Below are 126300 nucleotides of genomic sequence, written 5' to 3'. Positions count from 1 at the left end.
TTGCTTATCATTTTATTTTGTTCTAGTGCTAGGATAAAGTTTCTAACTTCAACAACAAGGAAACAAATTGCGTGCTTGATGTTACCATCAACGGAGCGTAGGTATGGAGCGTATGCAGACTTCCGTCCTGTCCTCAAATATATTGAACAGATCTATCGCCGACACCTGGATTGACCGAACCTATTTGCAAGACACTTATAGAAATCGCGTTGATAAAACGGTTCGTAGCCGGGTTTAGCAAAGACGCTGTGGCTGCGACCTTACGTACGTCAGCTCAGAATCACATCTATTCATTTTCTGAGTATGAGCATCTATCTGGTGACGTAGTACAAACACGCACCTCATAGACGGTGTCTTGCGATTTAAGACTGGATCGATGTCACTGGTGAAATTGCAACCCTTAGATGACGTATGTGTGAGGGTGACTAATGTATCTGTAATATTAACCGCGTATGTGGAAGACAAAGGATATATTACACGGAAGTTTTCAAATCGACTATCTCATAACTTTAACGCTTGCTAGATAAATGGCGCAGCTTGCCATGTTACAAAACAGTTGAGAAAGAAAATGAAGATTACTTGATTAAATATTTGATTTAAAATTTTTGAAATTTGAAATTTTTAAACCATTCTCTACTGCTAATGTTATAGATATTATATTACTGTATAGTCCATAATTGCCATAGAACAGAAGGCTTAATTAGGTTGTTATGTTAGATCATTAATGTTTGGTTCAACCATTGATTTTTAAGTGTTTTAGCACATTTAATGGCGAAATATCATGTAGTAATTTTCATTTCGTATAATTTTATTTATGATGTCAGCAGCTTATCAGAATTTTGAAGGTTTATTTGTCCAGAAACGTCAACCTAGGTTACATATGTTTGATCAACAGCCAGCTTAGCATTTAAACTGAAAGTAATTTGCAGTAAGTTGCTGGATTCTAAATATGCAGTAAATGTTGAGAATACAGAGCAGCTAAAAATTAAGAATGTGTTTCATTTAAAAAAATATATATGTGTTACGTTTTTACTGTCCTCAGTCTTAGATACACAGTAGGCACATCTTTTATTAAAAGCAGCTCAGTTTAAATTGTCATTTACAGCAGCTCATTCCAGGAGCTTAAATCAGGACTGACCCTACGAATACTTGGCTGGAATACGTCAAATGAAAAGACACGTGTGCTTAATCAAGCACGGAAAACGCAGTAGCCTCAAGAGAGAACGCGGCAGGGCAGACACAACGCAAAACAAATGCAACACTCTCCCCCCACCCACAAAATTGCAAACACTAAACAAATGCTTGCCCCAAAATACAACGCATGTCCTACAAAAACAAACGAAGTGTAAACCAGGAAGTGAACAATACAAAAATGACGTGCAAAAAAACGATCACCCAAATAGACACCCAAACAACTAATACATAAATCGCCTGTAAAATCGTAGTATAAACAAAATAATATAACAATATAAAAATATATAATCTCAATATAAAACACGTATAAAAGCACGAAAACAAAAAACAAAAATTTACTATTCATAACTCTATGTAAACGTGCGTGAGTGATGAGAAAAGATGCGTCGATTATCGTATACTACCTTCGACATATGGGTAAAAACAAGGTCTCCGTTTAATGCGTTGTGGACGGGTTGGAGAATGTAAAACATCGTCGGTTACTAAACTGTTATTCTGAACTGCATTCTGAATATTTTCCGGCACTGGTACACCCCTGGTCGCAGTTGGTTATAATTAGTAGACGTTATTTCTGGTTCCGGGCTGCAGCATGCACGAAAGTGATGGCTGTTGTTTGTCGGATTTGTTGAGCGAGAATTTTGCCCTTCACTCTCGCTCACACCTTCTGAAGCAGGAATGTCCACCGGTCTGTAAAAATTGCCAAAACTTCTTTTCAGTCGATTAAAATGTACCGTACAGGTTTTACCTTCGCGATTTTCTATCATATAGTTTACAGGAAGAATAACTTTTTTAACCACGTAAGGGCCTTTATAAGGAAAGTGAAACTTTCTTGTTTCATGTTTTTGAAGAGCCTCGTCTCGAAACAGGACCGCATCACCCTCTTCATACCGATCGTCAGACGCCTTTTCGTCGTATCGTTTCTTCATTTGCAACCTACGTTTTCCCAACCTTGATTGAACTGTTTGGTGAACCAATTTCATTCTGTCTTGCAGATGAAGGATGTCTTCACACTTTGGGGTAAAAATTGGTGCTTTACTAATAAGATCTGCAGGCAACCTCAGATTCCTTCCGGTGAGTAAGTAATGAGGAGAAACTCCAGTTTCCTCGTGAACACTTGCATTGTAAGTAGCGCTAACCGATGAGAGCGCATCATCCCAAGAAGTTGGGTCAACCTGAACGTAATTTTTTAAAATCGCAATTATGGTCTGATTGTTTCTTTCCACACCACCGTTTCCCATTGCGTGATACGGGCTGGTTCTTGTCTTGTTGCAGCCCATTAAGCGTGAGAGCTCTTGAAAAGAATACTTTCGAAATTCCGGCCCTGGTCGGAGTGAATTGTTTCTGGGACGCCATGTATCGTCACCCAACGGTGGTAAAGCAAATAAGCAGTATCTTTGGCATTTTGAAATTTCATTGGCCAACACTGCATGTATTTCGTGTAGGTGTCACAAACGACAAGATTATAACGGTTGCCGTTTCGTGTTTCGGGTAGACCGCTTAATACGTCGATTTCAACTTTCTGCATAGGTGAATTTTCTTCTGACGGAACTAATGGGGCACGAACAATTCGCCTTGGTACTTTTCTTAAATCGCACAAGCAACACTCTTTGCAGTATGTTTCGACATCTTTGTGACAAAATGGCCAGAAAAAACGCTCCTTTAACCTGGCAAACGTCCTTTTGACACCCATGTGTCCACCTCCGTGGATCAAATCGTGAACAGACTTCAACACATCATTCTTCATTGTTGAGGGCACCATCAACTGAGCATAAACTTCTTCCACAGAATTCTCGATTCTTCGATATAGCATACCATTATGTAGAAAAATCTCACCAAATATATTCCAATAGTGACGCAGGGCTTTGCTGTCATTTTTCACTTTTTTGAATGATGGTCGGCGTTCCTGGCTCATCCACTGAAACAGGCTTTTCAACACTGGATCTTTTTGCTGCGCCTTAATAGTGTTTTCGGTTGACCATCCAGATGTTTCTGAAAAATCCATCAAACACACTTGGTATTCTTTGGCGGAAGTTGAACTTTCATAGCTGTTGTCAGTTTGAAACGGAAACAAAGGGTCTAATTGCTCTGCCCTTATAGTATCATCTGAACAAGGTCGACGGCTAAGCGAGTCGGCATTCGTGTGCTTGCTTCCTGCGCGGTGAATTAATTTAAAGTTAAAATTGCACAAGAAATCGAACCAGCGAGCGCATTGTCCATATGTGTCTCGTGATTCCCACAGCCAACGAAGAGATGCGTGATCTGTTCTAAGCAGGAACTCTTCGGTTAAATAGCATCGAAAAACCTTTAACGCGTGAATGACCGCTAGCAGCTCTTTCCTGGTTGTTGAGTAATTTCGCTCGGTTTTGGTGAGCGATCTACTACTGTACGAGACGGGATGTTCTTCGCCATTCACTAGTTGCGAAAGAACGCAACCAACAGCTGTGTTACATGCGTCTGTGTCAACAATAAAAGGTTTGGATAGGTCGGGGTATCGAAGAACTGGGGATTTTGTCAGCAATTCTTTAAGCAGGCCGAACGCCTTTTTACAATCTTCTGTCCACAAAAAGCCCTTTTTAGTTGAGTGCGCTAAATTGTTCAGTGGTGATGCGATCTGAGAATAACTTGGAATAAACTTCCGATAATAGGATGACAAGCCCAAAAATTGGCGAACTTCTTTCAATGTTTTCGGTGTTGGCCAATTAGAAACGTCTTCTACTTTTTGTGGGTCGCACGATATCCCTTCATGTGATACAACGTGGCCAAGAAATTTTACTTTTTCCTTAAGTAAATTACATTTGGAAGGTCCGAGCTTCAGGCCAGCTTGTCGAAGTCGGGAGAAAACGTTTTCCAAACGTTCCATATGTTCGTTAAATGTGCGACCGTACACGATAATATCGTCTAAATAAGCAATCGCACCATTCCACTCAACGCCGTTTAACACCACTCTCATCAAGTGCTGGAAGGTTGACGGCGCATTACAAAGTCCAAAAGGCGTAACATTAAATTCGTAGAGTCCTTTATAACACGTAAAAGCAGTTTTTGGTTTATCGGAGGGTTTCATTTTAATTTGCCAGTAGCCCGAACGAAGGTCTAAAGTTGAAAAGTAACGACATCCAGACAATTGGTCTAAGCTCTCATCAATTCGAGGTAATGGATAACTAGACTTTTTTTTGTACAGTCATTCAGCTTACGGTAATCGATGCAAAACCGCACATCACCGTCTTTTTTGCGAACTAATACAATTGGACTAGCCCAAGGTGATTGAGAAGGTTGAATAATTTCTTTGTCACACATATCCTCAATTAGTTCATTTACCTTTTGCTTTTGGGGTTCAGACAAGCGTCTTGGGTGCTGTCGTATAGGGAGCGAGTCTCCTGTTTCGATTGAGTGTTCGACTAGTTCTGTTTGTCCAATATCGTACGGGTGCAGCGAAAATACATCACGATAGGAAGAGATTACGGAAAACGGCTTTTGACGTTCAACTTCTGACAGTTCCAATTTGTCCAAACATAACTCATCGTGCAGTGCAGGCAACTCAACGTCGGCAAACTTATTCTCTGTAGTAGGAAGAATTGAGTAAGCATTTGTATATTGAATATTGCCTTCACCTGCAATTGGAACAACTCTTGCCACGGAAGATCCGCTTGGAATTACTATTTCGACGTCTGATGGATTTGCCAAGCGTAACTGGACTAAATTGGCTTGAGTAGAGGTAACATACTCTGCGACTGCAACATTCCACTTCTCTTGAACGTTGTTAAGGCGTTCGATCAAAACTTCCACATCTGGCATGTCTGGTTGGCCGTCAAATGTCCCAGGGAGTAACAGTTCGGTGAAAGGAGGAATACGTGCAAAATCTAACAACTTCACAACATGACTATTTGCTAAGCCTGGGAATTTTAGTATGGGAATGGTGCCACCTCCCGCTTTTAAAAACATTTTTTCATAATTCACAACACACCGGTTAAGTTGTAAATAATCAATTGCCAAGATACAATGATCAGCGATTGAGTCGCAGACATAAACATTGCAAAATTCTATACAACCGGCGACTGAGATTTTAACCTTACATCTGCCCAACATATTTATAGGCTTCCCTCCAGCACCCACAAAACCAATTCCGGTAGGGCATTTTGTTAATGTTGTCTGTAGCGTATCATACAAACTCTTACTTATAACTGTAACGGTAGCCCCAGTGTCAATCAAAGCAAACACTGAACTCTCATTAATGTTTATGTTGGCATACCTATGCAAGTCCTGATCCATAGTTTGAACCTGGTAGATTTCCCGTGTTGGATTGCTGTTAGTTCCATGTACATCAAAAACACGTCGAAGGTTTCTTGCACGCTGCCTATGACAGCGTCGAGCAATGTGACCATATTCTCCACAGTTAAAACACTGAAGTCTTCTTCTCTCTTCCCGAGGTTCTCTTGTTGTCTTCATTTCGTTTCGCAGTTGGGAAATTTCGTCCCGAAGTTTTTCGACAGTTAGTTTTAATTGGGATACGTCCTGGTGATCTCTTGCCACCGCTGCTACTTCTGACGTCCTTATACGTGGTTCATGATGCGTCCGTTCTGCGTTTTCAATAATGCTCTTTGCTGTGGCATAAAAATCCGGTTGTGCATTTTTAGAGTTGTCGCGTAAGATTTGAGAGGCTTGTTGACGGTCTCTCAGTCCTTGAACGAGTAGGTTGTACAGCACACTGCTGCGCATTTCATGCTGTTCGTCGTTTGGATAAGCCATTTTTCCTAATTGGGCTATACCTTCAAGAAAGCTTCTTACGGATTTGTCAAAACCTTGAGTGCGCTGAAAGAGTTGTTGCATGGCATGCTTTTGTGAAGATAGACCTGAAGCCGTGTCTTTTGCTTGTTGAATGAGTTCGTCATAACTGAGATCGTACAGTTCTTTACGACCATCGGTCATGGAGAATTTCATATCTTCCGGCAAGCTTTGTAGAAATGCATGTTTCTTTGCCGCATCCGATGCTCTGACGCTGTCGCAGAAGGATTCAAATTCTTGTAGGAAAGATAAAAAACTATTGCCACGTTGGTAACGAGGCGGAGAATAAAAAACATTCATGCTTCTTCAGTAAAACTTCATAAAATCTTCTGTGTATCTAAGAGGTCCTGCCGTGCTCGTCAGTGTTACGTTTTTACTGTCCTCAGTCTTAGATACACAGTAGGCACATCTTTTATTAAAAGCAGCTCAGTTTAAATTGTCATTTACAGCAGCTCATTCCAGGAGCTTAAATCAGGACTGACCCTACGAATACTTGGCTGGAATACGTCAAATGAAAAGACACGTGTGCTTAATCAAGCACGGAAAACGCAGTAGCCTCAAGAGAGAACGCGGCAGGGCAGACACAACGCAAAACAAATGCAACATATGAAAGACAAAGAGCTTTATGGCGTTGCAGTTACTTTGATTGCTATGTTTTGTAAATAGGCAGTTTTGCAGGATTTTTTTAGTACTAGTTTTAGTAGTACTGTACACCGTTAAATGGATGTTACAAAGCAATCTCAAATGAAAATTTGTTGAAATAACTCACAAGTTCACAAGCTGCAGATACTTGTTGGTCTGCTCCTATGACGTAGACAGCAAAAATGTCTACTTTTGATTTCTCGGTGCACAATTATTTTACCACACCAAGTATTTACCATATGTCGTTTAACCCAAGATCTAAGCTTGATTGCGTCTAAATACAGGTAACATTGTAACAAACAAGAATCGAAAGAGAATCAAAGAATCGAAGTCCAAATAATAATCGACCTGCGTCTTAACGGGTTGGGTCATGTTCCAGGTTTGATAACAAGTAAGTGATCTGAGAAATAAATTTTGAGACGTTTACATTCCTTATAAGAAAATTGAAAGCATATTATTGTACCAAAGTTTTGCAGCCAGCATGCTAGGTCGAAGATAGCTCATGTAAATGTAAAATATACCAAAACTTGAATTTTCATCACACAAAAACTTTTATTCAGAAAATTTCGGAAAAACCTTTATTTAAAATGTTCTGTAGCAATCAAAAAGTTAAGTAGGAAAAGAAAAATTTCAGCTTGATTAATGGTTATTGATTCTGCTCGTTTTACTTCATTGTTATCTGATAATATTGTTGTCAATCCAGCATTTAAGATAATTGAATTGTTGTTTGACAGCAAGATGGTCTCGAATTTGTTCACGACATTCTAATTTTTACACATTTTCTTAGATCAAATGTTAGACGTATATGTACAAATTCATTTTCATATAAGTTTATTAAATTCTAGCAACGAGTGACTAAAAACTTGATATCTGCTTATTGTGAAAAAAATCTGCTTTGGAGAAGTTGTCAATCAAAATAAGACGCCATGAGGTTTGGCTTGGATGTCCATTGTCTGCTGATATTTTATGGTATTTTATGATTTATAAATTACTATTTTACTAATTGCGATAATATGGGGTCAATTGTACAATATAAGTGCCCTAGATTTTACCCCGTCGACTTATCTTATCTTACAACTGATCTTTATTTACAAAGTACCTCTACTTGCACTTTCAAAGTGGTGCTTAATTGCACTATCGTATATATATGAGAAGGTAGGAAAAATTCTTAGCTGTACTTCAAGTTCTTATGTCGCTCGTTTGTTGTGGTTGAAGGCGATAACTTCAATTATTGCCGCATTACTTTGTTGTTGGTCGTTCTACCTGCGCGTGTGTTGATCTCCATATTAAATCTTGTTGTTAGAGTTATTGAAGCGTTGCAAACATTTTCCATGCGAATTATCAGCGTTATGTCTGAAACCATGAACCTGAAATCATGTCTGTCTGTTGCTGATCTTTAATTAAACTTATGGAACCATCTCGTTCTCGCTTTACTCGTTCTCTTCATGATTGGTCGTCGCTGGTCGATTATCATGTAACGTAGAACGCTTTAATTTAAAAGATGACTTAATTTCTATTACTTGTAACGGAGAATATTGGTCGGTGACGACTTTAATCAAACGTAACACAACTTTGTTTTTATTATATCTATTGCGCAGTGTCGATTTTTCTCCCTGGAAAAAGGTTACAACAGCAAAAATAATCTTGTAGTTTAGAATCTTGTAGATTGATTGTTAGTAGATTGGTTGCCACTTTCCAAATTTATTCATTAATCACTATTTTTTTCACTACTTTCCACCTTTATTCTTTCCATCAGAGTTTTGCACCCAACACTCTTCCCTTCAGGTTAATGAAAGTGTTTTAATGTATCGTAAAAAATGTATCGTATCGTAAAAATGTATCGTAAAAATTGTGGTGCAATTCTTAGCTTTAGATTTAATCAATTAATAATTAACATTGTTGCTTTCCTTTAATTAACATTAGTTAGTTAATTAACATTGTTGCTTCTTTTACTTTCTTTGTTAAACAGTAGACCTCGTTTAATACTGTCATCTTCAAATAATTTAAACTTACATTTGTTAATTGTATTGAAGAGCTCTCACAGGTTTTTTATTTCTGTGACGCCCAAATTTCGTCATTTTCACCACTTATTCCATCCAATGCACCACAAGCAATTCGCTCTGATGTTTACATCACTACAACTGTGACAGTAGCTACTTCAAGCAGTACTCTTATATCAGCGTTATGGGGATTTAATAACGTGAGTAATGCTGTCTTATGATTAAGTTAATTTGTATAAAATTGTCTACTTAAATCATCTTTGTAGGAAACAGTTGGAGCTGCTTCAGTTAATAGCACTGGTGGAACAAGTGCAATTTTGAATCCTGGTTCAATCTATGCAAGCAGGATAGATATCAGGTAGGAATGACATATATCAAACTTTTAATAATTTACCAACTTACATTAGTAGCCTGTTGTAGAATAAATTATGAATGGTAAGTAGCAACGTATAAATAGTTTTAATTTGGCCAGCAGGATTAAGTTACAAGTTAATCATAAATTTGAGGAGTATTTTTAATGATTAGTTGTTTGTATTCCAATGTCATATTTCAGATAGGCCTAGGTATTTTTAATGATAAAATATTATAGATATTTTATTCTAATACCAAGTTATATTCTAACACAAAGTTATAATCTAATACAACAACACACAAAGTTGTTGTTGCTTTTTATGTTTTTTTTTTCGGTTAACTCTAGCATAGAAACTCTTAATTGTATTTGTAGTACCGACCAATAGGTTAAAAGGCATAGAAATAACATTATGACAAAGCGTTTACGTCATCCAAACGCAGGAAATGTTTGGTCTCTACAAATATTTAAAAATTATACATTTGCTATCAAGAAACCAAATAAATAATTTAACGCTTTTTGTCTTTTTATTTTGCCTCTGTTTAAACATTTTAAGAAAGATTTTGCAATTCTTGACTTTATTGTACAGTTCAAGAATATTTGATTGTGCTCGTGACAAATCAATCAATAGCAATTATAATTTTTCAGTTATTAAACCTCAGTTTTCTAAACAAAAGTATCAAAATAGACGATAATATTGCCAGAATTGTTAAAAAATTAGTATAATTTAAATAAAGCATGTACGGTAATCTATGTATAATTACATAAAATCAACATGAATTTTTATAAACGAAAATAGACAAATAGACTCACAGTACGTGACCTACATTACGTCACTTGTAAAATATTACTTCTCTCGGTTCCCGGTTTAAATTTATTAACTGGTGTTAAATCCATTCCTTAATCCAATTTCAAAAGCAATTGGTAAATGTAAAATATGCAAAAATATGTTTCATAGAGTGACAAAGCTTTGTCTCAAAATATTCCAGTAAAGTGCTCTAATTCTGCAGCGCAAAATCTCAATTTATGTATTTTTAGTTCGGTTTCACCAGCCGGGAATATGCCCCGTTGACGTCAATTAATTATAATTCAATAATGGATATTTAGAACCTTGTTTAGCTTGATATAAAGTCAATAGAAAGCAAAAGTGAGGCAGGAAAATAAAACTTTTTAAACAAGTTTTTGAAATGCATTTACAAATGAAACGAAATGAAACACATTATAAAAGTGGTTCTGTTTTTGCAGTGTTGGTATCTTTGCTTCAGACCAGTTCACAACCACTCTGACCATACGAGAGTTACTTGCCAGTGAGGATGGTTCAACTGTCAGTATCTCATATATTGATTTGGTTGACGCTTCACTTCAGTTAAGTATAAAAGGTATAATTGTTTTAAAAGAGATTGATATTCGCAAGTTTTTTATCATACCAAGTAGATGTAGTAGAAACAAACCATTTCAACCATTTATTCTTAAAATCAAGCATAGAGCTCACCCATGTATACGCTCTATCAGAGTTTCCACCCACGTTGCTTCAAGCTGTATTTTAATTTTGCTAGAATAATTTTACTCATTAAACTTACATGAAACATGTAGTTTTCAAATGTAATTTCAACTTAGTGGATCGTGTACATGTATCGTGTGTGCAAAGTGCCTTGAAGGCAAATTAGTAAAATTACAACAAAAAGACACAGTTTGACTTTTGTTTCCACACAAAAAAATCTAACTTTTATTCTCAAGTGAGTTTACACAAACACGCATGTTAATTTATATGAAATTTGAAGTATGAATTCAACATGTAAGTTTTTCGCTGCTTTATATTCTCAGAATGTCCATCATCCCTTCCCTATGGTGTTGTGATTACGTCATCATCTCGACCTTATCGGTACCAAGCCAGTGGAACGTTCAGTTGCCCGAAAGGAGATTTATTTTACTCGAATGGTACTGCACTGCCATCTGGTGACACAACATGTTTAGCGAATGCCAAGTGGAGTGGTCAGGACAATTTACAATGTTGGTCAGGTAAGCTGGCAGATCTATTGTTATCTGTGTCTTGTGAGAAATCATAACAATTGGTAACCATAATATTTCCAAAATATCTTGCAATCCATTGCTCAACTCGTCTTTACTTATTTGTACTTGACAATACGTAATACACGCATTGCCAAAAAACTGAGCTGTAACGTTTACATTTAAAACTTGCAGCTCCTGGCGTGATGTTAAATGGTGATTTCAACGTTATTGAGTTTGATGACATCACACTGACTTGTGATTATGATGACACTGTCATACCCAGTGGGACATTTTCAATATATTATTTTGATAATGTAGGATACACATTAAAAAAGGTAACAAGCGGTCATTAAAAATTGCTTTTGTCAAAGTTTATTTGAAGGTTGGAAATTTGATAATTTGACATTTTCACAATTAACAACTCGTTGAGAATTAATGTAAAAATTGCCTTAAATTTAAAACGATTTTAAAGTTGTTGAATTTGTTAAAGGAAGATGCATTCACGCTTCAATTACAAAGAGAAGATAACATCAAGCCAATATCATGCCAAGCCATAACTCCATATACAGAAATATACAACAGCACTGGGCGGCCTTTGACTGAAACTGTAAATGTGTTGTGTAAGTATCAATACAACTTTACATTATAGTTACTATCTGCGTCAAACATCGTGTGGTTTCTTAGCGAGCAACTGAAACCTTTAAATTTATTGATCCCTTCCTAGCTGCTTATTGTTCGATTCCATTATTTTTAGAGTATTCATTTGTGAATTGTAAAGTGTTTAGTATAAATATCTTGACTAATCGTTAACAGATGGTCCAACTTATGCAACAAGTCATATGTTTGCATCAAAATACTTCGTGAAAATGGGAGACGATAAATATCTTCTTCGATCAGATGAAAACCTGACACTAGTTTGTTCAAATGATGCAAATCCTGCAGCATCGTGCATATGGACAGTTTGTGGCAAAAGTTGTGAGAATATCTCATCAGCACATACAACTGATTGCAACATGGATTACCATCTTAGCACAAACAGCTCAACCTCTTGCACTGCTACCAATGATTATGGTTTTGCTTCAAGCAAGATGCAAAAAGTTACTATTGTGCCTTTGACAAGTAATTCAAAACAGTTTAAATAACAGCATAAACTGTGCTTCACGAAAAAACGCAAATATTTTTATCAAATCTTGAATTGCAGTTTTTTAAATGAAATTATTTGTTGCAGGACCCGTTTTATTTGGCAACATGCAAGATGGCATTTCTATGGTTACTAACACTGTGACATCACAAACTGGAAGCAACATAACACTTTCTTGCTCCATCTCCTGTGAAGACGAACTTGCAACAGAGTTTGAAATAATCCTACCGAACGGCACTATTGTCAAACAACCGATGCTTGAAGTGGTTTCCTTGACAATTGCTGATGCAGGAAATTACACTTGCGTTACAAATGACTTGTTCGGAATCTTTGATGCATCAGTGTATGTGGACATGCAATGTAAGTTAAAATAAATTTGTAATTAAACCGAATACTCAAATTTCTACATTTATAATTTTAGTTTTCACCAACCAAAAATTCATAAAACTTACATTTCCAATCGCAAAGTGTAAGATTATTGCTTGGTGTTCTTATTATTGACTGGTACTTGCATTCAGTCTTATTGTTGCGATCAGATGCTCCGTACCAAGCGACACCGACATCATGTACTTGGGTCATAAAAGAAACTGGTTTCTGTGTAATTAGTTTTAAGTCCAACCCAGGAATGGAATTTGTCTCCTTAGATATAAATGGTAAGAGGTGTTATAATTGGAGCTGTTTTGGCTTGAACTAATTTTGGTCACACTTGGTATTTCTGTAACATATTTTATGCCAACTGTTGTAGAACAACCAGCCTTAAATCATGGTGCAAATGATGTTTTCAGAAACGGAGATAAACAGCAATATATATTCACCAAAACTAAGGTGATCCTATTCTAAAACTGCACCATACATTCCGAGTACATAACATGCACTATACAAGCATTTGTGTATTTAACGCAAGTCAAAGCTGTTGTAAAAAGACATATTATCGCATATTAACGAGTAATGTTAAAGTAATTACTTACTTCATATGCCAGGTGACATCCAGTGACGAAGGAACTTACAATCTTATGCTGAGCTCTGTCCTTCCGCCATACAACTACTCTATAGAGTTTGACGTCACTGTTGTCAACATCGATCAACTTCCAACTCCAGATAACACAGGAGCAATTGTTGGAGGAACAGTTGCCGCTGTTGCTCTCATCTGCATCTCAGTTGTGCTCGCACTGTATGTTACAAGAAGGCAACAAACAACAAAAGCTAAAGGTTGGAAAATACACTGAATGCACAGTAATTTCTATTTTTGCCCAATGCATGAAATTAAGGACATAATAAAGTTATATAAAAACGCCACTTGAAAATACATAAACATTTTCTGAAAAAACATGAATTCTAAGTCAAACTTTTTTAAATTTCTTTTAGATAGATTAAACACTTCGCTCAACACAAAACCAGGTGAGTTAAACACAGCGATGTATTTATTGACAGTAAAAAGAATTATGAAAAAACGAAACGTTTTCCATCTATTGCGATTATTTATTTTGCTGCACATATTTTGCTTAATAATTGTAATGAATTTGAATTTGCTTTTCAGTGCATGAGGAATATGTTGAATTCGACGACCACGTACAAAGCAATGCAAAGGTGACTTTAATATTAACATTATGTTGCATTTATTGCGAAAGATTTAATTTGAAATAGGTAACGTTGCAATACTAAAATAAACAATTAGATTCGTACAGAGGAAAATATTCAGAAGCATGAATAAGCAAATTATATTTTCTTAAATCCACTCTCACTGTTCGATTTGTCGTATTTTTCATTCGTGGTTTATATAAAAGAAGTAAAGCGTGTGTACATATATTTAAATAAATTCATCATTTGCAGACACAAGAAACAAACGCAGCTTATGAAAACCTGGAGAAGCTTGAGGAAGGTATCTCAAAACATTGTGTTAAGATAAACGTGAAGGTTTTCAAACAGCTACAAAGTATAAGTTATAAGTTCATTGCAAAACTAGTTCACGCTGTTGCAATAAAACATGATGTCTATTAATAAAGACGTAAAACGACAATTTCTAGTTTCGATCATAAATATTTAATTGTAAGATATTTCATAAAGATACTTACTCTGCTATTCTCTTAAAAATCAGGTTTATATTAACAGACAAAAATGGCTACTTGGAAGTGAACGTTGGTAATCGACAAACTACGGTTCGTTTCCAAAATTGTTAATTTTTTTTCTGTTTACATTTTGTCTACGTTGCAATTTATAAAATATTCAATTAAAGTCTGAATTTTTTTTATATAATTTTACAAACACAAAATTACGACATTTTGAAATTATTTATACAACGTTATTTTGTTGTTGAGTATAACATCATCATTGGCAAACTAACATCACCATTACACTGTGTAGGTATTTACTATATAGCAGGGGTGGCCAGACTTGCTTCATGCTCGAGCCGCATATAACATATTCCAGTTTTAAAAGAGCCACAAAACAAACACAATAAAAAAACACGAATTTATTCACTCACAAAGAAGTGTAGCTATTGATTAACATTAGTGCTGATACTATGTGTCTCCAACTGGGCTTCACCAACTCTTTTTGCAATTATTAATTATTATAACCGTAACCAAGACTTAAAACTAGGTCAGCCCTGACGTACAGCTTCAATCTGACAGTTTACTTAACTACAGTGTACAAGTTAGCACACTTCTGTACAATAATGTACTTTTCGGAGTGTAATTTGATTATTGCTAACAATGAGTCCATTGTTAATACGTGTGATAGAACGCATCGTTTCATAATCGGATCAAACAACTCGTCTAGACCGGGAAAATGCATGTCTAATTCAACAATGCTAATTCATTAAAGAGCCGCAATCAAAGGCTCAAAGAGCCGCATGCGGCTCTAGAGCCGCAGTTTGGCCACCCCTGCTATATAGCAGCATTCTACCACATTATTGAGGTTACAATATTACACGCCAATCAAAGGTTAGGTTATAAGACAAGTAGTAATGACGTCAGCAGTATTATCAGTCATCTGATTAATAATGATTCAATTTCTTGTTTTAGTCTTTTTAGTAATTTAGTAATTTAAGCAAGTAATTTAGTAATTTAGTAATTTTTAGTAATTTTTTTTTCTTGTCTAGAGCCAATTTGCAAAAACTAATGGCATTTTCCAGCTCAGCGCCCCTGATATCGCCCTCTAAAATCGTTCTTACCTTCCATGCCAAAATGTTTCTGTTGGCCAATGTAATGATTCAATTTCTTGTTTAGACAGCAAATTATGAAAATACCAGAGGAGAACAAAATTATGAAATCATCGAAGGACTTTATGATGGAGAAATATAGAACATTGATGGAAAATCATTTAAAAAATCATCTTTTTATGATGTATATTTTTTAAAAAGTGCTTTCATGGGCCGGACTGAAATATAGTACCTTTGGACATGAACGACATGAGCAAACTATTAATATGATTATAAAAGTGTGAAGCGGTCAACGTTTCAACGTAGAATCAGTTCCACTTGCATTGCTACGAACCTTGCCAATTTGCTTTGGTTATCTCATCTTACTGTAGTTAGCATTATCTTCTGCTACTGCGTGGGTTTGGAAGCTGACGTAGTAAGAATAATCATCACAATTTTGAATCCAGTTGTGAGCGGATATTTTCTTTGACTCCGTGATTGAAAGCATGTTCAAAAGCTCACATGCTCTGATTTGAAACAATGTTAATCTAGTATCAATGTAATTTAACTATCTATTGTATTGGACCAATAAACACATTTGGATATTCGAAGCAGCTCTCTAACGATATGTAATAAGCACTGTAGATAATAAATCGGAGTCTCTCGAAGGCTTCAGGTCGTTAAACTATTATTATTAAAGACGCTAGTATAAGTGCAGACGTGTAGTTTAACCGTAGGTGGTGTAGGCGGAAACAAACAGAGATATCATACAAGGAAGTGATTAAGAGATAAATGACGATTGTCTCTGAGCTAATAGTTACAAATTATTCAAAAAACAAAACAAACGAAGATAGCTTGGTGAATGAATTCATTAAGATTTGTTGGAAGTCTTTCTTGCTGAATGTTGAGAAATGAAGGATTTTCAAATAGTTCTCAACTGATTGTAACAAATACTTAGTTGCCGTAGAAATGTAAAACGGATTTCAGTTAATATTTGAGCATATGTTTTTTTTTTAGTCTTTTAGTTTTCCAATATTTCAACACATTTCGTTGTGAAACAACGAATGTTCAAGATATAATTATATAAGTTTGGTCAGCATACATAAACGACATTTAAAAGGAAAGTGGTTTGCAGTAAGTCGTTCGCTTCTATGTATGTGGAGACAGTTGACGTTTCATAGTGACTGAAAATAAAGCTTTGTCAACTTTGTAGCTAAAACAACTTATTAGCCTGGCTTCGTAACTGACTAATCTCAAAATAGTTCGTCTGTCGCTTTGGCAAAAAAGGTCAAACGGAAAAGCTGAACTTTCTGCAACAGTCATAAAGTACGTCTAATTATTTTTCGCTGGTTGGTGCCCTCAAGTTACTTCCATGTTTGGTGTAAACTCGTGATTTTTCTATTCCATGTTCGTTTGCCATTCTCTGCCATTCTTTGCTACTTATTTAACGTATGAGCGAGGATAGCTTATTACTGTAGCAGCAGCCTTTTGGAGTCAGGAGTCAGATCTACTTTCCAGAGCAACCGGACAACTTACCTCGCCATATTTTAATCACAAACCTCAATTAATCAAGTTTAATTATTACAAATGCGTTAAATATAAATTAGCATGTGTCTATGTTGAACCTATCCAAAATGGTAGATCTTTAACTCACCATCCAGAACATAAAAGTCTCCCCTTCCAAATTGTGGAAAAAAGCTCATAAGATTTGGTGGCTTATAGGATCAAAATCACTCGAGTATAACAATTTTCATTTTGATATTCTGAATGGTGATTGGTGCGTAGAAAGGCTTTAACTTATCTAAATTTGTATAATATGCTCATTGCTCCTTTATTTTAGATAAACTAAACACATTCTGTATCACCGAAAACTAATTTGGCAAAACTTTGTTTTTGAACATTTTACGTCCTTACCACGTTCAAAAGCTTAAAACTCCACTTAACAACCAAAAACACTATATTAGGGGATTTTACCCAAGCCAAAACCTTATATTTATAGTGCGGTTTAACAATAGAAATGTGTTTTGTTTGATTTTCTTGTAAGTAAAACGTCAGCAAATGTTTTTTTAAAGAATTTTCCAGTTGTATTGTTTTGAAAAGTTGTTTATCTTTACTTCAGAAATAGTTTCACACTTTATAGCCTGTAATGTGCGACCATACTTGGTTAGGTTGTTGTGTTTTCATCTTTTTCCGCTTTAATGGAATCCCCAAGTTAAATTTGTTTTTCCAGGTAAAAACATTGGGCTCAATGCTCAGCGGAAAATGGTCATAATGTTAAAATTTGAGGTGGGGCAGGTTATAATTAGATAGTACGGAAATTTTGAACGAGAACTCGTTCGTGCAAAGACATGATAGCGTGCACTAAAACTTTAATTCTTAGTTTTATTTAATTATAATTTAAACGTTCAAACAAACAGTTTTTCTTTGCTTATTTATAATAATTAGGCAAAGAGATGAAAAAGTTTGGCGCACACTTTGATGAATCTCATGCGTGCAGGTCTCACATTTTCCACTATGGGGCAAGACTAACACTTTCGACGCATATTACAATATGACAATTTTTTTAGTTGCGGTATTACTTGTGTGAAGTATTACACAACAAACACATCTGTAATAATGACTGCGTTTGCTGGCGGTTATTGTTACAATATGAGTGAGGACGATTGATGGTTGATAATTTGTTTTACTTCTACTTCCATGATATGAGTTTCATTTCTCAAACGTTGTGGCTAAGCTGTTAGTTGCTTAATTCTGTCTATGCATATTACGAAATGATAAAGTAGCAAATTTTATTTACTATCAGACACAAAGGCTTTCACTTTCAGGCAAAACTTACTAAGTGTTACATTGCGCAGTAGTAACCAGTGAAATCGATCACGTAAAACGGGCTGATTGCTAACAATGTTGAATCGTCCGTGGGTTGAATCGTCTTGAACCCTTTTAAAGTACCGACTGCCCACCTCTGTTTTTTACTTAGTTTGTTCCAGGGCTTTGAAAAAATGAAAGAGTCTAAAAAGGTACAAATTATCTTCTATATGAAACAAATTGACAAAATAATTAATAGCAAGAATATTTCCTGGAAGTGCTAAGCATGAGTCAGCATGACCTGCTCTAAGGCTCAATGTTGAAATAATATAACAATTGATCATCACGGTTTTATGATCATTAATCTCATTGAACTTAATTTTATGGTTGTTTGAGAAACAACCCATCATCAAATAAACACGTCATCCTTCACAATACCCAAATTCAACATGCACTGATATTTGTTCAAATGAAAATTATTTCAGCAATCAAAATCTTCCACATAATTAACAACTTGATTATGTATTGAAAAATTTGATTGCAATTGTATTTCACAATTTTCCTCATAATCAACAAGATGTATTGAAATTTAGTAAATGGCTGCCATTCAGTATTTTTGTAGACAGTAGGCCTACTATTTAAGAAAATAAGATTCTGTTTCCAATCAAGATGTTTTCAGTTTAGCGTTTTTATTTAGTGTCCCACATTATTTTTCGTAGTTTCCATAATGCGCTTTTTTAGATTAAATTTTATATATAGGCTTATATATTGTTATTAGAGCACTTCATTTTTGAATAATTTTTGTGTATTTTAGGTTTTAAGAACCACTGAAAATCAAGAACTTAATATCTGCTTATAACGAAGTTGTCCATCTAAAGGAGAAACCATGAAGTTGGAATTGGATCTTCATTGTCTGCTGATAATATATGGTTTGTACATTTGTTTGAATGTTTGTTGAAATTATTGCGTTGTTCAGGAGGTTTCTATTTTATGAAAATCTGCTAGTTTGCAACATCGCTAAAGAGCATCTTACATATAATCGTTCAACATTGCTAAAGAGCCTGTTATATACTGTAATCATGGTAAAATTTAAGGACAGTTTGGTTTTGATACACGGGAGTATTGGAGTTAAACCTTTAAAGTGAGGGCAAGTCCACAAATAAGTTGGCTTTAATTTAAAAAATAGTTATCAGAAATATGAAAATAAAAAGAAATACTGTAAATATAAAAATAGTTTTATAACGTCACAATTAAAAAAGCAATAGGTATGATTTGGGTGTTTTGATCAAGTAAGTATAGAATGTTTTCTGTTGCCGACAAATAAACAGTAATAGGTGTAATTATAGCGTACTTAAGTGTATAACAGGAATATTTTGCATTGAATAAGCCTCATGCTGCTTACTGTTGTTGTATTTGTACTGGTTAATGTAAAAGCTGGTAACGGTACTAGTAACTTTAGTAAAAACAAAATGCTTTACAAATTTATGTACTGTCGTCTGTGATATTTTTACAATGAAAATACACATTACTTGCTACTAATCACCTATCTATGGAAATATATTCTATCCCAAACGAGTTAGCTAGCATATCATACCTAATACAATCTGCAGTCTTCAAGCATATTGTTTTAACATTGTAATTTCATAATCACCTCTTCCCCACCATAATAGGAAACCAAATTTTCAACACAATCTTGGAAATAATTGTTTAACCACTACACATTATTAAAATTCCTTTCACCAGTATATTTACTAAAAACTGTTCTTTGATTTAAAACCAACTTGTTTTTGGACTTGCCCCTCCCTTTAAACCCATCCTTGCCCAGAGCCTTTCAGGGCAGACAATCACTTTTATCTTTTGAACTGAGCTATTCTTGACTGTTTGAGACGGGGGTTAATCGCTCCCCTCCACTAAGTTCTACCCTGCTTCGTAAAGTAAATTGCCTAAGTAAACCAGCAGCTAAAAAGAAGTTTTAAATGAAGTACGGTTAAAGCCATGTTAAGAAATGAAAGAGCGAGAAATCCTAATTTTGCGAAATAATTTTAACCAGGTGTTTTGAGAGCAGCAGCAACCACAACAATCAGCACTGCTCCTCCAAACAATCCATTGGTAACTGGTTTCAACAATCTCCTTGTAACTGCTCAGTTTCCAACACCAGCATCAAATACTGATGCATGCCTTTGGTATTATGGAGGAGAGCTGGACAGAGGAGGTGGTGCTCTGTTTTACTTAAGAGTACTTGGTGGATGTGACACTCCATCACCAGGCACATATGACAGCATCACTTGCACTGAACAAATAATTGATGGAACAAGTCACATAATAACAACACTGACAATTACTCAACCACTTGTTGCTGGGAATGTAAATATCGAAGCGAGATGCTCGTTTGCAACCACACCTGATCCTATCAATATAACAGTGCAAGGTAAGTTTTAAAATTTATCTAAATGACTGAAATTTAAATACTTAGACTGCATTGGAATCTAGCATAGCAAGAGGTCAAACTGTAGCCATAATGGACACATCATGCATGATTGCATAATTTGTTTTCTTACCTATTTTTGAAAGTATGTCATTATATCTGAAAACATTAGAATGGAAAAAAACGTCTCATCTATCCTCAGTCTCCCCTACTCATCTCAATAGTCCATTAGATTTATGTAAAACTGTTGGATTTGTGATAAAATCATGAAATTTCATGCGAAGTTAATTAACCAAAGTTAACCAAACCTAAATTTTTTAATGGAATTTGGGTTTCCTTGCATAAATTTTAAAATATAAAGACATGACTTTATTGTAGAATGAATGAAGTCTTCATTAAAGAATGTTTTAAGAAATTATTAAGCACGATCACGTTTTAGCTCCTTGCTTTCACAGTATAAAGCATTTCTGCTTTAAAACATTTACAGTCTTTGTCATATTGCAACCACATCTCAATAGCTTTCACTTCGATGTTCCTAGCCCCAGTTATTTGGAGATGGCACCAACGATTGTCTGCAAGTAATCAGTCTGGTAAGCCACCCTTTATACTGCAATCTTCACATGTTGCAGTGATGCTGACGATGTTGGAGGAATGATATCTATGGACCTTCCTTAATAGGGAAATGATGCTTCCTTGCCTCATCAATATTGGTACCGATACTGATTCTATCATAGAGCAACACCCTGTACTTTCAATCATTGTCATCACTTGTCATACGGTTTCATCTTTTGAAGCATGGTTAAGAATGTAAAAAGCATCTGTCTTTCATGTTTCCCAAGCTATCTTTTTCCTTGTGCTCGCTAAGACTGATATCTGATCACACCAGTTATAGCATGAAATACAGACAAAGCAGTTGCTTTTTGGCATCCAAACACATGAGAAATGCCATGTGCAGCTAAGAACCTAGTTTTCCTCCCTGTGCGAAAGTATGTCCTAAGTTATTTTATTGTACATGGAAAGGGTTAAGACCATTTCAACAGCGTCAACTGTTCAAATCATCACTTTAATTAAACCTTGTTTTGCTACATCTGATGCGTGAGGTAGTAATCTGGTGTCTGTTTTGTCATGTTTGACTCATGTGAAACTAATGTCCTTTCTCCAGCCACTGTGTAAAACAGCAACATCTTTTGTTAAGAGAATTTGTGGTGACAGGTTTATATGTTACTTTAACTGCTTCTTTAGCTAGATATGCAGTGAATTCAAACTTGATGTCAATTTTTCTCAGAAATACCTTCAAAATGGATGGAAGTCAAGTATTTGAAACACGTCTCCTAACACCTTTTTCTCACTGACTGTGAATTGTTGCTTTAAGGAGCTGGAAAATGCTAAGTACTGCTTGTACATCTGTGGAATTACTGGATTGTATTTTGATGTTTGGACCTCCAAGTATCATTTGTACTAATGTGATCTGGGATGCAAGAACAAAATTCTGTTGAGGGTTCATGTTGTGATGCACTCAACTACAAATCAGCCTCGTCGTCTTTCTCCAACTTGAAGTGGTTGCTTCTTCATCATCCACTGTTTCTTTTTTTTCTAAATGTTGTAACTTGATAGACTTAAATTTAAAAATTATAAAAAAATGTACTAGAAAGATGAAAATGTACTAGAAAAATACTTAATGTCTACGGTAAAAACTTTGTTACAGTGAATGAAATCGATTATATCTAGGTTATTCAGTGAAATAAAACATCACCAATGGGCCTTAAATTAGTTTAAAACCCTAAAACTTACATTACCACTGTAAAAACTTGATGATTTACAAAGCTACTGTTATGAAAAGCAAATTATTGTTTGTGTTTTATGTTATGTTATTTTATAGTCTATTTACTTCAAAAGTGAAATAGCCTAGCTACAGCATAGTCAAATTTAAACATAATACAGCGTAGGCTACCACTTATGGAATGCCAATAAGCAATAGTCACCACTTGCATTAGCCTACATGTTCACAAAGCACAGTTTTAACCAATTACCTCGTTTTAGGCAATTTAGTTAGCTCTGTAGCGGAGTGGTTATACAGAGCCTGGCTCTTGAAAATGCAACCAGGTTTTAATTCTCATTGGCACTATCATCCATTGTTGTAATGTCATACTAATGCCCTTAAGCAAGGTATGAACAAATATGACGATGCTTGTTCCTCTTCAGTGATCCTGATGAACAGTTCCAAGTTCAGGCAACATACTGTATAACATGAAAAATGTGTGACAATTGGAACTTGCACAAAAGCTAGCTTGGTAACTGGGTCTCAAGCCGGCTAAATCATCACTGGGTTTAAGTCGTGCACAGGTTTTCTTTACAATTGTGAATAAACATTGTGATACCATAAAGTTTTTTCTGGGCTCGGCTGCAACTTCCAAGTTTTCCGAGTGGAAAACATATGTCATGCAACAATTTCAATGTCACAATGCCCAGAACATACGTGGCATGACATCAGAAAGGTTTACTAGCTTGGCCACAAGCAAAAAAATATTCAATTGTGAAGAAGATTTTGTGATGATATTAGTTAATAAGATATTGGATTATAGATTATTATTATTGGGTATTGTTATTATTGGATTGGTTGGTTGGATTGATTTGGTTATTGGATTATTGGGTATTAGATATTGTAAAGAATTAGTTAAAATTATTCCAGATTGTTCATCATCTCTTCCTTATGATGTTATGATTACGTCATCATCTCAAACATACCAAGCCAGTGGAATGTTCAGTTGCCCGACAGGAGATTTGTTTTACTCAAATGGAACTGCACTGCCATCTAGTGACACAACATGCTTAGCGAACGCCGAGTGGAGTGGTCAGGATAATTTACAATGTTGGATGGGTGAGTATTTGCTTGAATGTTTCATGATCAGAATGAATTGCAATGTTGGTAAAATAACTATCTTTGTGCATCTAATTGCAGTGAAATGCTGTTTTTGTTAATTTTATAATTAATACTGTTGTCATCTGCTTGAAAAAAGCATTTTACCAGCCTTAGGGACCTTAAAAGAAACTGGAAAATTATTTTATGTAACAGAAAAAAACAAAACAATGAGACAATATTTCTTACAAATAAGTAGACCCAAAAGAGAGTTTTGGACATCTTCCATTTAATAAAATCGAAAACTGTATTATAGAAATTGTGATTAAAGTATGTAAAATAAGGTTATTCCTAAATTTTATCTTGTTATACATGTGCATGTTGTTTTGTTGCGTTTCAATTATATTTACCCATGCCAATAATACAGGAAATATAATATTTTGCAGATTTTATGATGACTTTGAATTGCTTTTCAGTGTTGATAACCATATGATGTATTATTCACTACTGTATCATTGGACTTAGTACTAGAGCCAAACTTCGTAGGTTGGGTAAAAAACACTCACCCAATCTAATTTTTGTATTTAACGCAAAAACACTGAATATTATTTATATCTAATTACCAACAAAAAATCTATTGTTCTCAATCCATATCAAGTGTTCTAGATATTGGCAATGCTAGGTTTTTAAAATTAGGGTTGTAAACCAAAACATTTTTTCAAAAATTTAACCCATGCTTTCTTCTGTATGCTTTGTTTCAGTTTAGTTACAGAAACTTTGAGCATAGGTTTCAAACTTGCTCAATATCTGACCAACATTCACTTCCTACAGGCAAATTAAGCAATACAACTGATAAAAACCTTTTCTCGATCAGGTGAAACAAGCTGTTTGACACTATTTTTCGAGCAATTGTGTTGCATATAACAGTACAGACTAAGGAGGCATATGGGCTCGAAAAAATAACCAATCACTTAGTTATCTCCTTAAGCAGTGAAGTTACCATAAATGCTTTTATTTGAACACCACCGCATTGGGTTTTCTAAAGTTTTACATGTCAACTACCCATATCCGAGGCTCTTTTATACAGGAATATGATTTCATTGACAAATCTCAAGCCCACATTGCATTGAACAAATTCTGAATGTGGATTTTTATGGCTAGCAACATACATTTCACTCATTTTGATTTGAATTTTCATCTAAATTCTGCAAAGGACTCAAAATTTTAGAATGCTTCAATTCATAGGCATCATTGCCTGTAGTGCAGGTAGCGTGTGCACTATAGGAAAAAACTCTGGAAAAACTGAATCTCTCTCTGGTACAGCATCATAATCTTTATCCTTGGACTGTCTGCAATTTTTTCAGAATCGCATTGTCTGGATAATTTTGGCAATGACGCTTATGCACCAATTGCTAGGTAATTTCCAAGCTAAAAAACAGCTCCAAACAAGCTGCCATCTGATTGGTTTAAATAGGTTTTAAAAGTCTACGTAAGGCAAAATCTTGCAAACACCTCTTTAATCAGTGGATGCTAGTATTTAACAATTTTTTATGAAAATTATTTTTACCAGTGAAAGAATTTGCTCCTATTTATTAGTCTGGTAGATCGTAAGCTTTTTATTGCGTATCAACTACTGTACTTAGAAGCGATAGGGAGGTGTACACCCCCTGAGAATTCTTAGAAAAATATTTCACAGTAAAATTTTCCAAAGCATTTGTTTTGCAACTTGAGATTAGCAAAATATGAATTGAAAAGATTCTACATGTTATAATAGGTTATAACAGAAAACCAAAGAGTCACAACAATGACTGTTGTTGTTGCATAGTAAAGTTAACAGGTTTCAATCGTAACAAGAAAAAAGGGGAGTATCCTGACTTGACATCGGTGAGGTGATCAGTGTTGTACTCTGAAAGAATTCCTGGTCATGTCTTGGCATCACTGCCAAGATTGTGACTGTGATGTGATTAATCTGCAAAGAGAAAGGTTAGAAGCATCACTAGATTATAAAGGATCATGGAAGAAAGTTACCGAGGAAGGTGGGACCAACACATGATGAGAAGTTACTGCCGGAGCCTGAAACATGGTTGTCCTGATGTCCACTGCAGAAGAAAGTCATACAAGCTGTCATTCATAAAGAACTAATTATATCATGTTTTTCATTGCTACTTTTCATTAACATTCCATGGATCTTTGTGGTGTATGTAGCGCCTCTGTATAACAGGTGTGGGCAAGCTTTCTTTTGCTGGGCCACTTTGACTCAACAGCAAAGACTTTTAGACCACAATATGAGTGTTTTGTGGGCTGAATGTGACCTACATGTGGCGATATCGCAACATAAGTTTCATGGCTTGGACATAATAATGCAGGAATGAAACAAAACCATATCAAAAAGCCCTTTGAGTTCTGTACATCATGATACATATTTAAAAATCCATATCGACAATTTATACCATTTTTCACCATTTCTAATCCAAAAACATTAAAATACCTCAAAAACAAGAGCAAATTGAGAAAAAACTACCTTGTTTTCGGATGCAGTGCCCCAAGCATGTCCTTAAAGCGAAGAAACATTTCCGGCACAAAAAAACTATGTTGACCGGTGTAATGAGAACAGTATCATGATGTCATTCACAGTGACACCATATCTGCAGACTTTTATTTATCCTTGTGTTTCTTGCCACAATATAACATAAAAGTAATTGGCATATGTGCTGTGATAAGGTTAACATCATTCCTTCTACTTTCGAAATAATCAATGAGAAAAGAGATAAAAAGATAAAATTTAGAAATCAACTAGATTAAATCACGGTAAAGTGGACTTTAGTAAAGTTGAGAGGCTTCAGTCAAATTGGTTGGATTAAGTTGACCTAGGTTAAAATGGCACACCAACCTGATATTATAGCCTAGTATGCGCTTGATTTTTTATTATTCTACATAACCTACTTTACGGATGCTTTTTCAAAATGTTTTTTCTTCTAAATACCATTTCTTCATTTCAAACAGCACCATCAGTGACACTTGCAAGCAGTTCAATTGATGGCGATAAACTGACTGTGGTTGAAGAAAATGATTTGAGTCTGACTTGTAATTACGATGATGTCATTCCTGTTGGAGATACTTCTCAATTTTATGTTGGAGAAAATCGTAACACTATGAATCAGGTAAAATGGTCAAAGTTTGTGTTGATTAAATGCATTTATATTTATTCAAAAAAAATGATTGGTTTTTACTTTCAAAGGGAGAGCCATTCACATTGTCTTCATCGCAAAGAAGTGACAACAACAAGATAGTCTCATGTCAGGCTGTCACTCCTTATACTGATCTCTATCCTGCAAGTGGAAGATCGTTGGAATATGCACTGGATGTTTTATGTGAGTATGGCAACAAAAGTTAAATTGTTTTGTTTTATCATGCCTTGTAGGTGTTGTGCAGTGTTCTTGTAGTTTTGTATAGGTCACATTTAATGGCCAGTCATGGGTAATTTTTGTTTTCAAATCTGAAGCTTGATAGGTTAATAATACATGTTAATAATATATGTATGAAGTTATCACTTCTAAACCCATACATGGAATTATTGACAAACATAGGGGCAAAGTTTTATAGGGAGTTTATACTTAGAGCAAAAATGAGAGTCAATAATATGGAAAACATTTTATTACACAAACATTTCGATTAAATCTACAACCATAATTATCAATGTACTGAAGAGCCATGTTTGCTGTGTGGTATTTTGACTCGATAATGTGGTATATAGGACAAACAAATATAAAACAATACATAAGACAAACCTGCAGAAACTTCCCCGCTATGACAAACCCAACAAATTCTCTAACGACAAATTTGAAATTGCCAAGAAAGTTTCAATCATCCAAATCATTTAGTTGGTTTCGCTAAACTGAACATCTTATCAATGTCTGGTCAAGATCGGAAACTGAAGAAAAAAGAAAGTTCTCACATTCATAATGTTCAACCATCGCTAAATAAAGACGTTCTGTCGCTTCCTTTGTTTCTTTTTAACACCTGACACTGTCTTTATCTACTTCTTGCCAGTTATCACATTCGTTTTTTACCTCTTTTTACCCTGTCACATTATAAACTTCACTGTATACCTGGCTCTTCATTACATTGATTCTGGTTGTAGATTTAAACAAAACGTTTGTATAATAAATTTTTTTAGATAGTTTTGACTCTCATTTTTGCTTTATATATTGGCAACCAATTTCATGCCACTTGCAGCTTTTGACAAATGCCTAAATTTGCAAAAATTTATTGATTTTTTCTGTCATTTTTTGACGGGCAAACTAAAAACATCTTATTTTTTTACAGCCATATCTTAGCAAACCTGCATTTATCAAAGCTTGCAGTTATATTTAAACATCACAGGGTTTAATTGTCTTTGATGAATAGGTGATTAAGTCTGATAATAATTTAATTAAACTTGTGTATAATGATATATATTATGGTAATTTCAACTAGAAAGTGTAAAATATTATTTGGAAAAAGTTAAAAAATAACTATGAAAAAGAACTGCATATAAAAACAGCTATGGCCATTGATACTAGGTAATGTTATTCCGCATTAAATTTTAACATATAGACATCTCAACATAAGATGAAGGCTGTAAGTAAACTAACATCCCAGATGCTCATTATTGCTAAGTCAGACTATGTTTTTTTGCAACATAATTCACTAAGTGTGATTAGAAGAGCATTGCCAACTTCAATGTTTTGCCGATAATGCGATGCAAAATGTAAAGCTGTCCTAGAAACATAACCTAGATCAAAAAACAATACGAGATGCATAAAAATTACAGAAATGTGAATAAAAGAGCAAAGGAATGTTGGAATTCGAAAAAGCTTTCTGGATTTTCTCATTAAAGCAAATTGATCTCTTAGCGAATTCAGAAGCTTTTGAGTCTAAGAATTTTTACTTCATTTTGAAACTAATTGATAGTTTCCCAAAACATACAGTTTACAAGTTGGTTATCACAAATAAGGGCGATTACAAAAGAGGTTAATTAACTATTTACAAAGTGTTTTCCCTGCCTTGCCTTTGTGTGCTGTGATATTTCAGTAGAACGGTATTTAAAATTTCGCGTTGGCAACAGCAAGTCACTTGTCAAAAAAAATGTAGTTTGTTCCAATGAATAACCCACATTAGGCATATTTTTCAAAAAACTGTATGTTTTACCTCGTTTAATACGATAGATACAACTATCACTTGAATAATGTGCTGTCGCTTAGTAGTTAACACACTTTTTCTAGTGGTTTTACCATTGCTTGAAATATTTTCTCAGGAACACATTGCCAATTTTTTTTGGAAATTTAGCTTGGTTTTGTGCTTACTGCAAAGCTAAAAGTCATGCAATCCCTAGTTTGCATGGAAAGATGTATGTGAAACAGGTAGTGTACTATTCACGACCAGGTAGGTTAGATAAGGACTGGGTGTAATTGTCATATATGTAAATGTGATTCATAATTGCAACTATCAATTGTGCACTTACAATTACTACACCAAAATTTTGCAATCAACACAATAAGTGCAGAAATATGTATACTAACAAAACAAAATAACTAACATGTTTTGGACTATTCTTCAATTCTTCATCGGAGTGAAAATATACAGATTTTAATTGGAATTGTTTTATGTGCAACGGCTCAAGTTACATTGTTGCGCATCATGCTCATTTTTGAAGACTTGCTATTAGGTTAAGCAATTTATCGTCAGGTTATAATACAACAAAATTTGGCATGCAGTAGAATTGGATGATATCAATCTTACAGTAATTGTTAAACAAAGTTATTGATTGTCGAGTGTGGTATATTTTATAATAAACAAGTTATTTTCCTCTCCCACAATCATGGTGAAAACTAAAATGTATGAACGGTATCATAGCAGCCGAAAGCAGTTTAAACTTTCCTTTCACTGTCATGGACTTTGGACCAAATTCTGCTGAATGGTTGTGTTGAAGAGACTTTACGGAAATTACGGAAATTTAGTTTAAATTTAGAAATACGGAAATTTAGTTTCTGAACCATAAACCTATCATCAGTTTTCATAAACTTGTTTTCAAAAGTTATGGTTCTAAGTTTCTTCAGCTTCAATTTCACCAAGGTGTTAAATCTTCATAAGATGTAGCAACTGGGGTCAACTTAAAACTGGCAAGTGTGTATTACAATTCTAAATCTAGAGCATGAAGGTGAGGTTGATGTCAACAAGTTTCCATAGAAATGGTCAAATGACTTCCTAGCAGTGACACTTAGTTCCTGCAGCATTGCTTTGGTGGGAATAAGTCCGATGTGTTTTGGACACACTTTGTAATATGGTTTATATATTTTTTACTGTTTTAATGCTTGCTATGTAACATTAGGTATCACTGTGAAACTAGAATTGGGTTTTAACGGGTAATTTCTTCCTGCTTTGTCATTTCTGCATAGGTAGCACATTGAAGATTTGCTTTTAGGCAGTTTTTTTGATTTGGTTACACGTAGGACCAAATGAAACGAGAATTGGAGAATAAGTAACTAAAAGATTTGAGAAAATGCAAACTTGAAGTATAAGCTACATGAGGTTCTCTCTGTATAATGTTTAATCAGGATTTGCGACTGCACTTGGTAATCTCCAATGCAATGATAGCTTGGTGAGAGTAGCATCCAGTTGGTTCTTTTTATACTCAGTCAGGAAAAAGGGTGTTCAAAACAAAATTTGTTATTGAAGCCAAACATCATCCCTGTGTTATTGCAATGGCTTGGTACTTGTACTCTGGATTAGCTCACTTGTCTTTGAAATTTTGGAATTTTGCCATTTCATCTTTTTTTAACTAGATGTACCTGACACAGTTATCATCAAAACAGTGCTTACTGACTTCACAATACCTGCAGAGAATGGATATCTTTTAAGATCAGATGAAAATCTCACCATGCAGTGCATGTATAGTGAAGCAAATCCATCTCCAACTTGTAATTTTACACTTTATATGGTTGGGTCAAATACAGTCAGCTCAGTCAGTGGTTGCAGTATAAGTTATGATCTTGACCAATCAAGTCTGGTCTCTTGCACTGCTGGAAATATAGCTGTTTCCAGGTCAAGTAATAATCAAACTATCACTGTGGTTCCAGCACAACGTGAGTGCATTTTCTTGCTTTGGTTACATTGTAGTATATTTCACCAGGATTAGGCATACAGTAGGTTTCAAAAGTTAAATACTGCTGTAAGAATTGCACTTCATTATGCAGCAGTAGCATTAACCTGAAGATTTGATCCAGGTATTCTTCACTTCAATGTGGATGGTGCTAATGTGACTGACAACAATGTGACATCATATCCTGGCGAAAATGTTACTTTTTCATGTAACATTGACTTCAGTGATGAGCTAAAAACCTTATTTTACTTTTTTCATGAAAGTAATAATATCGGCAGTGAACAGTCCTTTGACTTGACATTGCAACCTTCTGATACTGGGAATTATTCGTGCACAAGCATGGATAGCTTTGGAAATTACAGCGCATCAATATATCTTGTTGTTCTATGTGAGTGAGAAATTCCTGTGACATGCAGTAGGTTGCCATTTATTTTGCTTGACTTCATAATTCTTTCTTTGTGAGTAAAACATCTGCATGGCATTGCATTGGAGGTTTAATTGCCAACATCAATGAAATGAGCACATTATTACAATAATTCTGTATAGTAAACATAGCTGCTTACATATAGGCTATATGTGTCTCAATGTGTGCTGTTTTGTGTTTATTTGTTTGTATGTTTATTTGTGTTTTGCAATTAAAGTTGAACCATGTTTATTTATGCTTTACCACCCACTGTTAAAGTAATTATTCAATGTTCAGATTATTAATATTACTTTGTGTAAAAAAATTAATTAAACAAGTTATTATTTTTATTTCATACAAAATATTCTATGATAATTAATAACACTGAAATCATTTAATATGTATGTTTTATTTACTGACTTCTAGGCCCTTAGCAACTAAGCTGACGTTTTTTGTTACGGTTTTGTTTCTTTAATCATCCAATTTATTTTTAATGAGACTATACAATTTTTTCCGTAAGTTCTGCACAATGTGGGTTGCCATGTTCAATTTTACACTAATTCTGTAAACTTGTATAGCGCATCCAGATTCACTAAAAATGTTGTAATTCATTTCTTAAGGTTTATTCTGCATGCAGCATTTTATATATTATTGTTCGCTAATGCAATGACTCCCTTTTTAGTTCAAGGCAATCAGTATAAAGAATGTTCTCTGTTTTGGTTTTCTTTTTTTTAAATCTCTTTTTTCATTTAGCTCTTTGGCTTGAGTTGCATGTTTAATTTGGTACTTCTTATAGGTATGAAGTGTGCTTCATCACTTTATTTTCCATAATTTAGCAGCATTGCTTGTACAGAAATAGAAGCCCAGCAACCATACACACAAAGTCGCATGTATGCGTTTATTAGCCTAAAAACTATTAATAACTTTTTGACTTTGGCACACCCAGAACTTAATGCTGTTGTTTGATGTTATATTTTTTTGCACTTCCAGTGGAATTCAACTCGAAATGTGCAGTTGTCAAAGGTTTTATGCAGAACGTTTACGCATGATAACTTTTACCAGTTCTTTGTGGTTCACTCTGAAAATATGATGCTCTACTATTTTTATGGTGGAACATGTTGTGATAATTGTTCACCATTAATATTTTTGTTGAAAAATAAGTTCTAAATACCAAGAAACATTATGCTTTAACTGTTTATGATATATTTATGATGCTTATTGATATTGGTCCCACCATTTGCCTGTGATAGTTTTAAAATTATTTCAGTGTTACTTGGTTTGAATTTTTGCTTTTTGTTAATTTAATTTTAATAGATCTTTTGTGTCATTTCTATTACAATCTTACGTATTGTTAACAGATATTTCAGAGTCGATTGCTAACAAGATAGAAACATCCAAGGATGTGATTAAAGCATCAGAAAGCAACTACCTGCTAAGATCAGATCAACAACTCACAATGAATTGCACTCCAAGTGATGCAAACCCACCAGCAACTTGTAGCTGGCAACTGTGTTCAGATTCAAGATGCCAAACACTCACCTCAGATGGTGGTTGTCTTATCAGTGTTGGTCTCAATACATCAAGCACTGTGACTTGTACTGCTAGTAACAGAGCTGGCAATATATCAAGTGCAGAGCAAACTGTTGATGTGGTTCCTGTTGAGAGTAAGTTGACTTTTGAAATATGAAGTTGGTGTAACTTATATAACAAAGCATGTAATAGATATGAAGCAAATGGAGATTTCTATTTTCTTGCAAAAATGTTGCTGTTAGAGCATCAAATCACTACAACATCTGCTGTAATTTCAGGACAAGTTCATTTCAATCTCAGTGGCAGCAATATTACAAATGACGGCAGCATCAACTCAACAACTTATCTTGGAGAAAGCATCATGATCTCTTGCAGTGTTCCATACGAAAATGAACTGAGCACCACCTACACCTTGAAGTTACCAAATAACTCAGCTGTAGCACAGTCTTCAATACAATTTCCATCAGTAAGTCGTTTTGACACTGGAGGTTATGACTGCCACACAAATGATCAATTCGGGACCTTCAGTGCAGCCATTTACTTGAATGTTATATGTAAGTTATATATGTTTTATGAAGTGTTAAAATGTTTGTGAAATGTCTTTTCTGTCGATAATAATGATAATAATCATAATGTATCGTTAATTGATGCACTTTCAATTATTATTTCATGCAACTGCAATTACTGCAAATGTTTTTATGCATTTAAAAGCAAAACAAGTTGAATTTGATCTTTTTATAATTGTGTATTGTTATGAGATTTTTATTTATTATTGATATTGCAACTCTTTATGCTTTCAATAAAAAATGTAGATTTACTTGCTACTTGCTTGCTTCGTAAAAAGCCTTAGTTACTTCTGTTTAAACAATCAAAGTGTTCATATTTGCATGGTTGTAATAATCTGCGTGTAAAGGTAGCAATAAAGAATTCTTAAGAATGCATGTTTTAGCCATTTATGCAGAAATTTCAAACTTTGTACAATAAATCAATCTGCACTTTAATGTGTTGCTGGTGAAAAATTCAATAGATTTTGAAAACGATTTAAGAATAATCTTAGAACATTTAACTTGGCTTATACTTTTCATTTTTAATAATCTTATATAACGAAAGTTATGTTTCTAGACGCTGCAACACAGGATGAGATTCCAACTTGTAATTGGAATTTGAATGAAACTGAAATTTGCTCGGTTTTGTTTTTCTCAAATCCAAATTCCCAGTTTGTATCATTAAGCAAAGATGGTAAGTTACGCTATTTGTTATTTTTTTAATATTTTAGCAAGTGTTAATTTCAAATAGATTTTTTTGCAGTGTTATACTTAATCTTGTGCTTTTTGGTATGTCATGCATTAAATAACATTAGATTCAAAATTAGGATTTAAATTTTAATTTGTAGTTGCTTATCATTTAAATTTTGTAATCACATGATCATCCAGTTGCTTCAGTTATTTGCAGTCCAATACAAACATTTATGACTTACGATTTCTAAAATAAGATAAATATTTATTGACCGATTTATCAGACTCCAGCATTGCTACTGGAGGATACGATAATTGTTCGTTTAATTGCCGGCAACCCACAATATTAGCATTGTCTGTTTTACATCTACCTTTGCTACTTGTATCTCTGTGTCCTGTGTTGCACAGCATTAAGTTTATAAACATTTACATTTATATTTGAATGGTGAACTTCAAAAGTTTTAAGTTTTTCAGTTCACGGTTTAGAACTTTAACTTGTATATTCTCAGGAAGAATTTACGTATTTTCCGATTTAAAAATGTATAAGAGCGAACAAGAACGCGATGGCCATATGGCATTAATAAATTATCATATGCGATGATATGGCATTGATCCAATTTCCAACACATCCACTTCGAGCCCATTTCAAACGCATTTTTTACTTCAGTCTTCACTCCACCCAGGGTGTTATAAAATAGGAACGGTGTAAAGCCAACACAAAATATGACCAGGACAATAGAAACTTTAATTTTACGTCCCCAACTTTTGTAGAGGATTTAGGAATTGTCTTCACTTAAACATGTGCACTTTTCTATGCATTAAAGGGCAATTGCTTCATTGTTTAATGCTATTTCTTTGTTTGCTGAAGCGGAAGTAGCCAATTAGTGAAATCTATTTTCCTGCCATATACCTCTACTTATTGATCTATAAAATTTACTGATTATTACCACTGTAATCAGCAGTTGTCATAAGTAATAATATTTAAACCTATACAACAGTTATCTTTGCGAGGCAGTTGGTACTGAGGTTTTCATAACCTTAAAAATGATGTATTAATGACATATATTAATGCATTTGTAAGTAATTCAGCCCATGGTTGGTGCGTTGTTGACATTTGTTTCATGTATTGATAGAATTATTTACAGCAATTTTTTTACTAGAACAAACAGTGGCAAGTGATGATTCAATGACTATAACACCAACTGGAGATCAAGGCGAACAAACTTTCACATTCAACCGCAAAAGTGTAAGTAATTGAATTATTTTGCACTAAGTTGTCTAAATTATATTCAAGTCCAGTACAATTTTTGAACACCAGTATTGGTATAAAATATCCACACACATCTGGTCATCATTACGAAACGTTAACAAAATCCATTACGTCACATATCCTTTTCTTGCCTTCTCCTTCCTAACATAACCACACCATAAAGATAAGCTAACCACATGCAGTCTCACCTTATCAGAATGTGTTTGTAAGGTTATAAGTTTTAGGCCAATAACTTGTTTCAGTAAGTTCCATGCTGGCAAGTTTATATATTATCTACTAATTTTTAAATATTTTTCATAATAAGAAGCAATAGCATTCATATTGCTTACGTCTGTAAGTTTGAAGGTCGTTTGTGTTGGCCCATCGAAACCCAAGCGATTCATTATAAAATACTGTATTTGCCGATAATAATGAAATCAATCGTTTTTACTAAAAGTGATACTCACTTCGCAATTTTTGTCAATTTTGCGGATTTTATGCTCATTTTTGTGAGCAGGGATTCCGTACTGAAATTTGTAAATTACAGGCTTAGTTGTCGCTGCTGTTTATAACCCTTGTTGTTGACACATGTATTTAGGTATAACCTTTTACACAAGTATAACCTATTAGCTGTAAACAGTGCATACATGCAAGAAACTAATAATTGGAAAGTTTTCAAGAAGCTCGGATATTATACTCGACTTGACGATGTATGTTAAACACCATAAAATAGCAGTTACTTTTTTTGGTCATGCTGCCACCATTTGACGGCTGTTTTGATTTTTTGTCCAGCTAGATATATTTGAGGCCAAATTAGCTGACTTTTACAGTGGAGACACAATTTACCCCAAACAATAATTCCAGGTCATCAGTTGCTCACAGTTATCACAAGATTATGTTATCATGAAAACAAAATATCATCTAGACATACACCAAACATTAACTCCATGTCATGGTTCATGTGATTGATATTGACACAATTTAAACAATAACATTTCTCCAGGTAGAAAATTCAGATGTTGGAAGATACAATCTCACTGTGAAATCTTCAAGTAGCAGTTTATTCTCCAATAGTGTTTTATACTTTGACATTGTCATTGTCATTGACATTGGTCTCTCCACTGGTGCAATTGCTGGGATTATTGCTGGTGTTGTGGTGGTCATTCTATGTGGAACTGGTTATGGTGTTTACAAATGGAGAAGTGGACCTCAGAAGAAAGGTTGGTTTATTTTCTTGCATTTGTTTCATTATTTTTGTTCAAACTGACTTAATGAGAGCTTAGGTTTTATATTTATATTCTAATATCACTTTTTTTCTCCATCTGTAGTTTGTATCTTAAATATACGATGATATACGAAATAAAGATCTTAGTTTTAGGTGTTTGACACCTCAATATTGGAAGCTTAGGTTTTTATATTTATAATCCAGTATTGATTTTATTTTATCTTCATCTGTAGTTTGTGGCTATCTTAAATTTACGATGTTGTTTGGAAAATATTTTTAAAAAAATTTTTGCAGAAGTTTACAAATTCTTATCTCTGTATTCTGGCTATGTACACAGATGGAAGTCAGTCTAATGAAATGTATCCTACTGGCAGTGGCAACCGCACATTGACAGGTGCCATTATGCTTTAGTCCACAATTGATGCTTCAAATAACTTTAAATATGTTTTTATAAAATGATGTCAAATATGTTCATTATTTTTCGAAGCCATTTAATCACAATTTTCTTATTTGTTCGTGTTTTTATTTGTATTTAAGTCTAGTTAACGTTAGTAGTTATATTTTTATTTGCTTTTATTTCCGCATATGCTCATGTTGCGTATAAACATTGTTTATTTTTCCAGATCAACCCGGTTACATTGAAGTTACTGCAAATGATTCAACCCAAGTAACCAGAATTTTTGTATATATTATAATGGAAATGCATGTTGTAACAATTCATTATATAGTAAAAGGCTTGCGTTTGTTCTGAAATTAAATTAAAGTTATAAATGATCACAGATAAGCTCAGATCACCAAAGGAATTATGAAGTAGTTGGTCCAGCTGAAGGTATGACTTTATAATATATGCTTTGACTGATTGTTCCCTAGAATTATTAAGTAGCGAAAAAGTTTTCGATTGATTTTAATTTTCAACTAAACTATTATCATCTATTCAAGCCAGGAGAGTAAATAGTAAGGTTGCATAGATTTATGGTTACTTTTGCATCCATGCTCATATTTGCGTCATTTATTCCAAAGCTGGAGAAAGTATTTCATTTTGAATTGAATAGTAACATGATATAGGTTAATAAGTTTCATAATCTTCATGACTGTGTTTATAAAAAATATAAATCATGTTTTTATGTTTGTAAATCTGCAGATGAAAATGGATATCTGGCCATTAATGGAAGCACAACTGGTCACTTGGTAATTTCTGTTTTATTTTAAATGTAACGCAGCAGCATTGATTGCAGCTGCTTGAATCTTACTTTTTTGATTTTGCAGAGAAACAGAGCTTCAAATTCTCAGCTGGAAACTGGTAAATTAACTTATTTACGTTTTTTATGTGTTATACAAATAACAGCTTAATAGCACAGTTTGATGTTTATTGTGGACGTAACAAATACTGTAACATAGAAATAACATCAAACTAAAGTAAAATTTGCCCAACTGAACACTTTATTATGCAGACAATGCAGGTTACGTTGTCTTGAATGGGGAGGAATCAAATGCTGAGTCGAACAATCAAGGAAATGCATCAAGTAGTTCCAAAAGATATGAGAACATTGAAGGTGCTTATGATGACGTCTTCACTGCTCCACGTGCTCATCCTGAGGTGAAAAAAATTAAACTGAATTTGTTGAACTAATTCATAAAAATCAAAGCTAAAGTAAAAATATGATTTCTAAATTATATTTCTATTAAACTTTGCTTCACAATCATGAACAACAGAACGGCTCAAGAAGATATGAAAATGTTGAAGGGCCTTATGATGAAATCAGCAACTCATAGAAATTGATTTACAAGAACTTGCATACTTTTATTATTTCTATGTCTTGTTTGTTGTGTCATAGATAGCTTATATAATATAAACCACGTTGAGATTTTTTATTGTTAAAATCGGTTGTTTTCGTTGCATAAATTCTTCGAAATATTTTTCGATATATGCTGCATTGATTGTTTTGTCTTTTACCCCATTATCTATCATTGTTTCTTTTTTAAATTGCAACAGTGCAGTTGCGGGCTATGAAGTTCATCTGTTTCTAATTTATCCCAACTGTTTTCAATCAGCGACTACTTTTGTGTTCCCTATAGTTTGTACTCGCGTTATGCGGAATACTTCATGCATTTCACCTCATGCATTTTTACGCAAATAATTTTATCAAAATATGGAAATTTTATTTTGCTGAAACAAATCGTAGAAGTTTTTTAACAGCGATTCTTTCTATTTTTGGCATCTTTCCGAAACCACCCATAAACGCCAGATAGTAAACCGCTGTCTTACTTGGCCTGATGCCATCAGTGTAGTGTGATGCAATAAGGAAAGAATTTAGAAATACGTTTGTAAACTTAACATTCCAACGTACATGTAATGATTGCCGTAACCAGCCAAAGTGAAAATCCTTCACTGTTCATCATCTCAACATTTTGCATGCAGCTGTAGTTGCTCAATGTTGTATGACTGCGTATATAGTTTATAATAAGGATAAAGCACTTACATTGTTTTTGGACGTGTTTTTACTGGTGTTGTGAAATCTTGCACCACAATTGAGGCAGCTAATTCATTTTATCGTTTCCGTGTTTGCAGTGGTCGCGTTCATCGCTATAGCGCATTGTACCGAACAACTTTTTGCCATTTTTTCGTATATTAATTAATTAGTAATTAATAGTTTGAGTTTATATTGTGATGTAACAGTGTTTATCATTATGCTTTTGTTCATGCTCTCTACAATTAATATGGAAATAATGAATGATACAGTTATCATTAACATAATTTCATTTTAATATTCAAGTATTACGTGTTTTATAACTATTACGTGCAATCATTGTATAAAGAGATTAATTTTTATAAATTAATGCTATAAATCACTTTTTAATTGAACTTAGTTTGATTGCCTTTATGTCAGTAGGTTCATTCATTCAGTAAGTTTTTTCATTATTGATTGTTTATATTGCTGCGAAATTATCTTGCAAGAATTTAAGTTGTGACCCAATAAGGTTTTGCAAATATAAGGTTAGTCCCAGACCTAAGTGGCCACCTCGTTTAAATAACATATACCGAAGAGTTCGTCCCCTTTGTCAAGTTCTTTGAATAGTTTAAGTCCTATGTAATCAAGCATTTAAGAGTTTTTTTCGAAATGTTATCTTTTCATTTGGTCTTGCTCGCTGGTTGAAAGTTGAATGATCAGTAAATATACGGTTTCTCACAATCTTCGAAGTATGAGTCGACCACATCCTTTCGCTGTAACCAACCAGCTGCATGAAGGGTCACATAACCATGTACTGACTATTACTATAATATTCATTGAAAAAAATATCCTTTGACGAACTTTTCAACCCACAATTTTCTTGCAAAAAACGCAGATATATTTTAAAACTTGGTGTTGTTATACCATAAGAACTTGGAAATCAGGGCTAAAGCTCAAGGAATCATTGTCGAGTTTAAGTTGTGCCAAAGGGTTTAATTTTTTGCTCTTGGCGCCACATCATATGGTGTTCAAATTTAATTTTCAAAATTGAGAATTTTTAACTCCTCTACTCCGAATTCCCAACTCCCGAAGGTAGTAGCAAACTGTTCCAAAATTTGCGATTAGATAAAGAAAGGATAACACAACTTTTTAGAACAGTTTGCAAAGAAATATTTACAACTCATTTGACTTAAGACATTTAACATTTTTATGAAAAAACATCATTGTTCAGAATTAAAAAACTCAACAAATTTTTTTGATTAAATTTTTAAATTTCAACAAAAAATTAAATATAAAAATTAAACATTAAATTATAATTAAAAGTTTTAAAAATTTTTTAATTGTAAACACAAACAAATTAATATTACTTAAAAATTTGTCAAACATTTCATTTAAAATCAATCTCCGGATCCGGACAACACTAAGTGCAATCGTTTACAGGAGCATTTCTTCTTTTTATAATAAATCAACATTGTTTAGAAGAAAATGCTTAATGAGTGCTTGTACGGACCCGACCTTTTTACAAGAATATACGGAGTCTTAAGAAAAAGTGAAATACCTGGATAGGACATAAAATCTTTGCTCTATTATATGGCGAAATTACTAAAGAGAAGCAATTGATTGAAAAACAGATCTATCCCCTACACTTCTAGCAAAACCTATTAGCAAGATACTTATGACATCGCTTTGATAAAACTTTTTGAAGACGCTTTTCCCTACGACGCTTTTCGAACGTCAGCTCTGACTCATGTCGCGTCTATTCCTTTTCTGAGTATGAGCATCTATCTGATGACGTAGGACTACTGGCGAAACTGCAACTGTTAGATGACGTATATGTGAGTTACTAATGTACGTGTAGGTATAACCACGTAGGTGAAAAACGACAGCATTATACACGTAAGTAGTCACATGCAAATATCGAGTAACTTATGTCAAAACTTAAATGCTAAGAAGCTAACTGACTTAACTGGTCAAGTTACCAATTCGTTGAAAAAGAAAGATAAGAAAGATGTTAAAAACTTGGTAAAAATACTTGATTTAAATCTGTTGGCAGCATCTGTAGTAGCTTTTAGAAAAATTAAAGATTTTTCCGCAATTGTTTGCTACTGATAATAAGTGTATACCTGCTATGACGCAGGTGATGTAGTTAGGTCGCTATTCTAGATTATTAGAGTTTTAAACTAAATTTCTTGACGGTAAAGGACAGCAAACAACAACCTTCTTGGTCGGGTACCAAACCCAGACTAAAACCTTATAAAACGTGAAATACTAAAATTATTTAAAACATACTGAACGTTGCACAGGGTGACACATCTATATATCGGCAACGCGGTGTTACATTCCCTTTAATGTTACGTGGACAATAATGTTACCAATACAATAGGTGATAATAACTAGGTAACCAGGTGAATATACTTTATGGACAAGTGGGTTATAGACAATAAAGTAACACACAGTTTAAAGTAGCTCTAACGTTGCCATAGAAACCTGCAAAAGTGGGCAGTCGGTACTTTGAAAGTATCGTAATTAACGGTACAGTACTTTGCACAAAATGTACCGACGGTTCCGATATTGGGTACTATTTAAAAAAAGTAGTGCTGTACTTTGTCGGTACTCGGTACCGGTACTCTTTGGGTAAAAGATGCTGCTGCAAATGCAATATTTGCCGCTATTATGCCTCCGGTAAAGGTTACTCAAGGTCAAAACATATGCGACGTTAATCGCTTGTATTTTTACTTGATATTTCTAGATTAAAAAAGATCAACAGATGCTAAAGTTAATATTAAGGATTAATTACCATTTATGTTTGAAAACATACTTATTAAAATTTTGAAATTATCACGTCAAAAGTACTGGGTACCGGGACCGACTGAAAGTTCGTGAAAAAAGTAATTCGGTACAGAGACCCGGTACTTTTTTAAAGTACCGCGGTACAGTAATTCGGTACTATAGTACCGCTATAGTACTGCCCACCTATGCATATCTGACAAAGTAAGTTCGTTAGTTTAGTAAAGTCGTTAGTTCGCAACAATTGTACAATTGTATTTACAACATTAGCTGCTCATGCGAATGCTGAAGCTTTGTTTGCCCAAGAAGGTTTACCTTTAGGTCGTACCTGTTTGATCAGCAAACATAATCCATCGCCTCAGCATTTAAACCAAAAGTAGTTTGCAACAAGTTGCTGGATTCTAAATAAGCAGTAAATGTTGAGAATACATAGCAGTTCAAATTAAGATTGTGTTTCATTTTTAAAAAAAGATATGAAAGACAAATAGGTTTATGACGTTGCAGTTACTTTGATTGCTATCCTTTGTAAATAGGCAGTTTTGCAGGATTTTAGTAACAAATGTGACTACATCATATTTGTTCTTGTTACTATATTTAGTCTGTGTTTAAGCCCTAGCTTGAATTTTTGGCATCTCTTGAGTTATCGTTTCCGCATTTGTCTTGTGTGGTTTATCAATTGGTTTGTTTGTTTGTTTTTACTCAAAAAGGGTTTGATTTTTCAATATGAAATGATTGTTTTGTGTTTATATAGTTGTCCTGGAGCTTTGCGTTATTATAATTGGTTTATTTTACCGCGTGTAGCTGTTGTGTTTGCTTTTAGTTTTACAGTATTGGAGTTTAACACGGTTAAAATTTGTTCTTGTCGCTTTTGTTGCGCGCACCAGTAGTACCGCCGGCTTTCCCCGCTAATTACACATTTTTTCCTAATATGTTCAAAGTACAAGGGTCAGTTCGGTTTTGAGCGTTAAGTCGCGAGGAGGTTTTTGAAGTAGTAGTAGTTCGTTTTATTGGCGTAAGTGTTCATCCTTTTTGTGAATTGTTTTTAAATACATCAAACAACACTCAAGTGTGTCTCTGGTGTGGGGGTTCACCGCAAAAGGAGCTGCTATTCCTGGTTTAAATTGCGTTTTACGTAACATAAATGCTGCATTGTCCTGATATTATAAAGGTTTCTGCGCAAATAATTTACAAGTTGGCAAATACAAGTACTTGCAAGAATGCCTTTTTTTGATGTTCGGCAAAGAATACCGTGGAATACGATGCACTTCGTTGTATGTGTTTGTTGTGCTTCTGCCATATGTCGGTGTGACGCTGAGAAAAACATCGAAGTCCATGATTGTCACGTCTGACTTTGATCATGTCATGTCATTTCCTGTCTGTCATGTCTGATTTCTTTATTTCCAGCGGTCGAGTAACTCAGAACTAAAATGCTTAGAAGTTAACCCAACAGAAAGATGAAGCGAACCTGGTAGAAACACTTGAGTTAATTTGTTGACAACATCTTTAGGTAATTTTGGATAAATTAAGAACTTTCTCATAGCTTGTCACTGTGCCTGGTTACAGTAATGTGTCAAGTACACGCCATACGACTGGAAACAGAGTTCACTCAGTAGGTTATTTTAGCTCAATGTGTTTTGTTTGATTTTTGGTTCGATCAATATTTAAACATAATTCTTTTATCGTGAAATAGCAAGTACCCGGTTCTATAGTTTTATTGCGCTGTGACATAATTTCGTTATAATAAATGCTTCATGTTAGCTTCTTATCACAATGCTGAAACCGTGTTTACACAAAACGTATGTGCAAATCACATATTTGATCAGCAAACAACATCACTTTAGGGTTTAAAATGAGAAAAATTTGCCACTAGTTGCTGCTTTATGTACGCAGTCACTGCTAAGTGTTGAAGCCTCATAGTGAGTGAGGTTAAATATTTACATTTTGGTTGTTGCACAGAAATATGAAAGACTCCAAATTTGACCCCAAAAGACACAAAAGAGCAGTTGTCAGTATTCTAATTGGTGAAAGGATTTTTAGCAATATGTAGTGGCTAAGTATTTATTGTCAGAATGGTATCGAAAAGTTGGTTTCCTATTATGACGAAGACACCGGTAATTATGACGTAACAATGAAAAACAATATACCTGATGAATGTGATGATAGCTACCGCGTTTTGGATGGAATACGTCTCCATAGGTAGGTGATTAGTAGCAGGTAATGAATTTTCGTTTCTTTGCCACTTATTTATATGCAATAACTACTTCACCACAATATATAAGTACAAATTCTTTCACCATTATATTTACTGACAACTACATACACTGTACTAAGTATATTATATCTCAAGCCAACTTGCTTTTGGACTTGCCCCTCACTTTAAACGTAAACTTTGTTTGTGCATTTGATTACAGACATGTGGCGTTCAAATTAAAATCATAGCCAAATTTTCAAACTAAGTTTTATCGCCTTTTATTGTTTTTGCTTTTTATGAAACATTAATTTAGCAGAAGTGTGTAATTATTTACGAATAACATTAGAATTTTATAATTGCAAGACTCCCACGTTCTTATGACGTCGCAGAGCAAGGGTCGCTGTGTTAAATCTTCTGCAGAAAAATGTAATCTTATATTCTCACTAGGAGATTCTTGAGTTGTGGAATGATTCAAGTTGAACAAAATTCATAATTTAATTTAGTAAGGTGATTAAATAGTGAATGAATGAATGAATGAATGAATAAATGAACATTAGCTTAGCATTTCGGTTTATTTGCAAAACAATTTGTATCAAGAGTGTGACCTGTTTACTTTAAGTGCAAGTTGATTCTTTAAAACGGTGTAAGTATTACAAGTATTACAAGTTAGTTTAAGGACTAAGTTAATATTACGAAGTACTTCGTAAGTAATCCAGTACATACTGTATTAATCAATTAACTACGTATTAACGTAATTTATATGAATAAATACGTAGGCCTACTTATGAACTAAATGAGTACTACAGTAAGTGATTCATTTCTCATCAATTATTTTACTTTTTTTCTTATTTTTCCATCTTTATCAGTCTAATCTAATAATATACCAAATGTAATGTAGAAATGTAAATAAGGTAAGTGGGATGATCGCTGAGAGCGTTTTAATGAGTCGATTCACTTTGTGCTGACAAGATACAGTTGACTATTTTTGGTTAAGCTCGAATCATTCAGACAGTGTATTAGAGATACTGTATATACATATATCGCTCAATAGCAACGAGTATGTGTAGAAACGTAAATTGTATATTACCAGCATCGTATAAATCATATTTTACTTTTAATTTTAATGCAGTATTTTGTCACAATCTGTTATTTTTTAAATGTTATTTTACGATGCTCGTTATTATAAAAGATGAACATGATATGAGTGATTTATTAGAACGATAAAGTTTGTTTGCACACGAGAAACTACTCAACTAGTGTTTGCTTGATCAACTCGTAATGTAGAGCTTAGAATTTTATTTTCAATTTGCAAAGTGAAAGTAAAGTATATTTAGCTACTAGCTTTTGTGTACAGTAAGTTGTAATTTATAATTTTCAATTACAATTTGAAATATCGTCTTACTTTTCAATACTTCCAAGAGCTGCAGCATTACTACGATTCCATACAAGTTAAAGAAAAACTCTTAATAAACACACATTTTGCAAAGTAACAATTGTAGAAGTACCTTCAGCAGATAGTTGATTGTAGTGGAACGGTATAAATATAACACCAACATATACATTAACCTAACTCGACACAAATTAGAACAATGTTTACATGAAAAGTGTTTCTCATCATTATGGTTTTGAGTATTATTGACAGTTGGTTTAGTGATATTGGCATTTTGATGAACACGGCTGGTGGAGCACATGACTGACGGCAGACAAAAAGGGTTTATCGACAGTTAATCACGAGACAGTTGATCATTGGACTATTAAACACGCAGTCATTTCAACCTCGGACATTTTATCACCAGACGTCCGTGATTAACTGTCGCGTGATTAAATGTCTGTATATTGTCAAAAAGACCCTAATTTCTAAAACCTCATTTTGATCGACTCATTCACACAGTTTGTATTCCAAGCCTATATATTGTACTTAGGTTTACCTACATGTATACGAAGAAAATTTTATCAAATTGGTTTAAATCATTTAATGATTAACACTTAACGAAGAGCAAGCGGGAACAGAACTCTTTTCGCAATCAATTTGTCATTTACAATTGCCATACACATGCCCTTCATTGTCATTTTTAAAGGGTAAAGATAAATTAAAACTCGAAAACCAATTTAAGATTGAATAAAATAAGTTTAGTTACCATTACTACAGCAGGTTGTACTGCACATACATGTCTGTGATTGTTTGAGTAATATTTACAATGAATTAACTTAATGCCATTTTGCTGTTGATAAACGTTAATAGAAGAAGTAATTGTAAAGTAATAGAAGTCTTACTTTTAAAAACAATTAAATCTGTTTAAAAAAAAACAAACGATGAAGTTGAAGATAGAAACGTTTGCAATTATCCTACTGACTGTGAAAGGTAGATATAGTTTTCAAATATTATACAAATAAAGTATTTCCCTATTTTTTCCTCAATTTTATTTCCAGTTAAAAGTTCCTATCGGACATGTCTTATGTTTGTCAAGAAATGTGTAAAAATCTTCAATTCAAAGAGACATGATCTTTAACACTAGTGGGTAGCTGTTTACCAGTAGTTGTTCTAGGAGCGGCAGCAACCACAACAATCAGCACTGATCCTCCAAACAATCCATTGGCGACTGGTTTCAACAATCTCATTGTAACTGCTCAGTTTCCAACACCAACTGATTCTTCTGATGCATGTTCTTGGTATTATGGAGGAGAGCTGGACAGTGGAAGTGGTGCTTCGTTTTACTTAAGAATATTTGGATGTGACCCGCCAGCTCCAGGCACATATGACAGCATCACTTGCACTGAACAAACAATTGATGGAACAAGTCACATAATAACAACACTGACAATCACTCAACCACTTGTTGCTGGTAATGTAAATATCGAAGTGAGATGCTCAATAGCAACCAATACACCAGGTCCTATCACTAGAACAGTGCAAGGTAAGCAGAGATATTTATATAAATAGTTCATGAATATTTCAGAAAACTGTTAAAGTAATATAGGGAGCAACATTTCCATATATCGTAAAAAAACAAATGCAATTAAAACAGCTTAATCAACTTTAAAAAAAAAAGTATCCGTAAATAAAAACACAAGTTTGCTACATAGCATCAAAAATTTATTTGTTTTGCGAAGAAGAAATCCGCTCTAATTAGAAATGCTTAAATTGTGGCAAAATGTGTTAACGTGGCTTGTATACTTTATTATTATGAAACGTAATTTTTGTAATTTCTATTTTGCAATTATTTATATTTATTTTTAACTTTTTGCACTCTTTTGTCACTTCTTTAGGTCATAAATAATTACGACTTGTTGATAAAAATTCGCGAGTCAACAATATTTCGTAACCAAACCAGACACGTGTTCTAAATTTGTTAAAAGTTGGTACTAAAGTATTTGCAGCTACACTTTATTGGTCTTTACTTAACGATTATGTAAGGTTTATGACAAAAATTTAAGTTTTCCTTTCAGATTGTCCATCATCTCTTTCCTATGGTGTTGTGATTACGTCATCATCTCGAACATACCAAGCCAGTGGAATGTTCAGTTGCCCAACAGGAGATTTATTTTACTCTAACGGAACTACACTACCATCTGGTGATACAACATGCTTAGCGAATGCCGAGTGGAGTGGTCAAAAAAATTTACAATGTAAGTATTATTTAACAGAAAACTTTATATTTGATGCTTTTTCATGAACCTTGATACCATTTTTTAGCAATTTTCAGTTCCTGTTTTAAGCCCAGTAAAACCGAGAATATAAAATAAGATTTAGAAAATAACTTTATTGCTTATTGCGTCATATTGCGTTATTGTATTTTGCTAGTACATCGTTTGCACTCTTAACTTCAGTGGGATAAGTTTACCCCAGTTTAACTTTACCTTAAACCTTTACCCCTATTTTGACCAAGTGTGGCTGCAATCCAAGCAAAAGCTAAGGAATTTGGTTTTGCGCAAGAACTGTTAACAATAGGAAGCTTAAATCTTCGGGCGTTTCCTGAGTGGAATCAATTATGTTTCTTGTTTCTCGCATTGGCCGTACTTGCTTGCAACGTACTTGTACTAGCGTAAAATAGAAATCTAAGTGAAAACTTGCAAAATTTTTATTTTTTATTTTCCAAACCCAAACGTTGAGTAGGCCAATATGACCGACAGAGTCTTGAAAAGCAAAGTCAAAGTTTGTTCCAGATAACCCACAACCCAGTATCTATGGATTACTCATATAATTTGCATAACGTGTCTGAGACCTTTTTTACTTTTGTTTTACTACTAACGATGATAGTAGGTATATTTGTATGCAAATTGTCTAAATGTTTTCAACCTATATGTAACCTAAATTTGCTTTGTGTTGTTTCAATACACTTGGGCAACTTCTTTTGTTTAAACGACGTTTGCAATGATACCACATAATCAAGCAAAATAACAATCTGTTACGTAAAATATAAAAGTACTTTGGTTTGACTGACACTTATAAAAGTAAAAAATGCAAATGACATAACGACATGTAAATGTTGTAACAAATGTAAATCGCTGAAATAACAAAAACTTCTTCTTTCATTATTGCCATTACGATATATTCTTGACATAAGAAAGTTGTTAGCAGAGCAGATTACACATCTGCCAATCAAGTTGATTGGCGGATATTCAAAAAAATATTTTGAAAAATTGTTTAGATGAAGGTCAGTACCAAAACTATAACACAAAAGTAAGTTATAAAAAAACCATAGCAAGTTTCACAACAAATATAATCACAACAGGTATAGTTTCAACATGATTTCAAAATTGTGCAAGAATGATTTCCGTAGCTTTTGTATTTTGTTTGGTATAAGCCTAAACCCACAAAAATGGTTTCAAGCTACACTTGGAAGGGGTTCCACGACATATGACCGCGGGAAAATGACCGCGAACAAACTCACCGGGGACAACTGAACGTGATGTAAATTGACCGCAAACAAACTGACCGTGATGTAAATTGACCGCGAACAAACTAACCGGGAACAGACTTACCGGAATGAAAATTGACCGGGAGGTAAATTGACCGTGCAAGTGCTGAATTATTGTGTTTAAGTTGATGGCAGTACCGTATTTACTTGATTGTAAGCCGCGGCTTACAAAGTTTTTTTTTTCATCATGTTTGCGGCTTAAATTCAAGGGCGGCTTACAATCAAAGGCGGCTTACATTTTTTTTTTACAATTTTTCCTTTGCCAAACGTATGCTTGTGTGGGATTTGTTTCAGCTTTGCGTGTAAACAGTTGGTATATGCGGCTTACATTCAAGGGCAGCTTACATTAAATTTTTAACAATATCACATGCGGCTTACAATCAACGGCGGCTTACAATCAAGCGAGGCTTACAAACAAGTAACTACGGTATATGATATGTAAAGTAAATATTTGTTTGTAACTATTTCCTTTGTTTTTAACAAAATTGTTTTTTATTTCAATACACATTGAAACATTTATTTAAATAAACAGAAATATTTCCGGAAATACGAGAAATACGAGTAACAACATTAAAAGAAGTTCACTGCAAAACACATATGACACTACATAATAAGGGCACTAAAATTTCCACAAACTGTTATTTGACAAATCAGTCAACCTTGACTGCAATACACATACTTAATTGGTTGAGATTAAAGCTGATGCGCGACTAGATAGTGAATTAGAATTTTGACCTTTTGGCGGCCAATTTGTCGCCGGTTAATTTGATCGCCGGCCAATTTACGTCACGGTTAATTTGATCGCCGGCCAATTTGTTGCCGGTCAGTTGTCCACTACCAGTTGTCGCCGGTGAGTTTGTTCACGGTCATATGTCGTGATCCCCTTGGAAGGTACCATATTCTATAAAAACGGTCAAGATAGAGTAGCTTTTAAGATTGATTTTAAATAAAAACAAATTCTTGCCAATTTAGATATTCTTTTTTTCACTAGCTTGGCTATAAGCATATATATAAGCTTATATCGGGCGTACGAAAATTTTAGTTGGGCTGATATTACTATCAAACGCACAAACGCTTTCATTGCACAAAACCACGTATAGCAAACAAAAATATGGAATTTTGTTTCCATTTAGGTGCATCAGCCACTGCTAAAATCAGCACCAACCCCCCAAACAATCCATTGGCAACTGGTTTCAACAATCTCATTGTAACTGCTCAGTTTCCAACACCAACATCAAATACTGATTCATGTTACTGGTATTATGGAGGAGAGCTGGACAGTGGAACTGGTGCTCAGTTTTACTCAGGAGTATTTGGTGGATGTTTTGTTCCATCACCAGGCACATATGACAGCATCACTTGCACTGAACAAACAATTGATGGAACAAATCACACAATAACAACATTGACAATCACTCAACCACTTGTTGCTGGGGATTTCGATATCGAAGTGAGATGCGTAATTTTAACCAACACACCTGGTCCTGTCACTAGAACAGTGCAAGGTAAGTTTTGTTTTATAAGCACAAGAAAACGAATAACTTCTTACAAAGTTTTAGTGTGAGTTTTTGCGCAAAATTATATTGTCTTAAACGGAAAAGTGTTAAACATATTTGTACCATCGTAGCTTAATTAAGAAAATAGTTGTAATAAACTAAATAAAATGCTTGGCAAAAGCGTACATTTCTTCATGCAAGTCAATTTCATGCCAATGTCAATTTCATGTAAGTCGATTTCTAACTTTATCGATTGATTGAAATTAATCCTATTATTTATTTTTGAAATGAAAAATGAAAATACATAGAAACTAAACAACTGGAAGCTAAAGATACATGTTAAATTATTCTGAACTATAAAACGTTTCCAACAGTATATTTTATAAAATAAATGTGTTCGTCATTATCCAACAGAAATGTAAATCACCGACAAATCATAAACCATAAAAATGTACTTGTTTGGGAGTTAGGACTATCCTACAACATCGCCGGGACCTGTATATTGACTTACTCGGCCTAACCCACTAAATTTTTGATTTAATACATAAAAAATTTCCAGAGAACACCAAACAAAATTAACATTGAATCGGTTACGCGAACGCATATTCAAATTCTATGCAAAAAAGACTTTCCACCAAATCTAGTAATGCTGCTATAATTATAGATTATAATCTAAAGTAATATGCATAAAAAAAATATACAAAACAATCATCGGGAAGTCAATTTACTTGCTACGAGCCCAGTATTTCAAAGAATAAGATTGAAAATTTTACGGTTTAGGCTCAAGAGTTTCAAACTTGACTGTGGGAGTTTATCACGTTGACTTTGAGATTTGAATCGTCTGGGCAATTCAAATAAGTTCTACCTAATTTTATGCTTCATGTCATTTTCCACTTAAACTTGAGTTATATAAACTTGGTAAAAAGAATAATGTTTTACTGGCGATTTGAAGATACAATGTAAGTTATTATTGTTGTGATAAGTAAAGTTGAGTTAAAAAGCTTTTAAAGCGCTTATGCTACGCAATGTGCTTACGTTTTGCTACACGTAAGTTCTATAAAAGTGTTTTGCACAAAGTGAGGAAATCGCACAAGTATAGGATCCAAATCGAATTGTTAGTTTTAACCAAAGTTCTCCAAGAAACAAAGTACAATTTTTCACTCAAAGTTATTTAGGTCTTTACTGTATTCGCAATATACAGCCTGCTGTATTAAGAATGTTTGCATTTACAATAAAGCTTCTCTGTTCATTGTTCAACTACTACATTTTAAAACAACCTGTTTTAAACGTGAGCTTCAAACTTCAACATATGCTATACAGATTGTCCATCATCTCTTTCCTATGGTGTTGTGATTACGTCATCATCTCGAACATACCAAGCCAGTGGAATGTTCAGTTGCCCAACAGGAGATTTATTTTACTCGAATGGTACAGCACCTTCATCTAGCAATACGATTTGCTTAGCAAATGCACAATGGTTGGCTCAAGATAATCTACAGTGTACAGGTTTGTCACGCTTTTTACAAAATGTTCACTCATCAGCAAAGCATACAAAGTAAATTGGCTTGTTGTTGCATGAAATGCTGCCCAATAAGTTCCTACATACATACTTAAAGTTAAACGTATTCAATTGAGAATTTTTAAATAAAACATTGCAAAGATTTCATTGCATAATGTTTGGAGCAACTTATAATTGGAAGAATGAATAAAACAGCATGGAGATTTTAAAACATCATCACAGGAATCAGCATTATCAGCATTGAGACATTTTATAAATAGAAACGAAACGAAACATCTGCTTATGTTGTTTAGAATATTCTGAGATTTTTTATGCTTTGAATTACATAAATTAGAATTAATTTTGATTTAGGTGCATCGCCTGGAACTAAAATCAGCACCAACCCCCCAAACAATCCATTGGCAACTGGTTTCAACAATCTCATTGTAACCGCTCAGTTTCCAACACCAACTAGTTCTTCTGATTCATGTTCTTGGTATTATGGAGGAGAGCTGGACAGTGGAAGTGGTGCTTCGTTTTACTCAGGAGTATTTGGATGTAACCCTCCAGCTCCAGGCACATATGACAGCATCACTTGCACTGAACAAACAATTGATGGCACAAGTCATGTAGTACCAACATTGACAATCACTCAACCACTTGTTGCTGGGAGTTTAAATATCGAAGTGAGATGCGCAATAGCAGTGATCATACCAGGCTCAGTAACTGCGCTGGTGCAAGGTGAGCATTTTGAACGATAACTACAAAGCGTGCTGCGTAAAGTTTCTGAAAGTGAATATGATTTTGATAATTAAAATAATGTTTGTAAGTTTTCATAATACAAGAAAAACTATTTTTAACTTGAGTGCATTAAATAAAATATGGCTTCAAATATTTGTAAAAATTAACCTAATCAATGCAGATTGTCCGTCATCACTTCCTTATGATGTTGTGTTTACGTCATCATCTCAAACATACCGAGCCAGTGGAATGTTCAGTTGCCCAACAGGAGATTTATTTTACTCGAATGGAACTCCACTGCCATCTGGTGACACAGTATGTCTAGCCAATGCAGAATGGAGTGGGCAGAACTATTTACAATGTTGGTCAGGTAAGTTAGTAGTTTGTAGGGGTGAGAGGGTATTTTCTCTTGATAAACTAAATTTTCACTCGCCACACACTTGTTAAACGAGATATTCTGTTAAACAATTTACTAGATCTACTTTTTAGCTTCCGATCCATTCATGACTGGAAACCTGATCGTTCCTGAAGGAGATACCACAAGCCTGAATTGCAATTATGATGAAACCGTTTTTCCTGAAGTAACATCCTCGATATTTTATTTTGATGAGATTGGATATATTGTATCAAAGGTAAACTTTTTGCGAAATTTACACACTTTCTAATTCTAATTTTTATTTTAATTACAGCACTTTTTATCCTTTCGAATAAACTAAGAATAAAATTATTTTTTTTGTAATATATGAAAAGCCTTGGTTTTACCACAAGAAAGAATCTTGCGTTTACTACAACAAGTTAATGTTAACATAATTTATGTAACGTCTGCATTTTGATGTAAATACGTAGGATGAAATGTTTCACCTAAAACTGGAAAAGGAAGACAACATGAAACCCATATCATGTCAAGTGGTGACGTCATATACGCAGATTTACAATAACACCGGACGATCCAGTGTAGAGCATGTTAACGTACAATGTAAGAAATAATTTTAACCTAAAGGTATCGTTGTTGTGGCCATTAGTGAGCTTTGTTTTTATGACATAATCATTTAAAAAAATATATAACATTTAACGAAAGACTTAACATTAAACACAGTTTCAAAATTATTTTTTTACTTTGAAAGTTCAAAAATATTTTTATTACAAAATACAATTTTTTTAAAAAATACCCTAATTGTTTTTATGCCCAAATCTTCGAGACAGTGTTAAAAAAAAATTTTTCTTTAGATGCTCCTTATGGAATGAAAAACATTTCTTGTAGCTGGACAATTGATAAAACTGGAATTTGTGATATTTCATTTTTTTCAAATCCCGAAATGAAATTTGTTTTTTTGTCTTTAAATGGTTGGTTTTCGCTGTTAATTTTATTCATGTTACTATTCGAAACAACTGTAAATATTATCGTTAAATTTAAAGGACCCAAGACAACATTATTGTGTATTTGATAATTTAAGGTGTTTATGTGATATTTAGTTATTAGTTTGTGTGTTAAGTTGGAAGCTTCAGTCACATATGACATTTCAATTATGCAGATAAAGCAGTCTCTAATGATGGAAAAGATATTGTTTTCAGCAACGGCTATGAACACCACTATTTGTATACAAGGAATCAGGTAAGGGTAATACATTAAAGTAAGTGCATAACATTTGACAATATACTGCACACCATGCAATACTATACTACACTACGCAATATATAGCAAACTATTTATCATCCGGGTTGAAATTTTTGAAATGTTCCAAATGATAAAACGATGCACGAAACTAAGCTGAAGATAAACTAACTTCACAGGTGACATCAAGTGATGAGGGAACTTACAAGCTTACTTTGAGCCATCTCCTTCCGCCATACAACTACTCAATAGAGTTTGACGTCATTGTTGTTAACATCGATCAACTTCCAACTCCAGATAACACAGGAGCAATTGTTGGAGGAACCGTTGCCGCTGTTGCTCTCATCTGCATTACAGTTGTCGTCGCACTTTATATTACAACAAGGCAACCAACAAAAAACGGAAAAAGTAACACAAGTTAAATCAAAGGAATGATTATGGTTATAATTATAAACTATGTTTAGTTGAAAAACAATTGATAATTTTATTGATTAATATTAATCGCTATTGATCAGTAAGGCTGCAGATTTTGCAATTCAAATCAGAATGCAAATTTTTCAGTTCAAGTTTCTTAAGTTTGTTTCATTCTTTTAAGGTACACCCAGGATCTCACATGTCACATCACCCGAAATGTGTGAGTCAGACAATTTAACACTACTATATAATAAGATAATAAAATCATATTTTCAGCAAATAGCAATCACGAAAATATTTTTACTTCAGTGTCACCGTATGCAGTATCTCGTTCATGAAATTGACCTTTCTTTCTATTTTTCTGCTTTAGTAAACGAGGCGTACATTGAGTTTGACAATACAACACAAAGCAATGCAAAGGTAACTATGGGATTGGATCAATTCAATCACATTTGATGTTTCTTAGTTTAGCGCAAAATTTAAATGCGGATTTCTCTTCAGAGTCAAGTAACAAATAAAGCTTATGAAGACATAGAGAAGCTTGAGGAAGGTCAGGAAAGGAAACTATCTTAAAATACGTTTGACTCGTTTAATAGCAATTTCAAATTATTTGCTGCCTAAGTGTCTGCCTAAACGAGTTATAAGTGTTTGAATACAGTATTTATCAATGTTTACAAATTAAATTTAGTTTAAATTTATAAATCTATAAATTTCTTACTTTAATTTTCTTCATAATTTAAGAAAATAGCCAGACATCTAGAAATAAGAAGTTGAACTGAGCACTGTTGTTTGTTGTAAGTCAATTAAGAAATTAAGCTAGAAAAAAAATTTTAAAGCAAGCATTTAAATGATTTCAGGCAACGATGGTTACTTGAAGGTCAATGTTGATCAATGGCAAGCTTCAGTAAGCGATAAAAATAATTACTTTTTTTTTGTTTATTTTGCAATGTTTTGGTCTAAAAGTTTAATCCAAAACGTGAAGTTAAACTTATTTGTTAACAAACATTTTTTTTGACAACTTATTGCAAAATAGAATGTATAATGGTTTTACACTTAATATTTGATATATAGCACACACACAATACCCACTTTACAAAAAGCTTATAAATTTTTGTGTTTCGTAATACCAGGCGTCATTAATATCTACACTTTTAGACGTCAAATTATGAAAACACAAATGGAGGACAAAACTATGAAACTATCCAAGGCCCATATGGAAATGAAATCTAAACCTTCTATGGCAAAATATTTTTAGATTTCCTGTCTTTATGACATGACACAAACGTTGTTCGAAAAAAAAACTTTTATTGTTAGAACCGATATAACGTATTTGGAAATGAACTACATCCACACAGTTTATATCTATTTAACCGTATATTTTTCAGGTTTACTGTGTATGATCAGTTCTAAAAGAACTTTGCCATGATGATTAAAATCAAATGTTAATATTTGTTTGTTCATTATCATTCATTTCAATTATAGCTTTAGTTTATGATTTACTGCGGTTGACTTTTCTGCTTTCTGTTTTAATCACATATAAAAAAGTTTAATTGTTTGTCTTTATATAGCATTGCAAAAATCCGGTCAAGTTGCTTTTCTAAGATTTTTCTCGACCAAATTGCAATGAACTACCTCGAACATTGTGAACATTAAGTTCCACTATTTTGTCAACTTATTAAGGCAGTTTAAATCAATAAACGAATCAGGAGCAACTCACTTTAAATAATTTACTTAGCTAAGTTATGGGTTATTTCTCTGCTGTCGAAAAATATAAACATTTTCAGAACGAGGCTTGAAAAACAACAACAAATTTGAATATTAGAACTCTAATTACGTACAGCTAAATAAATTATGATTTATTGATGAACTTAACTAGTCTGTTGCCCACAACTGGTTTTGTCATTAAAATTCTGTTTATCGCAGGAACACGAAAATTTACATTTCCGTATCAATCTGAAACAACAAAGTTCGAAAAGTTGTATTCGTTTCAAAGAATACAAAACTTCAAAATTTTAATGGCATTGTGTACGGTAGCGGCACATTAAAACTGAAAAATAATTCGATTCGAGCTGATTCCTACAAAAAGTTGTTTGTTCTTCCCAGATAGCAAACAGAATGACCGTCAACTACATTTATACTTCAATGTTCAGTAGTTCACAAAACCACAAATGACCTTCTCGGTAACTCCACGTGTGTAATGTGCATAAACCAACATGAAATTGATTGAAACATAACATGCAAGTTCACGCAAAAGTAAAATTACATTAAAGGAAAATGTCCAAGTTTATCAAAGAATTTAAATAATTTTGGGCTGTGGAGTATTTTTGTGGTGTTTCACGCCACAAAATAAATGTTACCATAATTTGTTTGACCATACTGGAGATAGTGCTATTACAACTTACATAAAATCACCACCAACATCAAATAAGACTATACTGTATAACTAATACACGTTTGCTGATGTTGGTCGCTTAAAGATGTATTTTGATGCAAAATTAAATGGCAAATGTAAAATTGTTGTGTTGCATTTGATTCCAAGCAGGTGACCAGAAAATAAAAAGAAAACATTATAATTGAAAATACTAAAATATTTGCTGTCAGTTGCATAAACACAACACCAAGAAACTTTACTATGTTACATTGAACTTGCCAAGTGGTTGTTGTTAAATACATTACTTTGTATTAATACAGATCACATTCTTGAAAAAAAATTCCACCAATCACTAACATTAAATTACACATTAAATCTATTTCACTCACACATAAACCATTTTCACAACCTTCACCCATGCGCTGTAAATTTTAACTAAATAATCATATTCATAACTTTATGGCAACGAAAAAAATAAAACTAATAAATTTATTGCACCAACACTACTTAAAACCGTATTATCACTAGAGCCAAAGAAATATTCAGCTTGGCACTTCCATTCAGTTATTTAATTTACACGAACACTATTTGCTGCTGCTGCACATGACAAGACATCTAAATTGGTCAACGTTGCATTAGCCAGTTACCTTGAACCGTTGTAGCAGCTGTCGATGTGACGGTTGTAGTTGTAACTGCATATACAACAAGATTGTTTGTTTATTACAAGTATCAGTGCTAATTATCATTACCACATAGCTCCGTCACAGCTTTGTGGTATCTTATTTATCCTAGGACACCATTTATACTTACCATCATTTTGCTTGCAAAACAGGATTACCTAAACTTACTTTGTGCATAACCTAACTTAAATTTAAAGGATTTATATAAACAGATGGTATTATACAACAGGACACAAAACACATCTCAACAAAAATGTTTCCATCAAAACTTACTTGCTGCACATGACAACACATCTAAATTGGACACGGTTGCATTAGCCTGGCAAGTGGTTGAGGTTGTGCTTACATCACTTGTCGTGTAACCTTCAGCACACGAGAGTGTCCCAGCAGAGTTGAACTCGCATGAAGAATCATTGCATGTGAAAGTGAGACTGGGGTAAGCTGTTGTGTTTAAACTGCATTCTGCAATAATAGAGACTGCATGTTGAAATATCTAAGATAAATACCAAATACTATTAAACAAAATAACATCGATGATAGAAATATTGGTACCCGATATTGAACTGCTTTCTGAATAGATAAAACAGACAACTAAAGAATAGGTTTGGTGATAAGGTTTGAGATCAGTTAATGTAGAAATTCTTACGTTTGCAATTCGTTTTCAGATAATGTTACTACAAAGTGGGATCAAAAATTTCTGAAAAAATTGCATGAAAATTATGTTGCAATGTGATGTGTAATTGTGTATAGTGCAGGGCATCTCCCAATACATATGGTATTAGATTGCAACCAGTGAGATAATAATTAGTGACATATATTGGTATTGTGTCTAAGTGAAGACTATTTACTGTATTGTTGCAAATGAAATCTTACCTTGTACATTTAAGTTGAGTGAAGTGTCGTAAATACCAGGAGTTCCAACATCAACAGTTACACCATCTTCACTGGCAAGCAATGCTTGTATGGTAAGAACAGTGGTGTATTGGTTTGAAGTATATGATCCGGCACTATATAGATATTTGCATTTAGTACAAACTCCTAAAACGTTGTTTTTGATTTTTATTTTCCGAATTTGTTAGCACATGGAGCAGCATAATACAACAGCAATTCTATTCTAGGTGACACATTTTCAAAATCTTAAAAAAGTAATAACTTGTGATATGGATTACGTGCAATGCCATAAGATGCCATAAAGCATACAACACATTCATAAGACCCAACAACACACGATCTTATGGGTGAAGCAGCAAAAATTTTAAAATATGAAGCATCCCAAGTTATCAAAATTTGGTAGAACATCCCCTTAAATGTACCAGATATGCGAGTGACCACCATACACAATGACCCACGAAAGAGGTTCTCAAACGATGTGTCTCAACGCACAAGTGCGTGGTTTTTAAATTACAATCGCGTCTTAAACTCGCATCCACTTACCTCCACTATCGCTAAACAAAACTGTCACAAAATATTTTTTGTACTAGATGTTGATCTACACATCCTGCGCATTTCAGTCTTGAAAGCACTGGCATTGTTTTGTTACTTAGGTTTGTATGAAATTATAACCACCTCGACACACTTAATAAAGAGACCGGCAATGACTGGATGTCAGGTAAACAAGTTTCGAATAGCTAGAGCTAGGGCTATGATGTGTGTCATTTCATTGCCTTGGGTAGATTAGTGCGTCTGGAGTTCAAATAAGTTGTGAGAAAATGACCTATGCTAAAGGGCAAAGGCAATATACACACAGACCTTATATCAACTCTACTTTCATAAATAGTTCCAGTCGTAACAGCTCCAGCAGTAAGGGTTCCAGCAGAGTTAACAGATGCAGTTCCAACAACAATCTTAAACAAACATTAAAAACGAAACTGAATTGAACTTGAAATTCTACGGCAAACTAAAGATATTTATCATTAATTATCGCTTACACTGTCAATTCTCCATATTGCTCCGAAAGGAGGTGATGTGGTCACGGTTGTAGAGATTTCAACATCAGACCCAATTGCTTGCATTGCATTAGATGGTGCAAGTGATGAAAAAGTTTGAGCGTTGCAGAAATGAATGCTCCATGACAGAACTGAAATTTGTTTCTATTATAATAAAATGAAGCCAAACATTCACTACTATATCAAAGAATTCATAACAACTAAAAAAGCGGCTGGACATATTTGCCATGGTCCTAAGAAGCAGTTTCTACTGCCACATTCTTCTATTGCTTGTATTACAAATACATAACAATCTTGAAAACTCACTAAAGTTATACAAATATAAACAAAATACGTACCAAGCAAGAACAAAGAAATAACATTGACTTGCATAACACATGTAATAGGTATGAATATATTTACAAAGTTAGTTTCCTAGACGTAGAACACCTGTTAAATACAAAATGAAGGACTTAAAATATGTTTCAGAGGATTGTAAATAGTTTACGCCACGATGGTATAACATAACACACCTGTCTTTTTTATATTCCTTTTCTCAATTACTTATTACGTCATCATCATGCAACTGTTTTAGACTTTTGTAACTTACTAGCTTAAAGCTTATCCTAGCAAATTGAATGGTTGCGCATTTCAAACTAAAAGCAACATGCCAATCATAGTGATGCCTTCAATGGCAATAACAATCTATGGCCAATGTTAAGGTGAAGTGGATCTTATTGCAAAAAAATCGTTTGGGCCGAAAACAATTTTCACTACAATAAATGGTGTTGGGCACTGATGTGGATTATAACATTGAATTTTATCTAAGCTTAAACAAACTTATAACAGAGATTACCTAGAAAGAAAATATCAAGTAATACGTAACTCAAAAGTTGCCAAATCTTGCTTAATAAAATCTCTAAACAAATTGCTTTTTTCAAAAATAACATTTAAAAAGCGTTCGATAAAGCAAAATTATTTAGAAAAATGGTCTTCATTATAAGTACTGTTGACTCTAGTTTAGCTTCGCTAGAAAGGGAAATTGGATCATCATTTTTCCCCAAGTCCAATTGCAACATCTGCATTTTGCAGTGTGCTGGGTAAAACGCGAAGCATGTGGGCGCTGTTAGAGGTAAATGTGAAACGTTGAGGCGGAGCAAATACTGTACAGTCTTAAAAAACTCGAAGGTGAAGTTCCCATGAAGCATGCTTTACATTATGGCCAGCACGGGATAAGTTGTTGTGTCTAGACTACATTCTGCAAAAAAAAATTTTGTAAAAAGGATCAAACATTAACTACAGTAAAAAAATTAACTGGAAAATCGTTGCACGTGAAAAGAATGCAGTTTAAAAGAATGAAAAAATAAACGAAAGGAAAAAAATGTAGGTTATAAAATACTGTCCAAGTTACACTCTGTCAGTAAAATGTGAAGTATTATTCGAACACAAATCACGTAAATCTTCAATTTCTAATCTTTTACCATAGATAAGACAGTAAAAGCTCGCACCAGTTATAAGATATTTTGAGCGCTATATATTGTATACAGTAAATATGATTTGAGTGAAGAATCTTATAATTTACTGATATGGTGCATCCTTCTGCTTTTGCATAATTTTGAACTGATGGCTTATATAGTACTACAATATTGCATTGTTGCATTGCATTATTATTGAATTAAAGCATCAAAATATTATTATTAAAGTTCTAAATTCATTGCTACTTTTGTTCTTGCCGCTACATCACGTACACTTTGGCTGGTAGAGTTAAGGACAGCTGGCTCCAAACGATCATAAAATATTAAAGTCGGGCAGGTGATTTCTTCCCACAACTTATAGAGTAAATATTAACTTGACCCCATAAGCCCATTAATAAAGTCTTCAAGTGTTTGTCTTCCCCTTTCTTTAAGTGAATATGTTATTGCAGTACTTTAGGCGATAAACACCAGATAAGGAGAGTAGCAACACGACAATGTAGGAATCGGACTTAATATTCAACGGGAATAGCACAATTACCGTCAAGGTAGTAGGCCTATATGACGATACGAATAACATAAGAATGAATGCCAAAGCCCAGCAACTAGCAATCATTGCTTGCAGACATTTCTGGTTGCGCTGAGTTGATTATTACATCCATGTGATATGAGTAATTACTGTATATGATATTCATGTGTATATCATATTCATATTATACAATTCATATGTAAAGTGATACAGTTGAAAACAAAGGTGTAAAACTAAAAGTTTAAATACTATATAGTTTACGCAATTGGTTGAATTCTCCAACCCGGTTATGCTGCTATTAGTTTTTTCGTTCTTATAACGTGTTACGCTAATATAATTCATTCATTCATTTTATTTTTCGTCGTCAATGTGGGGAACGAAACATTTGTGTTGACGCAGGTGGTCGCAAACATTTTAGTAGTTATCGACAATAATTTCCACAAATTAGACGGGAAAAATGTGACAAGGCCTCGAGGGAAAAACGTGCATTACGGACCAATCAGAGTATGAAAAAAGATATTAGCATCAGCACGGCAACCAAACCCAAATTATAAACACATTATTAAAACATAATTTAATACAAAAACACGTAATTTAAATATATTTAATATAGAAACAAAAGTTACGCTGATAGTTTGGCAGGACATAAGCGTTGTGTAACCGTCAAGATGGAACCGACCTGTGTGTTTGGATGGAAGAAGAAAAACCCCAGTAATATGAACTCCATCCATGGGAATAGTTTCCCGTTCAGGTGGCCTGTTTACGCGGTAAGAATCTTTACACAGGTTGGTTGTGAGTGGAAGTAGAAGATGGTCAGCTACGTCACTCATGTCCAGTCAGATGGTTTGATCAGTTGGTTTGAATATGCATACACAACTAGTTCGTGTAGGTGGGTGGTGTAGGCGGAAACAAACAGAGATATTATACAAGGAAGTGATCAAACATAAGCGACAATTGTCTCAGAGCTCAAATGCGTTATAGCTATCTGGCTCAACTAGTTATGTTAAAAAATATTCAAAGAAGGAAAACAAATGAAGGTAGGTTGGTGAATGATTTTATTAAGATTTGTTGGCAGTCTTTGTTGGCGATTGTTGATAAATGAAGGATTTTCAAATACTTCTCAACTGTTTGTAGCAAATACTCAGATGCCGTAGAAATGTAAAACGGATTTCAGTTAGTATTTTATCAAATCAAATAATCATTAATATTTTAGTTTTCCAATATTTCAATACATTTTGTTGTGAAACATCGAATAGTAGTTTTCATCGATGTTTGATGTATTGTATATGATTGATATTGGCTCGACACCTGAATACTGAGGTCTTGTTTGCACAAGAAGGTAGAACGTATTCAAAACATAGGTCTACAAATTTGGTCAACATGCTTAAACGGCATTTAAAATAAAAGTGGTTTGCAGTAAGCCGTACACTTCTATGTATGTGGAGACTGTTAAGGTTACATAGCGACTGAAAATAAAGAGTTGTAAAACAGATGTGTTCGGTTCTGTTGTAGTTTACCTGAGTGTTTGGAGAATTTAGCTTGGGTCAATACAGTTCATATTTGATTTTTAGTGACCGTTGAAATGCTGGTATTTGGCAAGCCCTAGTGATACTTGATTCTGTTCAGTGGTTCTTGTGAACAGTTAATCTTTCAGGCAAAATTGTTGATAATAAGCTAAATCTTCAGTTTCAGTTCAAAAAAAACTTTCAGTATGTAAAAAGTCAATGACGAAAAATATAAAAATGGTTTTGTCATTTTGTTTTGCAAAACCAACGTCAACTTTGTAGCTAGAACAACTTATTAGCCTAGCTTCATAACTGACTAAGCTCAACATAGTTCGTCTGTTGCTTTGGCAAAAAAGGTGAAACGGAAAAGCTGAACTTTCTGTAACGGCCATTAAGTACTTCTTAGTTTGTCGCTGGTTGGCGCCCTCAAGCTACTTCCCGTGTAAAACCGATAAATTTTTTCTCACTGCATGTTCGTTTGCCGTTCTCTTTTCTACTGTTTCTGCGATTCGACTGTGATGCCATTGAAGTGTTGAGCTCAGAAGGTTATTACTTATTTAATATATGAGTGAAGATGACGTATTACTGTAGCAGCAACCTTTTGGAGTCAGGAGTCAGATCTACTTTCCAGAGCAACCTGACAACTTACCTCGCCATATTTTAAGCAAAAACCTCAATTAATCGAGTTTAATTATTACAATTGCGTTAAATATAAATTAGCATGTGTCTATGTTGGACCTATCCAAAATGGTAGATCTTTAACTCATCATTCAGAATATGAGAGAGTGGGTGTCTTCTTCCAAATTGTGGGAAAAAGCTCATCAGACTTGGTGGCCTATAGGATCAAAATCACTCGAGCATAACAATTTTCATTTTGATATTCTGAATGTTGATTGGTGCGTAGAAAAGCTTTAACTTATCTAAATTTGCATAAATATGCTCATTGCTCCTGTTTAAAAAGTTTACTTTAAATAAACTAAACACATTCTGTATCCCCCAAAACTAAAATGACAAAAATTTGTTTTTGAATATTTTAAGTCCCTACCCCGTTCAAAAGCCTAAAACTATATTAGGGGTTTTACCCAAGGCAAAACCTTAGATTTATTGCGTGGTGAAACAATTGAAATGTGTTTTGTTTGATTTTCTTGTAAGTTACACATCAGAAAACATTTTTTAAAGATTTTTCCGGTCGTATTTTTTTGAAAAGTTGTTTATCTTTTCTTCAGAAATAATTGCACACTTTATAGCATGTAGTGTACGACCATACTTGGTTAGGTTGTTGGGTTTTCATCGTTTTCGTCTTTAAGGGAATCCCCAAGTTAAATGTTTTTATCCAGGTAAAAACTTTGGGCTCAATGCTCTTGAGAACGGGGTCAGAATGTTAAATTTTGAGGTGGGGCAGGTTAAGCCCCGACTAGAAAATACGGAAATTTGGAGCGAGAACTCGTTCGTGCAAAGACATGATGGCGTGCACTAAAACTTCAATTCTTAGTTTTTGTTTAATTATAGGTTCACGTTCAAACAAACAGTTTTTCTTTGTTTGTTTGTAATAAATTGACGTAGAGATGAAAAAGTTTGGCGCACACTTTGATGAATCTCATGCGTACAGGTACCACAGTTTCCACTATGGGGCAAGGCTAACACTTTCGATGCATATTACAATATTACAACAAACACCCAATTTTTCAGATGTCAACTTGTTGGCTGCCGTCATTTTTGTTACAGACCAGGATGTGGAATGAGGTTGAAGATTTTTTTTCTAAAGACTGACCTCATAGCTAATGTATCACCCCTATAGGACTCGTTAGTAAACTTGAATTTTGCCATATAAGCATACATTAGTCTTCCTGTTGCTTTATTAGCAAAGGTGGGCCATATAGCTGTACTATAGCACCGAATTACTGTACTGCAATACTTTTTCAGTACCATATCGGTACTGTTGGTACTTTTAGAATAAAAGCATCAAATATCTTATCTCATCGAATAAAATTCAGTCCCGGTACTTGTTACTCTCTATTGATTACTTTAAGTTTTTAATTTTAGATTACTTTAAGATTACTTTAGGGGTTTTGGGAAGATGTATTGAAATTTAGTAAATGGCTGCCATTCAGGAGTTTTGCAGACAGTAGGCCTACTATTTAAGAGAATATTATTTTGTTTCCAAGCAAGACGTTTTCAGTTTAGCATTTTTGTTTAGTGTACCACATTATTTTCAGTAGTTTCCGTAATGCATTTTTTAGATTAAATTTTATATATAGGCTATAGCAGTTCATTATTGAATAACTTTTGCGTGTTTTAAGTTTTATTAACCACTGAAAATCAAGAACTTAATATCTGCTTATAACAAAGTTGTCCATCTAAAGGAGAAGCCATGAGGTTGGGCTTGAATCTTCATTGTCTGCTGATAATATATGGTTTGTACATTTGTTTGCATGTTTGTGTAAATTATTGCGTTGTCTAGGAGGTTTCTATTTTATGAGAATCTGCTTGTTTGCAACATCGCTAAAGAGCATCTTATACAATCGTTTAACGTTGCTAAATAGCCTGTTATATGCTGTAATCATGGTAAATTTTAAGGATAGTTATGTTTTGATACAAGGGGAGTAATCGAGTTATAGTTCCAAGTTAAACCTTTAAAGTCCATAAATAAGTTGGCGTAAATTCAAAGAGTAATTATCGGGAAATATATTGGACAATAGATTGTTAATGATATGTAGTGGTTAAGTAGTTATTATCATAAATAAATGGCAAAAAAACACGAATTCACCACTTAATTATGATGAAGATGGCGGTTCTTGTTAAGCCACAGTTAAAGAAACAATTGGTATGATTTGGGTGTTTGAATCAAGTATGGATAGAATTTTTCCTGTGGCAGACAAATAAACAGAAATAGGAGTAATTATTGCATACTTAAGTGTATAACAGGAATATTTTGCATTGAATAAGCTTAATGTAGCTTACTGTTGATTTATTTGTACTGGTTAATGTAAAAGCTATCCTACACTTCTGTGCTGCTGACTTTATCATAGTCCGGTACTGGTAACTTTAGTAAAAACAAAATGCTTTGCAAATTTATGTACTGTCGCCGGTGACATTCTTACAATGAAAATAAACATTACTTGCTACTAATCACCTATCTATGGAAACATATTCTATCCCAAACGAGTTAGCTAGCCTATCATACCTAATACAATCTGCAGTCTTCAAGCATATTGTTTTTACATTGTAATTTCATAATCACCTCTTCCTCACCATAATAGGAAACCAAATTTGCAACACAATTTTCACAATAATTGTCTAAGCAATATACATTATTAAAAACTTTTTCACCAGTATATTTACTGGAAACCGTTCTTTGATTTAAAGCCAACTTGTTTTTGGACTTGCCTCTCCCTTTAAACCCATCCTTGCCCCAGAGCCATTCAAGGCCGGTAATCACCTTTATCTTTTGAACTGAGCTACTCCTGACTGTTTGAGACGGGTGTTAATCGCACCCTCCACTAAGTCCTATCCTGCTTCGTAAAGTAAATTGCTTAAGTAAAGCAGCAGCTAAAATGAAGTTTAAATGAATTACAGTTAAAGCCATGTTAATAAATCGAGATGCGAGAAATCCTAATTTTGCGAAACAATTTTAACTAGGTGTTTTAAGAGCAGCAACAACCACAACAATCAGCACTGATCCTCCGTACAATCCATTGGCAACTGGTTTCAACAATCTCATTGTAACTGCTCAGTTTCCAACACCAACATCAAAAACTGATGCATGTTCTTGGTATTATGGAGGAGAGCTGGACAGTGGAAGTGGTGCTTTGTTTTACTCAGGATTATTTGGTGGATGTGTCGCTCCATCACCAGGCACATATGACAGCATCACTTGCACTGAACAAACAATTGATGGAACAAATCACACAATAACAACATTGACAATCACTCAACCCCTTGTTGCTGGGGATATGAATATTGAAGTGAGATGTTCGACTGCAACCACACCTGGTTCTATCAATAGAACTGTGCAAGGTATTGTGTTTAAAATTTATGTAAATAACTGAATTTTAAACGCAACTCAGAGTTTTGTAGAAACTGGCATAGTACGAGGTCAAACAGTAGCCATAATGAATATATCATGCATGCATGGCCAAAAAAAATTGCACTAACATTGTAATATAAAGTGGGCTTAATTAATTATGTTACTTTATACAGTTAATACTAATAGATGTGCAATTTGCCGCAGATTGTAACTCCTCACTTCCATATGATGTTATCGTGGATGCAACTTCCAGAGTATTCAACTCACCAGGAAAGTTTGCTTGTTCTAACGGAGGAAACTTGTTTTATTCAAATGGCACAATGCTGAAATTTAGTGACACGACTTGTCTGGCTTCAGCAGAATGGAGTGGTCAAGATACTCTGCAATGTTGGACAGGTTTGTAATTATTTTTGTTGTCAAAAACGTTCAAATGATAAGATAACCATAAGTAATGAAAGCTGTTTACAGTCATTGCTCAAGGTAGCATTGTTTTTTATCCAGCACCCAGTGTAACCCTTGCAAGCAGTTCAATTGAAGACAATAACCTGACTGTGGTTAAAGGAGATGATTTGAATCTGACTTGTAATTACAATGATGTCATTTCTGAAGGAAATACTTCTCGATTCTATATTGGAGGAAATAGCTACAATAGGACACAGGTGAATCAATTATTTGACCTTGTATTTACATTTCTACTTTTGTAACATGACACCAATTTTACAAAGGGGGAACAATTCATATTGTCTTCATTGCAAAGAAGTGACAGCAACAAAGTAGTCTCATGTCAGGCTGTCACTCCTTATACTGATCTCTATCTCGCAAGTGGAAGATCGTTGGAATATATTGTGGATGTACTATGTGAGTAAAAGATGTTTCAGGATAAAAAATTTACATTAGATTTTACCAACTATAAATGTAATGCTGTAAACGGACAAGAAATGGGGATCACATGAATTGACCGTGAACAAATTCACCGGCGACAACTGGTAGTGGTCAACTGACCGGCATCAAATTGGCCGGCAATCAAATTAACCGTGACGTAAATTGGCCGGCGATGAAATTAACCGTCGATAAATTGGCCGGCGACAAATTGGCCGTCAAAAGGTCAAAATTCTAATTCACTATCATTCACTAGCTTTAATCCCAGCCAATTTAGTATGTGTATTGCAGTCAAGGTTGCCACTCGTAGGGTTTGTTGGCCCCTTGTAAGGTGTAGGGTGACCCTACGGGTTTTTCACCTTTATTCATAGATTTCCTATTGTTACATGCATTTTCCCGGTCTAGACGAGTTGTTTGATGAAATTATGAAACAATGCGTTGTAGCCTATGTCATGTAGTTACAATGGACTCATTGTAATAACAATGGACACTTTAGTTAAGTAAATTGTCAGATTGAATCTGTACGTCAGGACTCCCCTAGTTTTAAGTCGTGGTTATGGTTATACTAATAATTGTAAATTGCAAAAAGAGTTGGACATTAGACGAAGTTGTGCCTGATGTACGTCCATGTTCGGGTGTTAAATGGCGACGCCAGAACCAACAACAAAGTTGAAGGTCACCACAATCTAATAAACAAGATGTTATCAATGCAACACCCAACCATTTGGAAATTTATAGAAGCTTTGAGGAAATTGCAGAACATAAACAAAAACAAGATTGAGGCGCTCTGTGCCCAAGGGCCTCCTGCCAAAAGGAGAAAATACAAGGATCTGGATGCGCGACTTCAAACAATCGTTGAAGATTTTGCAAACTGTGACATATTAGATTTTCTCAGAGGCATCGCCCACAACCTACAATTTGCGCAATAAACTTCCTTATTTGTCAAATAACAGTTTGTGTAAATTTTAGTGCCCTTATTATGCAATGTCATATGTGTTTTGCAGTGAACTTCTTTTAATGTTGTTACTCGTATTTCTCGTATTTCCGGAAATATTTCTGTTAATTTCAATAAATGTTTCAATGTGTATTGAAATAAAAAACAATTTTGTTAAAAACAAAGGAAATAGTTACAAACAAATATTTACTTTACATATCATATACTACCATCAACTTAAACACAATAATTCAGCACTTGCACGGTCAATTTACCTCCCGGTCAATTTTCATTCCGGTCAGTCTGTTCCCGGTTAGTTTGTTCGCGGTCAATTTACATCACGGTCAGTTTGTTCGCGGTCAATTTACGTCACGTTCAGTTGTCCCCGGTGAGTTTGTTCGCGGTCGATTTCCCGCGGTCAAATGTCATGGAACCCAAAAAATGAGTAGAACAAAATTGATAGCATGGCAGTAATACTTTTGCCAACTGTAGACAAATATTTGGACAAAAGTCATAACATGCTGAAAAGTCTATAAATGGTTTAACAAGCCAAACAGAAAGTAATGGTTTAGGTAATAATCTACATCAAATGTTTAACTGACAAATTAAATATCTAACATTAACTTTTTTATTTATCTAACTAGCTTTGTCCAACTTTCTAACTCTCTAACTTTGTCTAACATTACTTTCTTCTTTCTTGGTAATCTTTCCAAGTATACTTGGACTTAGGTCCTCCTTTTCCTATTGGACTGGTCTCTTGCACTGCTAGAAATGTAACTGGTTCCAGGTCAAGCAATGATTAAACCATCACTTTGGTTCTTTGTTGTTTTAGCTGAAATACCTTAAAGCTAGACATTACAACCAAATGCTATTGGCTCTATTAGTTACGGTGATGAGCTTAATACAACATATTTGCTCCTACAAAGAAGAAGTAACGTCTTTAAACGTGCATCCCTTGAATACAAGCAAATTTTTCCCTGGTCATTTGCTGATACGTTAAAGAAGATGCCAGGCAACAATATAGTTTTTGTTTTTTTTCCAAAACTTCGTTTTTGTTGATAGATGTGCAAGCGTTGTAAAGCGTTCAAGGTCTTGCTATAAGTAGCACATTTTTCTGCGTAAGAATAGGTAACAGGCAATTCATTTATGATTTATGATTTATGATTTATGAAAAATTCATTTTTTCTCAGTGTTGCCTCTGAATTGTCACAAGTTTTGGTTAAAACAGCTTTTACAGAGGCAGTGACAACCAATATTTGAGGGTGCCAGAGGCTTCAGGATCACGAGGCTGTTGTGGCTTACTTAGACCAACATAAATACAGGAGAAAGAAAATCAGGCTTATTTTTATAGGGCTGTGATTTTAACAAATCACTAAGATTTATAAATTCGGATGATTGCACACAGAGTGTATAATTATTGACTACAAAATAGTCACTGCCTACCCAGCTCAAACTTAAACTATAAAATTGTCACTTATTGCAAGTCAGAGCCTTTTTAACTTGAAGTACATCTCCAGCTTTAGGCTTAGCATGACTGGTGACTATATCAGATACACAGAAACGACAATACAGTATAGTATTTATCACTGTTGACAATAAACTAGATGTGGACTTGCGGAAAAGTTTATAAGTTTGTGACAGACAATTAAGCTTTCATGAATGATTTTGCAACTTGGTTCTACCATTTTTTTAATTTTTCCTTTTTTTATCATAAAAAGGGCAAATGTTTAGAGTACGATGAATATGATTACTCGTTGCTTGTATTGCAACTGTGTGAATTTTGAAATAAATTTTTTCTCTTTCTACATTGTAGGTTCTCCAAATTAGGACAATACCATGAAATATTAAAGATAATTAAAAACTTCTCAGAAAGAGCTGGGTTTTATTGTTTTTTTTTTATGTTTTTTTTAATTCATTGTAATGTATCATTTTTCAAATTGATCGATGGACCTGAATCAGTTTTGAGCAAAGTTGAGCTTTTTCAATATACAATAGTTGCAAAAGAAGAATATATTTTGAGATCAGATGAAAATCTCACCATGCAGTGCATATATAGGGAAGCAAATCCACCTGCAAACTGTAACTTCACATTTCATATGACTCAGTCAAACACAGTCAGCTCAGTCAGTGGTTGCAGCATAAGTTATGATCTTGACCAATCAAGTCTGGTCTCTTGCATTGCTGGAAATGAAGCTGGTTCAAAGTCAAGCAATAGTCAAACTGTCACTGTGGTTCCAGCACAACGTGAGTAATTTCTCGTAGTGATCAGTTCAACAGTTGAAGAAAACTTTTGTGATATCAATATATGGCAAAACGTTTAGGAAGTTGATGTTCTACTGTTTCAGGGAATCTTGAATTTATTGTGACTGGTAGTAACATCACAAACACTGGGGAAGGAGTAGCTTCATATCCTGGAGAAAATGTTACTTTTAGTTGCAACATTGCTTTTAATGATCAGCTTAATACAACATATAAGTTAAAAGTTTCTGATAAGAAGCTCAATAGTGAACAGTCTTTTCATTTGAAACCTTTGAATCCTTCCAATACTGGGAATTATTCCTGCACAACCACACATAGCTTTAGAAGTTATAGAAGATATAGCTCATGAATTTATCTTGATGTATTGTGTGAGAAAGTAGTTGTTGATTGCATGTATTTGCTATAACTATTTGTGAATGATGTAATTTGTAAATGGATGTTTGAGAAATTTATATCAATATGTGTAGTGTTCAGGCATGAAATTCAAACTCACTTTTGTATAAAAAGTGATGATTAATCACATCTTGTTGCTTTGTTCATTCGCTTTTGTTGAGTTTATTCTTTGCTGCTTGCACTGTGGTAATTTATTATCTGTGGTAACATATTTACTGTACATTATTAAAAATAGATGCAGTGTCTTGCACCTTTTTTTGGTGATGTGTTTTAGGTATCTTTATATATTTAATGATGAAAAAATTATTTCAAGACTCTATATTATAGAGTTGAAAAATTGTTTTAAGACAGATAAGAGTCAATAAGACAATATAGAGTCTATATGTATGTGTGCATATAGATTTCAATAGGCTTAAATTTTCAAAACTTTGCTTTGAAAAAACGTGGTATAAATGTTGTTATGTCAAAAATGTTATTCACCGTGACGTTTGTGTTGTCTATTACGCTACAAACAGAACTGTTGCTAGTAAAGGGTTGTTAACTTGTTATTATTACTTTGGTAGTTCTCAGATTATTAGCATGTGTTTGTCGGTTGCTCTTAAGCAACTGAAACATATTTGCTTTTGGCAGTTGTTGTTTGCATCAGGTGTATTTCATTATTCTATGTTAGTTATTATTTGCTAACGCAAGTAAGTGTTGTACCTTTGCTTTATTTTTTAATCTTACTATTATGTTAATTGTATTAATGCAAACCTGAAAAATTTTATGCAAAGGAAGTTCCATTTTTTAATTGAAATTGTTTTATGCCTATAGATGTTTCTTCATTAGTGACTAACAACATACAAACATCCCAGTTTGTGATTGAAGCATCAGAAAGCAACTACCTGCTAAGATCAGATCAACAACTCACAATGAATTGCATTCCAAGTGATGCAAACCCACCAGCAACTTGTAGTTGGCAACTGTGCTCAGATTCAAGATGCCAGACACTCACCTTAGATGGTGGTTGTATTATCAGGGTTGATCTCAATGCATCAAGCAATGTGACTTGTGCTGCTGAGAATGTAGTTGGCAGTATATCAAGTGCAGAGCAAACTGTTCATGTGATTCCAGCTGAGAGTGAGTGCAATGAAAGGTGTTTTGCTGTGTTGTGTGTGCTGTGCTGAGTTTTGTGCTATGCTAGTTTTTGATCTTGCCTAAAGTTGTTAATTTTATTCCAGGACAAGTTCAATTCAAAGTCACTGGCAGCAATATTACAAATGACGGCAGCATTAACTCAACAACTTATCTTGGAGAAAGCATCATGATCTCTTGCAGTGTTTCATATGAAAATGAACTGAACACCACATACCTCATAAAACTACCAAACAACTCAATGATATCTCAGTCTTCAAAGTTGTTTTCCTCTGTAACACGTGATGACTCTGGAAATTATATCTGCAACACAAATGATCAATTTGGAAGCTTTAATGCAGCTATTTACCTCAATGTTATATGTGAGTTCTGATAAAGTGTTATAATGTTTGTTAAATGATGTTGCTGTAATGTTTGAATTGTTTGCTGTTCATTAATTGGAAGTTTAATTGAGTATGATATATTTCTTTCCCTGTGTAATGTAGATGTAAGAACTTGGAATTTACATGCATGCAGTTGTAGCGATACAACTGGAATCATTTCTTTAAAGACTATTTAAATAGAACAAAGTAAATTGAAGTTGATTTTTGTACATTTTGATTATTTTTAAAGCTTTTTGATAATTATTGCTGATGTTTCACTGGCATTTGCTTTTATTAAACCTGTACATTTTCTATCCATGGGTTGCTTTGTAATTGGTTTGAATGAGTGATGTTTAGAAAATCAAATTAGATGCATATTTACCTTTACATTAATTATATCAATGTGTAGCATATGCAATTATGAACATTTAATTTTACATGTACATGCTTTTATACAATGAAGTAGATGTTTTAAACTTTTTATTAAAAAAGATTTTAACTTTTTAATGGGCTAATTTCACTGTAATAGCTTGCAAAAGTAACTATGTTTTATAAACCAGATTTTTAACATAAACCTGTTTTACATATCTAAATTTTGATGATCTTGCCCAATAAAACTAATGTTTGTATTTCCAGACGCTGCAACACAGGATGATAAAATTCCAACTTGTGACTGGAATTTGAATGAAACTGGAATCTGCTCTGTTGTGTTTTTCTCAAATCCAAACTCCCAATTTGTATCATTGAGCAAAAATGGTAAGTTTTGACTTGATTTCTATGGTCATTTATTTATCAGTATGTGGTGAACTCAACAAGAGCTATTTGCGACCTGTACTTACAGTACTTTGATGTGTTGAACAGGTCTTTATTATAAAGTTATCTTGAGTTTAAAGATTATGCTTTTTAGGATCTCACAGGTTGAAATAGCTCAAAATCAAGGGCTTTTTTAATTTACTCTTAAACCACTAAGCAAAAAAGTTATTGCTTAACTTGAAACCTTTTTTACAGAAAAACCAAAATACAAATTTTCTAAAAATAAGTCAAATAGTTATGAAGACAGTATTGAAAGTTTTGATTTACGCTTTGCTGTAATAATCTACATTTTGAGTCTGGAGGTGACATCACCAAAGCAACTTCTAAGTAGTTTAGCACTATGCCGTTAGTACTGGTTTCATGTTATTAGTTAATTTGACTAATTTATTTACCAGGATCATCAGTGGCAAGTGACGGTGCAATGACTATAGAATCAACTGCTGATCAAGGCCAACAAACTTTCACATTCACTCGAACACAAGTAAGTAATGACATAACTTTTGTGCAATCTTGTAAACCAACGACCATGTACACATACAGTTGAATTAATTTATTAAAACTTATGAAATAAAATTTTTTTGTTCTTATGGACTAAGTTTGCTAGGAAACTCTAGGTAAAATTCTGGGGTAGACATAGGAAATAAGTCTACTCTGTAAGTTTATTGTTGAAGTAACAAAGTAATTACAAATTTAACTTACATTGCAAGGTTATTGGCTTACAGCTAAATTATTAAATTCATTACAAATTTCTACTTTTATTAAATTTACTGCATCAGTTTAACAATACTGTAATCAGTCTTTTCATGAAAAAAAGTGTGCATTGATAATTTAATTAATAATTGGTAACTAACTGACTTGAGCTGTGCACTAATAATTATATAGCCCTTCCTAACAGTAGTTAACGATAAGCTTTGAGCTGAAGCAAGCTATCATCTGCAGCACGTACAATTCCAACTCATAGATTACTGCTGGTCGTCACGTTAATGACATCAAAATAAAAATACTATAATTGCTACAGGTAAAAAATTCAGACAATGGAAGTTACGAGCTCACCGTGAAATCTTCAAGCGGAAGTTTATTCTCGAATAGTGTTTTACTCTTTCACATTGAAGTTGTGGACAATACAAATGACAATGGAGAACCACCTGGAACTCCTGGTCTCTCCACTGGTGCAATTGCTGGTATTATTGCTGGTGTTGTGGTGGTCATTTTATGTGCAGCTGGTTATGGTGTTTATAGATGGAGAAGAGGACCTCAGAAGAAAAGTTGGTTTATTTTTTTGGATTTGTTTCATTATTTTGTTGAAACTGGCATTCTTGGAACTTAGGTTTTTATATTTATATTCCAAAATTGTTTTTATTTTATCTCCATTTGCAGTTTGTGACTATCTTAAATGTACGTTGTTTTTGGTCAATGTTTTAAAAAACTTTTTTTCGTTAGTTTATAAATTCTTTTCACTGTATTCTTGGTATTTACACAGATGGAAGTCAGTCTAATGAAATGTATCCTACTGTCAGTGGCAACCGCGTATTGACAGGTGCCATTATTCTTTAGGCCACAACTAATGCTTCGAATAACTTTGGAAATGTTTTCATGAAATGGTGTCAAAAATGTTCATTTGTTTTCAAAGCTATTTGATCAAGATTTGCTCATTTGTTCGTGTTTTTATTTCTGTTTAGGTCTAGTTAATGTTGGAAGTTACGTTTTTATTTGCTTTTAAATGTGCATATGCTCATGTTACTTATAAACATTGTTTATTTTTCCAGATCAACCTGGTTACATTGATGTTGATGCAAATAATTCAACCCAAGTAATCAAAATTTTTGTACATATTATAATGGAAATGTTTATTGTAACAATTTATTATACATTGAATGGCTTCATTTGTTCTGAAATCTAATTAAAGTTATAAATGATCACAGATTAACTCAGATAACGAAAGGAATTATGAAGCAGTTGGTCCAGCTGAAGGTATGACCTCATAATATTTGCTCTGACTGATTGTTCTATAGAAATATTAAGTAACACGAAATTTTTCCATGAAGAATTTTCAAGTGAATTATTGTCATCTATTCAAATCAGGAAAGTAAACAGTTACGTTGCATAGATTTATGAGTTTTAAAATCTTCATGATTGTTTTTGCAGGAATTGCAAATTTGAATTGCGAATTGCAAATTGCAATTTTGAAACCTTTCTCATATTTGCGTCATTTATTCAAAAGCTGGAGTAAATTTTTCATTTTGAATTGAATAGTAACATGACAAAGGTTAACGAGTTTCGTAATCTTCATGACTGTTTTTGTAAGAATTATAAACTATTTTTTGCGTTTATAAATCTGCAGATGAAAATGGATATCTTGCGGTTAATGGAAGCACAACTGGTCACTTGGTAATTCCTGTTTTATTTTAAATGTAACGCAGCAGCATTGATTGCAGCTGCTTGAATCTTACTTCATTTTAATTTTGCAGAGAAACAGAGCTTCAAATTCTCAGCTGGAAACTGGTAAATTACCTTATTTACAATTTTTATGAGTTATACAAATAACAGCTTAATACCACAGTATGATGTTTATTGTGGAGGTAACAAATACTGTAACATAGAAATAACATCAAACTAAAGTAAAATTTGACCAACTGAACACTTTATTACGCAGACAATGCAGGTTACATTGTCTTGAATGGGGAGGAATCCAATGCTCAGTCGAACAATCAAGGAAATGAATCAAGTAGTTCCAAAAGATATGAAAACATTGAAGGTGCTTATGATGACGTCATTATTGCTCCACGTGCTCATACTGAGGTGAGAAAATTAAACTGAAGTCGTTGAACTAATTTATAAAAATCAAACCTGAAGTAAAAGTATGATTTCAAAATTATATTTCTATTAAACTTTCCTTCACAATCATGAACAACAGAACGGATCAAGAAGATATGAAAATGTTGAAGGGCCTTATGATGAAATCAACAACTCATAGAAATTGATTTGCAAAAACTTGCATACTTCTATTATGTCTATGTCTTGTCTGTTTTGTCATAGGTAGCTTATATAATAAAAAACTACACTGAGATTTTTTATTGTTAAAATCGGTGGTGTTCGTTGCATAAAGTCTTCGAAATATTTTTTGATATACGCTACATTGGTTGTTTTGTCTTTTACCCCATTATCTATCATTGTTTGTTTTTTTAAATTGCTACAGTGCAGTTGTGGACTATGAAGTTCATCCTGTGAACTGTTTCTATTTTATCCCAAATGTTTTCAATCAGCGACTACATTTGTGTTCCACATAGTTTGTACTCGCGTTACGCGGAATACTTTATGCATTTCCCCTCATGCATTTTTATTCAAACATTTTTGTCAAAACATGGAAATCTTATTTTGCTTAAACAACTCGTAGAAATTTTTTAACAGCGACTTTTTCTAATATTGACATCTTTCCGAAACCACCCATAAAACGCCAGGTTGTAAACCGTTATCTTACTTGGCCTGGTGCCATCAATGTATTGTGATGTAATAGATAACGAAACACGTTTTTAAAGTTAACAGTCCAACGTGCATACAATGATTGTCATAACCAGCCAAAGTGAAAATCCTTCACTGTTCAGCATCTCAACCTTTTGCATGCCGCTGTAGTTGCTCAAAGTTATATGACTGCGTATATCGTTTATAATAAAGATAAAGCACTTACATTGTTTTTGGACGTATTTTACTGGTGTTGTGAATTCTTGTACCACAATTGAGGCAGAATATTCATTTTTATCGTTTCTGTGTATGTATTGGTCGCGTTCATCGCTATAGCGCATTCTACTTAACAACTTTTTCCTGTTTTCCGTCTATTGATTAATAATTAATTAATAGTTTGTGTTTTATATTGTGATGTAACAGCGTTTAGAATTATGTTTTTGTTCATGCTCTCTACGATTAATATCGAAGTAATAGACGTTACAGTTATCATCACCATAATTACATTTTAATATTCAAGTATTACGTGTTTTATGATTTTTACGTGCAATCATTGTATAAAGAGATTAATTTTTTTAAATTAAAGCTATAAATAACTTTTAATTGAACTTAGTTTGATTGCTTTCATGTCAGTAGGTTCATTCATTCAGTATGTTTTTTCATTATTGATTGTTTAAATTGCTGCGAAATTATCTTTCGAAGAATTTGTTGTGACGCAATAAGGTTTTGCGAATAGGCTATAAGGTTAGTCCTAGACATAAGTTGCCACCTTGTTTAAATAACATATACAGAAGAGTTCGTCAAGTTCGTTCACTTTTTCAAATTTTTGAATAATGTAAGTCTTATGTAATCAAGTATTTAAGTATTTTTTTCTAAATGTTGTCTTTCCATTTTCTCTTGCTCGCTGGTTGAAAGTTGCAAGATCAGTCAATGTCCGGCTTCTCACAACCTTCGAAGTATGAGTCGACCACATCCTTCTGCTGTAACCAGCCAGCTGCATAAAGGGTCACATAACCATTTACTGACTATTACTAGAATATTCATTGAAAAATATCCTGTGACGAACTTTTCAACCCACAATTTTCTTACAAACACGCGGAAATATTTTAAAACATGCTGCACCATAAGTGTTGCTCAAAACCTTGTCATTGACCAGCTCGGTAGCGAAGCAAACCAAGCAAAGACGAACTAGGTAACCGGGACTCAAGCTCAAGAAATAATAGTCGAGTTTATGTTGTGCCAAAGAGTTTTATTTTTTGCTCGGGGGCGCCACATCATACGGTGTTCAAAATTCATTTTCAAAACTGAGAATTTTTAACTCCTCTATTCCGAATTCCGAACTCCCGGATGTAGTTGCAAACTGTTCCGAAATTTGAGATTAGCTAAAGAAACGATAACACAACTTTTTAGAACAGTTTGAAAAGAAATATTTACAACACATTTGACTTAAGACATTTAACATTTTTATGAAAAAACGTCATTGTTCAGAATTAAAAAACTCAACAAATTTTTTTGATTAAATTTTTAAATTTCAACAAAAAATTAAATATAAAAATTAAACATTAAATTATGATTAAAAGTTTAATCAAAAATGTTAAAAAATTACTAATTGTAAACACAAACAAATTAAATTTACTTTAAAATTTGTTGTACATTTCATTTAAAATCAATCTCCGGATACGGACAACACTAAGTGCAATCGTGTACAGGAATAATCTCTTCTTTTTATGATAAATCAACATTGTTTTGAAAAAAGTACGTAATGAGTGCTTCTGTGCTTGTCCGGACCCGGCCTTTTTACAACAATATACGGGGTCTTAAGAAAAAGTGAAATACCTGGATAGGACATAAAATCTTTGCTCTATTATATGGCGAAATTACTAAAGTGGAGCAATCGATCGGAAAACAGATCTATCGCCTACAGTTCGAGCAAAACCTGTGAACAATACGCTTATGGAATCGCTTTGATAAAACGTTTTGAAGCCGGTTTTCCCTAAGACGCTTTTCGAACGTCAGCTCTGATTCACGTCACGTCTATTCCTTTTTCGAGTATGAGCATCTATCTGATGACGCAGAACTACTGGCGAAACTGCAACTGTTAGATGACGTATGTGTGGGTTACTAATGTACGTGTAGGTATAACCGTGTAGGTTAAATACAACAGCATTATACACGGAAGTAGTCACATATAAATATAGAGTAACTTATGTCAAAACTTAAGTGCTAAGCAGCTAACTGCCTTAACTGGTCAAGTTACAACTTCGTTGAAAAAGAAAGATAAGAAAGGTGTTAAAACTTGGTAAAAATACTTGATTTAAATCTGTTGGCAGCATCTGTAGTAGCTTTTAGAAAAATCAAAGGTTTTTCCGCAATTGTTTACTACTGATAATAAGTGTATATTTACCATGACGCAGGTGATGTAGTTAGGTCGCCATTCTAGATTATTAGAGTTTTAAACTAAATTTGTTGACGGCAAAGGACAGCAAACAACAACCTTCTTGGTCGGGTACCAAACCCAGACTAAAAGCATATAAAACGTGAAATACTAAAATTATTTAAAAAATAATTAACGTTATTAACAAGGTGACACATCTATATATCGGCAACGCGGTGTCACATTTCCTTAAATGTTACGTGGACAATAATGTTACCAATACAATAGGTGATAATAACTAGGTAACCAGGTGAATATACTTTATGGACAAGTGGGGTATATACAATAAAGTAACACACAGTTTAAAGTAGCTCTAACGTTGCCATAGAAACCTGCAGAAATGGGCAGTCGGTACTTTGAAAGCATCGTAGGTAACGGTACCAGTACTTTGCAAAAAATGTACCGACGGTTCCGATATTGGGTACTATTTAAAAAAAGTAGTGGTGTACTTTGTCGGTACTCGGTACCGGTACTTTTTCTGTAAAAGATGTTGCTGCAAATGCAATGTTTGCCGCTATTATGACCCGGTAAAGGTTACTCCAGGTCAAAACATGTGTGATGTTAATCGCTTGCAATTTTACTTGACATTTCTAGATTAAAAAAGATCAACAGATGCTAAAGTTAATATTAAGGATTAATTAACATGTAAGTTTGAAAACATACTTACTAAAATTTTAAAATTATGAAGTGAAAAGTACAGAGTACCGGGACCGATTGAAAGTTCTTGAAAAAAGTAATTCGGTACAGAGATCCGGTACTTTTTTAAAGTACCGGCGGTACCGCTATCGGTACTATAGTACCGCGATACTGCCCACCTATGCATATCTGACAAAGTAATTTCGTTAGTGCAACATTACGTTACAATTGTATTTACAATATTAGCTGCTCATGCGAATGCTGAAGCTATGTTTGCCCAGGAAGGTTTAACTTTAGGTCACATATTTTTGATCAGCAAACATTATCCATCGCCTCAGCATTTAAACCGAAAGTAATTTGCAGGAAGTTGCTGGATTCTAAATATGTAGTAAATGTTGAGAATACAGAGCAGCTAAAAATTAAGAATGTGTTTCATTTTAAAAACAAAGATATGAAAGACAAATAGCTTTATGGCTTTGCAGTTACTTTGATTGCTATCCTTTGTAAATAGGCAGTTTTGCAGGATTTTAGTAACAAATGTGACTACATCATATTTATTCTTGTTACCATATTTAGTCTGTGTTTGAGCACTAGTTTGAATTTTTCGCATCTCTTGAGTTATCGTTTCCGCATTTGTCTTGTGTGGTTTATCAATTGGTTTGTTTGTTTGTTTGTTTTTAGTTCTCTTTATTCAAAAAGGGTTTGTTTTTCAATATAATTTGGTTGTTTTGTGTTTATTTGTTGTCCTGGAGCTTTGCGTTATTATAATTGGTTTATTTTACCGCGTGTAGTTGTTGTGTTTGCTTTTAGTTTTACAGTAACGGGGTTTAACACGGTTCAAATTTGTTCTTGTCGCCTTTGTTGCCCGCACCAGTGGTACCGCCGGCTTTCCCCGCTAATAACAAAATTTTTCCTAATATGTTCAAAGTAAATGGGTCAGTTCGGTTTCGAGTGTTAAGTCGCGAGGAGGGTTTTGAAGTAGTAGTAGTTCGTTTTATTGCCGTGAGTGTTCATCCTTTTTGTGAATTGTTTTTAAATACATCAAACAACACTCAAGTGTGACTCTGGTGTTGGGGGTTCACCGCAAGGAGCTGCTATTCCTGGTTTAAGTTGCGTTTTACGTGACATAAATGCTGCATTGTGCTGATATTATAAAGGTTTCTGCGCAAATGATTTACAAGTTAACAAATACAAATACTTGCAAGAATGCCTTTTTTTGATGTTTAGCAAAGAATACCGTGGAATACGATGCGCTTCATTGTATGTGTTTGTTGTGCTTCTGCCATATGTCGGCCTGTGAGTGTGACGCTGAGAAAAACATCGAAGTCCATGATTGTCATGTCTGACTTTGATCATGTCACGTCATTTCTTGTCTGTCATGTCTGATTTCTGATTTCTTTATTTCCAGCGGTCGAGTAACTCAGAACTAAAATACTTAGAAGTTAACCCAACAGAAAGATGAAGCGAACCTGGTAGAAATACTTGAGTTAATTTGTTGACAACATCGTTAAGTAATTTTGGATTAAATTAAGAACTTTCTCATAGCTTGTCACTGTGCCTGGTTACAGTAATGTGCCAAGTACACGCCATACGACTGGAAACAGAGTTCACTCAGTAGGTTATTTTAGCTCAATGTGTTTTGTTTGATTTTTGGTTTGATCGATATTTAAACATAATTGTTTTATCGTGAAATACCAAGTACCCGGTTCTATAGTTTTATTGCGCGGTGACATAATTGCGTTATAATAAATGTTTGATATTAGCTGCTTATCACAATGCTGAAACCCTGTTTACACAAAACGTATGTTCAAATCACATATTTGATCAGCAAACAACATCACTTTCGGGTTTAAAATGAGAAAAAGTTGCCACTAGTTGCTGTTTCATGTACGCAGTCACTGCTTAGTGTTGAAACCTCATAGTAAGTGACGTTAAATATTTATATGTTGGTTGTTGCACAGAGATATGAAAGACTCGAAATTTGACCCCAAGACACCCAAAAAAGCAGTTGTCAGTAAACTAATTGGTGAAAAGAGTTTTAGTAATATGTAGTGGTTAAGTAGTTGTTGTCAGGATGGTATCGAAAAGATGTTTTCCTATTACGACGAAGACACCGGTAATTATGACGTCACAATGAAAAACAATATACCTGATGATTAAGATTTGAATAAGGGATGATAGTAGCGGTTGGCTAGCTACCGCGTTTTGGATGAAATACGTCTCCATAGGTAGGTGATTAGTAGCAGGTAATAAATTTGCGTTTTTTTGCCACTTATTTATATGCAATAACTACTTAACCACAATATATTAGTACAAATTCTTTCACCACTATATTTACTGACAACTACATACACTATACTATATACACTATACAACTATAAACACTATACAATTATATACACTATACACTATACTAACTATATTATATCTCAGGCCAACTTGTTTTTGGACTTGCCCCTCACTTTAAACGTAAACTTAACTTTGTTTGTGCATTTGATTACAGACATGTGGGGTTGAAATTAAAATCATAGCCAAATTTTCAAACTAACTTTTATTGCCTTTTATTGTTTTTGCTTTTTTTGAAACATTAATTTAGCAGAATTGTGTAATCTTTTACGAATAACATTAGAATTTTACAACTGCAAGAATCCCACGTTTTTATGACGTCGCAGGGAAAGGGTCGCGGTGTAAAATCTTCCGCAGAAAAATCAAATCTTATGTTCTCACTAAGAGATTCTTGAATTATGAAACCATTCAAGTTGAACAAAATTCATAATTTAATTTAGTAAGGTGATTAAATAGTGAATGAATGAATGAATGAACATTAGCTTAACATTTCGGTTTATTTGCAAAACAATGTGTATCAAGAGTGTGACCTGTTAACTTTAAGTGCAAGTTGATTCTTAAAAACGGTGTAAGTATTACAAGTATTACAAGTTAGTTTAAGGACTAAGTTAATATTACGAAGTACTTCGTAAGATATAGAGTCTAGAATTTTATTTTCCATTTGCAAAGTGAAAGAAAAGTATATTTAGATACTAGCTTTTGTGTACAGTAGGTTGTAATTTATAATTTTCAATTACAATTTGAAATATCGTCTTACTTTACAATACTTCCAAGAGCTGCAGCAGTAACACGATTCCATACAAGTTAAAGAAAAACTCTTAATAAACACACATTTTGCAAAGTAACAATTGCAGAAGTACCTTCAGCAGATAGTTGATTGTAGTGGAACGGTATAAGTATAATACCAACATATGCATTAACCTAGCTCGACACAAATTAGAAAAATTTTTACATAAAAAGTATTTCTCATCATTATGGTTTTCAGTATTATTGACAGTTGGTTTAGTGATATTGGCATCTTGATGAACACGACTGGTGGAGCACATGACTGACGGCAGACAAAAAGGGTTTACCGACAGTTAATCATTAAACTATTAAACACACAGTCACTTCAATCCTCGGACTTTTTATCACCAGACGTCCGTGATTAACTGTCGCGTGATTAAATGTCTGTACATTGTCAAAAAGACCCTAATTTATAAAACCTCAATTTAATCGACTCAGTCACAGAGTTTGTATTCTAAGCCTTTATATTGTACTTAGGTCTACATGTATACGAAAAAAGTTTATCCAATTGGTTTACATCATTTAATGATTAACACTTGACCAAGAGCAAGCGGGAAAAGAACTCTTTTCGCATTAAAGTTGTCATTTACAATTGCCATACACGTGCCGTTCATCGTTATTTGTCAAGGGTGAGGATAAATTAAAATTCGAAAACCAATTTGTGATTTAATAAAATAAGTTTAGTTACCATTACTATAGCAGGTTGTACTGCACAGTGCACATACATGTCTGTGATTGTTTGAGAGATAGTTAGAATAAATTAACTTAATTTCATTTTGCTATTGATAAACGTTAATAGATCAAGTAATAGTAAAGTAATAGAAGTTTTACTTTTAAAACCAATTAAATCTGTTTTAAAAAAACAAACGATGAAGTTGAAGATTGAAACATTTGCAATTATCCTACTGGCTGTGAAAGGTAAATATAGTTTTCAAATATTATACAAATAAAGTATTTTCCTATTTTTTCCTGAAGAGAACTGTTAGCAAGAACTGTTAACTATAGGAAGCTTAAATCTTTGAGGCATTTCCTGAGTGTAACAATTATGTTTCTTGTTTTTTGCATTGGCCGTACTTGCTTGCAACGTACTTGTACTAGCGTAAAATAGAAACCTAATTCAAAGCTTGCAAAATTGTCGTTTTATGTTTTCCAAACCCAAACGTTGAGTAGGCCAATATGACTGACAGAGTCTTGAAAAGCAAAGTCAAAGTTTTGCAAATTTTCTACATGTTTTAAACCTATATGTAACCTAAATTTGCTTTGTGTTGTTTCCATAAACTTGGGCAACTTCTTTTGTTTAAACAACGTTTGCAATGATATCATATAATCAAGCAAAATAACTGTTGTTAACAATAACAATCTGTTACGTAAAAGATAAAAGTATCTTCATTTGATTGAAACTTATAAAAGCAAAAAATGCAAATGAAATAACAACATGTAAACGTTGTAACAAATGTAAATCGCTGAAATAACAGAAAATTCTTCTTTCATTATTGCCATTACGATATAATCCTGACATGAGAAAGTTGTTCGCAAAGCGGATTACACATCTGCCAATCAGGCTGATTGGCGGCTATTCAAAGAAATATTTTGAAAAAATATTTAGATGAAGGTCAATACCAAAACTATAACAAAAAAGTAAGTTATAAAGAAATCACAACAATTTTCACAACAAATATAATCACAACAAGTATAAGTTTCAACATGTTTTCAAAATTGTTCAAGAAGGATCTCGGTAGCTTTTGTATTTTGTTTTGTTATAAACCCACAAAAATGGTTACAAGCTACGTTTGGAAGGTACCATATTCTATTAAAAAAAAACGGTCAAGATAGGTTAGCTTTTAAGTTTGACTTTAAATATAAACAAATTCTTGAAAATTTACATAATCTTTTTTTCACTAGCTTGGTTATAAGCAAATTATACCGGGCGTACAAAAATTTTATTTTGGCTGATATTACTATCAAACGCACAAACGCTTTCATTGCACAAAACGACGTATAACAAACAAAAGTGTGGAATTTTGTTTCCATTTAGGTGCATCAGCCACTACTAAAATCATCACCAACTCCCCAAACAATCCATTGGCAACTGGTTTCAACAATCTCATTGTAACTGCTCAGTTTCCAACACCAACTGCTTTTGGTGATTCGTGTTCTTGGTTCTATGGAGGAGAGTTGGACAGTGGAAGTGGTGCTCCGTTTTACTCAGGAATATTTGGATGTGACCCTCCAGCACCAGGCACATTTGACAGCATCACTTGCACTGAACAAACAATTGATGGCACAAGTCACACAATAACAACACTGACAATCACTGAACCGCTTGTTGCTGGGGATATAAATATTACAGTGAGGTGTGCAATTGCAACCACACCTGGTTCTATTACAAGAGCAGTGAAAGGTAAGTTTTGTTTTGTAAGCACAAGAAAACGAGTAACTTCTTACAAAGTTTTATTGTGAGTTTTGCACAAAATTATATTGTCTTAAACGGAAAAGTGTTAAACATATTTGTACCATCGTGGCTTAATTAAGAAAATAGTTGTAATAAACTAAATAAAATGCTTAGCAAAAGCGTAAATTTTTTTCATGCAAATCAATTTCTTGGTTTCTTACTTTATCGATTGATTGAAAATAATTCTATTATTTATTTTTGAAAGGAAAAATGAAAATACATAGAAACTAAACAACTGGAAACAAAAGAGGCATGTTAAATTATTCTGAACTATAAAACGTTTCCAACAATATATTTTATAAAATAAATGTGTTCGTCATTATCCAACAGAAATGTAAATCACTGATAAACAATAAACCATAAAAATGTACTTGTTTGGGAGTTAAGACTATGCTACAAAATCGCCATGACCTGTATATTGACTTCCTCAGCCTAACCCACAAAATGTTTGATTTAATACTTAAAACATTTCCAGCGCGAAACAAAATTAACCTTAAATCGGTTACAAGCGCGAACCAATATTCTAATTCTATGCAAAAAAGGACTTTCCACCAAATCTAGTAATGCTGCTATAATCTAAAGTAATGTGCATAAAACAAATGTAACCAAACTTTTTCTGACCAGGTAAGCTCCCTGCTTTAACGGCTGGTCAATTAGCCAGACTCTCTTATTTTTACGAGTCTTCCTCAAATAAAAACAAAGGTCTTCTCTTTATTAAAACCTCACGTAGACTAACTCAACTCAACCAAAAACTTGTCAGCCGAGCAACCAACCAAACACAGAATTAATCTTGGCCACATAGCAAGAAAATAAGCGTGGGGCGTTAATTACCAAATAGGTCTACAGGGGTAGTGCGGTGACGCGGAACGAGAAACAAGCTAAAAAAAAACCTGCACGTGTAAATGGTAAAGAAGTGCGACAGTGCGAGAGAAGTTATGAAAACCGACAAGTATACGCAAGTACACATAAATGAAGTAATGAACAGCACCTATAGAAACGGATGACACACACACATTGGACTAAATTACTGTATAATATAATGCAGTAGAAAAACAGTGCACGCACACACTAAGGTAAAAACTCCCTAACAGTTTACGGGGTAGTAAATATAAAACAAACACTAAGTAGTCATAAACAGCTTACACCGTAAACTAGTGCTTTACAAACCGGGTGTTACAACATTAAAATGCAGTGCTTATAAAACAGGTGTGAAAAGATATTTTCGTGACACAAATATACAAAACAATCATCGGGAAGTCAATTTACTTGCTACGTGTCCAGTATTTCAAAGAATAAGATTGAAAATTTGATCGGTTAGGCTCAATATTTTCAAACTTGACTGAGACAGTTTATTGCGTTGACTTTGAGATTTGAATCGTCTGGGCAATTCGAATAAGTTCTACCTAATTTCATGCTTCATCTCATTTTCCACTTAAACTTGAGTTATATAAATTTGTTAAAAAGAATAATGTTTTACTGGCGATTGAAGATATAATTTAAATTATTAATGTTATGATAAGTAAAGTTGAGTTAAAAAGCTTTTACAGCGCTTTTGCTACGCAATGTGCTTACGTTTTGCTACACGTAAGTTTAATAAAGGTGTTTTGCACAAAGTGAGGAAATCGCACAAGTATAGGATCCAAATCAAATTGTTAGTTTTAAAAAAGTTCTTAAAGAAACAAAGTACAGTTTTTCACTAAAAGATATTTACGTCTTTGCTGTATTCGCAGTATACAGCCTGCTGTTTTAAGAATGTTTGCATTTACAATAAAGCTTCTCTGTTCATTGTTCAAGTAGGCCTACTACATTTTAAAACAACCTGTTTTAAACGTGAACATCAAAGCTTCAACATACGCTATGCATTCTACAGATTGTCCATCATCTCTTCCTCATGATGTTGTGATTACGTCATCATCTCAAACATACCAAGCCAGTGGATTGTTCAGTTGCCCAACAGGAGATTTATTTTACTCGAATGGTACAGCACCGTCATCTAGCAATACGATGTGCTTAGCAAATGCACAATGGTTGGCTCAAGATGATCTACAGTGTACAGGTTTGTCACGCTTTTTACAAAACGTTCACTCATCAGTAAAGCATACAAAGTAAATTGGCTTGTTGTTGCATGAGATACTGCCCAATAATTTGCTACATACATATTTAAATTTAAACGCATTCAATTGAGAATTTTTAAATAAAACAATACAAAGACTTCAGTGCATAATGTTTGGAGCAACTTATAATTGGAAAAATGAATAAAACAGCACGGATATTTTAAAACATTATCACAGGAATAGACCTCATCAGCATTGAGACTTTTTCTAAATAGAAACGAAACATCTGCTTATCTTGTTTAGAATTTTCTATGGATTTTTTATGCTTTGAATTACAAAAATTAGAATTAATTTTGATTTAGGTGCATCGCCTGGAACTAAAATCAGCACCAACCCCCCAAACAATCCATTGGTAACTGGTTTCAACAATCTCATTGTAACTGCTCAGTTTCCAACACCAACTAGTTCTTCTGATTCATGTTACTGGTATTATGGAGGAGAGCTGGACAGTGGAAGTGGTGCTTCGTTTTACTCAGGAATATTCGGATGTGACCCTCCAGCTCCAGGCACATATGACAGCATCACTTGCACTGAACAAACAATTGATGGCACAAGTCACATAATAACAACATTGACAATCACTGAACCGCTTGTTGCTGGGAATATCAATATCGAAGTGAGTTGCGCAATAGCAGTGATCATACCAGGCTCAGTAACTGCGCTGGTGCAAGGTGAGCATTTTAAAGGATAACTACAAAGCGTGCTGCGTAAAGTTTCTGAAATTGAATATGATTTTGATAATTAAAATAATGTTTGTAAGTTTTCATAATACAAGAAAAACTATTTTTAACTTGAGTGCATTAAATAAAATATGGCTTCAAATATTTGTAAAAATTAACCTAATCAATGCAGATTGTCCGTCATCACTTCCTTATGATGTTGTGTTTACGTCATCATCTCAAACATACCGAGCCAGTGGAATGTTCAGTTGCCCAACAGGAGATTTATTTTACTCGAATGGAACTCCACTGCCATCTGGTGACACAGTATGTCTAGCCAATGCAGAATGGAGTGGTCAAGATAATTTACAATGTTAGTCAGGTAAGTTAGTAGTTTGTAGGGGTAAGAGGGTATTTTCTCTTGATAAACTAAATTTTCACTCGCCACACACTTGTTAAACGAGATATTATGTTAAATAATTTACTAGATCTACTTTTTAGCTTCCGATCCATTCATGACTGGAAACCTGATCGTTCCTGAAGGAGATACCACAAGCCTGAATTGCAATTATGATGAAACCGTTTTTCCTGAAGTAACATCCTCGATATTTTATTTTGATGAAATTGGATATATTGTATCAAAGGTAAACTTTTTGCGAAATTTACACACTTTCTAATTCTAATTTTTATTTTAATTACAGCACTTTTTATCCTTTCGAATAAACTAAGAATAAAATTATTTTTTTTGTAATATATGAAAAGCCTTGGTTTTACCACAAGAAAGAATCTTGCGTTTACTACAACAAGTTAATGTTAACATAGTTTATGTAACGTCTGCATTTTGATGTAAATACGTAGGATGAAATGTTTCACCTAAAACTGGAAAAGGAAGACAACATGAAACCCATATCATGTCAAGTGGTGACGTCATATACGCAGATTTACAATAACACCGGACGATCCAGTGTAGAGCATGTTAACGTACAATGTAAGAAATAATTTTAACCTAAAGGTATCGTTGTTGTGGCCATTAGTGAGCTTTGTTTTTATGACATAATCATTTAAAAAAATATATAACATTTAACGAAAGACTTAACATTAAACACAGTTTCAAAATTATTTTTTTTACTTTGAAAGTTCAAAAATATTTTTATTACAAAATACAATTTTTTTAAAAAATACCCTAATTGTTTTTATGCCCAAACCTTCGAGACAGTGTTAAAAAAAAATTTTTCTTTAGATGCTCCTTATGGAATGAAAAACATTTCTTGTAGCTTGGACAATTGATAAAACTGGAATTTGTGATATTTCATTTTTTTCAAATCCCGAAATGAAATTTGTTTTTTTGTCTTTAAATGTTTGGTTTTGGCTGTTAATTTTATTCATGTTACTATTCGAAACAACTGTAAATATTATCGTTAAATTTAAAGGACCCAAGACAACATTATTGTGTATTTGATAATTTAAGGTGTTTATGTGATATTTAGTTATTAGTTTGTGTGTTAAGTTGGAAGCTTCAGTCACATATGACATTTCAATTATGCAGATAAAGCAGTCTCTAATGATGGAAAAGATATTGTTTTCAGCAACGGCTATGAACACCACTATTTGTATACAAGGAATCAGGTAAGGGTAATACATTAAAGTAAGTGCATAACATTTGACAATATACTGCACACCATGCAATACTATACTATATGCGCAATGAATATCAAACTATTTATCATCCGGGTTGAAATATTTGAAATGACCCAAATATTAAAACGATGCACGAATTACATGAAATGAACATGGAATTTTGATGATGATAAACTAACTTCACAGGTGACATCAAGTGATGAGGGAACTTACAAGCTTACTTTGAGCCATCTCCTTCCGCCATACAACTACTCAATAGAGTTTGACGTTACTGTTGTCAACATCGATCAACTTCCAACACCAGACAACACAGGAGCAATTGTTGGAGGAACTGTTGCCGCTGTTGCTCTCATCTGCATTACAGTTGTGCTCGCACTGTATGTTACAAGGAGGCCACAAACGCCAAAAGCTAAAAGTTAGAAAATACACTGAATGCACAGTAATTTCTATTTTAGCCCAATGCATGAAATTAAGGACATAATAAAGTTATATAAAACTCCACTTGAAAATACATAAATATTTTCTAAAAAAAACATGAATTGTAAGTCAAACTTTTTACATTTCTTTTAGATAAATTAAACACTTCACACAACACAAAAACACATACTGGTGAGTTAAACTTAAACGGCGATGTATTTATTGACAGTAAAAAATTAATCAAAAAACAAAAAACGTTCAATTTATTGCGATTATTTACGTCAGCTGCACATATTTGCTTAATAATTGTAATAAATTTTAAATTTGCTTTTCAGTGCATGAGGAATATGTTGAATTCGACGAACACGTACAAAGCAATGCAAAGGTGACTTTAATATTGACATTATTTTGCATGTATTGCTAAAGATTCGATTTGAAATTGGGAACGTTGCAATATAAAATAAACTAAAAGATTCGTAGAGAGAAGAAAATTCAGAAGCATGAATAAGCGAATTATATTTTCTTAAATTCTCTCTCACTGTTCAATTAGTCGTATATTTTATTTGTGGTTAATATAAAAGAAATAAAGCGTGTGTACATATATTTAAATAAATTCATCATTTGCAGACACAAGATACAAACGCAGCTTATGAAAACCTGGAGAAGCTTGAGGAAGGTATCTCAGAGCATTGTGTTAAGATAAACGTAAAGGTTTTCGAACAACTAGAAAATATAAGTTATAAGTTCATTGCAAAATTAGTTCACGCTGTTGTAATAAAATATGATGTCTATTAATAAAGACGTAAAACGACAATTTCTAGTTTCGATCATAAAAATTTAATTGTAGAATATTTCATAAAGATACTTACTCTGCCATTCTCCTAACAATCAGGTTTATGTTAACAGACAAAAATGGCTACTTGGAAGTGAACGTTGGTGATCGACAAACTACGGTTTGTTTCTAAAATTGTTAATTTTTTTTCTGTTTACATTTTGTCTACGTTGCAATTTATAAAATATTCAAGTAAAGTCTGAATTTATTTTATATAATTTTACAAATACAAAATTACGACATTTTTAAATTATTTATACAACATTATTGTGTTGTTGAATATAATATCATCATTGGCAAACTAACATCACCATTACACTGTGTTGGTATATACTATATACTCATAGCATCATTCTACCACGTTATTGAGGTTACAATATTACACGCCAATCAAAGGTTAGGTTATAAGACAAGTAGTAATGACGTCAGCAGTATCATCAGTCATCTGATTAATAATGATTCAATTTCTTGTTTAGGCAGCAAATTATGAAAACACCAGAGGAGAACAAAATTATGAAATCATCGAAGGACTTTATGATGGAGAAATATAAAACGTTAATGGCAAACTATTTAAAACAACCATCTCTTTATGTTGTATATATTGTTAAAAATGCACTTTCATGGCCCGGACTGAAATATAGGACCTTTGGGCATGAACGACATGACCAGACTATTAATATGATTATAAAAGTGTGTAGCGGTCAACGTTTCAACGTAGAATCAGTTCCACTTGCATTTCTATGAATCTTGCCAATTTGCTCTGGTTACCTCATCTTACTGTAGTTAGCCTTATCTTTTGCCACTCCGTGGGCTTGGAAGCTGACGTAGTAAGAATAATTCAAAGCAATTTTGAATCCAGTTATGAGTAGTAATTTTATTTTGACACCGTGATTGAAAGCATTTTGAGAAGTTCTTATACTTTGATTTAAAACAATATTGTTCTAGTATAAATCTAATTTATCTATTTATTGAATTGGACCAATAAACATATTTGGATATTGAAAGCAGCGGCCCGACGATTTATAATTAATAGGCTCTGTAGATAACAAATCGGAGTCGAAGCGGTTCTCTAACGATTTGTAATAAGCACTGTAGATAACAAATCGGAGTCTCCCAGAGGCCGTTCAGACTAAAACCAAATAACTCTTTGTTCAAGCTAATCGATAACACAATATGCAATAACCTGCCAACCTCAGATCGTCCAACTCGACATAAGTGGGGAGTTGCAAAATCTGCGACCAAACCGCGAACCATGTCATGTCTGAGTCACTGAGTGCAACATGTACCATGCCAAGTCCACTGCCTGCACGTTTCATACCGCACATGACAAACTAATTGCAAGATTACTGCCAAGACGTTTTATGCAAGTTGCCAAAAATATTTTGCTCAAACGATAACGGCCGCACTATAGTTATAAAATGACATATTCAGCGTGGAAAATAAATAGTTTATGATATTTTTAAAATCAAACCTAGCAACTCATCAAAAATTTTCGTTTGGAAGTGCTTTTTATATATTTGCTTTTACATATATTTTACATCGTTAAACTATTACTGTTAAAGACGCCAATGTAAGTGCAGAGTGCAGACGTATAATTTAACCGTAGGTGGTGTAGGCGGAAACAAACAGAGATATCATACAAAGAAGTGATCAAATATAAGCTGCGATTGTCTCAGAGCTGAAACGCGTGATAGCTATCTGGCTCAACTAGTCATGTTACAAATTATTCAGAAAAGCGATACGATGAAGGTAGCTTGGTGAATGACTTTATTAAGATTTGTTGGCAGTCTTTGTTGGTGATTGTTGATAAATGAAAGATTTTCAAATAGTTCTCAACTGCTTGTAGCAAATACTTAAATGCCGTAGAAATGTAAAACGGATTTCAGTTAGTATTTTAATCAATCAAATAATCATTAATCTTTTAGTTTTCCAATATTTCAGCACATTTCGTTGTGAAACATCGAATAGTAGTTTTCATCGAGTTGTGATGTATTGTATATGACTGATAGTGGCTCGACACCTGAATGCTGAGGCTTTGTTTGCACAAGAAGGTAGAACCTACTCAAAACATAGGTCTACAAATTTGGTCAACATACTTAAACGGCATTTAAAATGAAAGTGGTTTGCAGTAAGTCGTTTGCTTTTATGTATGTGACGACTGTTGAGGTTACATAGCGACTGAAAATAAAGAATTGAAACAGAGGTGTTCGCTTCTGTAGTAGTTTACCTGAGTGTTTAGAAAATTTAGCTTGGGTCAATACGGTTCATGTTCGATGCTTAGTGGCCGTTGTAATTGTAATGCTGGTACTTGGCAAGCCCTAGCGATACTTGCTCCTGTTCAGTGGTTCTGGTGAACAGTTAATCTTTCAGGCAATAATGTTAATAATTAGCTAAACTTTCAGTTTCAGTTCAGAAAAAACTTTCAGTATGTAAAAAGCCAATGAAGAAAAATAAAAAAATTGTTTTATCATTTTGTTTTGCAAGACCAACGTCAATTTTGTAGTTAGAACAACTTATTAGCCTAGCTTCGTAACTGACTAAGCTCAACGCAGTTCAAAAGGTCAAAGGGAAAAGCTGAAGTTTCTGTAACGACCATTAAGTACTTCTTAGTTTGTCGCCGGTTGGCGCCCTCAAGCTACTTCCCGTGAAAAACCGATAAATTTGTTCTCACTGCATGTTCGTTTGCCGTTCTCTTTTCTACTGTTTCTGCGATTTGACTGTGATGCCATTAAAGTGTTGAGCTCAGAAGGTTATAACTTATTTAATATATGAGTGAGGATGACGTATTACTGTAGCAGCAGCCTTTTGGAGTCAGGAGTCAGATCTACTTTCCAGAGCAACCTGACAACTTACCTCGTCATATTTTAAGCACAAACCTCAATTAATCAAGTTTAATTATTACAAATGTGCTAAATATAAATTAGCATGTGTCTATGTTGAACTTATCCAAAATGGTAGATCTTTAATTCATCATTCAGAATATGAAAGAGTAAAAGAGAGAGAGAGAGAGAGAGTTACATAAAGAAAGAGAAACTTTCAGTATGTAAACAATCAATGACGAAAAGTAAAACATTTGCCATTTTGTCATTTGTCCTTTCTGTGAGAAGAACATCAACTTCGTAGCTAGAACAACTTATTAGCCTAGCTTCGTAACGAGCTCGACACAGTTCGTCGGTCACTTCGGACAAATAAACGTCAAACGGAATAGCTGAACTTTCAAGCACAAACCTCAATCAATCAATTTTAATTGTTACAAATGTATTAAATATAAGTAAGTTAGTATCGGATATTAACGGATAACGTATTATTGTAGCAGTAACCTTTTGGATTCAGGAGTCAGACAACTTACTTCGCCATATTTTAATCACAAACTTCAATTAATCAAGTTTAATTGTTACAAATGTATTAAATATAAATTAGCATGTGTCTATGTTTGACCTGTCTAAAATGGTAGATCTTTCACTCACCATCCAGATTATGAAGGAGAGAGTCTCTTCTTCCAAATTGTGGAAAAAAGCTCATCAGGGTTGGTGGCCTATAGGATCAAAATCACTCGAGCATAACAATTTTCATTTTAATATTCTGAATGGTGATTGGTGCGTAGAAAGACTTTAACTTATCTAAATTTGCATAAATATCCTCATTGCTCCTGTTTAAAAACTATATTTTACACAAACCAAACACATTCTGTATCACCCAAAACTAATTTTTGCAAAAATTTGTTTTTGAACATTTTACGTCCTTACCCCGTTCGAAAGCTTAAAACTCAACTTAACAAAAAAAGCACTGTATTAGGGGATTTTACCCAAGCCAAAATCTCAGTTAACTAGCCTTTGAAACAATTGAAATGTGTTTTGTTTGATTTTCTTACCAGTAAGACATGAGAAAACGTTTTCTAAAGAATTTTCCAGTTGTATTTTTTTGAAAAGTTGTTTATCTTTACTTCAGAAATAATTGCACACTTTGTAGCCTGTAATGTGCGACCATACTTGGTTAGGTTGTTGGATTTTCAACTTTTTCAGCTGAAATCCGCAAGTTAAATGTTTTTTTCCAGGTGAAAATTTTGGGTTCAATTCTCATCAAAACGGGGTTAGAATGTTAAAATTTGAGGTGGGGCAGGTTAGGCCAGGACTACAAAGTACGGAAATTTTGAACAAGAACTCGTTTGGCAAAGACTTGATGGCGTGTTCCGAAGCTTTAAATTTTAGTTTCTTTTACACGGAAACATCAATTCTTAGTTTTAACTAATTATAATTTCATTTTGAAACAAACAAGTTTTTTTTGTTTATTTGTAATAAATCGGCGTAAAGATGAAAAAGATTGGCGCACACTTTGATGAATCTCATGCGTGCAGGTACCACAGTTTCCACTATGGGGCAAGGCTAACACTTTCGACGCATATTACAACAAACACCCAAATTTTCAGATGCCAACAAGTTGGCTGTTGTCATTTTTATTACAGAGCAGAATCTTGAATGAGGTTAAAGATTGTTTTTTTCTAAAGACTGACCTCATAGCTAATGTATCACCCCTATAGGACTGGTTAGTAAACTTGCATTTTGTCATACAAGCTTACGTTAGTCTTCCAGCTGCTTTATTAACAGAGGTGGGCCATATAGCTGTACTATAGCACTGAATGACTGTACTGCAATACTTTTTCAGTACCAATATCGGTACTGTTGGTACTTTTAGAAAAAAAGCACCGAATTCCTTTTTTCAAGAAATATAAGTCAATCTCAATGCTCGATACTTCTAAAATGATTACTTCAAGGTTTTGTGAAGTATGATTTTTAAATTTTATTTGCATTATTTTACATTTTTTATTACATTTTTTTTCAAGTACCAATATCGTTACCGACGGTACTTTTAAGGCACTGACTGCCGACCTCTGTTTATTACTTAGTTCATTCTAGGACAGGGGTGGGCAACATACGGCCCGCGGGCCGGATCCGGCCCGCGACGGGATTTTGAGCGGCCCGCAGACAGTTTCCGGTCTTACATGATAATGTGGCCTGCGGCCACATTCTGCCGCAATCCCTGTATTGCGTCACTGAATAAGTCCAAGTTTGCCAACCTGAGAAAGATGGCCATAAATCTACTTGTTCTGTTCGGGTCTACATACATTTATTAGCAAACATTTTCGACCATGAACATTAATAAGACAAAGCTGCGTTCCAATCTATTCAGGAATCCGGCCCGCCAAGTACTTCATTTTCTCATATCAGGCCCGCCGACCAAAGAAGTTGCCCACCCCTGTTCTAGGACTTTGAATAAATGAAAGAGTCTATAAAAGTTCAAATTATTTTCTTTTCAGGAAAGTTTATGATAAAAACATCTTTTTGTTTTCAGTTTATAGCCTATGGTCTCGAATCTCAAAGTATGTTTTTAACACAAACATAAAATGTAACTTTTAGTGATACTTTGTCATTGGAAAAAAGTGAGACAATGAATAGAAACTTGGTTGATATGTTGGCATTTGTATGGAGGCATTTGTTGGAGAATTGCATGAAATTGCACTACAAGCATGTTATGTGTCCTGAAAGAAAGTGTAGTTGATAAACAATAAAAAAATTCATACCAAGGGTAGGTTACCATTCTCATAAATAACGTACGGTACCAGTATCTTGTTGAAATAATACGCTCACGTTCAGTGCTTTTCTGGAAACTTTTCCAAATTTTGGCCAGCAGCTTGTTACAACTTATATTGTCATAATTTGGAGATGAATTGTTTGGTTTGGTTGTTTGGCAAATTTGGTTGTTAGTATATAACACAAATGATGGTATGTGTAATACATGCTATTTTATTTCAACTAAAGGTGTATTGAATCAACTACGAACCTAAATATTACGCAAAAATATGAACCAGTTTTGTGATTCCCTCAATCCAAACCTTGTGTGCAGATTCGCATTGAATCTTGTCTTTTAGAAAAATGAGAAGTGAAATGAAAAAAAGAAAACATGAGTAAAACATCAGAGATTTTGGTTATTTGGTTTACTTTCAAATGGTGCATAGCTTGTTATACATACAAAGCAGCTTATGTGTTAGTTATTTTGGTAAGTGAAGATGACAACATACAGTAATAAGAGCATGAAGTAAATTGCTTTTTAGAGATGAAATTAGCAGTTTTAGCATTGATCAAAGAAAACTTGAATTATATAAAGGTTTTGCATAATTTACAATCATTGTCAGTTTGTAACTAATTAAAAAAGAATATTTTTTGATATGTGTAGTTGTTATGAAATATACAGTTAGAAAAAATATTTACTTGCAGAGTATAGGTATAGTTGTGGTCATAGCCAACTTGTTTGTACAGTATATGTGGCTTGAAGATTAAATTATGTGGATTTCCTGTTGTTTAAAGATCGGCTAGCTTTGATTAACTATTGTTTGTTTAGCAGTATTTGTCAGCCAATGCCAAACTTTCCACAAAATATCAGCTAATACATTTATTTAAAAGATTTGCAAATGGAAGCAGTACAAAGATGTTTATACCATATTATACCTATATTATACCTAACATTTATCACTCATGCTTACAACTGTGTATATTTGTCACAACACTAATGTGTGTTAGATTACGCTTGATGTCAAGTTTCTTATATAAATAAACAATTAAATATTTCAACTGAGAGCCAAAGCACAACATTAGATAACAAAATATGCAAAAATATCTGGAATTAAGCTTATCAGGTAAAGATACATTTAACACTTTTTTGAACTATCATTGTAGTATTGTATTGGTTTAATTTTTATTTTTTAAATATAACGCATTGACCTAACACTTGATACTTTATGATTTCTTTGCTATAGTTTGTAGTATTTTAAATTGTTGAATATCAACAATCACCAAAGGCAAGGCAATTTAAAATGCTTTGAAACGAAAAAACATAAAATGAAACAGCTTTGAAAAATGAAACTACAAGAAATGATTTTCATCTGATTTTTCATTTTAAACAATTTTCTGTACTAACTATCATAAGACTTTTCTTTCGTTATATTTAACAAAGGAAAAGTAGCTACCACTGCTGAGTATGAAATTAACATTATTTTTTATACTTTAAACTTGCAGTGATTCTCCAAACTGCTGTGATGATACAAGGACAAAGCATTTCACCTGTTACTACCCCACACCCTGTACAAGCAACCGACTCCACTGTAGTTATCACTGCTACAGCTTTCCCACCATCATCAGTGATCTCATCAGGAGGAAACTGGATTGTTGACTGGAGATATAATGGGGTATGTGCTGATTTATAACCAAATGGTGACAACAAATTACTATGGTTTTACTATTACTATGGTTTTACTATTGCAAATTACTATTACTATGTGCTCATCTATTACCAAATGATGACTACAAGTTACTATGGTTTTGTTTTTGTTTTTTCTATTCTATACTATTCTACAGTATTGTGATATTTTAACTAATTTACAGACTCGGGTTGCCCAGGCAGGATATGTCGCATACCCTGTTGTTGTTAGCGTTGTCGAATCTTCCATCTACTCCAGTCGAATGAATATCAGGTGACTCTATGGGTTGATATTTAGATGGACGGATGATGAAGTCTTTGAAAATCTTTTTCAACTTGATTTTTATTATGAATATATTATAACAATTTTTCAGTCAAATGCAATTTAACATTTTTGCTTTTCTACAGAAGAGTACTAGTCTGCTTCTTGTTGACAGCTTAATATATGTTGCATAAAAGTTTATCTCAAAATATTTCCAGTTTTATGTTATTTCATTCATTTTATCTGCAATATGAAAATTCATTAGTTATTAATATTTCTTTACACAGACTTGCACATGTAGACATTGTTAAATAAACCGTGAATAAGTGATGTTGATGTAATGATTATATTATTTATTACAAGATTATTTATTATAAAATGACTTCGAATGAACTGCGGTGCCTCAGTGATGTAACATGTCACTTATCTCCAACAGTGCAATTGCTATGTCAGCATCAAGCTTCACCACACAACTTACCATCGCACAACTGAAAGCTAACGAAGATGGAGATCTGGTTGAACTTGGTGGTCCTGGTGTCGGTGCACAATCCATTGTACTTAATATAAGAGGTGTGCCACACTAATTCGAGAATTATATATTTAGATTGTTTTATATTATTTAATGTCATTTTTCCATCATTTCATTTTACTTGCAGGAATCCTTTCATAAGTAAACCTTTTTCCTGTTTAACCTGACATTATTAAGTGGTTCAGATAATTAACAATAAAATTACATTGCAGTAGACATTCTTATTCAAATATTACCGATATGCCTGAAATTATTTCAAAGTTAATTTATGCCAACATCAAACGAGCAAAGTATCCCACCATGTTAGGAGGAAGTCGTTGATGTTAATTGAACCAACAATGCTCCTAATCATAGATAAAAACTTGATGAAGTTTTCACACGGCATCGAGGTTGCAATACTCTGCGACCAATGTTCCCTCTAAGCTGCGCGCGTGCGCAAATGCGCACTGCTGACACTGTCTCCGCGCACAGAAAATCTGTGCTGCGCACAAGAAAAAAATCCAACCTGAATTAAAAATAAAATAAACGCATAATAATGGCCACAGTGCGCACGTGGCACGTCTCATGTTGCTCACAGTGGTCCAAGGGACCGCTCAGGGAGTTAGTGTGTTTGCTCAGACTCGTGAAAAATTAGAGGGAACGTTGTCTGTGACTATAGTTAACATTTAACTGCTATTACATCCAGGAACAGTAATTTTTTATTCCATAAATAAGCATTTCTCAACAGATGTAGTTTATATGAGACCCAATACTTTATGGAACTACATGCTATTTATTTGTTATTATCATTGTTTAATTAAACATAATTGTTGGTAAACAGGCAGTCTTAAAAATGGCCAAGCTAAGCCTATAAGCTGTTTGATTCGTTGTTTGGAAAATAAGTAGATATTACAAAAAGCACAATGTTTTCCTTTATATCATATCATAAACTTTGGTACTAAAGGCTTCAAATATTTTGTACGAAATCTATATGCACGACTAACAAGATGATATAATCTTTGCATAATAAAATTTGATTTTCTCTCATTTCTTTAATAACATAAAATTGATTCAACGCAATTTATACTTGTAATATATTATAATTTTTTTTTGCTTTTTAACTAAAACATCGGTTGTATGTCGCTTGGTACAAAAAAATTGCACTAACATCATAATGTAAAGTAGGCCTACTTAATTATGCTACTTCATACATTTGATACTAATAGATGTGCAATTTTCCGCAGATTGCAACTCCTCACTTCCATATGATGTTATTGTGGATACAACTTCCAGGATATTCAACTCACCAGGAAAGTTTGCTTGTTCCAATGGAGGAGAATTGTTTTACTCAAATGGTATAATCCTGACCTCTAGTGACACCACTTGTTTGGCTTCAGCAGAATGGAGTGGTCAAGATAATCTGCAATGTTGGACAGGTTTCTAATTATTTTTGTTGTCATAAACGTCAAATGATAAGATAGCCATAAGTAATGAAAGCTGTTTACACTCATTACTCAATTTAGGATTGTTTTTTATCCAGCACCCAATGTAACCCTTGCAAGCAGTTCAATTGAAGGCAATAAACTGATTGTGATTGAAGGAGCTAATTTGAGTTTGACTTGTAATTACGATGATGTCATTCCTGAAGGAAGTACTTCTCGATTATATATTGGAGGAAAGAGCTACAATAGGACACAGGTGAATCAATTTTTTGACCTTATATTTACATGTCTATTTTTGTAACATGACACCAATTTTAATTTGTATGGAATGAATGAATGGAACCAATGGAATGTGTAATTGCTTCAATTTAAATTTACGCATTTCACTCACCAAGGGGGAACCATTTATATTGTCTTCATTACAAAGAAATGACAACAACAAAGTAGTCTCATGTCAGGCTGTCACTCCGTATACTGATGTCTATCCTGGAAGTGGAAGATCGTTGGAATATACACTGGACGTATTATGTGAGTAAAAGATGTTTCAGTATAAAAGTGACATAGTTTTGTTTACATTAGATTTTACCAACTATAAGTATAATGCTGTAAACGGACAAGAAATGAGCAGAACAAAATTGATAGCATGACAGTAATAATTTTGCCAACTGTAGACAAATATATGCAAAAAAGTCAGAACATGTTGAAAATTCTAAAATTAGTTTAACAAGCCAAACAGAAATTAATGATTTAGGTAATAATCTACATTAAATGTTTAACTGGCTAATTAAATGTGAAACATTAACTTTTTTATTTATCTAGCTAACTTTGTCTAACTTTCTAACTCCGTCTAACTTTGTTTAACATTAACTGTTCTTTCTTGGTAATCTTTCCAAGTGTACTTTGGGCTTAGGGCCTCCTTTACCAGTTGGACAATAATTTGACAAGTTTCCTCTATCACCCACAACATTTTGCAGTTCTTTTGCAATTAGTCCAGTTGATGCTGTTGTCCATCCATCTGTTTGTTTAGTTACCAAGGCCAGTTAATCTTTGGTAGACTGATCTTTCACTTTTCACCAAATAGCATCCAAGTTATTGCTATATTTATAGGGTGCTACTCATGTAAGCAAAATATGTGACCATTTTGGCGTAATCGGCACTTCGTGATAATCTCTTCAAGTTTTATGACTTCGCTATACTTATTTCTTAAAATCTATTTGTTCTTGATCTAATCATGCCAGGAGAATTTTACCTGCCTTCTTAAGTACTTAATTAAGTTTATATGAATACCTATTACACAAAACGACAAGGCAGGTTAGTACTAGGCATTTTTAATGAATTTTCTTTAAGTGCAAACCTATATCAGATGTCTTCAATATTGCCAGTGCTGTACCAAGATAAGTCTACAAGTCAACTTCTTCCAGTAGTTCTTGACCTCATTTGATTGATTATTCCAACACATATTTCAAATTATTACAAGAAACAGCGGTCATGTTAGATGTTTATGAGGAGAATTTTTGCACCCGTGAATCACCAACATGTGCACCAACTTCTGTAAAGTCTTTGTTAAATTCCATGCAACTTTGGAGTAAGATGCATTTAAACAAAGATGAAAAACTCATTTAAAAAAGATAACTTAGTTCCTATGGTGCTATGTTTTAAGAAGACCGGAACTTTTTGTGAAAAGTTGCCATCTTCTACTTCTTCCCGTAGTTCTTGTTGACCTCAGTTGTTGGATTACTGTAGTTGCCTATCTTCAATATCTTAATCTTCTTGTTACTAATCCTCGACCCAGTCTTTCCTGCATTTTGCTGAGGATAAATGGGTTGGAATTTTACAACAACTGTAATTAATATCACATTGACAGCTGTACTGGAAACATGGGAGCAGCCTGCTTTTGCTTTAAGAAAAAAAGGACAGTTCGTAACATCATAGATGGTGATTGTTCCATCACGTTTTTCAATTTATTACAAGAAATATCGGTCATGTTAGATGGTTATGAGGGGATTTATTGCACCCATGAATCACCAACTTCTTTAAAGTGTTCGTTAAATTCTATGCAACTTTGGAGTAAGATGCATTTAAAAAAAGATAAAAGAACTCGTTTAAAAAAGATACCTTAGTTTCACTTTGGTGCTATGCTTTAAGATGACTGGAAATTTTTGTGAAAAGCTGTTCCAGTTTGTGTTTTATTTTGTGCTCAGGCAAAATTGTGAAATCTTGCCTGAGCAAGCTTCGTCTTTGCAACTAAATGTAAATATAGAACTAGACGCACCTGGCCTAACCACCAACATGTGCACCAACAACATGTGCACCAACTTCTGTAAAGTGTTCATTAAATTTAAACAAAGATTCATTTAAAAAGATAACTTAGTTTCACTATGGTGCTATGTTTTAAGAGGACTGGAACTTTTTGTGTAAAGCTGCCCTTGCATAGGAAAAAACCTCTATTTGTGTTCTGTTTTTGTGCTCTGCAAAATTTTGACATGACTCATTCAAAAACAGTCAGCTGAGTTAGTGGTTGCAATAAAATTTATGATCTTGATCAATCAAGTCTGGTCTCTTCCTCTCTTGCACTGCAGGAAATGTAATTGGTTGCAAGTCAAGCAATGATGAAACCATCACTTTGGTACTTTGTTGTTTTAGTTTCGTTTTTGCATCCCTTGGATACATGCAATTTTTTCCCCGGTCATTTGCGAATACGTTAAAGAAGATGGTAGGCAACAACATACTTTTTGTTTTTTTTGCAAAATTTCAGTTTTATTGATACTTTGTAAAGCGTTCAAGACCTTGTTATAGGTAGAACACTTTTCTGTATAAGAATAGGTAATGGGCAAGTAGAGATTTATGACAAAGTCATTTTTTCTCAGTGTTGCTTCTGAATTGTCACAAATATGTTGAGTTAAAACATTTTTTGCAAAGGCAGTGACAGCCAATATTTGAGTGTACCAGAGGTTTCAGGATCAGGAGGTAAGATATCGAGGTCTTCAGACTTAACAATTCAGTCAAAATACGACACTGTTATGGCTTGCTTAGACCAACATAAATACGGTAGAAAGTAAATCAGGTTTTATTTTCATAGGGCTGTGCTTTTAACAAATTAATAAGATTAATAAATTCGGATGATTACAAACAGAGTCTATAATTATTGAGTACAAAATAGTCGCTGCGTACCCAGCTCAAACATAAACTATAAAGTTGTCACGCACTACAAGTCAGAGCCATTTTACTTAATGTGCTGATCATGTCCAGCTAAAGGCTTAGTATGACTGGTGACTATATCAGATACACAGAAGCGACAATACAGTATAATTCGATGACATTATAGTATTTATCACTGTTGACAATAAACTTCATGTGGACTTGTTGATAAGTTTATAAGTTTGTGACAGAAAATTAAGATTTCATGAAAGATTTTGCAACTTGGTTCTACCATTGTTTAGCTGCTTTGCTTGCTTTTTTTCATAAAAAGGGCAAATGTTTAGAGTACGATGAATATGATTACTCATTGCCTTGATTGCAACTGTGTAAAGTTTAACATAAATTTTTTCTCTTTCTACATTGCAGGTTCTCCAAATTAGGAAAAAATACCATGAAAAATTAAAGACAATTAAAAACTTCTCAGAAAGACATTGATTTTATTGTTTTTTTATGTTTGTTTTGAATTAATTAATGAAAGTGTTACATTAAAATAATTTGATCATTTTTCAAATTGACAGATGCACCAGACACAGTTACCAGCAAAGTTGAGCTTTCTCAATATACAATAGTTGCAGAAGAAGGATATCTTTTAAGATCAGATGAAAATCTTACCATGCAGTGCATATATAGTGAAGCAAATCCACCTGCAAACTGTAACTTCACATTTCATATGACTCAGTCAAACACAGTCAGCTCAGTCAGTGGTTGCAGCATAAGTTATGATCTTGACCAATCAAGTCTGGTCTCTTGCACTGCTAGAAATGAAGTTGGTTCAAGGTCAAGCAATAATGAAACCATCACTGTGGTTCCAGCGCAACGTGAGTAATTTGTCGTTTTTAGACATTACAGTCAAATGTAATTGGGCAAAATCCGTACTTTGGTGCATTAACTTGCACAACTATTTTAGGCATTCCTGAATTCAATGTGACTGTAAGCAACATCACAAGCACTGGAGGATATATGATGTCTTATCTTGGAGAAGATGTGAATTTTTCCTGCACTATTAGTTATAGCGATGAGCTTAATACGACATATTTATTGTATCAATCAAATGACGTCATCAATACTGGCCCAAGTGTTACCTTGTCTGCAAAACCTTCTGATACTGGGAATTATTCCTGCACAACGATGGATAGCTTTGGAACTTATAGCTCATCAATATACCTTGATGTTCTGTATGAGTATGAACAATCAGTTGCATGCAGACCATACTTTGCTTGGAGTAATTTGTCATAATTATCTAAAAACATTTGCAATTCTTTCTTGGAAATTGTTTTCACTCGTAACCCTGGTGGTTATGTCGGCAACATATTCGACCAATTTAAAGTTTCAACTATTTACCTGAATGTTATATGTGAGTTCTGATGAAGTGTTGGAATTTTTGTGAAATGACGTTGCTGTGAAAATTATTTCAATTGTTTTATTATGTTTACTGACTTTATTCACTCGTAGTGACTGGTAATGAAAATAATAAATATACAAAATTGAAATTAGCATGCACAGTAGCACCAACAATTCAACCTTTAATTAAAGAGTTTTAAATTTTATCTTTTAATTAAAGACTTTATTTGAATCGAACAAATTAATTTGAATTCTTTCAAAACATGTTTACATGCTCTATATTTTGATCATTAAAACTTCTTGATAATTATTGCTGACAACTGCTTTTAATAAAAGAACTTTTTTCTATCCATAAGTTGCTTTGTAATTGGTTTGAGTTAGTGATGTTTAGAAAATCAAATTAGAAACAGATGCACGTTTACATTAGTTATGTCATTGTGTAAAATCTGCAATAAAAATGATTCTTTCAATTCAATTTTTTTGCATAAAATAATGTGAATGTTTCGAAAAACAGGCTTTTTAACATAAAGCCTCTCATAAGTTTCTAAACTTTGATGATCTTGCCCAATAAAACTAATGTTTGTATTTCCAGACGCTGCAACACAGGATGATAAACTTCCAACTTGTAACTGGAATTTGAATGAAACTGGAATCTGCTCTGTTGTGATTTTCTCAAATCCAAACTCCCAATTTGTATCATTGAGCAAAAATGGTAAGTTTTGACTTGATTTCTATGGTCATTTAATTTCTTCGTATTATAAAGCTGAAATTTTTAAAGAGTTTTTAAGATGCCAGTTGAAAACATGATAGTTCAGCTATCAGCAGTCTTATAGCTTAATTTGCGCAGCCTTGCACAAACTTGATAACTTTTCTGTGTAAGCTGAATCTTAGCGAAATGAGATTGGCCAATTTCTGCCTGCCAAAGGATATTGTGCAGCAAAAGTTTGTTTTACTGCATTGATATTCCTACCAATGAAACTTTGTCAGGTCAAAGGAACACCAATATGGGACCAAATAACGGCACAAACTAAATCTGACAACATAAATGTTTGACCTGGTCACCTTGAAATATCTCAACCCCCTTTTAGGCTTTTGAGTTTACAAAGGTTGCCTATTCCTGATTTAAACTTTAAAGGAGCAATATTGTCCAAAGCTAAATCAATTTTTTTAGGTTTAGGTGAAAACGTTTAGGTTTACGTTTAGGCAAGGTTTAGGTTAAAACTTTGCCACAGTCGTTCTATAATTGGTTTAATTTTAGTTTACACTCGCATAGTAATTACTAGATCTTTTTATTAAACATGTTGACCGATTTATTCACCAGGATCATCGGTAGCAAGTGACGGTTCAATGACTATAGAATCAACTGGTGATCAAGGCCAACAGACTTTCACATTCACCCGAACACAAGTAAGTAATTGGCATAATATTTCTGTAAAGTAAGGATCACACACAGATAAGAAATTCTGTGATTTGTGTTGATTGCCTTAAATTTTACACCAAGATATTTTACGACTGGATTATTGAAATTTGAGAAAAACTCGATCGTTATGCGGCCTTCTATTTTGAGACCATTTCTTTGATCTTTAGCAACCAATAGCTAGGCTCAGAGTTTGCATTAAAGGTGTATATAGAAATTTAAACATACTGTTTTTGCCGTGTTTATCATGTAAGATACAAAAAAATGTTCCAAGTTTTTCAAATTATACCTTATTTAAATCTTTCACAAAGGCATCAAACCTTTGTCGCATTTTTATGTTTAAGTACGTTATTAATATTTACTTTATTATTATGTTCAACGATATGTTTTATAGAGAATGTTTATTTTAGTTCTGGTGAATATGTTTTGTATTATAATAAAAATTGCCATCATTATTATGTGGGTAATATTTAATTGCCTTGCATAATAACAATTTTCATTAAATAAAAAATAATTAATTTACCTAAGTAGTCTGACCTCTAAATATTTTGCAGGTAACAAATTCAGACAATGGAAGGTACGAGCTCATTGTGAAATCTTCAACCAGCAGTTTATTCTCGAAAAGTGTTTTATACTTTGACATTGAAGTTGTGGACAATACAGATGGCAATGGGGAACCACCTGGCACTCCTGGTCTCTCCACTGGTGCAATTGCTGGGATTATTGCTGGTGTTGTGGTGGTCATTTTATGTGCAGCTGGTTATGGTGTTTATAGATGGAGAAGTGGATCTCAGAAGAAAAGTTGGTTTATTTTCTTGCATTTGTTTCATTATTTTTGTTGAAACTGACTTACTTGGAACTTAGGTTTTTATATTTATATTCCAAAATTGTTTTTATTTTATCTCCATTTGTAGTTTGTGATTATCTTAATTTTACGATGTTGTTTGGTAAATGTTTGGAAAAACTTTTTCACGTAAGTTTACAAATTCTTTTCACTGTATTCTTGGTATGTACACAGATGGAAGTCAATCTAATGAACGGTATCCTACTGGCAGTGGCAACCACACATTGACAGGTGCCATTATTCTTTAGGCCAAAACTGATGCTTCAAATAACTTTAAATATGTTTTTATGAACTCGTTTCAAAAATGTTCATTGTTTTTCAAAGCTATTTAATCACAATTTTCTGATTTGTTCGTGTTTTTATTTGTATTTAAGTCTAGTAAAGTTAACATAGGCAGTTATATTTTTATTTGCTCGTATATATGCATATGCTCATGTTGCATATAGACATTGTTTATTTTTCCAGATCAACCCGGTTACATTGATGTTACTGCAAATGATTCAACCCAAGTAACCAAAATTTTTGTATATAATAATGGAAATGCATATTGTAACAATTTATTATGTAGTAAAAGGCTTGCATTTGTTCTGAAATTAAATTAAAGTTATAAATGATCGCAGATAAACTCACATAACCAAAGGAATTATGAAGTAGTTGGTCCAGCTGAAGGTATGACTTCATAATATTTGCTCTGACTGAATGTTCCCTAGAATTATTGAGTAGCGAAAAATTGTTTCGATTGATGTTAATTTTCAAATAAGCTATTATCATCTATTCAAGCCAGGAGAGTAAATAGTAATAGGTTGCATAGATTTATGAGTTTCAAAACCTTCATGATTGTTTTTGCAACCATGCTCATATTTGCGTCATTTATTCCAAAGCTGGAGAAAGTATTTCATTTTGAATTGAATAGTAACTTAATATAATATATACTAATATTACTAATAATATAGGTTAATGAGTTTCATAATCTTCATGACTGTGTTTACAAGAAATATAAATCATGCTTTTGTGTTTGTAAATCTGCAGATGAAAATGGATATCTTGCAGTTAACGGAAGCACAACTGGTCACTTGGTAATTCCTGTTTTATTTTAAATGTAACGCAGCAGCATTGATTTCTGCTGCTTGAATCTTAATTTGTTTCAATTTTGCAGAGAAACAGAGCTTCTAATTCCCAGCCAGAAACTGGTAAATTATCTTAGTTACAATTTTTTATGACTTATACAAATTACAGCTTAATACCACAGCAATATGAAGTATAAGATTTAATGTGGGCATACCAAATAACACACTAACACCTTCACCTTTGCAAAGCAGCGACAATTGTGCACTTTGTGTTTAGTAAGCTCTTTTTCCACTTCCTTAATTGTATGTGAGCATGTTTTTATTGTGCTGTATCTAGAATGGCGTCATAGTTTTTTTCCACAAGGTTTATGGCGAAAAATATAATAAGACGATAATATTGATAATGTAGGGTTTATCAATATTTGCTCAAATTTTCTTTTCATGTCTATGACCTGAAAGTTTTTTTATGTTTTTCTTTTATACTTTTTTGCTTTTACAAATAACAGCTAAATACCACAGCATGATGTTTATAGTGGAGGTAACAAATACTGTCTCATAGAAATAACATCATACTAAAGTAAAATTTGACCAACTGAACACTTTATTACGCAGACAATGCAGGTTACGTTGTCTTCAATGGGGAGGAATCCAATGCTGAGTCGAACAATCAAGGAAATGCATCAAGTAGTTCCAAAAGATATGAGAACATTGAAGGTGCTTATGATGAAGTCATCACTACTCCAAGTGCTCATACTGAGGTGAGAAAAATTAAACTGAAGTCGTTGAACTAATTCATAAAAATCAAACCTGAAGTAAAAGTATGATTTCAAAATTATATTTCTATTAAACTTTGCTTCACAATCATGAACAACAGAAAAGCTCAAGAAGATATGAAAATGTTGAAGGTCCTTATGATGAAATCAACAACTCATAGAAATTGATTTAGAAGAACTTGCATACTTCCAATATTTCTTCATCTTGTTTGTTGTGTCATAGATAGCTTATATAATATAAACCACGTTGAGATTTTTCATTTTAAAAAAGGTAGTTTTCGTTGCATAAATTCTTAGAAATATTTTTCGATAAATGCTGCATTGATTGTTTTGTCTTGTACCCCATTATCTATCATTGTTTGTTTTTTAAATTGCAACAGTGCAGTTGCGGACTATGAAGTTCATCCTGTGAACTGCTTCTGTTTTATCTCAAATGTTTTCAATCAGCGAATACTTTTGTGTTCCACATAGTTTGTACTCGCGTTACGTAGAATACTTCATGCATTTCACCTCATGCATTTTTAATCAAATGTTGTTAAAACTTGGGAGTTTTATTTTGTTGAAACAAATCCTAGATATTTTTTAACAGCGATTCTTTCTATTATTGGCATCTTTCCGAAACCACCCATAAACACCAGGTCATAAACCGCTATCTTACTTGGCCTGGTGCCATCAATGTATTGTGATGTAATAGATAAGGAATGCAGAAATACGTTTTTAAACTTAACATTCCAACGTGCATACAATGATTGTCATAACCAGCCAAAGTGAAAATCCTTCATTGTTCAGCATCTCAACCTTTTGCATGCAGCTGTAGGTGTTCAATGTTATATGACTGCGTATATCGTTTATAATAAGGAGATAGCACTTACATTGTTTTTGGACTTGTTTTTACTGGTGTTGTGAAATCTTGTGCCACATTTGCGGCAGGTTATTTCATTTTATCTTCTCTGTGTATGTGTAGAGCTTGGTAGTCTGTCGAGATTGGGGTTGTTGGAATGCAGAGGTTTGATGCCGACAGATACAGATGCAGATGCAGAGTTTATCGGTCTTAGCTTACGTTATTGACTTAGGTAACCTACTACATTAGTATCTGACTCTATTGTTGCGTGCGGTTAGAATTCTCTAACCTTATTGACGGCGATGCGTTCTTATTATATTATGACAAATACCGTTTGCCAGAATGGCTTTTATTGTAGGTGCTGTACACTTTCTCAATATTACAAATAACCGAGAACACAAGTCATGTGACTGTTTACACGATATCTACTGATTCAATCACCACGACTACAGTAGTACGGTATTACATATGTCTATAACTTCGCGTCTGTGACTGAGGTTCTGAGGCTCTGCGAGAGTCTAGCACAGAAGTTCAAGCTTATAAAACGTGCTGCGATGTGGCGGAAATATATGACAAAAAAAGCATGAACATTTCAAAGCGTGTGAACGAGAAAAACAGTGCGTTTGCAATGCAAATTACATTCGGTTAAGTTGGAAACAGTTTCTTGGAAGCGACTTGGTAACGTACAAATAAGGAGCTTTCACACGAAGGTATTCGTAGCAAGTTTTCAAATATACCAACGATAGTTTGCAGTGTTCTGAAAAGCAAGTTTATAAACTCCAATTACTAGCTGGAAAACTCTTTCCTAAGAATGATGTGGCGGGACTGAAAGTTTAAAAACTCCAATTGTTCTGGAAAACACATTTCTAAGAATGACGTAAGGATTTTACAAAAGCCAGCCAAGCCGCCACATATGTAGTGGTCGCGTTCATTGCTATAGCGTCATTGTATTGAACAACTTTTTCCATTCTTTCGTCTTTTAATTAGAAATTAATAGTTTGAGTTTTCTATTGTGATGTAACACCGTTTAGCATTGTGCTTTTGTTTATGCTCTCTACGATTAATATCGAAATAATGGGCGATACAGTTATCATCAACATAATTTCATTTTATTATTCAAGTCTTACGTGTTTTATAACTATAACGTGCAATCATTGTATAAAGAGATTAATTTTTATAAATTAATGCTATAATTAAATCACTTTCTAATTGAAATTAGTTTGATTCGTCGTGGGTTCGTCGAGTTCTTTGAATAGTTTAAGTCCTTTGTAATGAAATCTTTGAGAGTTTTTTCTAATTATTGCGTTTGGTTTATTTCATTTGCTCTTGCTCGCTGATCAACAGTTGAATTATCAGTAAATGTCCCGCTTTTCACAACCTCGGAAGCATCTTTTACATCATCATCATCATCATCATCATCAATCATCAGAAGCATCATCATCGACCACATCTTTTTGCTGTAACCAGCCAGCTGCAGAAAGGGTCACATAACTATGAACTGTCTATTACTACAATATTCATTGAAAAAAATATCCTGTGACGAACTTTTCAACCCACAATTTTCTTGCAAAACATGTGGAAATATTTCAAAACATGCTGTACCATTAGTGTTACTCAAAACCTTGTCATTGACCCGCTCGGTAGCGAAGAAAAACAAGCAGGACGAACTTGGTAACCGGGGCTCAAGCGATGACGAATCATTGCTGAGTTATATCAAAGTGTTTTATTTTTTTATTTTTCAAAACCAGGGAAATTTTTATGACGGCATAAAAAGTTAGCACCGTCTGTCTATCACATCATATATTCTTTCCCGTCATATACCGAGTTTAAGTTGTGTCGAAGATTTTTCTCAGACCAAGGATAAAAAGATTGTGTCACTAAACCATATCGTTTGTATTTGAATGTTTTGCTCTGAGGCGCCACATTTTCTTGTGGCTTTTAAAATTCATTCTCAAAATCGGGAATTTTTACGTACGGGCAAGATCAGTTTGCACCGGTTCTTGGTTTTAATCCCTGTACAATGGCACTCACAGCATTTTACGAAACTGCAGTTACAGAGCGAACGCAATTAAAATACCAAGTTACTATTCCACCCTATATGGGTCATGCAGCCTGTTGTTAAATATAGGCGGTTAGGTTAGGAGAATGGGTAAATTGCATAAAGTTGATTTTAGCTATTTCAGGTTTTGTTTGAGTTAAGTTTATATTAGAAAGTAAATGTAGGTTTATTTTACGCTACTATGTTATAAAATTAAAGTTAGATTAACAAGGAACTGTGAAAAATAGCTTCAAACGCACGATTTTTTCCGGTGAAGTAGAGGCAGCCATAAGAATAAGCTCATGATTGCAAGTAACTTGTGCTATCTTTATAATGTTCTTTGAGTAACACGCAAAGGTTAGCTTAGAAAACAGGGCCTCAAGCGATGAAGAATCAAAGACTGAGCAAAGAATTTCCTTAGTCTGAAGATAGAGATTACCAAACCATGAACAACGCATGCTTTTGTTCAGACTACTCAGATGTGCCACGGCTAGCCAAATGTCTATACGATTGACTACAAATTTTAATCATTCTCTAGTGTATACCTAGGTTACCACTTGTAACTATAGATTTATCTAACACTGAAACTTAAACACTTGAGCACTAGGGAATTTCTGCTCCTTGGCAGTGTTTTATTCAAGTAAGAAGCTATTTTGAATTTGGACTTTGGATAATTTCTTTGTCACTGAATAATATAAATAATTGATTCAGTTTCATTGAATTTATTTTAAACTTTAAAATTGATTTTTCTATTCTTGAACCAAAATAGCATCACAGTCTCACAGACCGTTGAGTTGAATTATCACTGAGTAAAGTGATAATGAGAGCACTCTGCTTCCATTATTGCTGTTGACTTAACACAATGAGAAACCGTAATTCCTTATCAATAGACATTTGGAATCAAGCATTGGATCCACCTTTACCTTTAACCTTGTAATTATGAGGAAAAGATTTGGTCGTTATTTTTGCACCAAAAATATGTGGGGTGTCACATTTCAGGTAAGTACTTATTATAAATTTATGTTACTGGCACAAAGAATATTCTTCTTAACTTCGTGTTGTAAAGATCAATTATAAGATAAATGCAATTATTTTGTGCTAAAATATAACTGCTGTGATGCTTAACTTTTGATGCAGCCTATGACATATTTCATCAGCATATATATTGTATGATATAAACTTTTTAAATGAGTGCATTGCTCATTTCCAAGTAAAATAATTAGCAATGAGAAGCAATTGGACATTTGTTATACACTGAAGCTGATATTAGTCCCACCAATCATAAACTGTAAAGTTAAATTTATTGCGACATACTTGAGTTTGCTTAATTAAAAGCTATGACGTCATATTTCAACAAAAAACTAAAATTCCAAGTAATGTCAAAAGGACTATTTGACATTACTTGGAATTTTTGGAAAGCTAAAAAGTGTTAGTCCCATTGTTGCGATTGTGTATTTAACATCCGGAAAATAGTGGGTTGTTAATAGTCCAATAGTTCCAAACACATTTAGTGCATACAACCTAATGTTGAGTTAGTTTGCATATATATGGTATATCACTACTGCATGTTGCAAATAGAAATAGTGACCATTTTAACATTTAACTTTAGTGCAGTAATGAGCAATTTACAAGATGAATACAGATATGTATTGCCAAAATGTCATTGTAATAATATTTAACCATGTTAAATGCATCATATAACAGTGGTTTATCCACCAGAGGCATCTGATAGTAGTCATACAAATATAGACACAAGGAAGTAGCATTAGCAGGAAGAAGCAGCAGTTGTATGTTTTGATACTATTACTGCTTCTTTTGTATTTTGAAGCTGGCATTGTTACCTGGGTAGTATAATTGCTATCCATACAGCATTGATCTTTTTCTTGGATAAATTTCAGTTTAATCTGTTAGTTTAACTAGGACTTTTCATTATAATATACAAGTTTGTTTTAGTTTAAATGTAACAGTTTTCTTACGATTTGTTTGTGAAATGTAAAAGTATGAGATGTTTATTATTAAAATATCAAACAAGGCTGCATAACGCAGATTACCTGTTTCAATGTTGTTTGCATAGAGAAGCTATGTCAGTAACACTTGTTTGATCAACACGCTTTGTCAACTCAGTGTTTAAAATGAAAGTAAAATAAAGTCAACTGTTTGCTTCAATGTGCCTGACCATTAGTTGCAGCCATTTGGTTTTAGGGCTGCATAATGGAATTTCAATTAAGTAAAATAAGTTATGATTGAAAATCCAGTTTAAATCCAGGTAAAAGTTTAATTTAAAAGAGAAAAAGTAACTACCTTCTTAAAAAGTGATTGGCTTAAACATTGTATCTAAAATAGCTAGAATAATAATAATAGTATGTTACAAGTAGATTAAGAAGTAGTAAGTAAGCACTTAAGTACTTGTAATTTACTACTTAACTCATCTCAATTTGATATGAACAACATAGACAATATGGAATGTGTATGGCCTTATATTGGTGATATGATAAACATGACTGATATGGATGGATGTGTGGGTTGTGACATGAACAGGTGGCAAGTATTTAAAATATTGAAAAGTCGACTGGATATCAATGGTCCGTCTTCATTTGTGAATTTGAAAGCTTTTATTTTGTGTTTGTTGTTTTGCTTGGGCGATGACAGTGTGACCAGGTTCTAGACGTTTTTGGAGTGCATGAGATTTTTATGTCATTATATTCCTTTGTTGGTTGTTGAAATTAATGTACTCCAGTTTTAAACTTTATGCTAATTCAGTCTTGATTTGGCATGTTATGTGTTTGCTCAGTGTAGAGAGCGACAAACATCCATTCCAACTGATGAAGGATGGTATTGTCAGCTCAGTAGTCGAGTGGTTTGAGCGCTGGCCTTGTAATAATGTGTTCCATGTTCCATGTTTGATACCCAGTGGTGCCATACCGTTGTAATGCATGTTAAGGTTGGGTAAGGCATGTTAAGGTTTCTTCCTTGTTTATGTAATAATGTTGGACTTTATGTTGGTTGTCTTATTCGTGAACATGACTTGTCTTATTATATTCTCTGTAATATATTAGATGTATAATTCTTTGTATGAAAATAAAAGATTGAATGCAAATTAATTTAAAACATTGGATCTTGAACATGGAAAACTTTGCAATAAGCTTATCAGGTAAAAGTGTTTCCATTTTATCCTGAAACATTGACATACATGTACGAGAAAATTTTACAAATTCTAAAATTTGTTTTTTATGACATAAAAGAAACTAATAAAATTAAACTTCAATTAATGTTCAACATACTAAACAATGATTAGGAAAGAATTCATCGAAAATTTCATTTTTTAATCATTTTACATATGTCTTTGTTGTAATATTTGTCTTAATATTTTTGACATAGTAAAACAAAAACCAGGGACATAAGCACTATCAATTGATAAGTAATGTTGTTATGTATTTACAGTTATTATGTTTTGTTATTGAAAATATATTATGATAATAATATAATATATATAATATATTACATTATATTATATTATTACATATATATATTATATTATATGTAATATATTACTTATTATGTTTTGTTAAATACAGTTATTGAAAAATTATTATGTTTTGGTCTTTGTATTTACAGTGATTCTACAAAGCGCAGCTATAATACATGGACAAAGCATATCCCCACTCACCACACCACACCCTATACAGGCAACCGACTCCACACAACTTTATCACTGCTACAGTTTCACCACTATCATCGGTGATCTCATCAGGAGGAAACTTTATTGTTGACTGGGGATTTGATGGGGTATGTACTCATCTATTACCAAATGATGACTACAAATTACTGTGGTTTTGTTTTTACTTGGTTAATGTGGTTGTTTAGTTGTAGTTATAAACTTAATTATGTTTTTTTAAATAAGAATAAATGTCAAATGAAAGTGCTTCAAAGATACATCTTTTATAGGACTTATTATGAATACTTTAAACACTATTTTTTTGCAACAAATAATAAACTGTCAGCAGCATAAAATTTGAATCGATAAACATGAAATCACAACTTCAATTACTTTTACAGACTCGGGTTGCCCAGGCAGGATATGTCGCATACCCTGTTGTTGTCAGCGCTGTCGAATCTTCCATCTACTCCAGTCGAATGAATATCAGGTGACTATATGGGTTGATATTTAGATGGACGGATGATGAACTCTTTGAAAATCTTTTTCAACTTGAATTTTATTATGAATATATTTTTATGAATATATTTTATTATGAATTATATACTTGTCATTAACAGCTTAATATACGTTGCATAAAAATTCATAAAAGTTTATCTCAAAACATTTCCAGTGTTATGTTATTTCATTCATTTTATCCACAATATGCAAAATCATTAGTTATTAATATTTCTTTACACAGACTTGCACATGTAGAATTTGTTGAATAAACCTTGAATAAGTGATGTTGATGTAATGATTATATTATTTATTATAAGATTATTTATTATAAAATGGCTTCAAATGAACTGAGGTACCTCATAGATGTAACATGTCACTTATCTCCACCAGTGTAGTTGCTATGTCAGCATCAAACTTCACCACACAACTTACCATTGCACAACTGAAAGCTGACGAAGATGGATATCTGGTTGAACTTGGTGATCCTGGTGTCGGTTCACAATCCATTGCACTTAATATAAGAGGTAAATATAATCTTGACAAAGAAAATTATCTAATGGTAAATTGTAAGAACCTAAGACTTACCTAATTGTAACCTAAGAATTGCGTTATAAGAGGTAAATTGTCTATAGTAGCTTATATTGTCTATAGTAGTACCAGTACTAGCTAAAATAGCATGAACACCATAAAACAACTAGAGGTCCACCAAAATTTCTGCAGGTCGAATTGATTCGGCTGAATTTATAAAAAATTCCCAATTTCAGTTCAATTTGGCCAAAAACCGAATATTGCAGATTATCATAAAAACCTGCTTGAAATTTCCTTCATTGTAGGAAAATTGTAACAACAGTCGATGTGATTGTTGTTGTTGCACATAATTCGAAAAGTGAATCATATCATCCATGGCGGCATTCATTATAACATGGTGATGGAAGCTAGTGTGATCAAAATTGACAGTGGTCAAACGTAGTAAATGTAAAAATGTAGTAAAATGCAAGCTGCGTAAAAATAAATAAACTAAAAACAAAAACAATTTCTTTATTCGACAAGACACTTGTGGAACAAAGACAAACAAACAGCCTAGATGAAAAATGGCACTGCTGATACATACATAATGTATCATTTGGATGTTTACAAGCTGAACTTCAAATATTTTGTACAAAATCTATATGCACGACTACAAGATGATGTAATCTTTTCATAATAAAATTTGATTTTCTCTCATTTCTTTAATAACATAAATTTGATTCAACGCAATTTATGTTTATAATATATTATAATATCTTTTGCTTTTTAAATAAAACATCAGTTGTATTTTGCTTGGGCCAAAAAACTTGCACTAACATCGTAATGTAAAGTAGGCCGACTTAATTATGCTACTTTATACATTTGATTCTAATAGATGTGCAATTTACCACAGATTGCAACTCCTCACTTCCATATGATGTTGTTGTGGATGCAACTTCCAGGATATTCAACTCACCAGGAACGTTTGCTTGTTCTAACGGAGGAGACTTGTTTTACTCAAATGGTACAATGCTGACATCTAGTGACACTACTTGTCTCTCTTCAGCAGAATGGAGTGGTCAGAATAATCTGCAATGTTGGACTGGTTAGTTTTGTCAACTCAACATTTTAGTTAATTTTGAAATTTTCAATAATTCAAATAATAACAAGTTAATTTCTTGGGCATGTTTTGATATTGTTTAAATGATGATTTGTATTTAGCGCCCATTGTAAGCTTCACAAGCAGCTCAGTTGTCGGCAATAAGCTGAGTGTGCCTGAAGGTGGAGCTCTCTCCATGGCCTGTGATTACAATGACGTCATTCCATCTGGTGATACTTCACGATTTTACGTTGATGAAAATCAGTTCGTCACGACTAAGGTCAGTTTTTTATTTTGATTTGTTCAACTTTGTTACATAGAATAGTAGAACTGTGTAATTGCTTTTGTTTAAATGAATGTATTTCACTCACCAAGGGAGAACCATTCATATTGTCTTCATTACAAAGAAGTGACAGCAACAAAGTAGTCTCATGTCAGGCTGTTACTCCTTATACTGATGTCCATCCTACAAGTGGAAAGTCGATGGAATATATTGTGGATGTATTATGTGAGTAAAAGATGTTTCAGGACAAAAGTTATATCACTTAATATTTTGATGCGATTGTCGCCAGTATATATATAAATGGACAAAAAAGAAATGTAAATTGATAAAAATGGATAAAATGGATGGATAAAATGGATATCGCTGTAAATGGATAAAAAAGAACAAAACAAAATTTTAAAAACGTTGGTATTGATATTAAATATTTCATCAAACTGTTGACAAACCTATGTATACAATTCAAAATTCTCTGAAAATTCTAAAATTGGTTTAACAAACCAAACATGAATTAATTGTTGAGGTAATAGTTGCAATTTGCAAGGTTTAAGCTTCATCTGATGCCCCCAAATATATAAGTTTGAAAGAATTATTATTGCTGTGATTATGATTTTCAATCCATAATGCTTTACAGTGAACTTAGTTAAGGTTTTATGTACTGCGAGCTAAAGGTGTGTTGCAATCAGTTTCATCAGTAATATGAAGGTGAACATTGTTCTCATACTTGATATGAAGGCCAATTCCTTGACCAGATTTTGATTTCAGCGTTATATGTACCCAAGTTAGTTCAATCAGGGCGGTGGTGAGAGAGCGATGTTCGAAATCATTACCATGTGACATTTGAGCCTTGATCTAATGGTTGCCAGTCACTTAAACTACTTGGCATGGGCTCTGCTATGTGTATTAAGTATTATATGATGGCATTAAATATTTTATGGAGTGAATAAATGAATGGGAAAAATCAATGTTGTGTGTGCAATAAATAATACACTGTTCTTGACAGATAGACCAAGTTTCGCAAAAAGCCAAGTTTCTGCATCAAACTTCTTCTTGGAAGTTGGAAATGATGAATATCTCATTAGATCAGACCAGAATCTGACATTAGTTTGTTCAAATGATGCAAATCCTGCAGCATCGTGCATATGGACAGTTTGTGGCAAAAGTTGTGTGAATATCTCATCTACACATACAACTGATTGCTACATGAATTACCATCTTAGCGCAAATAGCTCAATCTCTTGCACTGCTACCAATGATTATGGTTTTGCTTCAAGCAACATGCAAAAAGTTACCATTGTGCCTTTGACAAGTAAGATAGAACATATCATATAAGTTTGGATGTATCTATTAATCACACACAATTTCATCATTAAACTATGCAATCACAGTTTCAGTGTTTTTTTAAGGGTCAGTTTCATTTGGAAAAGCAGATGACATGCCTAAGAGAGATAGCATTGTGACCTCACAAACAGGCAACAATATGACACTGTCATGTCATATCTCATATGAAAACGAACTTGCAACAGAATTTGAAATAATTTTACCAAACGGCACTATCGTCAAACAACCAGTGCTTGAAGTGGTTTCCTTGACAACCGCTGATGCAGGAAATTACACTTGCGTTACAAATGACTTGTTCGGAAGCTTTGATGCATCAGTGTATTTGGACGTGCAATGTAAGCGCTGCAAATGACAAAAACCTTAATTTGACTTCTTTAATTTGCTTTGAACTTTTATTGATTCCCTGAAACAAGAACTAAAATTTCTTTTCAATCAGATGCTCCATATCAAGTAACTACAACATCATGTACTTGGGTCATTGAGGAAACTGGAGTTTGTGATGTCATAATCTTCTCCAACCCAGAAGTGGAATTTGCATCATTGGATATAAATAGTAAGAGCGGTTATATTTGATAAATGTCGTTGTATTTTTGCTAAAAACATTGCAATATTGCAGAAATATCGGTTGGAAACGATGGTCCGAATGTCGTTTTCAGCATTGGCCAGGAGCAACATTATTTATACAAAAAAACTAAGGTGGGGGAATGTTGTTTAAATATCAATTATATCCTGTAATGCTATAATTGAAATACGAGTATTGAAAGTTATAATTTCAAAATTAAATATGTGTTGAACCACTCAGGTAACATCCAATGACGAAGGAGCTTATGCTCTTGTACTGAGTCATCCTCTTCCACCGTACAACTACTCAATCGCGTTTAACATCGCTGTCATCAACAATCAACAACTGGATGTACCAACAATTGTCGGAGGGTCTGTGGCAGCTGTCATTGTCGTCTGCATAACATTTGTGGTCTCAGTTTATATTGTGAAGAAAAAACCAAAACAAAATCCAAAACGTAATAATCTCCTATAAATTACATTAATTGCACAGTTTAAAATTTAAATCATGTAATTTAATTTTTGTATGATTGTTTTAAGGTTCATTCAACTCGATTGAAAAACAAACAAACATAGGTAAATTGAACAATTTCAATTGAAATTACTGCTAGTTTCTTAAACGGTAATAAAAGTTAAGTTGTTTGTTCAAATATTTCATCAACCAGTGCGAAATAATAAGTATAATGTTAGCAGTTGCTCCGGAATGCATTGAAATCAAAGATCAGAATCGAGAAAACTTGCAGGTGAATGACTGTCAGCAAATTTGTGTTGATGCTAAGTTGTGAATCTTCAATAATTTTTATCAAATTTTGTAGTTTCAAGAAACCAATGGAGCTTATGAAAGTATCGACCGACCTTTGGAAGGTATAATATAAGGATTGCTTCGGGATGTTTGTCTGGCGAAAGAATAAATATAAATTTGTTTCAATTAAGTTTCTTTCTACTTGCAAGAATTAAACTAGATTGTCAGTCTCACTTTTATCAACTTGTTTAGAAAGAGATGGTTATCTGGCAGTCAACGTTGGTCAGTAACAAAACCCGGTAAGCAATTCCTTCAAAAAAAACTCATGTGGTTAAAAATACAAGTTGCAGCAGAAAAACCGCATGTTGTGATAATGTTTATCCTCAAGACTGAGGAAAGTCTTTGTACGACTTAAACCCTGCGTTGATTCCTCATCGGTTGATCCCTGAAAGTGAAAACTGAATATAATATTTAATACCTATTTAATTTAACGATAAATATCGGTATTTGCAATAACTGGATTTATTTTGGCAGCATTTTAAATTTTCTTCTTGCAAATACTTGTAACTCAAGGCCAGTAGAGCAAATGTCTAATTCACAAATCAGTAGCCTTAAAGTTTAATTGGATCTTTATTGCTACGATTGTTTAAGTCTGGACAGTGCAATGGTTAGCGCGTTTGAAACCAGTGCTATAAGTTAGAGCTTAATTCTGGACTGAAGTTAGTTTTTAAATACATGTGCTTTGTCTGCTCCACCCTGTACGCGAAGAAATTATTTTAGCAGTAAAATTTGACCAGGTAACTGTTCCCTTACATAAAACATAGGAAATTAAACATACAATAATTACGAGTTAGAATAGAATAATAGAGTTTTTTAGCGTCTTGTTTTTAATGATCAAATTTTTGTGAATTTCGATTATTTTTAGCTGCATGTAGCATAATTTTTTTCTGTTTTAGGTTTCACAATATGAAAACGCCTCAGATAGGCAAAACTATGACAAAATATATGGGCAATATGATGATACAATCTAGTTTGCAGATGGGAAAAACTCATAATATTGTTTATTCAAGAAGAGCACTAATTAAATTAAAATACAAATTGCTAAAATCTTTAAAATTGGATATAAATGTCATTATCAGGATTGCAGCGAGAACTACGACTACATATAAATTTACACTGATTCTGCCTCATTGTTTTTGGCCTTTTTAATTCGTTTTGTACATAGCGGTTTCCGGAAAGTTAGCAACAACCATGTTTGTTCTTATGTTGAAAAATGCTATTTAATATAGCGCGATGGTTTGTTTCTGTAAAAACTATTTTATTCTTATTGTTCCCAAATCATTTTAAAGACAAATGAGAAATATACAAACCATAAATATTATGGCTTCTTTGACCATAAAATTACTATATGTTGCTATATTTTTTTGTGGGTTACTTTCTTCAATCTGGGCCACTTCTGCGTGCAGCACAGTCAGAAGTTGTGGCATTGTCAGAAAGATTTGATTTTGCAAAACTCGGTGAAATAATTTTTAATTGTTTGTGTCCTGGTTTTATCAATTTCCGGTTTATCAAAGCGAATGATAATAATATAATCATCACTTCATCTTCTCGACGGCAATTTGATTTCATTGGCAGGTGTGTGGTGACGAACACAATGTCACGTGGACACCAATGTTCTGTCGTTTGAGGTTTATTCCGTATTATTTATTCATTGTTCCTTGTTTTATATTTTACCAACTTTATTCAAGAATCAAAAATATAACAGTTGATAGATTTGTGAACCACCTCGGCTGTTATTTTATTTATTAATTCGCCTACATTTTAGTATAGTTACGATTATCCAATTACAACCCTTCGACCCTCGCAGAATATCACAAGTCACAACCATGGAGTCATAACTATCTGAGCGCGGCAAACATTTTGAAATTAAAAAACACGCCAAAATAATTCACTTCTCAAGCAATGCATTATTTTGGTATAACACCGGACAATCTTTTCCCAATCCGATTTCATCCACTTTAAGCAAACATTTGCTTCTTTGGTGGTGATCATGGTGCATGCACTGCATGATGATCATCCCAGACGTCATTTACACAATCATGGATTCCATATGGGCAGGACCAACATCTCCCATAAGCTGCATTGCGATCTTTCACTTTCGGTCAAATCTGTGTTGTAAAAAGCAAGTAATGCAACTTAACTTTGAATTCAAATGACAACTAAAATGCTGCGAATAATACAAAGAGAAGACTCTCACCATGAACAGAAGCTTTTGGTTTCTTTTTGCTTTTATCAACCTCAGCATAAGCGGCTTCCACTTGATCTTGTGAGGATGATGCTTCATACAGAGGATTGATTTATTATTTATGTTTAAACAAATTAGATTTAAAAAACTGCCACACATAACATTAACCATAAAAATTTAATAAAATAATCAACATAATGGGACGAAGGTGTTGCATTGCCAACTCAACTTGTTAGCAAAGAAACAATTTTAAAACTTTACAAATCAGTAAAAACGAAATTATTTCTACCTTATTTCATTTCAACATGTGAAAACATTTGAACATGAATCATTAATTACCGTAGATAGCAAGGACATGCAGCAATTTTACCACTGACTTTGACACAAGTGAAATGTTTAAATTTCTTAAAACTTTAGATCTAAACTAGATCCATCACATCATTGTGATATATTACATCTAGGTTAAAACTTTTTTGTGTTGGATTTGGTGCTAATAAATTTGTGCGCCAATTGCACTTTATATTGTAATCACCTCTTCTTATCCTGCAAAGCACAAGCTCTTTATGTTGGAGCATTTCTCTGGTTGCATGAAATCGGTTGATGCTTTCTTATTTTTACCAAAACATCATTTTGCAAGGCCTGTAAATACATGCATGTAAGTGATTATTTTTTTATGAATCTAATTCAAGAAATAACGTGCAGAAAAAACTAAGGGAAGCTCATTTTAATAGCCACAACAAAAAAACACACTTGCCGTACAAATGGACAAACACATTTAGCAGCAAGCAAGCTAAGAAGCCCAGAAATACAAGAATTTTGAAGGCAACACATTGTAACATTATTTTAGTTCATGTTGTATTTATTACAATACGATGGAAAACCTTTGTTCTTTCTTCTTAATATCAATTTGTGCATATGCAGCACCAGGCTATTTTCTGGATGTCAAAGTTTCATTTCCACCACGAGCCCAACACTTGCAGCTTCCACTACTATCATTGTTATCTTAGATGTAGCAGCAAAAGTGCACCTGAAAAATGCAGCATGCTTGAACAGTAGCATCAGTGCTGTAGCAGTACTAATGAGGATTGAATTAAAGTGACAATGAAGTGTATAAGTTTATTAAGTTTTAGTAACGAGTGACTAAAAACTTAATATCGGCTAATTTTGAAAAAAATCTGCTTTAGAGAAGTTGTCAATCAAAATAAGACGCCATGAGGTTTGACTTGGGTGTTCATTGTCTGCTGATATTTTATGGTATTTTATGATTTATAAATTACTATTTTACTAATTGCGATAATATGGAGTCAATTATACAGTATAAGTGCCTTAGATTTTTCCCCATCAACTTATCTTGTCTTTCGACTTATCTCTATTTACCAAATACTACTACACTTTCAAAGTGGTGTTTATTTGCACTTTGGTATATACGTGGGAAGGTAGAAAAAAAATATTGGCTTCACACAACACGACATCACATACTGGTGAGTTAAACTTAAACAACAATGTATTTAAAAAATGATTAAAAAAAATTTCAATCTATTGCGTTTATTTACTTTATTTACTTTTATTTTTGTTACTATTTTTCTTAAATAATTGTAATGAGTTTGAGTTTTCAGTGCATGAGAAATATGTTGACTTTGACGAACACGTACAAAGCAGTGCAAAGCTGACTTTAATATTGACATTATTTTGCATTTATTGCTAAAGATTCGATTTGAATTTGGCAACGTTGAAATACCAAAATAAACTATTAGATTCGTAGAGAGGAAAACATTCAGAAGCATGGATAAGCGAATTATATTTTCTTAAACACTCTATCACTGTTCGATTTGTCATATTTTTCATTCGTGGTTTATATAAAAGAAATAAAGCGTGTGTACATAAATTTAAATAAATTCATGATTTGCAGACACAAGAAACAAACGCAGTTTATGAAAACCTGGAAAAGCTTGAGGAAGGTATCTCAGAACATTGTGTTAAGATAAACGTGAAGGTTTACAAACAACTACAAAGTATAAGTTACAAGTTCATTGCAAAATTAGTTCACGCTGTTGTAATAAAATATGATGCCTATTAATAAAGACGTAAAATATTTCATAAAGATACTTTCTCTGCCATTCTCTTAAAAATCAGGTTTATGTAAACAGACAAAAATTGCTACTTGGAAGTGAACGTTGGTGATCGACAAACTACCGTTTGTTTCTAAAATTGTTAATTTTTTTCTGTTTGCATTTTGCCTGTGTTGTAATTTAGAAAATATGCAGGTAAAATCTGAATTTATTTTATATACTTTGACAAATACAAAATTACAATATTTTTGAAATTATTTTTATAACATTATTGTGTTGTTGAGTATAACATCATCATCGTAAAACTAAAATCATCATAACATTGTGTTGGTATGTAGCATCATTCTACAACTTTATTGAGGTTACAATATTAAACGTAAATCAAAGGTTAGGTTATAAGACAAGTAGTGATGACGTCAGCAGTATCATCAGTCATCTGATTAATAATGACTCAATTTCTTGTTTAGGCAGCAAATTATGAAAATACCAAACGAGAACAAAATTATGAAATCATCGAAGGACTTTATGATGGAGAAATATAGAACATTGATGGAAAATCATTTAAAATATCATCTTTTTATGATGTATATTTTTTTAAAAAAGCACTTTCATGGCCCGGACTGAAATATAGCACCTTTGGGCATGAACGACATGAGCAGACTATTAGTATGATTATAAAAGTGTGAAGCGGTCAACGTTTCGTCGTAGAATCAGTTCCACTTGCATTGCTACGAACCTTGCCAATTTGCTCTGGTTATCTCATCTTACTGTAGTTAGCCTTATCTTTTGCCACTGCGTGGGCTTGGAAGCTGACGTAGTAAGAATAATTAATCACAATTTTCAATCCGGTTATAAGCGGATATTTTCTTTTGACTCCGTGATTGAAAGCATGTTGAGAAGCTCACATGCTCTGATTTGAAACAATATTGTTCTAGTATCAGTCTAATTTAACTATTTATTATACTGGTCCAATAAACATATTTGGATATTCAAAGCAGCTCTCTAACAATTTGTAATAGGCGCTGTAGAC

General features: G+C 33.6%; 9 protein-coding genes and 2 long non-coding RNA genes across 17 annotated transcripts; 10 read left to right on the top strand and 1 right to left on the bottom strand.

Annotated features, from left to right (window-relative positions):
• Positions 1 to 13603: 13603 nt before the first annotated feature.
• Positions 13604 to 14450, top strand: LOC143447344 (uncharacterized). Its single transcript, XR_013114079.1, has 3 exons — positions 13604 to 13702; positions 13946 to 13994; positions 14225 to 14450. It is a non-coding gene; the product is annotated as an uncharacterized LOC143447344 (long non-coding RNA).
• Positions 14451 to 30136: 15686 nt separating this feature from the next.
• Positions 30137 to 76509, top strand: LOC143444999 (uncharacterized). Its single transcript, XM_076943790.1, has 16 exons — positions 30137 to 30465; positions 30607 to 30870; positions 31406 to 31505; positions 31722 to 31775; positions 32200 to 32549; positions 32694 to 32969; positions 33538 to 33654; positions 34811 to 34896; positions 35903 to 36119; positions 36462 to 36518; positions 36748 to 36791; positions 36905 to 36953; positions 75857 to 75903; positions 75984 to 76017; positions 76169 to 76314; positions 76430 to 76509. Exons 1-16 carry the CDS (start codon positions 30261 to 30263, stop codon positions 76487 to 76489), a joined length of 2106 nt encoding a protein of 701 aa, XP_076799905.1. The 5' UTR covers positions 30137 to 30260; the 3' UTR covers positions 76490 to 76509.
• Positions 43419 to 54707, top strand: LOC143446477 (uncharacterized). The gene is made up of 14 exons (XM_076946119.1): positions 43419 to 43557; positions 46099 to 46467; positions 47000 to 47179; positions 49605 to 49976; positions 51288 to 51473; positions 51838 to 52206; positions 52388 to 52576; positions 52696 to 52838; positions 53053 to 53182; positions 53434 to 53550; positions 53739 to 53818; positions 53998 to 54226; positions 54414 to 54452; positions 54603 to 54707. Exons 1-14 carry the CDS (start codon positions 43509 to 43511, stop codon positions 54686 to 54688), a joined length of 2538 nt encoding a protein of 845 aa, XP_076802234.1. The 5' UTR covers positions 43419 to 43508; the 3' UTR covers positions 54689 to 54707.
• LOC143447093 (uncharacterized) lies at positions 54732 to 55992 on the top strand. Its single transcript, XR_013114025.1, has 3 exons — positions 54732 to 54782; positions 55090 to 55136; positions 55388 to 55992. It is a non-coding gene; the product is annotated as an uncharacterized LOC143447093 (long non-coding RNA).
• LOC143446464 (uncharacterized) lies at positions 56915 to 59660 on the bottom strand. Its single transcript, XM_076946099.1, has 9 exons — positions 59568 to 59660; positions 59212 to 59360; positions 59033 to 59127; positions 58157 to 58290; positions 57557 to 57745; positions 57452 to 57463; positions 57251 to 57295; positions 57181 to 57200; positions 56915 to 57025 (listed from the first exon to the last, which is right to left on the bottom strand). Exons 1-9 carry the CDS (start codon positions 59599 to 59601, stop codon positions 56915 to 56917), a joined length of 789 nt encoding a protein of 262 aa, XP_076802214.1. The 5' UTR covers positions 59602 to 59660.
• Positions 64991 to 67817, top strand: LOC143446455 (uncharacterized). Its single transcript, XM_076946090.1, has 5 exons — positions 64991 to 65128; positions 66354 to 66731; positions 66946 to 67137; positions 67243 to 67400; positions 67467 to 67817. Exons 1-5 carry the CDS (start codon positions 65086 to 65088, stop codon positions 67605 to 67607), a joined length of 912 nt encoding a protein of 303 aa, XP_076802205.1. The 5' UTR covers positions 64991 to 65085; the 3' UTR covers positions 67608 to 67817.
• LOC143446448 (uncharacterized) lies at positions 71822 to 75622 on the top strand. Its single transcript, XM_076946080.1, has 10 exons — positions 71822 to 72325; positions 72427 to 72702; positions 73339 to 73458; positions 73711 to 73842; positions 73911 to 73996; positions 74534 to 74780; positions 74996 to 75052; positions 75282 to 75325; positions 75438 to 75486; positions 75528 to 75622. The coding sequence occupies exons 1-10, from the start codon at positions 72010 to 72012 to the stop codon at positions 75620 to 75622; spliced, it is 1422 nt and encodes a 473-aa protein (XP_076802195.1). The 5' UTR covers positions 71822 to 72009.
• A 10976-nt stretch (positions 76510 to 87485) lies between the features above and the next one.
• On the top strand, positions 87486 to 88433 carry LOC143444998 (uncharacterized). Its single transcript, XM_076943789.1, has 2 exons — positions 87486 to 87684; positions 88045 to 88433. The coding sequence occupies exons 1-2, from the start codon at positions 87486 to 87488 to the stop codon at positions 88431 to 88433; spliced, it is 588 nt and encodes a 195-aa protein (XP_076799904.1).
• An 832-nt stretch (positions 88434 to 89265) lies between these two features.
• On the top strand, positions 89266 to 92296 carry LOC143444997 (uncharacterized). Its single transcript, XM_076943788.1, has 8 exons — positions 89266 to 89389; positions 89948 to 90027; positions 90226 to 90454; positions 90610 to 90648; positions 90792 to 90841; positions 91084 to 91132; positions 91363 to 91409; positions 91765 to 92296. Exons 1-8 carry the CDS (start codon positions 89266 to 89268, stop codon positions 91837 to 91839), a joined length of 693 nt encoding a protein of 230 aa, XP_076799903.1. The 3' UTR covers positions 91840 to 92296.
• Positions 92297 to 97842: 5546 nt separating this feature from the next.
• Positions 97843 to 110267, top strand: LOC143446115 (uncharacterized). 4 transcript variants are annotated; one of them, XM_076945609.1, is made up of 17 exons: positions 97844 to 97979; positions 98359 to 98528; positions 98725 to 98813; positions 99238 to 99371; positions 100554 to 100745; positions 100850 to 101007; positions 101147 to 101279; positions 105883 to 106002; positions 106612 to 106697; positions 107262 to 107508; positions 107726 to 107782; positions 108017 to 108060; positions 108172 to 108220; positions 108581 to 108627; positions 108708 to 108741; positions 109231 to 109376; positions 109493 to 110267. In XM_076945609.1, the coding sequence occupies exons 1-17, from the start codon at positions 97949 to 97951 to the stop codon at positions 109550 to 109552; spliced, it is 1797 nt and encodes a 598-aa protein (XP_076801724.1). In that variant the 5' UTR covers positions 97844 to 97948; the 3' UTR covers positions 109553 to 110267. The 4 variants fall into 4 exon arrangements, 2 of the variants coding, with proteins under 2 accessions (XP_076801725.1, XP_076801724.1); XR_013113891.1 differs by lacking the exons at positions 107262 to 107508; positions 107726 to 107782; positions 108017 to 108060; ... (3 more) ...; positions 109231 to 109376; positions 109493 to 110267 and adding exons at positions 104468 to 104767; positions 104857 to 105124 and having other exon boundaries at positions 97843 to 97979; XR_013113890.1 differs by lacking the exons at positions 107262 to 107508; positions 107726 to 107782; positions 108017 to 108060; ... (3 more) ...; positions 109231 to 109376; positions 109493 to 110267 and adding exons at positions 104468 to 104767; positions 104857 to 105130 and having other exon boundaries at positions 97843 to 97979.
• Positions 110268 to 112301: 2034 nt separating this feature from the next.
• Positions 112302 to 122053, top strand: LOC143446113 (uncharacterized). 4 transcript variants are annotated; one of them, XM_076945605.1, is made up of 18 exons: positions 112302 to 112910; positions 113161 to 113269; positions 115886 to 116056; positions 116327 to 116415; positions 116817 to 116950; positions 117847 to 118038; positions 118155 to 118312; positions 118408 to 118540; positions 119316 to 119621; positions 119719 to 119988; positions 120090 to 120206; positions 120270 to 120349; positions 120456 to 120672; positions 120755 to 120790; positions 120905 to 120957; positions 121030 to 121078; positions 121209 to 121255; positions 121913 to 122053. In XM_076945605.1, exons 3-17 carry the CDS (start codon positions 115913 to 115915, stop codon positions 121244 to 121246), a joined length of 2016 nt encoding a protein of 671 aa, XP_076801720.1. In that variant the 5' UTR covers positions 112302 to 112910; positions 113161 to 113269; positions 115886 to 115912; the 3' UTR covers positions 121247 to 121255; positions 121913 to 122053. The 4 variants fall into 4 exon arrangements, with proteins under 4 accessions (XP_076801720.1, XP_076801722.1, XP_076801721.1 ...); XM_076945607.1 differs by having other exon boundaries at positions 113040 to 113269; XM_076945606.1 differs by lacking the exons at positions 112302 to 112910; positions 113161 to 113269 and adding an exon at positions 114558 to 115421.
• The last annotated feature ends 4247 nt before the right edge of the window (positions 122054 to 126300 follow it).

Source organism: Clavelina lepadiformis, chromosome 2 (genome assembly GCF_947623445.1).
Source record: "Clavelina lepadiformis chromosome 2, kaClaLepa1.1, whole genome shotgun sequence".
In the NCBI taxonomy this organism is placed as follows: Eukaryota; Metazoa; Chordata; class Ascidiacea; order Aplousobranchia; family Clavelinidae; genus Clavelina; species Clavelina lepadiformis.
The sequence above is the reverse complement of the archived record's forward strand: the minus strand, read 5'-3'. Positions and strand labels throughout refer to the sequence as shown.

Excerpts from the sequence above, each read along its gene's own strand:
- LOC143444999 (XM_076943790.1), top strand. The coding sequence starts at position 30,261 with ATGCAGTGCATGTATAGTGAAGCAAATCCATCTCCAACTTGTAATTTT. Across the intron at positions 32,550-32,693 it reads TGATGTGGTTCCTGTTGAGA|GACAAGTTCATTTCAATCTC; the intron begins GTAAGTTGACTT and ends CTGTAATTTCAG. Across the intron at positions 32,970-33,537 it reads CATTTACTTGAATGTTATAT|ACGCTGCAACACAGGATGAG; the intron begins GTAAGTTATATA and ends TTATGTTTCTAG.
- LOC143446477 (XM_076946119.1), top strand. The coding sequence starts at position 43,509 with ATGAATGTGATGATAGCTACCGCGTTTTGGATGGAATACGTCTCCATA. Across the intron at positions 43,558-46,098 it reads GATGGAATACGTCTCCATAG|GAGCGGCAGCAACCACAACA; the intron begins GTAGGTGATTAG and ends TAGTTGTTCTAG. Across the intron at positions 51,474-51,837 it reads AGATAATCTACAGTGTACAG|GTGCATCGCCTGGAACTAAA; the intron begins GTTTGTCACGCT and ends ATTTTGATTTAG.
- LOC143446464 (XM_076946099.1), bottom strand. The coding sequence starts at position 59,601 with ATGCAAGTCAATGTTATTTCTTTGTTCTTGCTTG. Across the intron at positions 59,128-59,211 it reads CAATATGGAGAATTGACAGT|ATTGTTGTTGGAACTGCATC; the intron begins GTAAGCGATAAT and ends TGTTTGTTTAAG. Across the intron at positions 57,026-57,180 it reads CAGCAGCAAATAGTGTTCGT|CGCATGGGTGAAGGTTGTGA; the intron begins GTAAATTAAATA and ends TAAAATTTACAG.
- LOC143446455 (XM_076946090.1), top strand. The coding sequence starts at position 65,086 with ATGAGGTTGGGCTTGAATCTTCATTGTCTGCTGATAATATATG. Across the intron at positions 66,732-66,945 it reads TATCAATAGAACTGTGCAAG|ATTGTAACTCCTCACTTCCA; the intron begins GTATTGTGTTTA and ends AATTTGCCGCAG. Across the intron at positions 67,138-67,242 it reads TACTCTGCAATGTTGGACAG|CACCCAGTGTAACCCTTGCA; the intron begins GTTTGTAATTAT and ends TTTTTTATCCAG.
- LOC143446448 (XM_076946080.1), top strand. The coding sequence starts at position 72,010 with ATGCCTATAGATGTTTCTTCATTAGTGACTAACAACATACAAACATCC. Across the intron at positions 73,843-73,910 it reads ATCACCAAAGCAACTTCTAA|GATCATCAGTGGCAAGTGAC; the intron begins GTAGTTTAGCAC and ends TTTATTTACCAG. Across the intron at positions 75,053-75,281 it reads TGGCAACCGCGTATTGACAG|ATCAACCTGGTTACATTGAT; the intron begins GTGCCATTATTC and ends TTATTTTTCCAG.
- LOC143444998 (XM_076943789.1), top strand. The coding sequence starts at position 87,486 with ATGCATTCTACAGATTGTCCATCATCTCTTCCTCATGATGTTGTGATT. Across the intron at positions 87,685-88,044 it reads AGATGATCTACAGTGTACAG|GTGCATCGCCTGGAACTAAA; the intron begins GTTTGTCACGCT and ends ATTTTGATTTAG.
- LOC143444997 (XM_076943788.1), top strand. The coding sequence starts at position 89,266 with ATGTTTCACCTAAAACTGGAAAAGGAAGACAACATGAAACCCATATCA. Across the intron at positions 90,842-91,083 it reads ACGTACAAAGCAATGCAAAG|ACACAAGATACAAACGCAGC; the intron begins GTGACTTTAATA and ends CATCATTTGCAG. Across the intron at positions 91,133-91,362 it reads CCTGGAGAAGCTTGAGGAAG|ACAAAAATGGCTACTTGGAA; the intron begins GTATCTCAGAGC and ends TTATGTTAACAG.
- LOC143446115 (XM_076945609.1), top strand. The coding sequence starts at position 97,949 with ATGCAAAAATATCTGGAATTAAGCTTATCAG. Across the intron at positions 98,814-99,237 it reads TCCAGTCGAATGAATATCAG|TGCAATTGCTATGTCAGCAT; the intron begins GTGACTCTATGG and ends TATCTCCAACAG. Across the intron at positions 107,783-108,016 it reads TGGCAACCACACATTGACAG|ATCAACCCGGTTACATTGAT; the intron begins GTGCCATTATTC and ends TTATTTTTCCAG.
- LOC143446113 (XM_076945605.1), top strand. The coding sequence starts at position 115,913 with ATGGACAAAGCATATCCCCACTCACCACACCACACCCTATACAGGCAA. Across the intron at positions 118,313-118,407 it reads ATCAGTTCGTCACGACTAAG|GGAGAACCATTCATATTGTC; the intron begins GTCAGTTTTTTA and ends TCACTCACCAAG. Across the intron at positions 120,350-120,455 it reads ATTTATACAAAAAAACTAAG|GTAACATCCAATGACGAAGG; the intron begins GTGGGGGAATGT and ends TGAACCACTCAG.